Source organism: Taudactylus pleione, unplaced genomic scaffold (assembly GCF_031769625.1).
Source record: "Taudactylus pleione unplaced genomic scaffold, aTauple2 ptg000481l, whole genome shotgun sequence".
NCBI lineage: Eukaryota > Metazoa > Chordata > Amphibia > Anura > Myobatrachidae > Taudactylus > Taudactylus pleione.
The window spans coordinates 3245587-3389765 of NW_028284883.1; the positions used below are offsets into that span (position 1 = coordinate 3245587).

General features: G+C 40.9%; 3 protein-coding genes and 1 long non-coding RNA gene across 18 annotated transcripts in view; 1 reads left to right on the forward strand and 3 right to left on the reverse strand.

Moving 5' to 3' along the window:
- Positions 1 to 3670: 3670 nt before the first annotated feature.
- LOC148502861 (cytochrome P450 2C8-like) lies at positions 3671 to 69403 on the reverse strand. 3 transcript variants are annotated; one of them, XM_088449284.1, is made up of 10 exons: positions 69122 to 69403; positions 44952 to 45159; positions 41183 to 41345; positions 40912 to 41061; positions 27571 to 27731; positions 21078 to 21256; positions 20669 to 20808; positions 18384 to 18571; positions 5415 to 5556; positions 3671 to 5256 (listed from the first exon to the last, which is right to left on the reverse strand). In XM_088449284.1, exons 2-10 carry the CDS (start codon positions 45129 to 45131, stop codon positions 5075 to 5077), a joined length of 1485 nt encoding a protein of 494 aa, XP_088305410.1. In that variant the 5' UTR covers positions 45132 to 45159; positions 69122 to 69403; the 3' UTR covers positions 3671 to 5074. The 3 variants fall into 3 exon arrangements, with proteins under 3 accessions (XP_088305410.1, XP_088305411.1, XP_088305412.1); XM_088449285.1 differs by lacking the exon at positions 69122 to 69403 and adding an exon at positions 68475 to 68617; XM_088449286.1 differs by lacking the exon at positions 69122 to 69403 and adding an exon at positions 49269 to 49378.
- Positions 69404 to 90723: 21320 nt separating this feature from the next.
- LOC148502862 (cytochrome P450 2C20-like) lies at positions 90724 to 122680 on the reverse strand. Of its 6 annotated transcripts, none has more exons than XM_088449278.1 (11): positions 122592 to 122670; positions 118446 to 118570; positions 114570 to 114673; positions 110103 to 110265; positions 109831 to 109980; positions 100726 to 100886; positions 97620 to 97797; positions 97121 to 97261; positions 95711 to 95898; positions 91490 to 91631; positions 90724 to 91321 (listed from the first exon to the last, which is right to left on the reverse strand). In XM_088449278.1, the coding sequence occupies exons 3-11, from the start codon at positions 114651 to 114653 to the stop codon at positions 91140 to 91142; spliced, it is 1389 nt and encodes a 462-aa protein (XP_088305404.1). In that variant the 5' UTR covers positions 114654 to 114673; positions 118446 to 118570; positions 122592 to 122670; the 3' UTR covers positions 90724 to 91139. The 6 variants fall into 6 exon arrangements, with proteins under 6 accessions (XP_088305404.1, XP_088305400.1, XP_088305402.1 ...); XM_088449274.1 differs by having other exon boundaries at positions 114570 to 114777; XM_088449276.1 differs by lacking the exon at positions 122592 to 122670 and adding an exon at positions 120690 to 120739 and having other exon boundaries at positions 114570 to 114777.
- Positions 118463 to 135345, forward strand: LOC148502863 (uncharacterized). The gene is made up of 3 exons (XR_015869962.1): positions 118463 to 118539; positions 126595 to 126655; positions 135179 to 135345. It is a non-coding gene; the product is annotated as an uncharacterized LOC148502863 (long non-coding RNA).
- Positions 135191 to 144179, reverse strand: part of LOC148502864 (cytochrome P450 2C8-like) — a 26575-nt gene continuing 17586 nt past the window's right edge. For all 8 annotated transcript variants that reach the window (XM_088449308.1, XM_088449310.1, XM_088449309.1 and 5 more), the window contains 3 exons: positions 143399 to 143586; positions 135507 to 135648; positions 135191 to 135372 (listed from right to left, as the gene is read on the reverse strand). In XM_088449308.1, the coding sequence (XP_088305434.1) occupies positions 135191 to 135372; positions 135507 to 135648; positions 143399 to 143586 (512 nt within the window). The remainder of the gene's footprint in view (positions 135373 to 135506; positions 135649 to 143398; positions 143587 to 144179) is intronic.

Here is a 144179-nt window from a genome sequence, read left to right on the forward strand (position 1 = left end):
ATGTTCAGGACTAATTAACAATTACCGGAAACGTTTAGAAGCAGTTATTGCTGCCCAAGAAGGTATTACTAGATACTTAAAGCAAAGGTTCACATACTTTTGCCACTCACAGATATGTGATTTTGGATCATTTTTCTCAAAAAAAAAAATTATCAGGTCTAATTTTTTTGTCTCATTTGTTTGATTTGGTTCTCTTTATCTACTTTTAGGACTTGTGTGAAAATCTGAGGTAGTTTTAGGTTAAAATTCAGCAGAAATATAGAAAATTCTGAAGAGTTCACAAATATTCAAGCACCACTGTAGGCTTGGGCAAATCCCTGTCTCTTTATGTAATCCCAACCAGACTCAATGATGTTGAGATCAGGGCTCTGTGAGGGCCATATCATCACTTCCAGAACTCCTTGTTTTTCTTTACACTGAAGATAGTTCTTAATAACATTGGCTGTATGTTTGGGGTTATTGTCCTACTGCAGAATTAATTTGGAATCAATGCATTACCTGATGGTATTGCATGATAGATAGGTACCTGCCTGTATTTTGCAGCATTGAAGATACCAATAATCCTGACCAAATCCCCAACTCCATTTGTTGAAATGCAGCCCCAAACTTGCAAGAAACCTCCACCATGCTTCACTGTTACCTGAAGACACTCATTATTGTACCACTTTCAAGCCCTTTGGCTCAGAACTGGCAAAAATCAGTGGAACCCAGGTACACCCATCTACTGTTTGGAGAAGTCTGGTGAGTAGTGGTCTTCATGGAAGAATTGCAGCCAAAAAGCAATACCGTCAAAGTAGAAAGAAGGACAAATAACTCAACTATGCACTGACTGACACCACCACCACTTACTGAAGCACACAATGACACCACTTTCTGACACACACTGACTGAAACTGACACACACTGACTGACACTACTACTGACACACACACTGACTGACATTGACACCACTTACTGACACACACTGACACCACTTACAGACACAAACACTGAAACCACTTACCTCAGACACACACTGACTGACAGACTTATTAATTTATTATACATTCACACAGCACAAGACAACAAACAACCCCCACCTTGGTGGCTCCCCCCTTACCACATGGTCCCCTTCCCCTCAGGCTATAACAGGTGAGTGCTGGAAACATCAACCAAACAACACTCCCCCACACAGACCCCTCTGCTCGCCCACCCCTCCTCCAGACTATAGCAGATGGGTGTTGGAAACATTTACCATGCAGCCACGGATCGGCTCAGCTCTCCTCTCCTCATAGTAAGCAGCCTCCTCCCTCTGATTGAACAGGTAATGCGGGCAGTAGTGGGATTATAGTTGGGCTCCTAAACCGGGTCCCCACATACAGCAGCACTGAGGCTGGATGGAGCTAGGCAGCCACTCCCTTCCGTCTCCCTCCAAAACATTGTAGACTACAATGCAGACACTGCAAAAGAGCGAGTCAGGTCTCCATGATGTCATGACGTCACGCAGTGCACGCTGTGCTCCTCCAGGAAAGGAAGGATTCCTGCCTTACAGTTTTGTGGGGCCTGGTCACAAGCCCTCCAGGACCCGCCGGGCCCTAGGCAGCCGCTTATGTTACCTTGTGGAAAATCCACCTCTGGTATATGTAGATATAGATGTGAGCAAAGTTGCGGAGTGCATGGGCTGGATATTTAGGTGGTAGGTTGGTAGGCTTGAATGAAGAGATGAGCTTTAAGGACATATTCAAAGGCTGTGAGGCAGAATAGAAGTCTGATTTAATGTGAAAAGGCATTCCAGAGTTTGGGATCAGCACAGGAGAAACCTTGGAGCCAACTTTGTGAAGAGCTATCAGGGAGGAGGTGATGTGACAGCTATTGGCAAAAGGAGGATGGAGGGTATGTGTGGAAATGACTAAAGAGGTAGTAAGAAAAATAGGTCTTTGTAGATGATTAAATGGAGTTTAAATTTCAATCAATATGGAACAAGGAGCCATGGAATAACTGTCAGAGAGGCAATACAGTTCTAAAGCTTAGAGAAGAAACTGAGGCATATATGTTGTGGATAAATTAAAGAGGAGGACTTTATTTGGCTGCTGAGTAGTAGATTACAATAATCTATGTGAGATATTAAAGTGTGAATGAGAGTATTGGCAGCTTCCAGTTTGAAAAATTGACTGATCCTTGAGAATTACTTACAGTTTATTTATTAACAGTTATTTATATAGCATACACTTATTATTCAGTGCTTTAGAGACAATATTTTAGTTCAAATAAATTATCTTAACAGTATGTTTTTAGTTATGGAAGAAAATAAGAGCCCCTGGAGAAAACCCATGCAAACACAGGTAGAACATATATAGTGCCTTTGTCTAGAATCTGCCAGTCTCGTCCAGAAGGTGTATTAAATGCTGTAGCAGGATTAAAAGATGGACTGAATGTGCTATATAATTAAATGACAAAATCAAGGATGAACCCAGATAGTGGACTTGGGGAATAGAGGATTGTGATGTATTGCCAGCAGACAGGGAGAGCAGCAAAAGGTTGGACCTTGGTGGCAGGAAATAAAATTCTGTAACTTCAGTTTTTGAAATGTGGAATTTAAGGAAGTACTAGGTTAACCAAGAGGAAATGACTGACAAGCATCTAGTGACATGGGAGAAGACAGAAGAGAAGAGGTCGGGGAAGAGAGATAAGTCTGGAAGACTGTCAAAATACAGGTAAACTTCATGACTGAAGGAGTTGATAATCTCCCCAAGTGAAGACGTGTAGATGAAGAAGAGGGCCACAGACAGAACCTTGAAGTAATCAAACTTAAAACAGAGAATGGGAGATGTACAGTAGGCAAATGTGGAGCTATAAAAGGATCAAATGAACAAGTAAGAGGTGAGCCAAGTGCTGTGTCCCAGAGGCCAATGTAGTGGAGAGTTTTCAGGATGAATGGGTGGTTAATGGTTTCAAAAGCCACTGTCAGGAAAATGAGGATAAGTATAAAGAAGTGAACCTTGAACTTGGCAGAGAAGAGATTGGAGGTGACATTGGTTAGACTACTTTCATTGGAATGGGTAGGTGAAAATCCAGATTGAAGTGATCATAGGAGAAAAGGGATGCATCAGTTGTAGACAATCTGCTCAATGAATTTGCAGGTATAAGGGATATGAGAAATGGGGCAGTAATATGAGAGAAAGAGTAAGGAGGGTCAATTGAAGGTTTTTCATAGAGAAGTAGAAAACACCAGAAAAGAGATATATTTAGAGCAGCTGGATGATGAGCGAGTAGACATCAGGAAAAGGCAACTAGAGGAAAAGAGAGGAGATTGAGGCAGGTGAGGGGAGCAGATGAGAATAGAAAAGCCCAGACTTCAAACCCATGAAACAGGGGAGAAATAGCAGGGTGGGGTTGGGGCTGAGGGAGGAAATGTTACGGCAGATTTATTGTATTTAGCAGATAAAGCGGGTGGTAAATCAAGTGCAGAAAGTGAGAAGATGAGGGTGAATGAAGGATAGAAGTTGAAAGTAGTGAAGAAGTTGTAAAGGTTGGAGGATTGAAAAGAAATTAGATACTTAGGGATATATTTACTAAAGTGAGAGTTTTTAGAAGTGAAGATGTTGCCCATAGCAACCAATCAGATTCTAGCTATTATCTTCTAGAAGGTGCTAGTTATATGTAGAATCTGATTGGTTGCTATGGGCAACATCTCCATTTCTAAAAACTCTCACTTAAGTAAATATAACCCTTAATGTAGAACTGCTTAGCAAGTGAAAGAGCAGAGCTGTAGGAGGAGAGAATTAATTTGAATGAAGGAAGTCAGCAAGAGAGCGTTATTTCCTCCAGAGGCGCTAGGCAGAGCTAAAGCACTTTTGTAGAAATTGGGTCAGAGTAGATGCCAAGGTTGAAGAGGAGACTAATAAATGTTATTAGTCACAGTCAGGGAAACAGAGACCAGGAAAGAGGTGAGGGCAGAGTAAATCGAGACAGCCTGTCTAGGGCAAGATAGGGTGGATATGGCAGATGAAAGAGGATCCAAGGGTTACGAGAAGCTGGCAGAGTCAAGTGTGTGTGGGAAAAGGAAAGGTCACTTTAAAAGAAGGCAGATCGTGAGTTGATGCTGGTGGTAGTTATTTAAGTTTCAGTGATAGCAAAGATGTTGAAAGAGGTACAGATTAAGAGGTCATGGGAAGAAGTTCGCTATTTGATACTGAGGGCAAAAGGAAGAGGGAATGATGGATGAGGTTAGATGTGGATGTGGTTTGGGGGTACTGGTATGCTGGGGAAAGATGAATTTGTAGTGGGAGTGAAGGAGGGGAGAGAGTAGGAGAGACAGGTGGTTCATGTCAAGTCAGTTGGATATGATAATAGAAGCAAATGGAGGGTGGGAGGAGGGCATGGAAAGTAAGAAGGAATAGAGCAGAACATTGCGGGAGAAGAGAGAGATAAGAAGAGAGAGAAGAATGGATGAGTGATGAGAAAAGTGTCTCTCTAAATGCTTGTTTCCATAGCAGTCATCATTGTCAGTGTGCACGCACAAGTCCTATACATGGTACAAGAGATCTGTTTGAAAATAGTTGTATTTTTTGCACACGTACAACTCTGCATTTCCCACAGTTCCATTTACATGTCCTTACTGAATTTAGAATAAATTAGATGGTGGAATCATCTAAGAAAATTTACTAATTCTGCTCCTTTATTACCTTATTTGACACATATGGTAGCATTGTACAATTAATTTTCGTTATTTCATAACAGTCTATATTTATCTTAAAACAATTAAAAAATAATACTATAAAATAGAACTAGAAGTAAAAATGTTTTGGTCATCTTTACTACAAATTTGTTGCGTTACTGACCTCTTAGTCTCTAATGTGAACTATACAAAAAAAAGTAATCACAGAGTAATCAGAAACGTTTGTGATCAGTGACGAAAATATGGAATTGAGGAAGTGAATTATGTAAAGTAGGTCCGCAGCATTACACTGGGAATCAATTGGAATTTTTATAATACTAAATATACTGAATTTTAGTAATAAACATTAATTAATACAAGTTAGATCTTTATTAACTCACACTGGAACTTATTGTATTGCTACTGTAGATGGAGCTGTTAACGTGGGACAAAACTTATTTCATAAGGGCGAGGGATAGTGCTGTTGCTGTTGGGTAGAGGGGATATGTCGATATCTGAAGGGCCCTCATCAGATTTCAGGTTGAAGTTCTGCAGGATGAAGGTGAGAAAAATAAAGATCTCCATTTTCGCCATCCCTTCTCCAAGGCAGATCCTCCTCCCTGTGAAGAAGAGCAAGAGAAGAGCCTCACAGGGATGGTAACATGTTAAGTTAAGTTAAAATTGTATAAAAAGAAGACTAAAAATTTAATTTATATTTGTTATTTTAATTTAATTTATTTCTCATTTTCATCTGACCCCACCTCTCTTTTATTTGTACCTGTGGAAAATGGCATGAAAGCTTCATTTTTCTGGAACCTGCCATTCTCATCCAAAAAGTGTCCTGGGTCAAATATCTCTGGGTTTCTAAAATGTTTTGGATCCTTCAAGACCGAGGTCAGAAGAGGAAAGATGGTTGTGCCCTTAAAAGAGATATTCAGAAAGATACAATAAAGCAAAGATACATTTAAATTTCTAGTTCCCAATGATTTATCTTGTAACAATACTGCGAAATGATCTAACAAAGAATTGTATCAAATAGTTTTGGAGATACAGATGGTAATAACAGCACATCTACCATAACAATGTGAATTCATTCAGGTGGTGCCAGTATAGTCTAAAATAAGGAACTCACCTCTGTGTGTGGGACTTGTCTAAATATCACAAGCAATGCTTTTATGAAGTTAGCTATATGCTGCTGTAATTAATAACACCAATCGATATAAATACAAATGAATAAACTCTCAAAATAATACATCAAAGCAAGGAGGTTTGAGGCAAACTCCATAATTAGGGATTGTGGATGAAACTGCTCTGTTTTCATCTTGTGAAGACAACTCTTGTGTCCAACACTTTTTATGTTTCCCATTGCCCACCAGTTGATGTGTCTAAAGCCCGGTTCCATAGTTAGACTGGCCATCTGACACTTCTGGAAAATGCCAGAAGAGCAGATGGCCTCAGGGCCAGCTCGACGAGTGCGGCTGGCGCTGCATTGGGTGGAAATCACCTGCCTAAATCCAGAGGTGTTCCCACCCTTCAACCCCCCTCCGACTGGAGTTCATGGTATGAGCTCAAGGGGAGGGAAGGGTTGATGGCACTGATGGGCCAGTGCACATGATGGGGGCGTGCTGCAATGCCAGGCCCCCGTAACATGTTGCATGCCCCCGTGAAACCTTACATGCCCCTTTTGCATGCAAGCTCCTATGGTGTGCGCACAAGGGGACTATCAGGGCTGATCTAAAGCCCCAGATTGTCCCAGCCCAGTACACATAAAAATGATTTGGTTCCTGGCCAACACTCACTGAACAGTATATCACACGACTGCACAATATACAGGTTATGATGGCCAAATTTTAAATACATTCTATCAGCCACTGAGTCATAACATCTGTGCAGAACTTCAGATGTAACAACATTGCTGACATCCAGCATGGGCCGGCAATTGTGGGTACACATCATCTTATGTGTCTGATATGTCATTCCGATCCGCGTCAAAGTGATATATTGGACGATATATGGTCTAATGTGTGACCAGCATAAGTCAATCAAATACAAAGGCACATCTGATTTCATAAGGGTGAATTAAAAGCTGAGAATAAGTTATATTAATGGATGAAGTTACATATTACTACAATGCAGCAAGACTTACGCAGCCGACCTACAATAATGTTATACTTCAAATTTCATGCATTTAGTTGAAAATTGTTATAAATTACTGTCACAGATATTCGTTAGGAAAGAGAAGGCCTGGTGTTATAGGGTATTATTCTGAGTCACATGTAATGTGGTCACAATCCTAGGCTATTCATATCCTATGCAAACATCCACTGGTATTCAGAGTTGGACACAGCTACAGTATGTGACCACAATACCAGCATCCCTCCACTTGTGAGAGATCAGCTGTCCTCACTAGTAATAGCACTTATCCTTACTCTATGTATGATGCAGGAGAAATTACTAAGAATAGTCTAACTTCTGCATACACTCAACTCAGAATAGGTTGCAACTCTGTCCTCATGCCAAGGACACTCCCACATAATGCTTCTTCTATATGTGAATGCCTCAGCACCACCCATTAATACCCATGCAGTCAGTAGTGAGAAATGACTAAGATGTGTATGGCTCAGAATCTACAATAGATGCTCTAAATTGCACAGTTGACAATAGAAACAGAAAAGCATCATACCACATAACAGACTTGTATCAAGAGTGTTGTCACTAAATGCCGTCCTACCACATCCTATCTCTAATCACTGTACATAAACACCCACTACAGGGAATCATGTACTGTCCTCTGCTCTTCTGCATCTTAGGTTCTTGCTTCCATAGGGTGAGTGTTGCCTCTTTCTTTAAAATCAGTATAGGATTTATGTGAATCAAACCCTTATAATTCATGCCTATTTGAACTTGTGATTGTTAGTCAATTCTCATACCAGTAACACCAAAAAAAAATAAAAAAATAAAAAGATATACAGATGTATTCTCACTCATCTTTGTTGCAGCCGTGCCAAACAGCCCCTCTTGGCGTGTCTGTTTTTTTGCTGTAAATGCATCTAAGTTGCACACAGATATACAAGTATTGCATATGAAATTAATCAGGACAGTCTTCTGGTGCATCCTAGTCACCAGGAATATCGCACAGCGTGGCATACTGAGCTACAGTAGATGAGCAAGGACACATGTACAGAAGCCTTATCTGCAATAAGTTAATAACTCTCTACCTTATGACATAATAAACTCTTCCACCTTTCCATTCTATACACTTCAAATATTTCATTAAAACAAAACTTTAAAGAAGTTTATTTAATCACCAATGTCCTACCACCAATCATTTATTCAAGATGGCTCTTAAGAAGGATATTTTTGCTTGTTCCAAGTAGGGATGTGTGCCGAACCCCCCTGTTTTGTTTTGGATCTGTATCTCCTTTGAGGTTTTGGATCTGGATTTGGTATTGCAATACCGCTCTTGCGTGTTCCTACAGTATTAGTAACCTCAATAAATTTAATTTCCACTCATTTCCAGTCAATTTTGACCATCTCACAGCTCACAATATTGTTTTAATCCAGTTTAAGCCCAAAGTTTGCACCAAGCTAGCTGGCTCACTAAGCTAAGCAACAGCAGTGGGCGGCTCAAGCATGTGGCAGTTCAACCCCCAACATGGCACATAAGGTAATATATGTTTTATTAATAAAAAGGCCTGAGGGAGATGGAGTATGCATGTAGTTAAAGGCAGGGAGTGGAAGGGTTGATTCATAGTAAGTTTAATTTAAATTATTTATTCCGAATGAATTTAGGGAAAGGAATGGTTGAAAGTAGTAAATTTAATTAAATTTTTTGATTCCGAAGCAAATTTATGAGGGAGGAGTGGAGACATTTACAAAAAATATTTTACTCATTCACATCAGTCCTTGCCCCAGTGGAGATTTTCGGTGGTTCCAAAAAATTTTAAAGCAATCAAAGGGGCAGGCAGAAGATGATGTCTGTGGCAGCACACAAAACGGAAGCTCTGAACAGGAAGGGGACAGAGGGATTTTAAAGTCTAGTACTAAACATCTCTTGTCATTGTGCTTCTGGGATTATGAGAAGGCTGGGAGGGGAGAAGGGAGAAAATCTCCAGATACCTTCACAAGATAGCATCTTCATTTTGTGTTTGAGTTGCATCTGACCAAACATGGCTGTTATGATCAAGGCAAGCCAAGCCCACCAGGTTGGTATCTAAAAATCAAGGTTAAAAAATGGCATAACAGTATTTTGTGACACCAGTGGGCTGCACTAACATGTGGCAGTTCAGCTTCAAGCATGGCCCAAAGTGGAACTGCAGTGGCAGACAGGATGGCCGTTTAATAAACTATAAAATTAAAAATGTCAGGCAGCAATGACCCAAACAGCACATAATGCAAAGAAAAGAGGTGAAAGATGGAATAGTCCTTGGGCCCTTCCACCCACCCTTATGTCTTATATATAGTAAACAGGACATCACAGTTTAACAAAACAATCACTTCAGCACCAGGGACTACCAATTGTGGCTGAAGCAATTGGTTTGTTTGGGCCGACACAAAACAAGCTACCAGCAGGCAGCTGACATTGCTGGCAATGATCTATCCATGCCCAAACTGGCTTTACAGAGGCAAGATGTTGTCACCATCATCAGCATATTCCTCACCCTCATCAGTGAGTACATCATCTTCATACAATATTAATTTGCCAATGCTGGAATCTACCATTACAGCCACAGGTGCCTCTGTAATTTTTGGATGTAATTGGCGGCAAAGGTCTATATCGTGAAATTTGCAGTTAAGTTTGATGAACATCATCTTTTCCACATTTTAAGGAATTAGCCTCCTATTCTGATCACTGACAAGGAACCCGGCTGTGCTGAAAACTTTTTCTGAGTACATACAGAGGCAAGATGTTATTGCCATCATGATCCAATTCCTCACCATCATCAATGTGTACATCACCTTCACACAATATTAATTTGTCCCCGCTGGAATCCACCATTACAGGTGCCTCTGTAATTTTGGGATGTAATTGGCATAGAATTTGAAATTCATTTTGATGGACATTATCTTTTCCACACTTTGAGGAAGTAGCCTCCAACGCTGATCACTCACAAGGTTCCTGGCTGTGCTGAAAACTCTTTGAGTACACACTGGAGGATAGGCAGGTCAAGTAAAGCTAGTTTGTGCAAGAGCCTCCAAATTGCCTTTTTTTCCAGCCAGTAGTGAAATGGACTGTCTGACATGCCTGTTTAGACACTATCTTTAAAATAGTCTTGACTCATCTGCATCACCAGTTGAGCTTTTATTGGAAAAGTTTAGTTTTTTCCAGGCAGCTGCACTTGCTTGAGAAATTGAAGGAGGAGCCATCACTGCATCACGTGCTGCTTGAGCTGACAATTTCCTTAACAGTATCTCTTTGCATCTCTTCAGATCTGTGTCCAATAGGAAGAAAGGCATGATGTATGACTTAAACCTAGGATCCAGCACGGTCACCAAAATGTATTGATCTGATTGTAAGATCCTGACAACCCTTGGATCTTGGCGAAGCAAATAAAGGACTTGATCTACAAGTCCAACATTGTTAGCGGAATCACTTTGTTTCAGCTACTCTTTCAGTTTCTCAAGCTGCTTTTCTAACAGTCTAATTAGCGGAATGACCTGACTAAAGCTGGCAAACAGTTGACTATTTTGAAGGGTTTCAGCACTTAACACAACATGGAAAGTAGTTTCCACTGAGCTTGAGTAAGGTACATCCCCCCTCCTCTTCCTATTTCGTAGTTCGTAGTTGTGGATGGCTTCTTGCTGTTATTCCATCTGCTGAAGCATATAAAGAGTGGAGTTCCACCTTGTTATTACCTCTTGCTTCAGGTGGTGACAGTGCAAATTCAACTTTTCTTGCAGGTGCTGCAATCTTCTAAATGCACCAGCTGAATGGCGAAAATGTCCAGAAATTTTGTGGGCAACAGTGAGCATCTCCTGCATGACTCTGTCATTTATTAAAATTTTTGCACTACCAAGTTGATTGTGTGAGCAAAACATGGAACATGTTGGAATTCACCCTGCTGTAATGTTCTCAAAATATTGGTGGCATTGTCAGAAATGACAAATCCCATGAATAATCCAAACAGGGGCAAGCATTTTGCAATGACTTCCCTGAATTTTTCTAAGAGGTTGTCAGTGGTATGCCTCTTAGTAAAACCTGTGATACACAGAGTAGCCTGCCTTTGAATGAGCTGCTGTTTCTTAGATGCTGCTGCTATTGGTGGTGATGAAGGCAATACACCCACCCAGTGGGCTGTTACAGTCATGTAATCTTACATTTGTCCTGTTCCACTTGTCCACATAATTGTGGTCAAGTGGACAGTGGGTACAACAACATTTTGGAGGACACTAATTAAGTTATTTTTAACGTCCTTGCACAGGCTGGGAATTCCTTTTCTAGCAAAGTGGAACCAAAATGGGATTTGGTATCAGGGACACAGGACCTCAATTAATTGTCTAAAACCCACAGCACTAATGGTGGATATCGGACTCATATCTAATACCAGCATAGATGTTATGGCATCAGTGATCCACTGTGCTACTGGGTGAGTGCTGTCATACTTGCTCCCCCTTGCAAAGGATTGTTTATCAGTCAATTGTTTTTTAAAGTATTACTTTAAGTCTTCCTGGTCCCCTTCTGGGATGAAAATCTACTCCCAGCAGCAGCAGGCATAACGCTCAATGATTCTTCTGAGGCAAGGACTGTTGTGAATGATTTAAATATTTTTTGTAAATGCCTCCCCTCCTCCCCTCCTTCATAAATTTGCTTTGGAATAAAAAAATGTAATTAAATTTACTACTAATCAAATTTGCTTTCAACTACATACATATTCCAACTCCCTCAGGCCTCTTGAATAATAAATACATTTGTTTCCTGATGTTCCATGTTGGAAGTTGAACTGCCACCGCTGCTGCAATCATTGACATGCAGTTGCTGAATGCCAAAAATGTCAAAAAATGTTTATGGCCACAGACAGCATCTCCTGCATGCCCCTTTAATTTTTTAAGATATTCTGTAACACCAAGTTAATGTTGTGGGCAAAACATGGGACATAATGTTCACCCATGCTCTCCCCTACTACCTCATAAATTTGCTTCAGAATCAAAAATGCAATTACATTTTCTACCAATCAACTCTTTCTCTCCCTGCCTTCAACTGCATACATACTTCATCATCCTTAGGCCTCTTAATTAATAATAACATATGTTTCCTTATGTGCCATTATGGAAGTTGAACTGCCTTGTATTTGTGCCACCCACTGCTGCTGATTACATTAGTCAGTCAGCTAGCTTGGTGCAAATTCTGGGCCTAAACCGGATGAAGAAATATTGAGAGCTGTGAGGTGGTCTAAATTGACTATAAATGACTGGAATTTAATGTTATTGAGGATAATAATACTGTAGGAACAAAAAAAACAAAACACATTTTGTGATTTTAGCAGCTTTTATCATTAAAAAAAAAAATGCAGATCCAAAACCAAGACACACAAAGGCAGTTTTGGCAAAACCAGTCCAGATTCAAAACATGATGGAGATACAGATCCAAAACACGGGGTATGGCACACATCCTTACTTTTGATGGATGCACTGTAGATGACGTACTAGGGAGGAGGTTCCTAGATGGTTAGAGTCCCTACCACTACTTACTCTGGCATGACAACAGGTACAGATGGCTTGACAATTGTTGTCTGGATTTGGGTAGAAATGATTCCACACATAAGAGGTGGATTCTTATGTTTTATGCCCAGACATGACAATGGACTATTCCATATCATGGACAACAACTGGGGCCTGATTTACACAAACAACAAGCTCATCAACAACATCCTCATAATCAGCATCCTCATTAGTGTCAGCTACACAAATATCCTCCTCATACTAGTGCACTTCCACAGAAGCATCCTCAATTTATATGTCAGCATATTGACTTGTGCTGCTCATCCCCACATTTGCAGAGGATGCATAAGTGGTGGAAGGAGGCTCCACTTTGAATAGAGTATTGTAAAGGTCAATCTCACACATGGCACCTGCTGACATACTTAGACTCTCGTAAACAGAAAGAAGAAAGAGAACTCTCTTTTTAGGGGCACTCTTATATACAATATGTATCACAGTTCCATAAACATTAATAAATAACTTTTATTGGTTATACAATAAAAATACTTTTGCAGGTATAGACCCGCTCAGACCCAAACAGTTTTGCTACCAAAAGGAAGAGGAGCAGTACTGATATATATATACAAGAAAAGGAGCAAACAAACAATTACGCACATAGACGATACAGAAACACAAAACATGAAGCTAATTACAATATCATAAATATTGCGAAGCCAGGTGAAATATTACAGAGAATATATAAATTATCAGTGGTGATAGGATTATCACCCTTTGCTCAAATGACCTAACATTCTTATAATGGCACAATGGCTACTCTAAAAACTATACAGCAGACATCACTAATATCGAATAGGTTCTTGATCAGCAAGTGTACATACATATATAGACCCTGAAGTAAAAAATGTTTGCAGTGTAAATATGGATCACGGTTTAAGTCCTATGCACAAGGATCAATTTGAAATGCCAACCCCATCAAAAATATATTCATATATAGATAAATAACAGAGTTCTTATAAAAGGCAAATCCTACATCAGCTTACCTCAAGGGTTATCCCAGGTACAGGTAGACAGAGCAGTAGAGACAAAGGTATATAAGATTAGACTACTCCCTGATACGGGTTTTGTCTAGTCAGCAGCTGCTGCATGTCATTAATAATTATAGTAAATCAGTGAACGACAAGTGAGCATGCTGTATAGCTATCCCAGGGGTGTGAATGAGTGTAATGAGCATCTACTTTTAGATCTGACTCAAAAGATGGTCCTGGTATATATATATATATATATATATATACACATAGTGCAGGAACCTCTTAGGGCCAGACTCCAATGAGAGTGCCCATGGAAATAGATAAATAGTTGTATATAATAAATGAAATAACAAAGCACGAAATCGGATTAAATGCTGCTGCCAGTCACATATCATACGGTAGTGGTGACTGGTGAGAAGCATAAATCACGTATGCAATGATAAAAGATCAAAAAGTAAAGTGCGGCGATGGTGGGACTAATACAGGTTGAAGTATTATCTCCATCACACTATAAATATACTCTATATATCACCCTCATTATATGCACATGTCACCATCTATATCATCATTTTCATCAATATTATATTATTATTATTTTTATTTATTTATATTTATTATTATTTTTATTTTTATTTATATATTTTTTATTCTTCATAATGTTTTTTATCCCTTACATTACTTTCACAACTTATCTAATATTTAATACTCTTTAGACCTTCAATCACTTATATTCAAATCCTTGTTTTAAACAATCCCTGATATTATAGATAACCTGTATATGACATAGACTATCCCTCTATTACTGCCATTATATCCAGATTACTTATCAAATCTATAAATCTCATATTTTCAGTATGTGCATTTAACTGCACTTTGATTTACCAGCGCTTGTTGATCTGTGTCTTTAATATATAGCATACAACTTCATCTCTCAGGCTATCACTCTATAGACACATCGTTCTAAGTGCTAACAGACACCTCCCCCTTTGATGATTCATAGGTTTCCTGGCAACAACTAGCCAATAGTAGAGTACGCTAGTTCAACCTTTCAGTGAACACGTTATATTCATCATACCGGGCACTCGCCTTTTGATTGGCCGCCACACGGAGTAAATACTCTCTTTGTAATCCAAACTCACCGGCATCTGACTGAAGAAGCAGAGTGAAACGCGCATCTCAGACCTGCGAGTCCCGCTGTGTACAGGCGGGACTCAATGCAGCAGCACACACATAGGCTCCGTGTGAAGCAGGTCCTATTCAGGTGATATCGGCTCCCTCTCTTTGAGGACACCCAGGTACCTCACATCTTTCTCCTCTATCTCCAGCATAAGTGGTGACTATTGATTACATGAGAGAGCTGGGGTCCCTGCTATACCTTTGGGCAACAGAGCGCTGCTCACCCTGTATTAGTCCCACCGTCGCCGCACTTTACTTTTTGATCTTTTATCATTGCATACATAGTTTGTGCTTCTCACCAGTCACCACTACCGTATGATATGTGACTGACAGCAGCATTTAATCCTATTTCGTGATTTGCTATTTCATTTATTATATACAACTATTTATCTATTTCCATGGGCACTCTCATTGGAGGCTCCTGCACTATGTATATATATATATGCATACCAGGACCGTCTTTTGAGTCAGATCTAAAAGTAGATGCTCATTACACTCATTCACACCCCTGGGATAGCTATACAGCATGCTCACGTGTCGTTCACTGATTTACTATAATTATTAATGACATGCAGCAGCTGCTGACTAGACAAAACCCGTATCAGGGAGTAGTCTAATCTTATATACCTTTGTCTCTACTGCTCTGTCTACCTGTACCTGGGATAACCCTTGAGGTAAGCTGATATAGGATTTGCCTTTATAAGACCTCAGTTATTTATCTATATATGAATATATTTTTGATGGGGTTGGCATTTCAAATTGATCCTTGTGCATAAGGCTTAAACCGTGATCCATATTTACACCACAAACATTGTTTACTTCAGGGTCTATATATGTATGTACACTTACTGATCAAGAGCCTATTCGATATTAGTGATGTCTGCTGTATACTTTTTAGAGTAGCCATTGTGCCATTATAAGAATGTTAGGTCATTTGAGCAAAGGGTGATAATCCTATCACCACTGATAATTTATATATTCTCTGTAATATGTCACCTGGCTTCGCAATATTTATGATATTGTAATTAGCTTCATGTTTTGTGTTTCTGTACCGTCTATGTGCATAATTGTGTGTTTGCTCCTTTTCTTGTATATATATATATATCAGTACTGCTCCTCTTCCTTTTGGTAGCAGAACTGTTTGGGTCTGTGCGGGTCTATACCTGCAAAAGTATTTTTAATGTATAACCAATAAAAGTTATTTATTAATGTTTATGGAACTGTGATACATATTGTATATAAGAGTGCCCCTAAAAAGAGAGTTCTCTTTCTTCTTTCTGTTTACGTTTATATTTATACTCTCAAGGGGAGCACCTCCACTAGTGACACTTTCTACCACCCATGCTGGGAGGCTATCTTATTAATTGTGGATAAAATCATGGATAAATCCATTTGTATGTTATTTGGATATTATCTATCTGAAAATTAGATCCTGTGCTCAAATTACATTTCCCCTTTCCCCTCTCCTTTGTTAGCTATACTAAGACTCTCCTCAGGGATTTGTGACATTTCTGAGTGCACAGTTGTTTCCGGTGCCTTAATGATTTTAAGTTTTTTGAAAATACTACAGGGAGAAGAGCTTACATCATCAAAAGAGGCAGAACCACTAGTCATAAATAAAGGCCTCAGCCTTTCCTTGCCACTTCGTGTGGTGAATGGCATATTGCCAATTTTATGTCTTTCTGCAGCTAACTTTCCCTTTGATGTTTTTTCTTTACCACTGTAAAATATTGTTTCTTTGATTTTAAATGCCCTGACTTAAGCCCTTTATGCCATTGGGCATCGGCTTTAGTAGACGATGTAGACGGACTAGAACCATCATGACTGGTGGCACTGGCAGCAGCTCCAGCACTAGTATGTGGTTCCTGCTCTTCTCTCAACTGATTGTTCTCCATATCAACAAACACAAATGAAGTGGGGTACAGCACACATGTCAATTTGTACCAATTTTAAATATTACACTGCTGTATCATTGACCTAAAGTGTCACAATATTTTTTTATGAATATGAAAATAACACACTGCGCTACCACTTACAGTGTCACAATATTTATTATAAATAAGAAAAGAATGACACACTGCGCTACCACTTAGTGTCACAAAATTTTTTATGAGTAAAATTCTGCGCTACCACTTAGTGTCACAATATTTTTTATGAATACACTACGCTACCACTTACAGTGTCACAATATTGTGTATGAATACACTGCGCTACCACTTTTAGTGTCAATATTTTTTATGAATACACTGCTACCACTTACAGTGACTCACAATACGTGTTGAATATTACACTGCATTTCCACTTAGTGTCTGAATATTTTTTATAAATACACTGTGCTATCCCTTACAGTGACTCATAATACATATTGAATATTAAACTGTATTTCCACTTAGTGCCACAATAAGAGTATATTACACTGCAGTTAAACTTATTGTCACAATATTTTTATGAATACGCTGTGCTACCACTTACAGTGACTCACAATATGACTTGAATATTACACTGCGTTTCAACTTAGTGTCAAAATATTTTTTATGAATACACTGCACTATCACTTACAGTGTCAAAATATGTGTTGAATATAACAATGCATTTCCACTTAGTGTCTCAATATGTGTATATTACACTGTGGTTACACTTACAGTGTCACAATACGTGTGTATGAATATTATGCTGCACTACGACTAATAGTGTGACAATACGTGTGTGAATATTAACCTGTGGTCTGACTGGCAGAAATACGGTAAAAAAAAAAAAATATATATATATATAGTACACCGGGGTACAGCACAAAAAAAATATATTATTTAGCTTTTATTTTATTTTTTTACACTAAGCACCCTTGGACAGACAGATCACTCCTGGATGGACACAGCAGACCCTGCCCCTGGATGAACACAGCAACCCCTGGATGGACATAGCAGCCACTAAATGGACACAGCAACCACTGGATGGACAAGGCAGCCCCTGAATGGAAACAGCAGCCCCTGTCCTGGATGGATAATGCAGCCCCTGGAAGGACACAGCATCCTCTGGAAGGACACAGCAGACACTGCCCCTGGATGGACACAGCAACCCCTGATGGACACAGCTGACCCTGCCCTGGACATACACCACACCCCAGGATAGACACTGCACCACTGAACAGACAGAGCACATCTGCTCACTTCACTCTCCACAGCTGGAGTGAAATGGCGCCAATGCCGGGTACATTTATAGTATCCAAAACCCATGAAAATCCGGCAGTGGGAAGATGACATTTTGCCTCATTTTGGGATCTGAGTTAGGTGGGAAAATCTGAGCCGGACTCGGATCCTGGCCCAGATCGTGAAGATCGGGTGGGTCCGGTTCTCTGAGAACCGGACCCGCTCATCTTTAGTTCCAAGTGCCAAGATTCAAATGTCATTTCCAAGTGTGTGCAATTCTCTACAGATAATGCCAGAGCTACCAGATCACAAATGACCACACACTAGCTTACTGTAGTTGTCATCTGGTGACTGAATAAATGAGCGTGTCTGAAAATTATCAGATCAATTTCAATTGGGTTATTTTCTGTTATCAGTAGAGACTTTTGAGGCCAATTTACGGTAACTGTGGTAGCACTGCCTGTGTGACCAGTATTACACATACTGTAATAATACACTCAGAACCAAGAGAGCACTAACTTCTCAACTATCATATTTACAAACATTTTGATTTTTAGTAATACAATATTGGACTTCACCAAAGCATAACACAATGTTGGCCTACAATAAACACAGTTAAGACCATTTCTATCTTATGATCATTATTTCAATATCACACATTAGTAGACCCTGAAATAATCATATATAATACATGATACAGAAAACTTTTATAGTGACAATAAACATTTCCTCTCTGACCTTGGGGATTGTGTAGCCTCTGAAGTTGGTGGTTTCAGATGTTGCATGGGGTACACCCAGAGGCACTATATCTGCAAATCTCTGTATCTCATGGATGACAGCATCTGTATATGGCATTTTGTCCCGATCCTCTATAGAGGGAGGGCGGTCTTGGCCAATCACCTGATCAATTTCTTTCTGTGCTTTGGCTGAGGAAAGATGAATAATTGTATAAACTACATTTATTTTTAGGCTTTGGGCTTCATTTAAGAATGAGACCTAGCCCCTTTCCATACTGTCTGTCAATTTGAAAGTATCAAAAGTCCATGCAGCTCTCTCAGAAGCATCAGCAGCAGCCGTGAGAGGGGAAGTGGGTTAACCTACAGGAGGGGGAGGTACCCACGGCCAGTATTGTCTAACACTTTGAGCATGCACTCAGTGATACACAGGACAGGCTTTCTGATGCTGAAGATGCTCCACTGCTGCCCAGTTGTGTCAAAAGGGGGTGACAGCAGCAACTTGGAATTGGAAGGAATGCCCATTGGGAATCTGACTTGGAGAAGCAGGAAAAAAGGATAGTGTGTTAATAATAATAATAATAATAATAATAATAATAATAATAATAATAAATTATTATACCCATCTTAAAATATATTTTATTTAATATTACATTAATCTTTTTAAGTTTTTGTTTATAACTTAGGGGGAAAAATATAGGAAAGGGAGAATAGGGATGAGCAAATAATTGCAATGTCATGCAGCCCAGAGTAAATGTCAAAGAAAATATTTGTAATAATAAAGGTATAAGATTGAACGATATTACAGTCAGTGATGAAAGTAGCAGAGGTGCAGCTCGTGCATTGACCCTGGGCCCACCGCAATAAAGAGGCCAACTGCTGCCAGAAAGCATTGTTAGCTGGTCAGCCAGGTGCTAATAATGAGTCACACTGACACTGGCAGCTGCTGTGACATGGGCCATAACTAGGAGTCCCTCCCCTCATCTCACACTCGGCTCCTCCTCTCTGCCTCCTCTCAGAGGGGGACCTCTTTATGTTGCCACCAGGAATCTGGTCATCTGGTTCAAGTGACCATGCACCTGGAGCAGCATGAACACAACGGGAAGTGAGCTTGTATCAGTCACACCGTGACCGTGTGACATCACTGAGCCAGAAATAAGAGTGATCCTCAATGCTTTCCTGATCCTGTTGGCCACCAGAATGAGTAAATACCAGTTTACATAAAATAAAATGTTTCAACTGGCATAGACTTTATGGCTGACTTGCATTGTGAATACACTGCTCAAAAAAATGATTTATAGTGAAATATCCTGGATATTTCCAATATTAACCGAAATATATTATAATATTGGTATAGGATCATTTGTGAATGGGATGTGCTATATTTATCCCTGTTAGCATTTTTTTACTTGATTTATAAATTGCTTTTATTTTTATGCATTTTGATATGAATTAGTTAAGTTTATCATGTGCAACATTAATAAATGCACTTATGTTTTTCTATGAAGCTATTAGTATCTACCTTATTGCTTTTTAATTATTTTTACATCCCGTTTTAATGTTTTTTTTTTTAAAGAAGAACATTTTCTTTTTAAGGGCAGCAGTGGCACTATTGTGGAATAATGTGGATAAGGGGCACTACAGTGTGGCATATCCACACAGTACTGCTAGTGTGGCATATCCAAGTACAGACTGTAACTATTCCTAAAAAATGGGAGGGGTGTGCCAGTCCCTTACTTTACCAGGGACTCAAAGACCCCTAGATACACCCATGTTAATACTGCATTTTACACTAAAATACTGTACATCTATACAAAAATAGTTATTATTTACAACATTATAATCAATTATTTTTCTTATAGCAAAGATAATCACAATTAAAAGGGTGCTACATAACTTTAATATAATTTCACTTACACTTATTATTTATAATTAGTCTAGCATTTCTTCATATGTGGATTTATATCTTCCTGAACAAGGGGAACCTTATCTACAGGGATACCCCTGACTTATAGCTGTAAACATAATCCAAGAAGAACTTTTCTCTTGACCTCTGGACATGTTTCCTGTTCTTGGATACTACATACTGTCCATCTCTTACAAATCTCTCACTGGCTAAGGATGAAGCCATTACACTGTTAAGTTTTCAAATGTTTAGACATGTACCACCTGCAGTGCCAATGCTCATTAATTAAATAAAAATATCTTAAGTGATGAGGAAGTGAAGGTATCTTTAAGAAAAAGAAAATGTTTTAACAATAAATACATTATGTTTCTGATTATAGCTACCTAGAATGTCTGGGTACTTGAGCAAAATCCTCAAACTACGTCTCAGAGTTGTGGTTGTAGTTTCTGTCCCGGCAAAGAAAAGGTTCAGCAAGGTAACAAATAAGTTTTCAAAGTGGAATTCTGAGTTAGGATTGTCCTTCTCCTGTAAATAGTGATTAAAAAAATTAACCAATATATCAGACCTAGATACATTTTGGATTGATTCAATGATATTAATTTTGTTAATTACAAATAATGGAGGCAGCCAGTGTGTGGAAATTTTCTTTATGAGAATGAAAATTATGAATACTGTAATCAGAAAATATATATATCGCTTAGACAGATATTCATTTTAAATATTAATTTAAAGTATGTCTATCCGTACACTAAGGCTGCCTCCACTATATGTAGGTACAGGTGAGTCTTACTTTCCTCCTCCATCTTTATAAGGAAGCAATCGATAAAATCCCTGGGGCTGTTCTTGTCCAATGTCTTCTGATGTTCCTTCACTTTTACCTTCACAAACTCTTTCAATGTGGAAACATTGAGAAATATTTTTTGGTGAGGTCCAGGAATATGAATGAAAAGTTTTGGAAAGGCGTTGAGCAGCTGTAATGTAAATATTGATAAAAAAATACTTTATATAACCCTGCAGTTAATGAATTTATTCCACAATGTGAAAACTTTAACAAAAACATTATTAAGCAAAGCCAGTTAAAAGACCACACCTTCTCCTTAATTGAGTAGTAGTGTTGGACACATGTATGCGAAAATAGCCATCATCACTGTTAGGTTGGATTTGCACTATCCTAGGTACAAGAGATCCATCTGAAGTCAAAAAGATCTCTGTGTACACAAAACTATAAATAGCCCACAATTCTACCTATTCACCCATGACACACCCTGACTCTAATCCTACACTGAAATGCCCAGTTGTCACCCAGTTACACCGATTCAGTCACAAGTGGAGATACCACAAGTAGAGATGCAGCTGAGGTATGTACAACTCTGTCTATAGTTGTTTAACTCAGCTCCACAATCAGCATTCCCGTAGATCTCCATTGTATTTTACTGACTGTTCAAAATAATGAAGTTATTTATAAAATAACTTTACGTTTCTAAAATAAAAATATAAAAATTGATCATCATTATTATATAAAACTGTTTATAAATTAATGTTTATATGCACTTAAATTTTGCTTGTTATGATGAAACTATATTACAAATAAAGAGGTCTACTTATCAGTCTTGGCAGTGGGGCCCTAATTTCTTAAAAACAAATAATTTTGAATGCTAAATTATAAAAAAAAAACATGGCTCAGATAGGATCCTGTCCCAGCGAAGAAGTACTGTACAGTTTTCTGCCAATTTACTGACTATTCTGACACTGAGATAAAGCGTAGACCAACATTGTTAACATAAAATAAGTCTCTCTCCTTCTAAATAATCCTTTCAACATAAATGTTCATTCATTCAATATATATTTTTGGGATAAAATATTCCTTATTTTTTATTATTTATTATTTATTTTTTATTTATCATTTATTAATTATTTATTTCTTTTTTAAGGGGAATGTTACATTAGATAAAAGAACAAAGTAATCATTAGCAAGATGTTTCAATTTTATATTAATGTTCTATGCTATTTAGATATATTACATTTATTATATTTTTTTATCTATAACTAATATATCCTCCTAATGTTATATTGGTAGTAAATTATATATTGAATGATTACATGGATACGGATGCACATATGTGCATGTATATGTGTGTATATATATATATATATATAATAAATATTATATATTTATTATTTCTTATGTGTTTATTTTTCTTTTTTTGTTTTGTTTTGGTTCTTAATTTATAGTTTTTTGTTATATTTTTTTTAATAAAAACAATATATTTTTTTATTGAGAAAACCACAACAGGTGTTTGTATTTAAACAACATACCTTGTACTAGAGTATATATATTTTAAAAAATCTTTCTTTTATACAAATAAATAGTGCCACAACCTATTCTGCACCTAATCACCTACATATGTGAATAATCCACTCCTTCAAGATCTACAGTATGTGTATATAAAAAGGAAGATAACTCTACCTCATAACCACACCCCTCTGAAGAAATCCTATATGAAAGAAACGCATTAGGGACTGATATTTTACTCATTTCAACATCTCTCATTGCTCTGGTGATCCACTAGCAGCTTTGTTGTCCCCTGCACCAGATGTGACCGCCGCAGGTAGTCACAACTGTGGCTGATCAGCCTATTAATATAGGGCACAGCCGCCTGCCACAGAGATTTAGGGCTCTATTTACTACAATCCGCATATTGAATGCAGATTGTAGTGTGATATTACAGAGGGTATTCACATTGCGAATTCAGCCAATATCACAGGGATTTACTACAAATCCCTTGCAGGGACAGAGCTTGCGATAAAGCTCTGTCCCTGCAAATCCCTTCAGAGCCTTATCACGGTATTTTTGCAAAAAATACCGTGATTAAGTGCCCGCGCAAGCGCCGACCGATCACCGCTGCTACCCCGCTGGGCTAAGCCCCGCCCCTGTGCTAAGCCCCACCCCCACGATCACGAAAAAATGGGAGCAAGTAATGCGCGGGGATGAGAGACGGAGATCTTGTGCTGAGCGGAGAGGTCGGGTTTGGAGATATTTTGAGATGAGTGAAGAGATGTATGTTGGTGTAATTCGGTTAATGGCCTTATGTGTAAGTAACAGTATTTTGTATTGAATACGGTAAAAAACCGGCAACCAATGGAGGGACTGACAGAGCGGGGCAGCAGACAATGAACATTTGGCAAGGAAGATAAGCCTTGCAGCTGCATTCATAATGGATTGTAAAGGCGATAGCCTGTTTTTGGGAAGACCAGTAAGGAGACTATTGCAATAGTCAATGCGGGAAATAATGAGTGCATGGATTAGAGTTTTTGCAGTGTCTTGTGTGAGATATGGTCAAATTTTGTATATGTTTTTTAGATGTATGTAACATGATTTTGAGACAGATTGAATGTGGGGAACAAAGGACAGTTCAGAATCAAGGATGACACCAAGGCAGCGAGCTTGTGGGGTGGGGTGGATTGTTGAGTTATCAACAGTGATAAAGAGATCAGATTGGTAACTGTTATTGGCCGGTGGAAATATAATTAATTCTGTTTTAGAAATATTAAGTTTCAGGTAGCGAGATGACATCCAAGATGAATGGCAGAAATACATTCAGTGACACGGACCAATACAGATGGTGATAAATCTGGAGAGGATAGGTAGATTTGAGTATCATCCGCATAAAGATGGTACTGAAATCCAAAAGAGCGGATTAGTTTGCAAAGAGAGGTGGTATAGATTGAGAATAGCAAAGGACCTAAGACAGAGCCTTGCGGTACTCCAACTGATAGAGGTAGCGAAGAGGAGGCAGAATCAGAAAAACAAACAGAAAAAGAGCGATCAGATAGGTAGGAAGAGAACCAAGAAAGGGCTGTGTCCTTAAGACCTAGGGATTGTAATGTTTGTATGAGAAGAGAGTGGTCAACAGTGTCAAAAGCAGCGGAGAGATCTAGAAGAATTAGAAGTGAGTAATGGCCTTTAGCCTTGGCAGTGACCAAATCATTTACTACCTTAGTCAGTGCTGTCTCTGTGGAGTGCTGGGAACGGAAGCCAGACTGAAGTGGGTCCAATAAGTTGTGGGTGTTAAGAAAGTGTGTGAGGCAGGTGTAGACAAGTCTCTCCAGTAGCTTGGAGGGGCATGGGAGCTGGGAGATAGGATGGTAATTAGAGAGAGTGTTAGGGTCAGCACTTACCTGCATGCTCCGGGCCTCAGGTGATGTTCTCCATTCCTCCAGTCAGGTGATCTCCCATACTGCACTGGGCCCCGATCACCTGATGACCAGGCAGCAGTGCACTATGGGAGACCAGCTGACCAGAGGGGAGACATCACCGGAGGCCCGAACACCGGTCCCTGGAGTCAGGTAAGTAAATTTTTTTTTTTACTATTTTCTTTTTTCTTTTTTTTTTTACAGTGATCAGCTTGCGGTCTGTTTAGACCGCACAGCTGATTACTGGGAATGACTCCCGGCTCTTCTCTCCCCGTTAGAGCAGGGCAGGAGGCCGGTAACCGGGGGAGACCCTGGATAACGCCACCTCCAGGTGGCGTTATTATCACAGGGCTTTCCCCGATATATTTTCACATTTTATTTTTAGTAACTCTGGTCAGATCACATTTCCCATTACAATTATGGGAAGTGCGATCTGCTTTACTAAAAATAAGTGATACTTAGGGGTTGGAGTAGAATTTTACGAATTCTACTCCAATTGCCCTGTAATAACTATAGGTGATACTAAAATAATGTGAAAAAGGTATGAAAACACCTTTTTTCACATTATTTTAGTAAAAATAATGTTGATAAATAGAGCCCTTAGTTGGGACCAGCTCCAGCCTCTACACTCCAAATAGACGGGATGTCCCAGTGCGGCAGCCGCTGGAACCGCGATTCGAGGGTCTACCTCTGGATGGGAAGTTTTCCCAGCAATAGACGGCACTGAGACACTCTCCATTTTGTCTCAAGACATTGTTTCACCTCCAATATCTATGCGGCTCTTATTACCATCAGAACGGATTGACAGCCAAACAGTGAGTTTTCATTGACGGCTTTGCCGCATACCGATTGGGTTAATTAACCACTGTGTATCACTATACAAGTGCCGGACATATCTCTGGTTCACATCATAAATTGTTGCACCAGACCGTGCTCATAGACAATTTACAGAGACACTCGATACACTGTGGAACTATTGTGCAAGTGCTGTGGGATACATATATTAACTAGAAGTGGCATTTTACTGCATAGGGAATACTAGTTATAATAAAACCAAATCTAACAACATGTTTGGATACAAACTAAGATACTAATATTTCTAAAAGCTGGATTTACTATTTAATAATTGTTTTAGCAATGAAGATATGTTAATGTAAAACGAAACAAAATATTTTTCAGAAACCCCGTGTTTTATTGTTGGTTTTTATTAGCCAGACGCGGCTATACTATAGAAAATTGATGTTTTTGTTATTTATACTATCTCTATGACATTATGGGCCTGATTCAGACCCACTCGTGAGCGGCTGTCCGCTCGCAAGTGGGTCGATGTTATGCACTGAGCATGCGCACGACGGAGGGAGCTCCGTCGTGCGCATGCGCCAGACGCTACGAGCGAAGGAAAGTCCTTCGCTCGTTGTGTCCGATCAAAGGGGGCGTGCTGTCAATGTTGATTGACAGCACGCCCCCTTTGGTGGGCGTGCCGGGGGCGTGCCTCCCTGACGGGGGCGTTCCCACGGGAACGCCTCCCGTCAGAAGCCGGCCCACTGACATCACTAGTGATGTCAGTGGGAGTGATTTTGGCTCTGATAGAGCCAAAATCACTCCGGAGCTTGCGGTTGAAAACCTCAACCGCAGGCTCCGGCTCGCAATTTCGATGGTCGCGATGGTCTCGACCATCGCGGCCATCAAAAAGCACGCTCGTATAGCCTGTGGGTGGTGACCCACAGCTATACGAGCGTCCAGGAGGACGCTCCATGAAAATGGAGCCCGGCCCTCATTCAGAGCGTGCGCTCTGCTCAGAGCGTACGGCTCTGAATGAGGGCCTATATGTGTATTATTTGTGAATATTTACTGCTGATAAATGTGTTACTGTGTTACATCTTTATAAGTATCACATATGATTCACATCACTTATTATTAGTAAAAGATTTAGTTTTTTATTCTATTTATACTTATTATAATACTATAAATTTTTTTTTACCACACTCACTCCTAATATTTTGATTATTATTTTAATTTAAATTGGGCAACCTTTAAGTGCAGTAAAATCTTCCTTTCTCTGACACTGAGAATAGCAAGTAATGTTATGTCCCCACTCATGTGCTCCCAAGGATTAACATGTACATCTCAATCTTTATAAATGGAAATGGTGTCCAGAATCTCACACCTTCATATAGATATTAGGAGAAATCCTTACTCCTCTACTCTCTCCTTCACCTTGAAAAGTGCCACCCTGCTATCCTCACCCATTCAAGGTGTGGGCAGAGCAGAGGCACTAGAGAAAAACAGACCAGTAGTGCAGAGATCCTTAGAAGAAATTGCAATTTATTATCACACAATGCACTCACACATTAAAAATATATACAAACATATAATGCGGTAAGACCACAATACATCTCCTGTGAGAGGCACAGCACAGCAGAGTTCTGAATACCCGGCTTACCCACCAGGGGGACCCAAAATGGTTAAAGTCACAGTCCAGATGTGCAGGTCACACAGCCATCGCTTAACGCGCTTTGGATGTCAGTTCTTTTTAAAACGTGAATATGGCTGCTTACACAAAAGGTCCTTATATACCCCTAGCACTTAAAAATACCTCCCCAGTTAAATCAAACAGATTATACACACAGATTTCTCCTAATATCTATATGAAGTTGTGAGATTCTGGACACCATTTCCATTTATAAAGATTGAGATGTACATGATAATCCTTGGGAGTGCATTAGTGGGGACATAACATTAGTTTGTATTCAAGACTTTCATGTGAAAGAAAGGTGAACCTTCCTTTTTTGTTTCTACTAGCAGATCTCTGGGACCTATTGCTCACTAACTTGCTACTTATCTTGTTTTTATATACTGAGGATATCAAAACAGAGCCTTTAGTTGCTTAATAAATTACTGGCATCAGTTCCCCATAGAGACTAAGCAGACAGCAGCAAACTCCTTTGACATGGGTAACATCAGAGATTTCTCTGGCACTAACCCTTTCTTAAATAATAAACAGTGGTGATAAAACATTTTGCCAGCATTTTGTCTCTTTAATGGCTTTAATTTAAACAGACCCCCAAGACAAACAAATGGAAAGGTTTACCTGACCAGTGGAAGAGCTTGCTACCATGAAGGCTTCCTTCAACAAACTAAGGAGGCCAAGGAACTCTTTGTCTTCATATTCAAAACGCTCTCCAAATATTACAGAACAGATCACATTGGAAACAGTCATGGTCAAGAGGTAAGTGGGATCAATAGGTGCACCTAGGATGTGGTTGCAAAGTTATTCAAAAGACAAGAAAACAAATCACGTATTTAATGAGTTAAAATAGCTTTCTATGAATTTTTTTTTTGTAAGAACAAACTGGTGCAATTTCTATAGATACGAAAAGCAGCCGGTGTACTGGTGTTACAAGAGCTGAAAAAATGAGTGCAAGAATGCTGAAGAGAAAACTATTGCATGACTTCTAATATCTATATATTTAATAGCGATGTGTGATGGCATGCATAAACGTAAGTAACACATCAGGTTATAAGGATCAACTCATACTGTACAAGAAGTTTGTTTTGTTTCAGGTTGAAATATGTACAGTATATTACACTGAATTATGTACTATTTACTGTGCAAATTAGCAGAAATGGTAGTAGTTTCAAATTAAGGGGCTCATGTGGAGTTGGAGGCAAGTAAATTATTTCACTGCAAAATGCATCGTTTTGCACTACCCAGGCACAACAAATCGCTGCAAGCATGTAGACCAGTCTCCTTAGCAGTAATAACTGTTTGCAAGACAGTGGAAGGGCAGCTGTAGATGCACAGTAAATGTGCTTTCATGCAAATTGTGCCAGAAGCGGAGTCCCAAACAGATACATAGAAATCTGATTGGAAGCAGAATACTTTCAGCTGCGCAATCCCTGGCAAGACTAATGCTCATGGCCATGTATTAATTGTAAAAAAATAACATTAGATAAATTATAGATTTGTAAATTGCTCTGGAGTCAACTATAAGTTTATACACATTCTTGTATATGTTATCTCTAAACAACATAGAGGCAGATACCCTTGTAATGCAGTACACAATGTAACCTTGATGTAAACGTACCTAAAATGCAGTGGTCTAACAAGGGCAGGGCCGCCGGGGCTCGTGCCCTGGGTGATGTGGAACCAAGAGCATGCGGGGTGGGGGCGCCGCCTGCCACGGTACAGGCCCGCCCTAGTCACTGAGTATAGAGCACTCAAAACAGGCACATGGCTCAGAACACACTATGGGCAAGCATTTGTTAATAAAAAAAACCATACTCCAGCTTAAACCCCATAAACCGGTACACATCATCACAAAGAGGTAAAAAGTGAAAGGCCGACTCAATATCCAGTTTACCCATCAAGACATCCACCTCAAAAGTTCACAAAACAAAAGAGCAGCAAAGAATTGATAACATACTCTCAGCAAATCTGGTAGAATGATATCAAATCACTGACCAGCCAAGCAGGTAATAGAGGTGCTGGATAAGGCAGAATTTTCCAAATTACTTTTCGAAGACTACCCCAACTGGAGATAAGGCTAGATGTAGCACAAGAGACACAGCAAAAGGCCCAACCATGCACCCCAGCTGCATCTCCTTCATGACTTTGTCTTTCACTACAAGGGCAATACCACAGCCGGCCAAAGGTTCCTCAAAGAACCATTAGTGACCTCATTGGAAATTGGTAGCAGCAATCCCTACAGAAACCCACTGCAAAAAAATCCACCTCATTTTGACATGTAATTGGGAGATGGGGCCTTATTTAGAGTTGACTAAACCCCTGCTCCTGCCTTGGGGGAAGTCTTTAATGGGAAGGCATGCACTGCAGTGCAAACAGTGGTGATTAAAGTGACACAGAGCACTTGCAGAACATTGGGCATTGTTATATGCAAAGCAATGCCCATTAGAAATGCCAGGAGCCACAGTGCAGGAAGAACTGTGCCAGATAGAGCTTAGAGACATCAAGCCTCCTTACATGCTAGGTCAATAACCGCCACTCTTTCGACTAAACTAATTATCGAAGCTCCTCCACACCACACCTTGCACAGATACAAAGAGACCATGAATCAAATTCAAATAGCACATGAGATTCATGGCTCCGCATGCTGCATCTCCAGATAGCATGCAGCATATACATAGAAGCCATCAAGCCAGTTGATGTATGACTTGGGAGCATCCTCCTCAATACACACCCTTTTCTTAGCAGACAGTAAGGCCTTGTAATCATCAAAAATAGATGTAGCAGAAGCCACTTCCGTGACATCAACCTCATCAAGCCTGGGCAGTCAGAAATGGGGTGAGCACATGCACCACCGAATCCGGCAACCCAGCAATGGCACCAAGATTGCCCAGTGGAGTGTTAGGATTCCTGGAGAGAATCGACGGTATCAGTGTAGAGCCTTGAGGGATGGAATGTATTTTACTAGTCATGGCCAAGGGTTAGAGATGACACTGGCAACGGTGTGCTTAATAGCGCACCTGGAACGAAGAGTTGTTACCAGTGCCGCCAGGATGACACTGGTGATGGTGTGCTAATTTGCGTACCTGGAACACAAAGCTGCTACCAGTGCTGCCGGGATGACACTGGCGATGGTGTGCTAGATTGAGCACCTGGAATGCAGATTTGCTACCAATGCTGCCGAGATGACACTGGTGATGGTGTGCTAAGTTGCGCACCTAGAATGCAGAGCTGCTACCAATGCCGCCAGGATGGAGCCGTCGGTATGGAGCCAACTGGATGGAATAAACGACAAACACAAAACACAGCTAGACTGACTCAGGAACTCGACTGACAAGAAGGAGACTAGAACTGGAAGTACAAAAAACTGTATCACCAGCATGTAGTGAAGGGCTGGCTGAAATTTAACCCTGCATCAGGCACAGCTGGCCTGACAGGCGCCACAAAGCTGTTCTCGCTCACCTCTCTACCATAAGGGGGTGCAGGGGCCTGCCCTTCCTAGTACCTTCCTATCTCTAGGTGCTGTTTGAAACCCCCCCTAGTCAGTTTTCCCACCGCCTGCATGGAGTGCAGTAGTGACCTTCTTGGCCTTTCCGGCTCATTGTGCCCAAACTCGTCCGAATTTTGAAGGTACGCATTTCTTTTTATTTTCTCACAGTTGTGTGTATTTTGCTAATATTATGTCTAAAAATTACAAAAGGTTGTGGGTATTTTGTGGAAATATGTGGGTTTGTCCCGGGTGGCCTCTTAGGCACACTGCTCCTCTTAAAAATTTATTTATTTTAGTTTTACTTGCTTTAAGGTTAATAAATGTGATTTGTGAATCAGATTTCCATATATTCTCTCTTTGTACATCCTAATGAAGGTCACTGATCACTTTAAGAGCATTAGAATTCAGTTAATTAGGTGCTAATGACTATTTTATATTTTATAATAGGCGCCTGACATGGCTAACAGGAACAAGGCCCAACCAGAGCAAGTCTCCCTTAAAGATAGACCAGTGTGCAGCTGTGCTGGAGAATCAGGAGAGGAGAATCAATCAGCGTGTACCTGACACTGCATACAGACAGGCAGTAATTAATGCAGTGCATCAGGCTGGAAGCTGCAGATCCTGACATGGAGCCCCAGAACTGGCTAAAGCCAGTGAGACACAGATGCAAACTGCCCATGCATAGATCAAAACAAAAAGTAGGATTCAAATTCTCTGACAGCACCTGGAATTTGAATCCTACTTTTATTTGCCATCCACCGCTCATGTCCGCTACAAGAGTTAAGAGGTGTCAGCTCACTGAGATCAATACCAGCTGTGCAATAGGACGTGGGAGAGAGCAGCAGCAATTGTACCCATAGCAGGGACACGGGACCGCTGCTGGATTACAACATCGGCCAGGTACGAATTTCGCCTGCAGCCTTCACCCCGCACAGTTACCAACTAACCTACCAGCTGACAACAAGATTACAAGAGTGAGCGGCATAAACTGCATTACCAACAAGGACACGAGTCCGCTGCCGGACCACGGTGCCGGTCAGGTACGTGCCCTGCACTTAGCCGCATACTTGTTATACCATCAAGAGGTGTCATGCACCAACAGGCTGTGTGGATATTATTCAAGTGAGTGTGTATAAACGCACCCAGCGTTATACAAATCTATATAAAGAGGTCTGGTGCACTATAGATCTCAGCCAGCTACAGATTTACATGTGCAACTGCTGGATACCCAATTGAAGGGGGGTTGTCACATTTTAACAGTTTTTGTGGATCTTTAGTGACATACAGTCAGGTCCATAAATATTGGGACATTGACAGAATTTGGTTTTGAAATGAAACAAACAAGATGTGCTTTAACTGCAGACTTTCAGATTTAATTTGAGGGTAATTACATCCAAATCGGGTGAACGGTGTAGGAATTACAACAGTTTCAATATGTGCCTCCCACTTTTTAAGGGGCCAAATGTAATGGGACTATCAACTCAAAAGCTATTTCATGGACAGGTGTGGGCTATTCCCTCGTTATTTCATTATCAATTAAGCAGATAAAAGGTCTGGAGTTGATTCTAGGTGTGACATTTGCATTTGGAATCAGTTGCTGTCAACTCTCAATATGAGATCCAAAGAGCTGTCACTATCAGTGAAGCAAGCCATCATTAGGCTGAAAAATCAAAACAAACCCATCAGAGAGATAGCAAAAACATTAGGTGTGGCCAAATCAACTGTTTGGAACATTCTTAAAAAGAAAGAATGCACCGGAGAGCTCAGCAACACCAAAAGACCCGGAAGACCACGGAAAACAACTGTGGTGGATGACAAAATAATTATTTCCCTGGTGAAGAAAAACCCCTTCACAACAGTTGGCCAAATCAAGAACACTCTGCAGGAGGTAGACGTATATGTGTCAAAGTCAACAATCAAGAGAAGACTTCACAAGAGTGAATATAGAGGGTTCACCACAAGATGCAAACCATTGGTGAGCCACAAAAACAGGAAGACCAGATTAGAGTTTGCCAAACAACATCTAAAAAAGCCATTTCAGTTCTGGAACAACATCCTATTGACAGATGAGACAAAGATCAACTTGTACCAGAGTGATGGGAAGAGAAGAGAAGGAAAGGAACTGCTCATGATCCAAAACATACCACCTCATCAGTGAAGCATGGTGGTGGTAGTGTCATGGCATGGGCATGTATGTCTGCCAATGGAACTGGTTCCCTTGTATTTATTGATGATGTGACTGCTGACAAAAGCAGCAGAATGAATTCTGAAGTGTTTCAGGCAATATTGTATGCTCATAGTCAGTCAAATGCTTTAGAAATCATTGGACAGCACTTCACAGTGCAGATGGACAATGACCTGAAGCATACTGTAAAAGCAACCAAAGAGTTTTTTAAGGCTAAAAAGTGGAATGTTATGCAATGGTCAAGTCACTCCCCTGACCTGAATCCGATTGAGCATGCATTTCACTTGATGAAGACAAAACTGAAGGGAAAATGCCCCAAGAACAAGCAGGAACTGAAGACATTTGCAGTAGAGGCCTGGCAGAGCATCACCAGGGATGAAACCCAGCATCTGGCGAGGTCTATGCGTTCCAGACTTCAGGCTGTCATTGCCTGCAAAGGATTTGCAACAAAGCATTAAAAAGTGAAAGTTAGATTTAGGATTGTTTAGTTTGTCCCATTACTTTTGGCCCCTTAAAAAGTGGGAGGCACATATAGAAACCGTTGTAATTCCTACACCGTTCACCGGATTTGGATGTAATTACCCTCAAATTGAAATCTGAAAGTCTGCAGTTAAAGCACATCTTGATTGTTTCATTTCAAAGCCATTGCGGTGGTGAATAGAGGACAAAATCTGAAAATTCTGTCAATGTCCCAATATTTATGGACCTGACTGTATATTAACAAATACAGCACATTAATAATAAAAGGAACTTTTATGTATTAGCATCAAATGCTGTAACTTGGATGAACTTATTGGCTATCTAACACAGTGGATACATTGAGTGGTGAGCAATTATACCCAATTGTATCTAATTGTAGATACATTCACTCCAGCAATCCAGAGCTGCCACATTTATTTCAAAATTTTTCTTTTTTATTCTCTATTTAGAGATATTAATTAAGTATGTGATTATGTCTATTTTATTGTCATGTGTTTAATAAATGTTTTTGTGACTCAGAGAGGTTTGAGAGTGGATCAAAACTGCAGTCAAAACACATTTTAGAATAGAATAGAACAGGGCTGTCATTTATAAACTGCTGCAAAATCGCCACTAAACCCCCAGGGTTTACAACAGAATAGAACCCGCCGTCAAACCGCCACCAAACCGCCGGGGTTTAGAACCCACCGCTTAGTAAATTTTGCCCAATGTCTTACTTAATAGGCATCACCATACCTAATCACATAAACTAAACAATAAACAATGGAGACTGTCCCTACAGAATTGGCACTATGTTGGAATATATTAGAGACAATCCTACATATAATATATTTCAATACATCCCTTATTAAGTTAGCAAAGTCCTAAAGTTGTCCTTTCCTTGCATCAGTGGTGATTCACTCCATTCCAGTGGGGATAATATGAAAAAGATAACAAAAAGTCCAATGTGTAGTAATTTCTTAGTGAATAGAATAAAAATTCCATATGGGCTGAAGTCTGAACTATTAGAACGTGTACAGGTGAACATGAATATAAAGGTTTCTTTTGGCCGTTACAACACGTAAAGCAGTTATACCATCACCCAGCCGTTGTAGATGGATTTCCACTCACATGGAAAGGGATGTAAATAGGTGTGTAAAGCTATCTTTATAGGAACAATTACTATGAACGCTAGTGAATAGGTGTATCCTACTCACAATTTCCTGGATGGATTCTTTCACATACTGTAAATGTATCCTTATTTGATCCCATGCAAGGGATTAAAACATACAGATGGAAAAGTTGATAAAAAAATATTAAAAAGGGGTCCAAAACATAAAGAAGCAAACATAGATTACCTATGAAAGCCAAAGATCAATGTCCACAGCATCCAGAATGTGTCAACGTGTTTCAGCCCAAACCTGGGACTTTATCAAGACATGCATACAGGTTACCAACATGGCCCCACCCCTTGCCAACACCACAGAGCATGGAGCCCAATGATGCCCACGGGAGAAAAGGATGTGAGACCACTTTGTCTGAAGCCTCCGGAACCCCAGATTCTGCAGCGGGACCACTGACTACTGTGGCTTCAGTGGGAAGTATACATTGGCACTGCCACCTCTGTGCTGTAGACTGAAGTGGTCTGGTGTGGGAGGAAATGGGAGCCACAACAAGATCAGTGCCACCCAGCCAGCCAAAGGTGTGATCACGAGCCCTCTGATGGTCATGCTGGGAGAGGTGGCTCCATAACCCTGCCACTGAGATGCAGTGGCAACTGCAAAAGCATCATAAGGGGACCAAGACCTCCTTACAGAGTGACCTGTGATGACAGGCAAGTCTGTCTGGATCCACCAGCATGCAATCAGACTAACCGGCCCCACAATGACCTCTCATCCTAACCCATTGCTCCATGCTCACTGTCTCTCCTCTTTGTATCACTCTGTCTGTCTCCGACACCCCCATTGGTGTAAATTCATCCCAGACGCCCGGAGGCAAGTTATAATTTGGTGCCCCTCATCACAGCTGCTGACATTGTATTGTAGCATTTCACATGCAGATACACAGGCAGTCACACACCGAATATATACATGCCGCATATCATTTTAATCAGCAGAAGCTGCATGTACTGCACTTCTGTAGAGCATACACATAGGCCTGTTAAGGCAAGCAGCAGATTTATCAATTAATATCATACATTTGGAATTATATATGGTTTAGTGATCGACTGAATTTTAATTCTCAGTGCCATAGGACCAATTGTAATTTATTATTGTGCTGGAGGTGTCATTTTTGGGGAGACTCCACACTCTTTATAACACCACGTTGCTGCTACCAGTACTAGGCTGAGTATCTATAGATTGATCTAAGAGATCTGTGCAGTTCTGTAAATAGACACGAGTTGTGAGTATCTGCAAGCCTAAAATGCATCTTAAAAACTAGAGATGAGCAGGTCTGGATCTCAGAGAACTGGACCCACCCGAACGTTGCAATTCCGAGTCGGATCCAAGACCAGCTCTGGTTTTCCCACCTGACTCAGATCTAAAAACGAGACAAAACGTCATCATCCCGCTGTCGGATTCTCTCGGGTTTTGGATTCTATAAAGGTGATCTCGCCATTTTCACTCTGGGTGTGGATGGTGAAATAAACAGACGTGTTGCTGTCACAGTGTTTTGTCCTATTTGTCCTGTTGGGGTCTGGGGCTGAAGGTGGCTGCTGCATTGTCCATAAAGGGGCTGGGGCTGTAGTATATAAAGAGGGGCTTCAGTATGTGTTGCAGCTGCGGTGTCACTTGTCCTGACAATCAAGGGGCTGCTGCTGTGTTAAACATAATGGATGCTGCTGTGTTGTTGTCCTGCCCATCAAGGAACTAGGGCTGCAGTCCATAAAGGGGTGCTGTGTTGTCCAGGGAAGGTGCTTTGTCAATCAGGGGTGCTCTTTCCCAGTGTAAAATAAATTAAAATTGCTCTTTTTTTATGCATGTGTGCGTTAGCAACTCAGCTGCGCTATTATTGTTTGGTGACACTGCCGGCCAGACCGCAGTTTATCATCCACGTATTTGTGACTCTGTCCGCACTCAGCAGCTTTATTGTCCATAAAGAAGCTGTGCTGTCTGTGTTGTTCATCAAGGGGCTGCTGCCTAATTCAGGGGTGCTCTTCCTCAGTGTAATGAAAATAAAAAAGTGTTTTTTATTTGTGTGTGTGCGCATTAGCAAATTAATATTGTGTGAAGAAGAGAATCTACACACTGATGAGGATGATGATGATGACGACGACAATATCTGATCTTACGTATATATTGTAAAGCCAGTTTGAATATAAGGGATCATTGCCACCAATGTCTACTGCACATTGACAGCTTGTTTTGTGGGGGCCCAATCATTTCAGACAGAAGTGGCAGTCCCTGTCACTGAAGTGATTGGTTTGTTAAACTGTGAATGTCCTGTTTCATATACAACATAAGAGTGGGTGGGAGGACCCAAGGACAATTGACAATTCTATCTTGCACCTCTTTTCTTTGCATTTTCTGCTGTTTGGAGCATTGCTGCCTGACATTTTTAATTTTATAGTTTATGAATCTCCAAAAATTTTAATGGTCACAGACAGCATCTCCTGCATGCCTCTTTAATTTTTAAAGAAAAATTCGGAACCACCAAGGTGATGGGGTGGGCAGATATGAGCACAGCACAGAGCATCTTCCTGCCAGGATGTGTGCAATAAAGTGCAAATACGTTTAATACAAATAATAGTTGTGTATATTGGTCACATACATACATATTTACATGGTACATACAGTGCATAAAACAGGCTGAGGTAACATGAAGCACGCCACCTTTTGTTGACAAATAACTTCCAGTAGGCCCAGCAAACATCACAGATGCTGGTTCTAGTTCAGCCGGAGAACTACAGGCTGCTTTAGTCTGATATAAACAGCAAGTCTTGGTCCCATTATCCCTAACAACCTCCCTGAGTACAAGGTAAACATCTGTTTACAGTATGTTCTAGCAGCACCTCCACAAGCAAGGCCATCTCATTTCTATTAGATGTATAAAAATTAAAAAACCTCCTCCAGATCAAAGATGTCTTTTAGGAACTGAAGAACTTGATCCTAGATTGATTTTCCCTCATATTTTTTTTTAAGAATCAAAACATTTATCCCCTTCTGGTACTTAGTTCATGCTCTTTAGAACTCTCTCTTGGAATCCCTGGTAGCAAAGGATCCCAGGGCATTTTTGTTATGCTGCCCACCCCCAAACCTCGATAAATTTTCAAAGAAATTTTTTATGCATATTCTTTCGACAGCCAAATCCCTGATAGCCCTTAATTGGAAAACTACTTCTCCACCATCTCTCTCTGTGCTTAAACACTAGATCCGGCATGTACTGTAGCTGCTATGGATGAGATAACTTACTATCTTCATGATAGAGGCCATATATTTGCCCAAGTATGGGCTCCCTGGCTCTTTGTTGAGCATAGACCTCCATCTCACTCTTCCTCTGAGTGCTAAACACCTGCGAAGATCCATGGGTGGTAAATGCTGACTCCCTCATCTCAATTTATTCTGTCCTTCGCTATTAACTTCTTTTCAGATTGTTCTATATATTTTTTTGTTCCATATTTTGCTGTGGTCATTTTCCCCTCCTCTTTCCACTCCCCTCCTCCTTCCCCTCCCTCCATTTATTCCCCCCATAACTTCTGTCTTACAATTGTTGTCTTTATTTTCAGTTCTTATTTGTATTAATAATTAGGTCACCAATTTATGTCTGATGTCACTAGTCACTAAGTTTGTCTTATGTTCTGTTTTTTTTATATTTATTAGTTTGATTGTTCGAAGATATCTGATATTTGTGTCATTTACTGCTCTGTTGTCGGTGACATGGTTTGATATCTTTTTCTGTTTTCCTGTTATGACTGACTATCTAAAATAAAGGAATTGAAAAAAAAAGAATCAAAACATTAAAATAAATAAATTAAAAACTAATCAATTCTTCCGTCCTTCCCCTGTCTTCAGCCCATAAACATATTCCAACTCTGTCGGGCCTCTGACCTAGTTAAGGAAAACATTCTTGGTTTTTAAACTTCCTAGGGGTCGTATAGTTTATTAAACTGCCATCCTGTCTACCACTGCAATGCCACTCTTTGTTGCCATGTTCAAAAACTGAACTGCCACGTTAGTGCTGCCCACTGCTGTCACTTAGCTTAGTCAGGAAGCTACAGTAGCTGGATGCAACCTTTTGGCCTAAACTACAGTGCCTTGTGAAAATATTCAACTCCCTTTGCATTTTTTATGTTTTGTTGCCTCACAACCTGGAATTAAAATGGATTGTTTGAAGGTGTGCATCATTTCATTCACAGAGCTTGCCTACAACTGTGAAGTTGTGTTTTTTTCATATTGTGAATCAAACAACTTTTAGGACAACATAACAAAATACTTAAGCGTGCATAACTATTCATTATTCAGTACTTTGTCGAGCCACCTTTTGTGGCAATTACAGCTGCAAGTCACTTTGGATAAGTCTCTATGAGCTTGCCACATCTTGCCCCTGGGATTTTTGCCCATTTATCAAGGCAAAACTGCTCCAGCTCCTTCATGTTGGATGGTTTCCGCTTGTGAACAGCAATCTTCAAGTCTGACCACAGATTGTCAATTGGATTGAGATCTGCACTTTGACAAGGTCTCAAATACATTTAAATGTTTCCCCTTAAACCACTCGAGTGTTGCTTTAGCAGTATGCTTCGGGTATTGTCCTGCTGGACGGTGAACCTCCATCCCAGTATCAAATCACAGGCAGACTGAAACAGGTTTTGCTCAAGAATATCCCTGTATTTAGCACCATCCATCTTTACCACAACTCAAATCAGTTTCCCAGTCCCTGCTGCTGAAAAACATCCCCAAAGCATGATGCTGCCACCACCATGTTTCACTGTGGGGATGGTGTTCTTGGGTGATGGGATGTGTTGGGTTTGTGCCAGACATAGCATTTTCCTTGGTAGCCAAAAAGTTAAATTTTAGTCTTGTCTGACTAGAGAACCTTCCTCCATACATTTGGGGAGTCGCCCACATAACTTGACAAACTCAAATCATGTCTTCTTATTTTTATCACTAAGTAATGGCTTTTTTCTGGCCACTCTTCCATAAAGCCCAGCTCTATGGAGTGTATAGCTTATTGTGGTCACATGCACAGATACACCAGTCTCTGCTGTGGAACTCTGCAGTTCCTTCAGGGTTATCTTTGGTCTCTGTGCTGCCTCTCTGATTAATGCCCTCCTTGCCCGGTCTGTGAGTTTTGGTGGGCGGCCCTCTCTTGGCAGGTTTGTTGTGGTACCATGTTCTTTCCATATGATGATGATGGATTTGATGGCGCTCCGGGGGATCATCAAAGATTTGGATATTTTTTATAACCCAAGCCAGAATTGTACTTCTCAACAACATTGTCCCTGACTTGTTTGGAGAGCTCCTTGGTCTTAATGGTGTGATGCCTCTTGTTTAATGGTGTTGCAGCCTCTGGGGCCTTTCAGAAAAGGTGTGTTTATACTGACAGATCATGTGACTTAGATTTCACACAGGTGGACTTAATTTCATTAATTATGTGACTTCTGAAGGTAAATGGTTGCACCAGAACTTTTGAGGGGTTTCATAGCAAAGGGGGTGATTACATATGCACATGCCAATTTTCCGAATTTTATTTATAAAAGGATCTTTTTTATATATACAGTATTTTTCTCATTTCACTTCTCCAAATTAGACTATTTTGTGCAGTTCCATCACTTCAGAATTCAGATAAAAAAAAAAATAAACTACAGGTTGTAATGTAACAAAAAAGGTAAAAAGCCAAGGGGGAGTGAATACTTTGGCAAAGCACTGTAGATGAAATCAATATTGTGAGCTGGTCAAAATTGCCTGGAAATGACTGGAAATAAATGTTATTGAGGTTAATAATACTGTAGGAACAAAACCAGGCCCAAATTATGTGATTTTAGCTGTTTTTTTTTTTTTTAAATACAGACCCAAAACCAAAACTAAAACATGCAAGGCCAGTTTTGGCAAAACCAAATCCAGATCCAAAACACGAGGAGATACAGATCCAAAACCAAAACATGGGGGTCGACGCACATTCCTACTTAAAAGCATACATTTTGCTACCTATGCAGTTGTATCTCCATTTAAAAGCCAGCTCTACATACTGTAAGGTTACCAAATGTGTGTCTGTTTCCAGGATGCATTTTATATTAACAATATACATCCAGCTCTACATAGACACCTATGTGAGGAAAATTGTATTTAATTTAGGGGTGAGCGGGTTCGGTTTTACTCGGATCTTTAAACTGCATTTTATTGGCTATCGCCTATCATGTGTTTTGGGTAGCCAATATAATAAATCCGAATTTGCGGTAAAGTGGCGATAAGAACCGAGTAAATCCGAGTAAAACCGAGCCTGCACATCCCTAATTTAATTTTCTTACAATTATACCAAAAAGCAATAATTGTTTACAAAGTTACTCCAGTAACACATTATAAAATCTTATTGATGTAATAGGTTGTTTAAACTACTTTCGACCATGAAAAGGAGTTACTATTTTTCTTCAAAATCAATACAAAATAATTATTTAGGGTACTACTGAAATTTTAACACCACTTATTAAAATTGCAAAGTGATTTATATACTTTATTACTCAAAAATTATTTAAAAACTAAAATATTTTAAATGTTTTATACATTTAAATAAAATATATTGATAATTTAGACTACTATTATCTATGACCATATCTTACTCTACTTTCGGCTCTCTGTACTTTTCTAGAGCAAACTTGATTTATTTTTAACCCAACCTGTTGCTTTCTTAAACTCATCTCCAAGATACCGGCACTCCTCCTGGATTCGTTCTTCGATGCTTCTCTTCCCCATTCCAAAATTCCGCAGGGTGGTGAGAGAAAAGCGACGGAGCTGTTTCCAACGCTCTCCATTACTAATAATAACTCCTTGAGACACAAAAGACATAATTTAATGGTTCATGACAAGAAATTATAATTCTTTCTACAAGCTTGATCATATCTCCTGTCCTGTTGGTGTGAATGACACCAGGAAAGGGGTGCTACCTACCATAGTCTTTAAAAATGATTTCTGCTGTGGGGACTTTTGCCCTGTTGCTAAAGACATTAGCATTGTCCACCAAAGCCTCCTTTATGGTATCATATCCATGTAAGATCACCACGGTCATTGATCCAAGATGAACAGTAAATACATCTCCATAGATCTTGGCGAGCTATGACAAGATCAACATACATATATAATACTCATTATGGAAGCATTTAAATTATGTCAATTTGTCACTGCAATTAGTATAATTTGGTCCTGGAGGGACTGATCCATTAAATATGTCACTGCCATTAAGAACACTCTGGTCCTAGAAAGTATTGACCTAATAAACATATCACTGTTATTAGTAAACTTTGGATGTAGAAAGAACTGTCCCAATAAAAATATATCTATCATCAGTACACTCTGGTCCTAGGAGGGACTGCTACCTTGAACATTCAGAAATTATAACATTGAAGTCCTGGAAAGAACTGACCAGGGAACACATATCCAGGCCCCAATACCAAATACCTGCACAATTATCTTTACTGTCAAAATTCTCCGGTTTAAAAAACAATTCAAAACAAAGAAGTATTAATCATCACTGGGAATGTGCCAAGTTGGCCTATATAGTAAATAATGCATTGGAACTGGAAGTATCCATATTTAAGTACGACAGTTTGGCTACAGTGCTCTGTAATGTATTTTTGAGATGCATACTTTCCATGCCTTAGACAATTAGAACCATATTGTCTGAGAATCGAAAAATTTCCACCACCAAAAAAACAAACAACATTTTAGGAACATTATGTTCCTGATTCTGAGACAGATACAATGTTGATGCTGAATGCAGTAGAGCATTATTTTTCTTATTGTACATGCTTTTAAGGTGCAATGAGCATCTGTCCAAAGTCCATGTGCACAGAGCCACAGTTGTGACTGAGACACAGGGTGGCAGAAATGTATGGTTCCTGAGTGGTCACTGGGTGGTGACAGGGAGTTGGCATGCAGATGGTCCATCTTATGGGCATGTTATCGGAGCATTGAGTGAATATTGTTGAAGTGGTTGGACACATAATTGCTCGCATTGGAGGTCATACACTGATGGACAATCTGCACCAAGCATGAGGCTGATACAAGTTTTAATGGTGTGACCAATGGTTGCATCTGAAGATGCACAAAGCGGTAGTTGAGCATCTAAAGAGTGCGTGTCTCAGTCCTTGAACATTCAGTCGCATTGCTGTATACCAGGGATGGGCTTGTAGCTGTGTCCTCATAAAGTCACAGAAGCAAGACTGGAAAAAGACTCACATTCTGACACTTCAACATCTGTCTTAGAAACAGGTCCCTGTTGCTGGGCTGCCTAGTTGGGTGTGGCTCACAAGCCAGCCCCTATATAGATGTGTCCCTCTGTATCTTGGATGTGAGTACATTAACTGCAATGTAATGGTGTGCTGGGCATATACGGTATACCAGTGTAGGGACCTACAGAAAAAAGGGATCCCTTGCTGCTGGGCTGCAGGCTTAAATGCTTTGATCAAATCATGGCACAATCCCCTTGATTTTATTTGCTGCACACACACAGATTTGCAGTATATTATTGTTAGCGCCGATAGCAAATGTTTTTCCTGTTGCTGGGCTGACCTGCTACACAACAGGGATGACTTCATGCTTTGTTATTCTCTTACAAACTGCAAGTGCATTTTGTATTAAGTTTTTATTTGATCTATTGGCTGCTCAAATTATATATTCTATAATCCTCACAAATCCATTTTTTTTAAATACCGGCAAGATAGATCTGAATGTTCCTGGTCAGAGTTAGGAGTCAAATTTAGTCACACTGCCAACGGTGTATTGTCGAGCGGAGAATGTCAATGCGGTAGTATTGTTAATTTTTAGGATTCCTACTGTGTCTGCATTATAAACTTTAAACATGATGCTTTACCATCATGCTTAATGTTATAATGCCTACATGGTTACACTACTTAAAATTACATTACTACAATGTTGGCATTTTCTGCTCAACATTATGCTGTCGCCAATGTGACTGTTGACATTCTGAATATTGTCAAATCATACCGAACCTCACTTAAGTTGGGTGTTGCTCCCATCAACCTCACTCACAACAGTTCCTGCATTTCTAAGTACAGTAGCATTGTTTTGTAAGATATAGAACAGTAAGATTAGCATTATAGATATAAGAGAAGACATTATGCATACACTATGTAACTAGTCATATAATCATTTCTTCTGGCTTCTGTGTGTATTGCTGCTCTTTACAGTGGCAAACGAAGGATTTCTAGAGGGGGGTTTCCAAATGCTTGATTTTAGAGTGAGTGTGGCCAGTCCATGAAGAGGATATAATTATCACTTATCCAGCTTTAATATGTTACATACAAAGTATATTGTGTTGCATAATTCCAGCATATACAGGACCAGCGATCATAGTATGCCATTAGATGCAGAAGTAGGTCCATCCCGTCTGAGCTGAAGGTTTCTACAGTATGTCACATGTGGGCACCATTCCTGAGCATTGGAGCAAGTCCAGGAGTCTGAGGGAGCAGCAGAAGAACCTAACACTGCCCTGGATGTATATGTACATATCAGTCTAATTATATACTGGATAGTGTATTATTATACAGTATTAATAATTAACCATATTGATGGTCTATAGCAGTGCACCACTAACAGTGCATGTTTTCCACATCTCCTAGTTGGTGCACAGGTATAGTTATTACACATGTTAAAAGATCCACAGGTGGTGCTAATCATTTCATTTGTGATACTGAGAACAACATGCAACACCAGTAATCTTCTATTATATTACTATTTCTATTGTGGTCATGGTTTGTGCTGGGGAGGGGGGTTTCCAGGCAGATGGAAACCCCCCCTGCATTTGCCTATGCTTTATATACTACAAATGCCCTCTCTGTCAAAGCAGCGCATTCATTTCCATCAGATGTAAAACAATATATGACTAAGATATTAGATCTTTGTCTAACATATAAGAGTCAAAATACCCTATATTGCTAATTTTGTTAGAGTTAATATATTCCAAGATATTAAACAACCATGGTGTCATCTTTAGCTACATACCATGAAATATTATCATGTAATCATAAAAATTGCAGGTGCAGCACTCTGCATGATTTTAAAAGTAACAAAATGCACCCTGTCCTTTTAGCAGAACCAAGCTAAAACAGCCTGCCCTGTGCCTTCCCCACCCATGGGAAGTGGTGTTCCACGGGTGGGAAAATTTGCAATGACCGTTCTCTGCTGATACGGCTTACGGCATCTATTCTCCTTGAGAAAGGAGAGCTTGGGGGAAGCCCAGCACCTCTGTAAGTGCTGGGCATGTCCCCAAGTGTGACAAATTGAGGTAGTGTCATGAGATCATGCCCCCTCTCCAGTCAGCATGCGTAAAGAATCCCTGCCTGCACCTCCAGCATCCTGCACTGCTCGCTGTCTAGCGGGAACACTATATACCTATTACAGCTGAGCAACGATTAATACTACTGATAGCTCAATAAAATTATTTTAGCATTATCTCATACATATCTTTTTCTACCACACAGAAAAAGAATATACTGTAGATAGAAAATGGCAAATATGTTTCTATAAAGAAAACAGCATACACGTTTTTAAAAAAATATCTAAATGTAATAATTTATATAAATATTTTTCAAACTATAATGTCAGAATTTTAGATTTATTTTTTCAGGACTTAAATGTTTCTGCCATTCTACAAATCCTTACAGCATAACTTTCAGTTTATAGAATATTAAAATGTCACCTTTACGAATGACTGAGGCAACTCTTTCATGTTCAGCTGTAGGACGTTTCCCAGGAGAGGAAGTGGAGTTGGTCCAGGCGGCATGTCCTTCCACTTATTGTTCTCAATATACTTGAAGAGGAATATGAGGCAGGTGACACAGAGAACCAGAATAAGTGTTCCATTTCCAATGAGGTCCATTGTCACAGATGGGTGTTTGTTAATAAGACTACAAAACATAAATAAAACAAACAGGGTAATTCAATGTAGACCAGTGATTGGCCACCTGAAACACTTCAAGGGTCTAATATCCACCTTATAGGGCCAATACATCAGCAAGCAATTGGGGCACACCCTGCTTTGCAGAAGATTGTGTGAAATTATTGGCAATGTATGGGGTTCACCGTTTGCTGATTCCAGCCAAAAAGTGATTGGAATTGGTAAATCAGGTAATCCAACATATTGGGGCTTTACGCTGTTTGCAGGAGGAGTTCCCATGAGAACGCCTGTCATTTGGGGGCGGCCCCATTGACATCACGAGTGATGTCAGTGGAGAGATTCCGGCTCTGTTAGAGCCGAAATCTCTCTGGGGCTTGCGGCCACGAGACCCTATCACAAATCTTGACCATCACGACCATCATTATGGCCGCTCGCTGTAGCTGTGGGTGGTCACCCACAGCTATGTGAGCGGCCAGGAGGCCGTTCTAAAAAAAAAAAAAAACCCAGCCCTGATTCAAAGCGAGCGCTCTGTCAGAGCAACCGGGTCTGAATCAGGCCCTCTGTCTCCTAACACTGCTTAGTAAATAGACCCCTATATGTTGAGAAAGAACAAACAGACCGGCAAACATAATCTATCATTAAGCAAATAAAAGCTAATATCTAGTGTATCAATGTAGCAGGATATGTATATAGTATTGAAAATATAATTGTATTCTGACATACTGTACTACACATGGAGACATAATTAGGCAGTAAAGAGGTTAAAGATAGTGGGCTGTATACTGTACACATTACTAAGGGAAAATTGATAGTTACAATTGTTGCAAAACACCTTGCGCAAGATAATTTTATATCTATATTTTGGATACAAGGTTTTACAGACACAGACAATAAAAGAATGTGTTTATATATAAATTAATACAACTGCTATCATTCCACGTATATCTTATAATTGTTAAATGTTTTATTCTCACATAATTAGTTAATAATAAAGGTGAGGGACTCACTTATTCACTTATTATGTCACATATATTTCGCTATTTCAATATGTATTTATTTTAGATAGGATTTAATGTAAACATTTTAATTATAATATAATAAAAGTTATATTTCATAATATGGTTTTGCACCATATACTGATCCTTTCTTTCTTGAATCTACTTGTATAATACTATCTGTGGTAGCACCCCCTGATACATACAAGTATATTTATACAGATTTAAGTTGATAATTAGGGATTTCCTTTGTAATATTTACTTATAGTTCCTGTGCAATAGATTTTTTCATTTAATTTGGTTATATGCTTACATATATAACATATGTGGTACACGCATATATATTATTATTAGACATATATACACACACACACGAGGGTGAGTCAAAAATTATCCACACTCCAGTTATATTGAAACTTGTGTTGTCCGCACTGTCTTATCAATGATTTCCGTACTAGGTCGCTGTCTCCCCAGTCACTGCTGTGTAGGTTTGAACGTGTTAAATCAGTTCATTTGTGACTGCTGTGCAAGAAAAAATGGCTGCCCCACTTGTGATATGCACGAAAGAAGAGCAGCGTGCAGTGATTCGTTTTTTGTGTCTCTGGAGCTGATATTTAGCTAAATTTTTGCACAGTATGGAGAAAGTGTCTTGTCACAAATAAGTGTGTACAGTATGAATGGATAGAGAAGTTCAAAGAAGGTTACAAAAGTTTCAGCAATGCAGAAGGAGCCATACGCCCGTCAAGGTCTGATGAAAAAATCATCAGACATCAGATTATCACTTCTTTGGTCCCCTGAAAGAAGCCCTAAGAAGACAAATATTCTCCTCTGATTCTCCTCTGATGAAGAGATGAAGACAGCAGTGCTTTAGTGGCTCGCAGCTCAGTCTAAAACATTTTTTAATGAGGGAATAAGAAAGTTTGTTGACAGATGGACAGTGTGTTGAAAAGCGGGGAGATTATGTTGAAAAATAATGTAATTGTCTTTTCTGAAAGTTAATTAAAATAAATACATTAATTTCATATAGCATCAGTGGCATAACTAGGGCAGAGCAAGCAGGACACGTGCCATGGGCGCCGTAGGACAGCTGGCGCAGGGGGGCGCTGGCGGCCACGGTCCGGCCCAGCCCATCCTAGTTAGGCAGTGTAGTACTGACCACAGTAATGTCCCCAGTTGTGGTCCCTCTTATGTAGGCTCATAGTAGTGCCCCTTATATAGTACCCCAAGTAGTGTCCTTTGCTGCACAGCCGAGCCCCTTCCCTTCCCCTGAGCGCTTACCAAACAGCAACAGGAGGAAGGTGGGAGGCAGGCTCAGGCTGTGCAGTTTAACACACAGATTGCCGCCAGCATGGCAGTGATGTGTGTGTTATCCAGCAGCCAAAGAGAGTCAGACAGACTCTCATTGGTTGCTGCTGCACACACATCACTGCCGCACGGCAGCGATGTGTGTGTTAACCAGCAGCCAATGAGAGTCAGAAAGACTCTCATTGACTGCTGCAGTGCCCACTGCAAGAGCCGGACTGGAGCTCACTCATAAGCTCCGCCATCCGTCTCTTGCAGTGGGTAATGGGAGAGATGTCATGATGTCTCTCCCATAATGCAAAGCGTGCCAGCCCGGGAGGACTGATGTGTGGCGGTGGGAGCAGTGGCCGGAGCCGGAGCGTGGATTCAGGTAAGTGTATTTTTTTAACTTGTGTCTCTGCACTACGTGGGGGGAGGGGGCTACTACTGGGGGCACCACTACTGGGGGTGGGGCACTACTGGGGACTACAACTGGGAGGCTACTACTGGGGCACTGCATCATGAAGGGGAACCTCTACTGGGGACTACTACTGGGGGCACTATATAAGGGGCTTAGTACTAGGGGGCCACTACTGGGGGCACTAAATAGGGAGGACCACTACAGGGGGCACTGTATAAGGGCACTGGATAGGGGGGTTCACTACTGGGGGTCTGCATAAGGGGGACCACTACGGGGGGCACTGCACGGGGGGGGACTACTGCTGGAGGCACTGTATAAGGGGCTTACTACTAGGGGTACAAGGGGCACTGCACTGGGGGGACCACTACTGGGGGCACTAAAAAGGGAGTACCACTACAGGGGGCACAGTATGGGGCACTGGATAGGGGGGATCACTCCTGGTGGCAAGAACTACTGCTGGGGGCACTATTTAAAAGGGCACTGCATAGGGGGACTACTACTGGGGGCACTGAATAAGGGGAACTAATGAGGGGCTGCATAATCGGGGCCTCTACTGGGGCATTGCATACTGGGGGTACTGTATAAGGGGAACTAATGGGGAGATGCATAAGCAGGACCACTACTGGGGGTACTATATAAGGGGCACTACTATGAGCCTACATAAGAGGGACCACAACTGGGGACATTGCATACTGGGGGTACTATACAAGGGGCATTACTGGGGTTAAGGTGCATATGGAAAGGAATGTTCAGAGTAACATTAAAGTGGTGTGTGTCATGTTGACACACGCCTTTCTTAAATGACCATGCCCATTTTTCGTCATGTGCACATAGGGAGGTGGGCACCATTTTTACATTTTCCCTGGGTTCCAAATACCTTAGTTATGCCACTGTATAGCATGCATAATTTGAATAAAGAAATAATGGGGCATACACACTAGATGATAAAACTGAATGATATTAATGATAATGACATCGTTCAACAATATATCATTCATATCATTTAATGTGTATGGTCCGAACGACCAACGATGTCCATTCTGGGGATATCTTTAGCAATGCCATACTGCTGAATCCAGCATGGCCCCGCTCCCCCCCATGCCATCATTTGTTGCTGGTCGCCATCGGCAAGTGTGTATACACTTACCAAGAGCAGGCACCCTCACCGGGTCCGCTGCTGACGATATATCCAGGTGGCTTAAGAATTTGAAGCAAACTGGAGAGTGCCTTTTTCTTTCTTGTCAAGGAGGGAAACATAAGCATATATATATATATATATATATATATATATATATATATTAGTGCAAAGGATGGGCGGCACTGCAGGTCTTTTACTCAAGCAAGTTTTAATGCCAGCATTTCAAGGCTTCACGCCCCTTTGTCAAGGCTACATACAGAAAATGAAAAAACAGTGATTCCTACCTTAAATAGATCACCCTCGTGCATGTATGTCGCCTGTGGGGATTTGCGCTTCCGCACACTGCAGGGCGCGTCCCGCACTGATGACGTTTACAGCTGTCGGCTTCCCTAGTTGCCTGGGATACCGAAGTGTTGCATCTCTATGGCAACTAGATACAATCGTAGTAGTGTTGTGAAAGGAGCACTTCCACCAGTGAAGAAATGCTGTGGATTAAAATATATAAATGATTATCAGGCTGCATGATGAAATGGTCAGAAGGCGTAGTAAGTGATGAAATGAAAAAATGAAGGAAGAAGATAAAAAAAAAAGAGAAAAAAAGAAGAAGGGCTAGGGAAAGGGGGAGATAGAAAGGGAAATGAGATGGTAAAAAACGGAAAAATAAGAAAGAAAACTGAGAAAAGAAAGGAAAAAGGAAGAAAAAAAGGAAAAGGGAGTGGGGTGTAACAACAAAGGTCAAATGAGAATAAAGAGGATATGTCAAGGCAATGATGAGGAGTGAAGAGAGTGGCTGAATGTAAAACGTTAGTTGCATGGAAAATATTTAAGTATTTAAATTGTATATGGGCAATGTGATTGCATGTATCTATTATGCAGTATGAATGAAATGCATTCTAAAAGGTATTCCAACATATTTTGTCATTCAGGCCTTTCGGTGCAATGGTGTTCAATTCAATAATACACTTGGCCTCAAGTCGCAGCAAACGTCTTTCCCTATCTCCTCCTCTTAATGTTATTGGGACATGATCTATAATTTTGTGTTTGAGGACTGCCAGGGAATGTTTCTGTTCTGACAAATGACGTGCTACCGGCTGTTCACTGCTTCTTCCTTGTAGCGCGGATCTTATAGCAGTGCGATGTAAGGTCATCCTTTTTCTCATAGTGATGGTTTTCCTTACAGAACTTAAACCACAGGGACAGACTATGGTGTATATGATGAATGATGATGTAAAAGTTAAAATATGGTTGATTTTGTAGCTTTTGTTGTTGTGTGGGTTTTTAAAGTCCCCTCCGGTTACCATATTTTGACAAGTGGTACACTTGAGACATTTGTAACATCCATTCGGCTTTTTGAGAAACTTGGAACTGTCTTCTGGTTTTTTGTTGAATCCCGTGATGTCGGCATGTACTATGGTGTCTCTTATATTGCGTCCTCTAAGAAAACAGGTCATGGGTTGTTTGCCTTTGAAACAGGGAAGGTCTTTGTCTGTTGCGAGGATTGGCCATAATGCCTTACTGGTAGGGGTGTGCACCGGCCACTTTTCGTGTTTTGTGTTTTGGTTTTGGATCTGGATCTTTCTTCGTGTTTTGGATCTGGATTGGTTTTGCCAAAACCACCCTTCCGTGTTTTGGGTTCTGGGTTTTGTGTTTTGGATCTGTATTTTTTTTTAAAAAAGCATAAAAACAGCTAAAATCACAGAATTTGTTGGTTTCTCTGCTCCTATGCTATTATTAACCTCGATAACCTTAATTTCCACTCATTTCCAGTCTATTCTGAACACCTCACACCTCACAATAGTGTTTTTATGTCCAAAAGGTTGCACCGAGGTAGCTGGATGACTATGCTAAGCGACACGAGTGGGCGGCACAAACACGTGACCCATCTAGGAGTGACACTGCAGTGGCAGACAGGATGGCAGTTAGAAAAACTAGGCCCCAAACTGTACATAATGCAAAGAAAAAAAAGAAGTGCAAGATTTAATTGTCCTTGGGCCCTCCCACCCACCCTTATGTTGTATAAACAGGACATGCACACTTTAACAAATCAATCATTTCAGCGCCAGGGTCTGCCACACAACTGTGGCTGAAATGATTGGTTCGTTTGGGCCCCCACAAAACAAGCTGGCAATTAATGTGTCCCTGCACAAACTGGCTCTACGGAGGCAAGATGTCATCCTCATCCTCCTCATCCACCGATTCCTCACCCTCTTCAGTGTGTACATCCTCATCCTCACAAAGTATTAACTCGTCCCCACTTGAATCCACCACCACAGGTCCCTCTGTACCTTCTGGAGGCTGGTCTCCCTGGAAGAGCTGATAATTCATTTTGATGAACATCATCTTCTCCACATTCTGTGGAAGCAACCTCCTACGCCTTTCGCTGACAAGGTTCCCGGCTGCACTAAACACTCTTTCGGAGTACACACTGGAGGGGGGGCAACTCAGGTAAAATAGAGCCAGCTTGTACAGGGGCCTCCAAATTGCCTCTTTTTCCTGCCAGTACAGGTATGGACTGTCTGACATGCCTACTTGGATGCTGTCACCGATGTAATCCTCCACCATTCTGTCAATGGTGACAGTATCATATGCAGTGACAGTAGACATGTCAGAAATTGTTGCCAGGTCCTTCAGTCCGGACCAGATGTCCAAACTTGGTCCTGCCTGCCCTGCATCACCGCCAGCGGGTTGCTTAGGATACCTAAGTTTTTTCCTGGCAGCCCCAGTTGCAGGAGAAAATGAAGAAGGAGCCGTTGACGTGTCACGTTCCGCTTCAGCTGACAGTGTGTTCACCAGCAGGTCTTTGCACCTCTGCAGGCTTGTGTCGGCCGGAAAGAGGGACACCACATAGGCTTTAAACCTAGGATCAAGCACGATGGCCAAAATGTAGTGGTCTGATTTCAACAGATTGACCACCCTGGAATCCTGGCAAAGCGAATGAAGGGCTTCATCCACAAGTCCCACATGCCGAGCGGAATCGCTCCGTCTTAGCTCCTCCTTCACTTTCTCCAGCTGCTTCTGCAAAAGCCTGATGAGGGGAATGACCTGACTCAAGCTGGCTGTGTCTGAACTGACTTCACGTGTGGCAAGTTCGAAGGGCTGGAGAACCTTGCACAACACGGAAATCATTCTCCACTGCGCTTGAGTCAGGTGCATACCCCCTCCTTTGCCTATGTCATAGGTGGATGTATAGGCTTGTATGGCCTTTTGCTGCTCCTCCATCCTCTGAAGCATATAGAGGGTTGAGTTCCACCATGTCACAAGCTCTTGCTTCAGGTGATGGCGGGGCAGGTTCAAGAGTGTTTGCTGGCGCTCCAGTCTTCGGCACGCAGTCGCTGAATGGCAAAAGTGGCCAGAAATTTTTTGGGCCACCCAAAGCGTCTCCTGCACGCCCCTGTCGCTTTTCAGAAAATTCTGCACCACCAAGTTTATTGTGTGAGCAAAACATGGGACGTGCTGGAATTTGCCCAGATGTAATGCCCGCACAATATTGGTGGCATTGTCAGATATCACAAATCCCCAGGAGAGTCTAAGTGGGGTAAGCCACTGGGCGATGATTTCCCTCAGTTTCTCTAAGAGGTTGTCGGCGGTGTGCCTCTTACTGAAACCGGTGATACACAGCGTAGCCTGCCTTGTAACGAGCTGGCGTTTCTGAGATGCTGCTACTGGTGACGCTGCTGCTGTTGCTGCGTAAGGTGATACATCTACCCAGTGGGCTGTCACAGTCATATAGTCCTTAGTCTGCCCTGTTCCACTTGTCCACATGTCCGTGGTTAAGTGGACATTGTGTACAACGGCATTTTTCAGGACACTGAGGACACTTTTTCTGATGTTTCTGTACAGTTTCGGTATCGCCTGCCTAGTGAAGTGGAATCTAGACGGGATTTGGAACCGGGGACACACTACCTCCATCAATTGTCTAAATCCCACTGCACTAATGGCGGATACCGGACGCACGTCTAACACCAACATAGCAGTCAAGGCCTCAGTTATACGTTTTGCTTCAGGATGACTGCTGTCGTACTTCATCCTCCTCGCTAAGGACTGTTGGAGGGTCAATTGTTTAGTAAAAGTAGTGGTGTTCCTACTTCCTCTCTGGGATGATGAACGACTCCCAGCAGCAGCAACAGCAGCAGCGGCAGCAGTAGGCGTAGCAATGCAGGATCCTCCAGAGGAATCCCGGATAGGAGAGTCAGTCATGCCAGTGACATGGCCTGCAGGACTACTTCCGATCCTGACTAAGGAGGAAATTGACGAGGAGGGAGTTGACGGTGTGGTTTGCAGGCGCTTGGATACAACAGGACAACGGGATTTAGGTGTCCCTGGACTGCTTACGGTCTTAGCCAAAGTTTCTGAACTTGACAGTAACTTTTTATGAACGCGCTGCAGGTGCCGTATAAGGGAAGATGTTCCTAGGTGGTTGACGTCCCTACCCCTACTTATTTCACCTTTACATATGGTACATATGGCAAGACAGTTGTTGTCCGGATTTGGATAGAAATATTGCCAGACCAAAGAGGTGGAATGTTTGGTCTTCTGCCCAGGCATGACCGTGATGGGCTTTTTCATCCCACGGACAACAACTGTCTCCCCTGGAGCCTGATTTAAACAAACCACATCACCATCAGAATCCTCCTCGCCAACTTCCTCCTCAGCGCCAGCTACACCAGTATCCTCATCCTGTTGTACTTCAACAGTGACATCTTCAATTTGCATATCAGCAAGAGGACTGTGGGTGCTCCTTTCAGCACTTGCAGGGGGCGTGCAAATGGTGGAAAGAGCCACCTCTTCCCGTCCAGTGCTGGGAAGGTCAGGCATCGCAACCACCACCACACTTGGACTCTCCTTGGGGATTTGTGATATCTTCTTAGAAAGCACAGTTCTTCGCTGTGCTTTTGCCAGCTTAACTCTTTTGATTTTTTTAGTGGGAGGAGGGCTTCCATCGTCATGTGAAGCTGAACCACTAGTCATGAACATACTAGGGATCGACCTTAGCCGTTCCTTGCCACTCCGTGTCGTAAATGGCATATTGGCAAGTTTACGTTTCTCTTCAGCTGATTTAAATGTCTTTTTCAAGGTCATTTTCCTGAACTTTGCCATTTGGGATTGTATGTGCCCTCTACTATGACATTGGGCATCGGCCTTGGCAGACGACGTTGATGGCATGTTATCGTCTATGTCATGACTAGTGGCAGCAGCTTCAGCACTAGGAGGAAGTGGTTCTTGATCTTTCTCTATTTTATTTTTATCGGAGAAAGTTTGGTCCTCCATTTATGTTATATCGATTTGATATATACGTGCGGCTAAACACAGAAAATAATTTTCTTTTTGGTTTGGACTGGAGTGTACTTTCGGGGGTTACAGCACCCTTAACGGTCAAGCCAGCCGGCCCTTTACTTATGACACAGGCGCACGCTTGGCACTACTATGTTGATGCACGTGCGGCTACTGCGCACACAATTCACAAACACAGAAAATAATTTTTTTTTGGTTTGGACTGGAGTGTACTTTGGGGGTTACAGCACCCTTTAACGGTCAAGCCAGCCGGCCCTTTACTTATGACACAGGCGCACGCTTGGCACGACTTTGTTGATGCACGTGCGGCTACTGCGCACACAATTCACAAACACAGAAAATATTTTTTTTTTGGTTTGGACTGAAGTGTACTTTCGGGGGTTACAGCACCCTTTAACGGTCAAGCCAGCCGGCCCTTTACTTATGACACAGGCGCACGCTTGGCACTACTTTGTTGATGCACGTGCGGCTACTGCGCACACAATTCACAAACACAGAAAATATATTATTTTTTTAGCACTTGGGGGGAGCACCCCTGATGGACAGAGCACCCCCTGGACAACACTACAGCACCCCTTTAGGACTGGGACACTGCACAGGACTTTGGAGTGGACACAGCCCCTATGGAGAACTGACTGCACAACACAGTCCAGCCAGCCCCTATGGACTTTGAAGTAGTGGACACAGCCCCTATTAACAACAGCAGCACAGCACAACACAGCCAGCCCCTATGGACTTTGAAGTAGTGGACAACAGCAGCACTACACTACACTACACAGCCCAAACTCCCACCCTCCCTCTTCACTGTCCACAGCCGAGTGAGTCAATGGCGCCGACGCGGGTACCTTATATAGGATCCAAAACCCGCGAGACTCGGAAGGCGGGATGATGACGTTTTGCCTCGATTTCAGATCCGAATCAGGCGGGAAAAGTCGAGCCTGACTCGGATTGGACTCGGATCGGGGGGGCTCGGGGGGGTTCGGATTTCAGAAATCCGAACCCGCTCACCCCTACTTACTGGCATGTTGTATTACTGGACTTAAAGTTGTATATTTTTGTTTCCAGGTAATTACAGCTTTGTCCTGTTTGATGGGCGGTTGTAATAGCAGATCTCTGTTCATTTTGAGAACACCACTTCGGTATCCCAGGCAACTAGGGAAGCCAACAGCTGTATACGTCATCAGTGTGGGACGCGCCATGCAGTGTGCGGAAGCGCGAATCCCCTCAGGCGACATCCATGCACGTAGGTGATCTATTTAAGGTAGGAACCACTGTTTTTTCATTTTCTGTATGTAGCCTTGACAAAGTGGCGTGAAGCCTTGAAACGTTGGCATTAAAACTTGCTTGAGTTGCAGTGCCGCCCATCCTTTGCACTCTGTACTTTTCAACACTGAGGAGGGCACGCAGGCTATTATACAAGGATAACGGGAGTGTTGGGCCGAGTGGATTTCTATACATTTGGGACCTCAGACAGAGGATTCCCTAAAGGGTCAGGGCACCCATCCAACTTCTATTTTTCTACATTAAGGATCATCCATTTTTATATTCTTAAGTGATCAGTTCGGTATTGAAGTGATATGGAGCATGTCACTATCACATCAGGATCGGCTGAAGCAATGGGTTTCAGGGGGATCAACATCATTCATAAAGAGCATCACAGCTTCATGGATGATGAAGCTGACAACATTCTATTTAAAGAAAAATTGGTACAGAATGATGCAACAACAATCAATGAGGACATTTTTCGGCAATTATTTAAAATGAAAAAAAGAGAGATGGACTTTCAGCTACATGGAATCACCTTGTCGGACTATTACCGTGAGAAAATGATACCACACAGCTTCAGGGTTAAGAATACCCCAACTATTGGCCGATACAATCCGGAATTTTGCCATAAATGGGTGGGTATTTTGAATAAATGTGGCATGGATCTCATGCTCCTCGTCATAGAGGAGGCAGGCAGAGAACTCAAATTAATTAGAGAAAAAATAGCATCATTTGAAAATACCAACAAACAAACACTGCAACAAGAAGCACATCATGATTTACATCTAAAACTTAAAGCCCAAGGTGAAAACTATAGAAGGGAACTAGTTAAATTCAAACAAAACAAGTTGCACACGGTCTGTGCAGATTATGAAGAGAATAAAGTCTACCGTTGGCTCACAAGTAGTGAACAAAACAAACTGCCATTCTTCAGACATAAACAGAACTGGAGACAGCGAAGAGGAAACATCACCACTACTGATAACATAACTTCTAATAGTGACAGTGATCAAATGTATGTGGATTCTGACGGACCTGAACAAAGTACAGCTTTCCCTTTAGAAGTATCTCCCATAGTAACCTCAGAACCCACAGGACGCCCACTCGTCGGGGGGGGGGGGGCAAGGCAAGAGGAATCAACACAAGGAAAGGAAGGAAGAAGACTTAATAGTCAATCTGTCTTCAAGAGAATTATTAGAGGTAGAAAGAAGGGTTCTCAACATGGCCTTTCATTCGTACCCACCAATAAATACAATGAATTCCAGTGGCAAGAGGATTTACACCATTATTCACGAAAATTACGATTACGCGAGTTCTTCCAATATAAAGAAAATTCAGAAGTCCAACAACAGTTTTCTAAATTCATTCAATCCAGATCAATATCGAATTTTGATCCACAATCCCAAAATTCATCAATTAAAACCTATTCCAGACTATTGGATAATTCAGTAAAAAAATATAACGGAGCCAAAATGAATAATCATTACAACTTAACAACAGAGGAAAATAGAGCATTAAAACAACTTGGCCTATATAGAGACATAATATTGCGCCCTGCGGACAAAGGCGGAGCTATAATCGTTATGGATCTGAAAGATTACATGACAGAGGTGGACCGTCAATTACTAGATCAACAAGTATATGAGAAACTATCAAGAGATCCTACGACAGAGTACAAAACAGAACTGGATGAACGACTTAACACAGCTGCACAGGAGAACAAAATCACTAATAAAATGCGTACAGCACTAACACAAAAATTCCTGCAGTACCAGTTCTATATATGGTCCCAAAGATCCACAAAAATCAGACATGACCACCAGGCTGCCCCATCATATCGACCAGAAATTCTCTTTACCAGCCAATTTCACAACTTCTGGATGCAATTCTACAACCTCTTGTTTCTAAACAACAAACAGTGCTCAAAGATACCATGTCCTTTTTATCACAGTTACAACAAATTGGCACAGTACCTGAAGACACCTTGATCTGTGTTATGGACATATGCAATTTATACACAGTCATCCCACATGAAGAAGGACTCAGAGCCACCAGGGAATTATTAATTTTGGAAGAATACAATGATTTTGACCCCAATCTGTTTATCCATCTCCTGGAATTTACGTTAACACGTAATTATTTCCTGTATAATGGAGAATATTTTTTACAGTGCACAGGTTGCGCAATGGGCAGCAATAGGGCACCCACCTACGCAAATGCCTACATGCTTAAAGAAGAACACAGCATGTTTTTTCAAAACCAGGAGATATCGAAACATATTCTATTTTTTTTGTCGATACATGGACAATTTGTCTATGTTTTGGAATGGAAGGGAGCAGGATTTCATTGATTTAATGATGACTATCAACAGCAGGGCATCACCAATAAAACTTACTTATCAATACAGCAAGGAAACATTGAATGATCTTGATGTAAAGGTTTCCATAATTAATAAACAAATAACAACTTCAGTATATAACAAGAGCACAGATAAAAACAACTTGCTTCTTGCCTCAAGTCACCATCCAGTATCGTTGAAAAGGGGCCTGCCTAGATCCCAGATGCTAAGAGTTGCTCGGATCACAAGCAATCCCGAGGAAAGAGAAGGAGCGCTTAACGATATTATCACTAAATTTTGTAACAGAGGATATGACCCCAGCTTACTAAAACAACAAAAATTGGAAATTCTCAAAATGAACAAAGATCTGCTATTATAACCAACCATCAAACAGGACAAAGCTGTAATTACCTGGAAACAAAAATATACAACTTCAAGTCCAGTAATACAACACGCCAGTAAGGCATTATGGCCAATCCTCGCAACAGACAAAGACCTTCCCTGTTTCAAAGGCAAACAACCCATGACCTGTTTTCTTAGAGGACGCAATATAAGAGACACCATAGTACATGCCGACATCACGGGATTCAACAAAAAACCAGAAGACAGTTCCAAGTTTCTCAAAAAGCCGAATGGATGTTACAAATGTCTCAAGTGTACCACTTGACAAAATGTGGTAACCGGAGGGGACTTTAAAAACCCACACAACAACAAAAGCTACAAAATCAACCATATTTTAACTTTTACATCATCATTCATCATATACACCATAGTCTGTCCCTGTGGTTTAACTTATGTAAGGAAAACCATCAGTATGAGAAAAAGGATGACCTTACATCGCACTGCTATAAGATCCGCGCTACAAGGAAGAAGCAGTGAACAGCCGGTAGCACGTCATTTGTCAGAACAGAAACATTCCCTGGCAGTCCTCAAACACAAAATTATTGATCATGTCCCAATAACATTAAGAGGAGGAGATAGGGAAAGACGTTTGCTGCGACTTGAGGCCAAGTGGATTATTGACTTGAACACCATTGCACCGAAAGGCCTGAATGACAAAATATGTTGGAATACCTTTTAGAATGCATTTCGTTCATACTGCATAATAGATACATGCAATCACATTGCCCATATACAATTTAAATACTTAAATATTTTCCATGCAACTAATGTTTTACATTCAGCAACTCTCTTCTCTCCTCATCATTGCCTTGACATATCCTCTTTATTCTCATTTGACCTTTGTTGTTTCACCCCCACTCCCTATTCCTTTTTTTCTTCCTTTTTCCTTTCTTTTCTCAGTTTTCTTTCTTATTTTTCCATTTTTTACCATCTCCTTTTCCTTTCTATCTCCCTCTTTCCCTATCCCTTCTTCTTCTTTTTTTTTTTCTCTTCTTACTTCATTTTTTCATTTCATCACTTACTAAGTCTTCTGACCATTTCGTCATGCAAGATATGTAGAAAAAGGAGAAAAAGAAGACTCTTTCTTGGAGGCACTCAAAAAGATATAACTGAAAATAAAGGGTAATTAAAATTTAACTTTTATTGGTTATATTTCTAAAATGTAGGGTTGACGTACGATATATAGTATATAAAAATGTCATGTGACATGTGTGTTATCTGTACCTGTTGACAGATATATGCCTAAAAGGAAACTTTTGAGAGATTTATTTTCATAAAGTAAACTATACTGAACGATGGCGAATATTGAAAGATAAAGGTCAATCTGTTCATAGAAGATATTCAAATATACATAAATAAATGTGACCATATATAATTATAGATTGTTGAGTTGCCAGAACAATGATTGACACTTATAAAGTAAATGAATACACAAATAGAGTGCCCTCCTGCACGGAGGATCCCTCATGCACCAACTTGCAATACAGATAAATGTGTCAAATCCTAATACCTGTGGGATAAAATTGATGATAAAGTAGATTGCATAGATATTCCAAATAAATTGTAATAAAACACAATGTAATCATATTATAATATATCAATCCCACTTGTTAGGATAGGATGTTACGGAGGATCCCTCATACACCAATTTGCAATATAATATGTACCAGTACATGTGTCATATCCTAATACCTGTGGGAAATAGTTGATAATAAAGTAGCATGCATAGATATTCCAAATGATTTGTAAATGACCACAATGTAAGGAAATTACAATATATCAATCCCACATATCATCATAGGATGTTACGGAAAATCCCTCATGCACCAACTTGCAATATAATATGTACAAGTAAAAGTGTCATATCCTAATACCTGTGGGAAAAAAATTATAATAACGTAGCATACATAGATGTTCCAAATAATTTGTAAATGATCACAATATGAGAATATTACAATATATTAATCCCACTTGTTAGGATAGGGTGTTTAAGATGCAAAAATTGTCACCTATGGAGCAAGAATTAGATTAGGTATAGCATGTCAGATTGAATATCTGAGAATTCAATAGGTATACCATATCATAAGTATCACAGAGTGAAGGAGAGGTGCCCAGATCCTGACCACCCCACTTCTGCTGTCACCTAGTCTTGTATCTAACAGAGGACAAGGGATGAGAGAGTGGGGTTGGCAGCTGGTGGGAAGGAAGGAAATGAGCACTTCTGCTGTCAGTGTGCGCAAACCCCGGCTATCCTGATATCAGAGACATTGCAGGACAGGCAGGGCCGGTCGGCTGATGAGAGAGTGCGAAAAATAATAAGAATGCAGCATAAAGATTGCAGTTTAATTCCACACAATGAAAAGAGTTTTACATATATATTTTTGGTTGATATTTTAGTTAGGTAATTTCAGCAAGATAAAATTAATAAAGATAGAGTAAATAGCTGCTTTAGCATACGTTGGATATAAAGGGCATGTGCTGAGTGGTATCCCAATATATTAGTACTGACTGTCCTCAGTATTATGAGGACGTCAAAGGGCTAGTTATAAGTACTATCTGTTACCTATTGTCCTAGTCCTTATAGTGATAGAGTACTGTGATACGTAATGCCCAAGAGTCACAACTCTCTGAGAGTGACTGAATCCTGGGCGAGTGTGCTATTGTCACCACAATGCTCCATATAATGCCTGTGGGTGCAGGGATTAAATTACCCTTTGCTGATGCTCGATCAGGGGAGCTTCTGATATATTGTGTCCATGTAGTCCCAGCCCATAAGTAGTGACTGAGTCCCGGACTGGTATGCTGTAATCACCGTACAGCTCCGTATTGTGTCTATAGGTGCGGGGATTCAAATACCTCGTGCTGATACACAGTGTGCAGATCAGGGCAACTTCAAATAAGATGTGTCCATGGAGGACAAGTGGTCATGGCTGCCGTCCTGTAACCAAGCGGCAGTGAGGTGCAGGGGAAATCCCAAGTGCGCGTCAGTCGGGAGGATGCCCTGCCTTCCGGATATGTGACCCTTGTGTAGAGCAGGAAGTAGCGGCTGCCGTACTGTGATCGGGCGGCGGTGAGCTCCAGGGAAGTCCCTGTGTGCGTCAGTCGGGAGGGTGCCCTGCCTCCCAGATCACATGACCATTCTTGATGACGTACATTTCACCTATTCAGAGGCTTGTTCACATCCATTCCTGTCCGGGACTCAGTTACTACTTATGGGCTGTGCTTACATGGACACAATATATCAGAAGCTCCCCTGATCGAGCATCAGCAAAGGGTCATTTAATCCTTGCACCCACAGGCATTATATGGAGCATTGTGGTGACAATAGCACACTCGCCCAGGATTCAGTCACTCTCAGAGAGTTGTGACTCTTGGGCATTACGTATCACAGTACTCTATCACTATAAGGAGTAGGACAATAGGTAACAGGTAGTACTTATAACTAGCCCTCTGACATCCTCATAATACTGAGGACAGTCAGTACTAATATATTGGGATACCACTCAGCACATGCCCTTTATAGCCAACGTATGCTAAAGCAGCTATTTACTCTATCTTTATTAATTTTATCTTGCTGAAATTACCTAACTAAAATATCAACCAAAAATATATATGTAAAACTCTTTTCATTGTGTGGAATTAAACTGCAATCTTTATGCTGCATTCTTATTATTTTTCGCACTCTCTCATCAGCCGACCGGCCCTGCATGTCCTGCAATGTCTCTGATATCAGGATAGCCGGGGTTTGTGCACACTGACAGCAGAAGTGCTCATTTCCTTCCTTCCCACCAGCTGCCAACCCCACTCTCTCATCCATTGTCCTCTGTTAGATACAAGACTAGGTGACAGCAGAAGTGGGGTAGTCAGGATCTGGGCACCTCTCCTTCACTCTGTGATACTTACGATATGGTATACCTATTGAATTCTCAGATATTCAATCTGACATGCTATACCTAATCTAATTCTTGCTCCATAGGTGACAATTTTTGCTGCTTAAACACCCTATCCTAACAAGTGGGATTGATATATTGTAATATTCTCATATTGTGATCATTTACAAATTATTTGGAACATCTATGTATGCTAAATTATTATCATTTTTTTCCCACAGGTATTAGGATATGACACATTTACTGGTACATATTATATTGCAAGTTGGTGCATGAGGGATTTTCCGTAACATCCTATGATGATATGTGGGATTGATATATTATAATATCCTTACATTGTGTTTTATTACAATTTATTTGGAATATCTATGCAATCTACTTTATCATCAATTTTATCCCACAGGTATTAGGATTTGACACATTTATCTGTACATATCATATTGCAAGTTGGTGCATGAGGGATCCTCCGTGCAGGAGGGCACTCTATTTGTGTATTCATTTACATTATTAGTGTCAATCATTGTTCTGGCAACTCAACGATCTATAATTATATATGGTCACATTTATTTATGTATATTTGAAATATCTTCTATGAACAGATTGACCTTTATCTTTCAATATTCGCCATCGTTCAGTATATTTTACTTTATGAGAATAAATCTCTCAAAAGTTTCCTTTTAGGCATATATCTGTCAACAGGTACAGATAACACACATGTCACATGACATTTTTATATACTATATATCGTACGTCAACCCTACATTTTAGAAATATAACCAATAAAAGTTAAATTTTAATTACCCTTTATTTTCAGTTATATCTTTTTGAGTGCCTCCAAGAAAGAGTCTTCTTTTTCTCCTTTTTCTACATATATTGCTATCCTGACTCTGGGGAGCACCGCCAACTATAAATATCTATTTTCCGAATTACGGTACTTGAATTCATTAAGTTGGTTTATAAACTATATCTTCTCAAAATGTTAGTTAAAATAATTTGTTCGGGCAGTGGTAATCCAATATTTCCACAAAAAAATTGCCCTCCCATCCGGAATTGAGTCCTGTGCAAAAACTCAACTCCAAGCACACATACCATTTCGTCATGCAGCCTGATAATCATTTATATATTTTAATCCACAGCATTTCTTCACTGGTGGAGGTGCTCCTTTCACAACACTACTACGATTGTATCTAGTTGCCATAGAGACGCAACATTTCGGTATCCCAGGCAACTAGGGAAGCCGACAGCTGTATACGTCATCAGTGCGGGACGCGCCCTGCAGTGTGCGGAAGCGCGAATCCCCACAGGCGACATCCATGCACGAGGGTGATCTATTTAAGGCAGGAATCACTGTTTTTTCATTTTCTGTATGTAGCCTTAACAAAGGGGCTTGAAGCCTTGAAACATTGGCATTAAAACTTGCTTGAGTAAAAGACCTGCAGTGCCGCCCATCCTTTGCACTCTGTACTTTTCAACACTGAGGAGGGCACGCAGGCTATTATACAACAATCACAGGAGTGCCGGGCCGAGTGGACTTCTAAAATATTATATATATATAGTTATATATAGTGACACAGTTGGGATAGGGGTCCCTTTTCTGGGGTGGATGGACTCCCTCTTTACACATACGGCAGCTGTAGAAACAGGACACAAGTCTGGGGTTCTCGTACAAACTGGTCGGCGCCAGTCTTTTTTGTGCCAAGTGAATATAACAAATTATTAATGAAAATCCTAGCCTGTCTGGGCATTAACTAAACAATAGGTACCCTCACTACCAGGATGGTAGGGCCTACTGCCCACACCGTCAACAACAGCACGAGCACAATACTTACAGGGTTGTCATAACAGTGTCTTGGTTGACGTATTGCGTAATGGTATCGCTTCCGGGTACCTGGTAGTGTAATCCATTATCACCAGAATATATTGATCGTCCCGGACAGATTTCATTAATGGCCCAACCAAATCCATAGCTATTTTTTCAAACAGAACCTCAATAATGGGTAACAGAACCAGGGGACTTTTGAAATGTGGCCTTGGAGCATGATACTGACATTCAGGACAGGATGCACAATAGTAAGATACCTCTTTATGGACCCCGGGCCAAAAAACCTCTCAGTAGTTTTCTCTACCCCTAGGTGGCCTGCCATTATATGACCATGGGCCAGATCTAACACTGTTCTTCTATATGCTTTGGGAATTATTAATTGTTCCACAATATCTTCCCCCTTCTTAGTCACCTGATACAACAAATCCTGACATATTGCCATGTGAGGATATAACAAAGGACTATCGGGGTCTATGGGTTTACCATTGATCACCTTGACATTCTCCCTGGCTTTTACCAGAGTAGGGTCACTTAACTGCTCCACGGCAAAGACCTCTCTTCTGACCTCTAAATAAGGCAGATGATCAACTGGCTCAACAACACTACTCACCTCAGTGGGAGGCACATCACTTGGTGAGCCACCATCATGCTCTGCATTCTCTATTTCGCCAATCATACTAGAAAAAAGGAACATCTCTGACTCTGCTACTACATCAGTAACCCTCTCAAACGAGTCAGGGTGATTTACCTCTGTGCAAAATCGACTTTCCCACAACTTCCAGAAGTCAGCAAAGTCTCTCCCCAATATTGCATCATATATTGAGTCATGTACCAAAACCACAAAGACTATCGTGGAACCACATGATGTCTCGATGTTCACTTCTGCAGTAATATAATAGCGAGTGTCCCCATGTATGCAGGTCACACCAACAGTTTTCCCCTTACACTTCAAGGGGTTCACAAGCTCAGCTTTCACAATTGCCACCAGGCTACCAGAATCTAACAGAGCCTCTACACGGTTGCCTTCTACAGTAAGTACACACATGTGCATATAAGTCTCAGCCGACCAGTCAGCAGTACAGGCTGGCTGTACAAAGAAAGACCTCCTGTGGTATACACGAGCAGTATCACATTGCATAGGTTCAGAGGTAAGTGGACAATTAGCTGCAATATGGCCAAAGCCACCACATCAGAAACACTGAATCACATTATAATCTAGTCTTTTATGGGGAAGGAACCTTCCTGGCCTGGCTGGCCTGTCTCCAGGTTCCTCACCCTCAGTCTTAGGTACATTCCATCACCCAGCACCCTTCTCCCCTGGAACAGTCTTACCAGTGCCAATAGGAGTTCGCCGTTGTGCCATCGGGGCAGACTCAACAGTTCCTCAGCCGCCACATACCTCTCCACTAGTTCGACTAGCAGGTCTGCAGACTTAGGGTCTGCAGGGCTCACCCACTTGCGCAGAGATGCAGGTAGCGATCATAGATACTGGTCCATCACGACTCTTTCCACCATTTGTGGTCCTGTCAGTGTCTCGGGCTGCAGCCATTTTGTGGATAGATGGACGAAGTCATGCATCTGGGAGGCGTGGAGGTTTTTACATTTGTAACTCCCAGTGGTGGACTCGCTGGGCCTGAACAAATGAGGTGACTCCCAAGCAGGAAAGGATCTCCCATTTTAACTTTGTATAGTCCTTGGCATCATCCAGGCATAAATCATAGTAGGCCTTTTGTGGTTCTCCAGACAGGAAGGGTGCCACAAGACTTGCCCACTGTTCCTTGGGCCAACTCTCCCTTTCCGCGGTTCTCTCAAAGGCTGTAAGATACACCTCCACATCATCACTCAGGGTCATCTTCTGCAAAAAATGAATGGCTCGTATAAAGAGAGTGTGGGTTGGAGGGTCAGTAGAAGCATCTCCAGTCAGGGCTACCAAGTGTTGTACTACCTCTTTTAAGGCCTGGTGGGTTTCCTCGATGGCAACTTGTTGTTGCCTCTGGGCTGTCTCCAAGGCCAGCAGTTGCACATTGGTGGATTCCTGCAGAGCTCTGGTAGCTTCCTGCTGCAGTTTGTTAGTTTCCTGCTAAGCTGCCGTAGCTTGGAGCAGGGCTTTAACAATGTCCTCCATTTTGTCCTGGAGTGTAGGTTGGAAGCAGAATCTGGCTTCCATAAGCATCTGCGGATGCCAACTCTATGGACTTCAAAGGACAACTTTATATCCACACTGACGAATTGGTGTCTGTCCCTTTAAATTTTAAACAAAAAAATTTCCTTGCTGCAATTTCAGTGTGTGATTGCCTGCATTCTCCTCCACTTGTGACACAGTCAGGATAGGGGTCCCTCTCCTGGGGTAGATGGACTCCCTCTTTACACACACAGCAGCCATAGAAACAGAACACAAGTCTGAGGTTCTCGTACAAACTGGTCGGCGCCAGTCTTTATTGTGCCAAATGAATATAACAAATCATAAACAAAAATCCTAGTCCATCTGGGCAATAACTAAACAGTAGGTACCCTCACTACCAGGACGGTAGGGCCCACTGCCCACACCATCAACAACAGCACATACACAGTACTTACAGGGTTGTCATAACAGTGTCTCTGGACATGCTAGCCTAAATGCCTACTTCCCTAGGTGTGAGACACTCAGCTACAACTCAACACAGTTTATATCAGCCAGTTCCAGCTGTAAGCCCTAATGAGCCTGCTACCAGGCTGAAAGCCCCAAAACCTGGAGTGGCCTGTGGATGGAGCCCTCCCTCTCCTCACATCCACACCCCTAGGACCCAAACCAGCTTTTCCAAAAGCCAATACTCTGGTCTGCTTACAAAACAGACTTCTCCTGGGGTTTTTAAGAACACATAGGCCAAAAACCTAGGACAAATGTACCTGCCATTGACCACTTTACCAGTGCTTCTATCACTATATATATATATATATATATATATATATATATATACATACATACAACTCCACACAGGTAAGGTTTTGGTCTGGAATTGAACTCACAGCTGTAAGGAGAGAGCACCTGGAGAGATGCATAAGGGGCATTTACATGCAAGTGCATTACAAAACAGGCATTAACACACAAGTCACCCCATGCTTCCTATTTAACTTGATGCTAACTCTAATGCATCCATTTACCTGGTACAGGTATATAAATACAGTAGGTGATGTCTTCTGTATTTCTGCTCCACATGCATTAGTGAACTCTATTTTGGAAACATAAGTGTACAAGCATTTGCACAAAAAGTACACCTTTATTTTCTACTCTTGATAGGGTCAATAGTTTATAACTATCCATAATTTACACAGCAAGTCCTAGGTGTTAAAGACATAGGGCCTATGCCAATGTACTAATAATCGCGGCACTTCTGCAATTATTTTGTATCCATTTCCCCGGGAATATCAATGAAAATATCCTGGCTATGTACCATGGGGAACTCGCAGGGACAGCAGCTGCGGTAACCACTGTCCTTGTGAGTTATATCCCTGGCATTTAGAAGTTTTTCACAGAAGTGAAAGACTTCTCCAGGGGATCGGACACAGGGCCTAATTAAGATCAGTCCCGCTTGCGAGCGCTGAGCGCTTGCAAGCGGGTCGATGTTGGCCCAGTGCGCATGCGCGAGACCCGGATAGCGACGGGCAAGCCATCGCTAAGGGTCTCGCTACAAAGGGGCGTGCTATCGATGGTGAGTGACAGCACGCCCCCTTTGGTGGGCGTGCTGGGGCGTGGCTGGCCAGACGGAACGCCTACCATCTCGGGCCGGCCCCACTGACATCACAAGTGATGTCAGTGGGAGTGCTTTTGGCCCTGATGGAGCCAAGTGCACTCCAGGGCATGCGGCAATGAGACCCTACCACAAGGGTCTCGTCGCAAGCCCAATGGTCGCGATGGTCTTGACCATCGCGACCATCTTCTTGGCCACTCGCTATAGCTGTGGGGGGTCACCCACAGCTATGCGAGCGGCCAGGAGGCCGCTCTAAAATAAGAGAAGGACGGCCCTGATTCAGAGCGAGCGCTCTGTCAGAGCGTCCGGCTCAGAATCAGGGCCACTGTGCAATGCGCACAGCATCAGCTACCGGGGCCGGACGGGGGCTGTGGGAGAGATATCGAAACATCTCTCTACTGCCCCTCAAGCCCCCATAGTAGATACAGTAGTTTCATAGTAGATACATATCCTTGTAAATTGTTTCCTTTTCATGTTTGATGCAGTTCTTCTTATCTGTTCTTATCCTTTAACTTTAAATGCACTATAATCATATTCAGAAAATTTGACATGAGGGAATTTGTAGTGCTCGAATATCCACCGCCATAATATCTCATGTAACCTGCATAGATAAATGGTCTCAGCAGCAAAATGTTCTGTAAAATTATGTAAAATGTTGCCAAACATGGATACATATTCAGAAACAAATTAATCGAAAATTGGATTTTATGTTATACCGTGAATATCAACAATTAACATTACAGCGCACTTACTGTATCTTGTTTACCTCCTTGTACTACTGCTCAGGTCAGATGCTTCCTTGTCCATGGTGACTTTTTCATCTACACAATTCGTCTATACATTTTACTATATGTCAGAACCACCCTCATGTATAAACCTTGAACTCCGTGGCCAGCAGTTTCTATGTCTATTAGTGAATAAACACCTTAAGCCTGGCAGTGTAGAGGTTAATCTGTTGCACAATGTGCTGTGTCACAGACAGATCGGTATGATAATTGCAGAGAGCTTTATCATGCTGTGTTCTGGTGTGTAAAAACACAAGTGTGAACAACAGATCTTTATTTTTGCTGCCATATAGAGTAGGGGTATACAACATATGACCCTCCAGCTGCTGTGGAACTACATATCCCATAATGTTCTGTCACCATTTTAGCATGGTCGAATAGCAAAACTGTAACAGGGCATGCTATGATGTATAGTTTCACAGCAGCTGCAGAACCACATGTTGAATACCCCTATACCACTGATAGAGATTTAAATAGTATGGCAAAGTACCATAAACAGCATACCTGTCACTTTGATATACTGTAGTTTAAATGCAAATACTGCATTCCTGTATGCAGTAAGTCTAAACACCTAACACCTTGTATTTAGTATAAAAATAATTTAAGTCACTCACCTGCTCTTGGAGTTCTCTGCAAAACCTTATCCACAGCAGCAATTGGAGACTAACAGCCTAGAGCAGGATAATAGCAATGTAGTCCTCAACAATGAACACATACAGCTTGGTATGCTACATAACAACTCCTGACTAGTCCATGCAACAATACAAAAGGGAAAGGCAACAACAGGTCAGAGTCTAGTTCCAAAGGCTGGCAGCAAGATATCTAATATGCAGGCAAAAGCAGAGGCAGGAGAAGTCCGGTTCCAGGTCTGGCAACAAGGTATTCAATATGCGGGGCTAAAGCAGAGATCAGCAGTCAGCAGCAAAGTGTCTGTCATTGGATAAATCACCTGAACACTAGAGTCAGGTGAGATTGCCTAAAATTCCATCTGGCAGGTTCAAAAGTTACAAAAAAGAAAAATAAACAGTATTCCTGTAATGGGGCACTCACAGGACTTAAATATTCAGTTACAAATTACATTTCTAGTAATGATCTGGACCCAAATAGAAATAATTGGGGAAGTATAATTAAAATAGAAATGTTATTCTCTTAAAAAAGCAAGCAAGCAAAATATAAAACAAACATATAGAATGTGAATATTGCACAAGAAATTGAATAAAGATTGTGTGTTGTCCACCATGTCTTATAGTGTATCTGTGCCTTCATTTTTGCACTTATATTAATTCATGTACCCATGTAGTCCTGTCACCAAAAAATGAATTCTTTATCCCAATTGGTGATTCTTATAGGGCAGCTGGGACCAATAATTTCAAAGCTATTCTGAGCTCATCCTAACTAGAATTGCAATTCTTTCACATAGAGTATATAGTCTGTTTAAATAGATTATAAGGGGTAAATTTACTAAGAATCGTGTCTGGTCAGAGTTGAAACACTCACAGCATCGATAAAACACAGGAGACTTTTGGCAGCTGAAATTTTCCAAGAATTGTGTTTTGCTGAATTGTGTTTTTCTATGGTGTATGTGATTGTGTTTATCCCAAGTTCCCTGTGTCTGACCGCAGCCAAACACACCCGAACATGCAGCCTGCACATATCAGTGAGGTATGCGCAGGCTGTATGTGTGTATTCTGTTTAAAAACTTAAAATAATAGAAAAAAAAATGACTTGAATTCCCTCCCAAAAGCATAACCAGCCCCAGTTCTGGTTCTAAAAATATGGTGGGCAAAATGTGTAGGGTTCCCCCATAATTTAAGAACCAGCTTTGGGCTCTGTGAGCATGAACTGGTTTTAAAAATATGAGGAGGCATTGCATTGTGTTCCCCTTATTTTTTAAACCAGCACCAGGCTGAAACTAGTCAGAGTGTAATGGCACAACCAGGGTACCCTTTCACCTGGTCACCCTAGGTAGTAGGCCACAATTTTTTTCCTTTAGCAAAGTGAAGTTATTATTAGCACCTTATGTTTGGAGCATAATCAAAAGGGTAGTTCCTTCTCCTCATTTCATTATTCGTATTATTATTTTTATATATCGTTATAAGTACAGTAAATACTCCCTAATATTATAAGCACAGTGAATTGGATCAGTTACCCATAGGGAGGTCAATCCCGGGATCAGGATCAGTGGAATCCCTAAAATAGGCAAGATTTGAATCCAAGGATTGGAGCTTCCAATAACGGGATTTTGGGACTAATGATCGCATGCTCTATTTAGTATTATTTTATTCCAGGCAGCACTGAACACCTGCAGCACTTGCATAGAAGCTGACTGGCTGCCCCGGCCCCTGGATGTATGCAGCAGGACATGACGTCAGAGATCATGCTGCACAGCCCCATGCCAGCCTACCCGTTCACCCATGCCTGCCTAGCCCATTGTCCATTTCAATCCTGCATATCCTGGGAATCCCGGCACTGAGCCTACCTAGTTAGCCACTATGATTGTACAGTATATCCACTGTCAATTGACACAATATTTTTCCCTGGATTAATGTATCCTTTTTGCGATGGTAAGTATGTAGCTTGTTACATATTTTACATAGTGTCATCATCGTATGTAACAATGTTACAGTCTATGATTAACTTTTTCTCCCTCAGAGGCAAATGTACTAAGCTCTGGAAATTGATAAACTGGAGAGTGATAAAGTGCAAGCCAGTCAGCTACTAACTGTCATTTTTGAAACAGTGGGCCTGATTCAGAGCCGCACGCTCTGACAGAGCGCTCGCTCTGAATCAGGGCAGGGCTATTTTTTTTTTAGAACGGCCTCCTGGCCACTTGCATAGCTGTGGGTGACCACTACAACTCTAGCGAGCGGCCAGGAAAATGGTTGCAATGGTCAAGACCATCGCGACCATCGGACTTGTGACGAGACCCTTGTTGTAGGGTCTCGTTGCCGCAAGCCCCAGAGAGATTTTGGCTCTAACAGAGCGGCTCCATCGTGCGCATGCGCACTGACCCACCATCGACCCGGTTGTGAGCACACAGCGATTGCGACCGGGTCTGAATCAGGCCCACAGCCTGTAATATGATAGCTAAGAGCTCGAGTTTTAATTAATCCCCCATGTTCAAGTTGGCTAAACCCACAGTAAGCCTGTGGCAAGGCCTTCTCAGTGGTCCTAAGAGTACTAACAGACACATGACAAGTTGCATACTATATCTTAGTAGTCACCAACCTGTAGCTCGCAAGCTACTGGTAGCTTGTGTATTAAATTTTGGTAGCTCACCTTGCTGCAGTACTGCCAAGTCAACTAGGAGGAAGTGACCTCTGGTGTGTGCTCCCATCTACGCTATGGCAGAGCAAGTGACTCTAGCCCAGCCCTAATCACACCAAATTCCTATATATTTTGCTCCTCTACCTCACGTATCTCCTTGGAGCCAGTAATGTGAAATGTGTCTGAGCTTAACTTTTATTTACAAACTACAACAATATCACTGTGACAATTAAATGCATTGATTTTTTCTATGAAACATTTTATTTATTTTCATTATATGACCTTCAATTGATCGGTTATTAGCCAGATTTTCATTCTATGATTTTAATAGCTCTTCAGGAGGTTTCATTTTTCAAAAGTAGCTCACATCTCAATTAAGGTTGGTTACCACTGATCTATCTAAACATTATGGCATAACCTATTTACATATATATATATAGGCATTGTTACAGAAGGAATGCTATTGGATTGACCACCGCTTAAACACTGTTGTACCCAATGGGCTTAATGAGGGACAATACTTGAATTGCTTTCTTTAAAATAACCTATGCGGTGATAAATGGTTCTAGATTGTTCTTAGATTATTCATTATCTGTATATGTGTACATTTGTTATGCCACATCCATGTTTTATGTTGTCTATTGTGATTATTTGTTTGTCGATATTATATTATAATGTGTTTATCGTGGCATCATCTATACCCTACTCATTGGCTAACTCACTGATGAGCGTTGTTTACATTCTATTTTTATGTGTCTGTGCCTCTTTGTTACAGCGCATTACCTGATGCATTGTTTGTTCAACAACGCTGGTTGTTATTGTATTTGGTTGTCATGACACTCGTGACGTCACTTCCTGATATGACGTCCCGTGTCCCGGATGTTTACACACGGCATGTAGCACGTGTATTGAGCCGCGCTTCCGGGTTGTCTGGAGAAGGCTGCAGGTGCACGCCTCTCCGCAGGTGAGTGAGATTGTCATTTATGAGGTTGGGTATATATGCTGCCGCGTTATGTCAGTTATGATATCCTTGATGAAGGCGCTGGATGCGCCGAAACAGCTGTTGGACGGCTAACTGAGTTCATGTTCCCATGCACTGTGACGACTTTGGCAAGTGTATTTGACCACCCTGGCTTCTCTTGTTTGGTACCTGACCGTCTATATATATATATGCTATCATGGTGAACTTCATCATGTTTTCTACTGCTATTGAACATTAATAAAAAATTTTGCATTTAAATGGATGTGCTGGCTCCTTTTTTACTATTACTACCAATGCTTATGTGGAGTTTTTCTAAGGAGTGCGACCACGATATTATATAAATATATATATATATATATATATATATATCTCTCTCTCTCTCTCTTCATCTTTGGAAACTTAAATTGTCTGATTCCGTATTCTTCTTAGAGATTTGGCATCCACTTTGTTGATACCACGCCTATACTTTATACAAAAATAATGGATGGCAAATATGCTAGTCAGTGATGTCTGGTTGCATAGAACCTGCTGTAGTTTGGACATATAGCAACAGATTATTATCCCTATATACCACGAATGGGACCCCATTGAGGTAATCATTGAATTTTTCACAACACTTCATTTTACAGCTAAGAATTCTAATTTGTGACCTGGGTACTTCTTCCCACATGCGGATAGTTCCCGACTAATGAAAAAAAAGGTCTCCATTCAGTTTGATATTTTTGGTACAGCACTTCTCAAAAGTACTTCCAGAGAGGTATCAATGTGCAAGATATAGGGGGAAATTTTCTAGGAATAATTTCTGGTTAATTTGGACAAATTTAGGTGCAACTTTGAAATTTGGAAATTTACTAATAGTCAAATCGCATCGATACCGCATGTCAAACATGACTTTGCAAAACAAATTGCGGCAAATCGCCATAGAAACCAACATTGTCAAAACAACATTGGTCGCAATACAATTCACAAATTTATTAAGATTCATGTTTTCCAAGTCAACTACACTCGCACCCAATTCACACCACATGCACAAAGTCAATGCACTTGTTTTAAAAATCGTATTGACATCTGAAAATCATTTTACATCATTTCAACATCAGCATCCAATGTATTTGATAGAATATATCTATGAAAAAAACAATTTTAGGGTGCCTCTCTTTCTGCAGCATATAATTGGCATGCTTATTAGTGACATTGTTCAAAATGACATTTAGCAGTGAAGTATGTCAATCTATTTTTCACACACACTGTCATTAACAGGTCGGGTGTTTACACATTTTAAATTCTAAAGTATTTCTAGTCATTTAGTCATTATTTGAAGGTGTGTTAGATACAAAATACAAATTAGTACATGGTAACTGCTTTTATATTCTAATATACAGTAAAAGAAATAAAACATTGTTGTTTTAATAAACAAGTTTCATTAGTATTTTATTTTCTTATAGGCTTTTAGTGAAAAAATTTTTGATGTGAAAAATAAATTAAAAAACAGTATGGATATTTGCACTAATATAAATTTGTCTCCAAGAGGATCAATTTGAATGAATCACCACTGACACAAAAATTATAATTTATAAATATTGTTACTACTATTAATTTAATTGACCAGTCAATATAAATAAACATGGAATAAAACAATCACAAAAATTAAATCATCATAAAATTAATAAACATATTATACCAAAATATTAAAAAGAATCTCTGGAGGAAGTGGATCCAAAAAAGGTTGTTGTATGGACAATTGTTGTCATCCAATATAAAAATGTAGGTTATTCCATATATATCCACACCTGCTATTAGTGATCGTTGATCTCACCACGGATTAAATATACTGTTGTTCAATTGTGACACGTTCCCTAGTGCTGTATTTCCTGGGAGACAATATCATAAAGAGTTCACTTATGAATTATTTAGTCCACATGCAGGTAAGTAAGAAACCGTACAGGTTGGGAGGAGGCTGATGCAACTGGAGAGACAGAGGTGTAGCGGCTCCCTTGCAATTAGGTGACGTTAATCCAGCCGCGTCTTGATCCTAGCCTCTACTCCGACTGCCGGCAAGTGTCCACCGTGATAGCGGGTCTCGCTTCTCGGATTGCAGATATTGTAGCAAATGCTCAAATGGATATAAGTGTTCCAATGGGTCCAAAGAAAGTCCTCTGATGCGTTTCGCTCCACAGGTCTGGGGCTTTATCAAAGAGTGATTAAAAAAACTCCACATGGACCTCTTTTTAAATGTGAACCGCTCAGTCTCATTGGTGTACCAATCATGTAGATTGTTGGCACCTGTTTAGGATCCAACTACCATCCACAGACAGAAAGAGGGGCGCTCACCAGTCTTGTAAAAGAAGTTAATCCAGTTTTAAGTCAAATGACATAACTCACACCACTCAACGTTTCGGTCACAGCATGTGGCTTTCTTCAGGAGAGGCAACAAATGGTGTCAGGTAACAGCAACCACAACAATGGATACAGGAATAAGGTTTACCTTGACATACTGCCTCTTATATCATGGTGTTGATTACAAAAGTGCCTTTGTAGCATGCATAATCACCTCCCATCAATCATAACGTCACTTCCGTTGACAGACACTATCCAATATAAATTTCTCAAAGTACACAGCGGCCAGCAAAGCTATTGTTACTAAGTACAAAACAGATTGTGCACCGTCAGGGCAAACTGAAAAAACTAGATGCAGTCACGCCCGCATAAGCAGAAGCGTGGCGCTGCACCACATCAACATCCGATCTGCAGAGTGGCACATCCGCTTCCTAGTAAGCATTGTCATAGCAACCTGTAAACACAGGCAACAGGAACGCTAGGCCAATCACAAGAAGCAAAACATTGCTGTTGGCATAACAACAGTGAAAACAACAGAGCTGGATGAAGTACCGATCAAAAGGCATAACAGTACTAAGAATCCAGATAGAGCGCACACTAAGAGATATAATCGGTAGTTAAACATCACTTCGAATTACACAATGATCATAATGGTAGAAAACGGAGACACAATAAAAATGAATGCTGGCTAAAGATAGGCTGAGCAAATAAATATAGGCCAATCAAAAACAACATCACAAATCTAAGTAGGCTTGTTGTGTCACTGTATCACATAATATTATTAATTAGAAATAAATCAGAATTATTAAGGACGTGTGTATAACTATAAATCATAAATAAACGTGCACATACATAAAGACAACACACCATATTAGGAAAAAATATGTAATTTATGAAAAAGCACATAAGTACTGAGAGGTGGCCAACCAGCAAAAAATAAAAAAATATATTTTTACATATATAGAGGGGATCAAAAATTCCCTCAATACATAAATACACAAAAATTGTTATAGCAGAAATATATTAAGTGGATTGTTTTCATTCAAACCTTTTGGTTTGAGAGTCTCTAAACAAAAAATCCATTTAGCTTCCAGTTTTTTCAGTAGCAGAGAACAGTCCCCACTCTCTCTGGTGGAGGTATCCAGTCGATAATGCGACATTTCAAAGTCGAAACTTGATGTTTTAAAGATAAGAAGTATCCAGCAACAGGTTTATCGGTGTATACGTAACTGAGTGCTGATCGAATGGAACTTCGATGGTTGGCCATCTGTTTCCTGAAAGGGCGAGTGGTCAGCCCAACATAAGTCAACCCACATGAGCAATTCAACAAATAAATAACATGGTCCATCAGACAATGTAGTTTATATTTAATTCAGATGAGCCTTCCACCGTGTGAGTGGGGAAACGATGGTCTGGGAATAAGCGACCTGCAGGTTGTACATCCGGCACATCGGAAGCAACACGGTTTTTGTGTATATAACCACATATGCTCAGCAAAAGGAGTAGATCTCACTGGGCGCATCAATAGATCCTTCAGATGTCTGCCATGCTTATAGGCCATCATAAGAGGCTTTCTTGAACCCAAACATAATTTGGAGTCAGATTCGATAATAGGCCAGTGTCATTTCAAAGATTTAGATATAGCTAAAGATTTATGATCATATTGTGAAACATATATCATTCTTTCTTGTGGTTTGCGTATGGTTTTAGCAGAAAAATATCTTCTAGTGCTGGCGAGGCAACCCTCAATGGTGGAATTTGAATAACCACTCATACAGAACCTGTCCTTCATTTCAATGATTTGTTCCTTGGCTTTATGGGTATCAGAATTGTTCTGAAGCACTCTCAAAAACTGAGATATTGGCAGACTCTCTTTCAACCTTGGTGGATGATTGCTGGTAGCAAAAAGTAAAGGATGTCTGTCAGTTTCTTTACGAAAAGTTTCCAAAAAAAATCCATTATACGAAATGGCTATGTCCAAAAAAGACACCGGACTACAGGTGAAAGTAAATTTCACCATAGAATCTTGGCCATTCAAGGTTGCCACGATCTCAGTAAGTGTTGCCTCAGTGTCATTCCAAACCAAAACTATACCGTCAATTAAATGTTTGTAATATCAAATCCTATGACCAAAAACAGGTAGGATGCATGTTGTTTCAAATTCATGCATGAAAATGTTAGCATATGCCAGCGCCAGGTTTAATCCCAAGGCCATCCCAGACATCTGCACATAGTAGTCACCATTGTAAATAAAGTGGTTCATCTTAAGGACCAATGCCAACAACTGCAACACAAATTCTATAGATATCTTGATCTTACTCTTATCAATCAAGAAATTTTTTACAGAAGAAATACCAAGGTCATGTGGTACGATAGTGTATAATGATGACACGTCCAATGTTACTAGCAGAATCTTACTAGGCAATCATTAAGTAGGGCTAGCTTATCAAGGAAGTGACCCATGTCCGTAACATAGCTGGGAATCAATGAGACTACATCTTGCAGGATACGATCAACAAACATTTCTAGTGGCTGTAAAAGTGACCCCCTGGCAGAGATAATGGGTCTACCAGGGGGATCCACTAGAGTCTTGTGAATCTTAGGAAGTGTATAGATATAAGGACACAACGGATGATCCATTTTAAGAAATTCATGCAGGCGTTCATCAAACCAACCATGTTGTAGGGCCTGTTCAAGGGTCAGGTCAATTTCCCTTTTAAAGGCTGGAATGGAATTACTCACACATTTCATATACGTAGAGGCATCAGACAATTGTCTTAGAATCTCATTGTCATAATCACATACATTTTGAATCACAATTGCCCCGCCTTTATCGGCAGGGCGAATTACAATATTATGGTTGTCTCTAAGTGATGAGAGTGCCAATCTCTGCTCTTTATCTAGATTATCATAATGTTTCACCAGTGAAGTGGTTTTAAAATCCAATTCCGTCATACATTGAAAAGTACGTATACTGGAGTTAGTAGACTGAGGATCAAAGAGACCAGGTCTCCATAGTGAAGGTTGGCTAATCGCCAGTTCACTCTGCTGTTCACCAAAAAATTCACACAAGCGAATCTTTTGCATGAATTTGTAGTGGTCAACCGTCCCTTGGAAGTCATCATGAGTGTAGGACGGTACAAAAGACAAACCTAATGTAAGGAGAGACATTTCAGGTGGACTTAAATTATAGTCAGACAAATTGAATATTGAAGTTACATCTGTCTGCGTCTTGCCCTTCGCCTTGTACCCCCATCTCCTCTGGTGGGGCTTTCAGCATCTATAGGGTTGGGAGGAATGCCTTTTCTGTGGCGAGTTCCTAAAAAACCACTAGGGGGAAGTATGGGGGCTACCTCAGAATCAGAAGCTGACTGAGAAGACATGGACTCAGTGGGAAAAGTTCTACGCTGTCTAGGTCCAAAGGTCCTATATTGTATCTGTTCACTGGCACTGCCAGTTAACCATCTATAGACCTGATGGGATTTATAGTCGTTAGACACAGTCTGTAGTTTTTTGAGCTTAAACGCCACTAGATCAGTTTTAAAAGACTCAAGCTGTGTCTGAAGTTTATCAACCCATTTCTCTGTTTTATCTCTGATCACATTATATATATATATATATATATATATATACTGTATATAACATTTATACACCATCAATATAATTATTTGTTTAAAGAAGATGTTGTTTCTTCTAAGAAATAACAATCTATCTTATTAGAAAAATATAAATCCTACATTATACCCCAATGAAGTCCAAGTAGTTGAACCTGCTTCTACAGTATATCTGACAAATTTAAATTTTTATAATTGTATGGGCAATCCCAATCGGTTACCTTACCTCTACACTATTACTCATGTCCTAGCGAACATTTGATCAAAATTGAGCACCAGCAGCTGCAAAATACTGGGTTGTTTCTTCCTAGTGTTGGGGCATTGTGTATCCTGAAACCCCGTGGGATCTGTTTGTGACAGTGATATTCGGACAAAAATTGTCCATGTAATAAAAGATCAATTTCTCTCCTCTGTAGTCTAAGCAGTCTATAAAAAAGGTCTGCAGAGGTTTCAGCTGGTAATGTGCTAAAGTCTAATTTCTCAAATAGCATTTTACTGATTTCATCATCAGTAAATGAAATTGCTCCACTTTCAGCTTGGGAAAGGAGTGCTTCATCAAATAGACCAGTGCTACCCTGGGCCATACTATTCAATCTAGTCACCTATAGACAAAATAAATAGTGAAAATACAAGAAATCTGTAGATGGTCCTATATATATACACTAGTATGCCCTATGATTTGAATAGAAGAATATTAAATGCAATATAAAACATTGCCCCTAATTAGGGTATTCAATCTAACAAAACAAGTAGTAAATTATTAGTGTTACAAGTCCAAGGTGAATCAGTCATTTACACAGAAAATCATATACAATTCGAATAATAATCCAGATGGGTGACAGGGAAAGTATGTGTCAATAATATATAAACCCCATTCACAATATCATAGAGGACCCTGCACTCGCATTCACAGAAAAGTGTATCGTCGGGGTGCTTCCAAGGGGACAAAAGAGCTCATTCAGAGTCGGTCAAGCGCTCACGACCAACTCGATGTTGCCCCACAGCGCATGCGCACGACGGAGCTGGCACCGTCGTGAGCATGCGCGAGACCCAGCTAACGACGGGTGATCCATCGTTAGGGGTCTAGTTGTAGACGGGGCGAGCTGTCGATGTTGAGTGACAGCTCGCCCCGTTTTCTGGGCGGGCCGGGTGCGTGCCTGGCCAAACGGAGGCATTCCAGTAGGAACGCTTACCATTTGGGGGCGGCCCCACTGACATCATCAGTGATGTCAGTGGGGAGCTTCCTGCTCGATCAGAGAAGGAAGCTCCCTGGGGCTTAAGAACTAAAAAATTGATTGAAAAACTGACACAAGCGCTACCTCTTTAACCAAAAAAGTTCATGATAGATGATGATAAAGATGGTAGAATTACTTATGTAACTATGTCTGGTACATTTAAAACAATCATAGGGTGTACACTATTTATTGACATGGAACATATAAGTATAAAACACAATACATATGACACATAAAAACTTCAGCTTGGTAACTCTGGTGTAAATAACTATGTCACCAAGAAATCACAGATGCATGACATATATAATACATATAAGTCCAATCCCGGTGTTTATAATATAAGGTGGCTGCTTTACCAGAAGTATGCAGGTCATGGGCATAGGTGTAAAAAATTGCGGAGAGGTAGTCCGGGTCCCTCAAAACCACAGGTCCATTGATTCTCCACAATCCTGGTGCTGCAGTGGTTCTAACACCCTCCTGCCAACGCGTTTCGGTACTCCGTGTACCTTTATCAAGGCCTGGAGGTGTAGATGATTGGGCTCTCTTGCAACCTATCCTGATAGCACAGAGTGGTGCTGCAGCTGGACCCTCATGCAGCCTAGATAACTGCCAGCCAGGTGCCCTGGGAGAGGCTGCTGGGAGCATGCCTATGCCCATGACCTGCATAATTCTGGTAAAGCAGCCACCTTATATTATAAACACCGGGATTGGACTTATATGTATTATATATGTCATGCATCTGTGATTTCTTGGTGACATAGTTATTTACATCAGAGTTACCAAGCTGAAGGTTTTGTGTGTCATATGTATTGTGTTTTATACTTATATGTTCCATGTCAATAAATAGTGTACACCCTATGATTGTTTTAAATGTACCAGACATAGTTACATAAGTAATTCTACCATCTTTATCATCATCTATCATGAACTTATTTGGTTAAAGAGGTAGCGCTTGTGTCAGTTTTTCAATCAATTTTTTAGTTCAAAGTTTATTAGTCCTTGGGGGGACTGAGATCTGACTGTTAGCTGCTCACTTTCAGGTGTAGCGCTGTATGAGAATTCCCATTTTTCTTGCCCCTGGGGCTTAAGGTTGACGAGATCCTACCTTAGGGTCTCGTCGTAAGCCCCGATGGTCGCGATGTTCACCATCACCCTTGTCGGTCGTTAGAGCTGTGGGTGTTAACCCACAGCCTAACGACCATCATGGAGGCGGCTGTTCAGGATGCAAGCGGCCGCCCTGTTTCAGAACGACCGCTTGCATCCTATGACCGCCTCTGAATGAGGCCCAAAGTCCCTAAATAGTCCAAAAAATATCTGATAAGGAAGGATGCACTCTCCTCTTTAAAATCAATAATTCAATTTATTCTTGTTGCAAAACATCTTCGTAGCCACAGAGAATCTGTAGTTGCGGTCAACGTTTCGGTTCCCAGATGAACCTTTCTCAAAACCTTTTCAGATAGTAGACATTAAATGTGTGATAACAAAAATCTGTGAATGTCGCGTGTACCGCTGGCGTCTAAAGCATATCAGCTGTCAGGCGCTGCTCAGCTATTAATCCCGCTGAGCCAGAAGTGTATGTCACGTGGTCGGTCACTTCCGCGTGTCAGCCTGGCATGCAGACTGACGGTGGCCGCCAGTGTACAAAAAGGTAACCAGGAATATGCAAGGTGACTGACAGCGTGATATAAAAATCACATATGTTATTAATACTGAAAAACAGAGTAATACGCCTTCTGTCCTGAAAGAGTATATATATAAGTATTATGTAGGAGCCTGCTATGACTAACATTTACTACTATTACACAAAATACATAAATAGACAATAGTTGTGTACTATATAGTAATATCAGTAGAGTACCATTAGAAACCTAGCAATAATATACAAAATACCAATCTCATACACATACAGTCAGGTCCATAAATATTGGGACATTGACAGAATTTTCATATTTTGGCCTCTATTCACCACCGCAATGGCTTTGAAATGAAACAAACAATATGTGATTTAACTGCAGACTTTCAGTTTTAATTTGAGGGTAATTACATCCAAATCAGGTGAACAGTGTAGGAATTACAACGGTTTCTATATGTGCCTCCCACTTTTTAAGGGGCCAAAAGTAATGGGACAAACTAAACAATCCTAAATCTAACTTTCACTTTTTAATACTTTGTTGCAAATCCTTTGCAGGCAATTTCAGCCTGAAGTCTGGAACGCATAGACATCACCAGACGCTGGGTTTCATCCCTGGTGATGCTCTGCCAGGCCTCTACTGCAAATGTCTTCAGTTCCTGCTTGTTCTTGGGGCATTTTCCCTTCAGTTTTGTCTTCATCAAGTGAAATGCATGCTCAATTGGATTCAGGTCAGGGGATTGACTTGGCCATTGCATAACATTCCACTTTTTAGCCTTAAAAAACTCTTTGGTTGCTTTTGCAGTATGCTTTGGGTCATTGTCCATCTGCACTGTGAAGCGCCATCCAATGAGTTCTGAAGCATTTGACTGAATATGAGCATATAATAATGCCCAAAACACTTCAGAATTCATTCTGCTGCTTTTGTCAGCAGTCACATCATCAATAAATACAAGGGAACAAGTTCCATTGGCAGCCATACATGCCCACGCCATGACACTACCACCACCATGCTTCAATGATGAGGTGGTATGTTTTGGATCATGAGCAGTTCCTTTCCTTCTCCATACTCTTCTCTTCCCATCACTCTGGTACAAGTTGATTTTTGTCCCATCTGTCCATAGGATGTTGTTCCAGAACTGTAATGGCTTATTTAGATGTTGTTTGGCAAACTCTAATCTGGTCCTCCTGTTTTTGTGGCTCACCAATGGTTTACATCTTGTGGTGAACCCTCTATATTCACTCTTGTGAAGTCTTCTCTTGATTGTTGACTTTGACACATATACATCTACCTCCTGGAGAGTGTTCTTGATTTGGCCAACTGTTGTGAAGGGGTTTTACTTCACCAGGGAAATAATTATTTTGTCATCCACCACAGTTGTTTTCCATGGTCTTCCAGGTCTTTTGGTGTTGCTGAGCTCTCCGGTGCTTTCTTTCTTTTTAAGAATATTCCAAACAGTTGATTTGGCCACACCTAATGTTTTTGCTATCTCTCTGATGGGTTTGTTTAGATTTTTCAGCCTAATGATGGCTTGCTTCACTGATAGTGACAGCTCTTTGGATCTCATATTGAGAGTTCACAGCAACTGATTCCAAATGCAAATGTCACACCTAGAATCAACTCCAGACCTTTTACCTGCTTAATTGATAATGAAATAACGAGGGAATAGCCCACACCTGTCCATGAAATAGCTTTTGAGTTGATAGTCCCAATACTTTTGGCCCCTTAAAAAGTGGGAGGCACATATTGAAACCGTTGTAATTCCTACGTCGTTCACCCGATTTGGATGTAATTACCCTCAAATTAAATCTGAAAGTCTGCAGTTAAAGCACATCTTGTTTGTTTCATTTCAAAACCATTGTGGTGGCGAATAGAGCCCAAAATCTGAAAATTCTGTCAATGTCCCAATATTTATGGACCTGACTGTATATCTCATGAATACATTGTTCATGGAATAAGGGAAAATTCTATACATAGAGTATAGGTACAAGGAAAGTATCACTTTATTCGAAGATGGAATGTTCAAAGGAAAATACCAAGAGGATTATATTCATTTAAACCTCTATGGGTCACCGTATCCAATTCATGGATCCAAAAGCTCTCTCGCTTTTTTAGCAACAGGAGCCTATCTGTCCCTTGTTTAGGAGGGATCCAATCAATTAGTTTACACCTGATGATGGAAGTTTTCAAAGAAATGTCTAGCCACCGGCTTATCACTTTTGCCCGTTAGAAATGCTGCCCTAATAGAAGCCCTATGATTGGCCATTCTATCGCGGAACCTTTCGGGCCGTGAGGCCCACATAATATAAGCCACATGGACAGATTAAGATATATCAGATGGTCCAGTGCACAGTGTAGTCTGTACTCAATTTGAATTTTCCGTCCCGAATGAGGATGCGGGAAAGTCGGGCTAACCATCATAGAAGTACAAGTCATACAACCGCTAAAAAAGCGAGAGAGCTTTTGGATCCATGAATTGGATACGGTGACCCCTAGAGGTTTAAATGAATATAATCCTCTTGGTATTTTCCTTTAAACATTCCATCTTCGAATAAATTGATACTTTCCTTGTACCTATACTCTATGTATAGAATTTTCCCTTATTCCATGACCAATGTATTCATGAGATATATGTGTATGAGATTGGTATATTGTATATTAGTGCTAGGTTTCTAATGGTACTCTACTGATATTACTATATAGTATACAACTGTTGTCTATTTATGTATTTTGTGTAATAGTAGTAAATGTTAGTCATAGCAGGCTCCTACATAATACTTATATATATATACTCCTTCAGGACAGAAGGCGTATTACTCTGTTCTTTAGTATTAACAACATATGTGATTTTTATATCACGCTGTCAGTCACCTTGCATATTCCTGGTTACCTTTTTGTACACTGGCGGCCACTGTCAGTCTGTGTGCCAGGCTGACACGCGGAAGTGACCGACCACGTGACATACACTTCTGGCTCAGCGGGGTTAATAGCTGAGCAGCGCCTGACAGCTGATATGCTGTAGACGCCGGCGGTCCACGCGACATCAACCCACATATTCCGGCATTAGACTCTAGGCCCATGCATATGCTTCAGATAACTGAGGTAAGCCTGTCCATGTGAGCACTGCTGTTATAGCGTGCTTGTATTGATTCATGTGTTTTGATACTCTTTACCCTGTTGTATTGCAGAGATTGATGACTGTATACCACCGGTGTTACAGCAAGTGGGCTATTTACATTGTTTGATGTACTCTTAGGTAAATATATAATCATCCCCATATTATATCCTTTAGTCAGTATTTCAGTGAATATTAATCTGCAGAACTGTGGGTACACTTGGAGTCCTATGTAAAATGGGGCTATTATGGAATATACTGTACTACCGGTGCAGAGGTATCTATTTTGTACACAGTGGGTGATAAAGTACTGGTATATATGTGATTTTAAGTATTTAGGAGCCTGCTAGACAGGTTATAGTGTTTCTTGTTATATTCACAGATTTTTGTTATCACACGTTTAATGTCTACTATCTGAAAAGGTCTTGAGAAAGGTTCATCTGGGAACCGAAACGTCGACCGTGACTACAGATTCTCAGTGGCTACCATGATGTTTTGCAACGAGAATAAATTGAATTATTGATTTTAAAGAGGAGAGTGCATCCTTCCTTATCGGATATTTTTTGGACTAATATATATATATATATATCTAGTGTGTATGTGATGGAAAGATTTATATACACACATAATTGCAAACCACAAATTTGATGAATAAATTGAGATCACAAAAGAAGAGAGGGTCTTAATAGTGACAGCTTATATTGTGTTAGGGGTATGTGTTTATGATGCCGGCGGTCGCTATGCTGACCACTGGCATTCTCCACTGCAGAATCCCATTGAGGGTTAATTAACCTATGCTGGGAGACCAGTACCCGGCATCCCAATCAAAGGGATGCCGGGCGCCGAGTGCGGACAGCCGCAGGGGGGGTTAGGTTTAGGCTAGGGGGGGAGGGTTAGAGTTAGGCACCCCCGGGGGGAACTTAGGGTTATTCACCCCCCGGGGTACTTAGGTTTAGATGGCGGGGAAAGGGGGATTAGGGTTAGGCATAGGGGGGGAGGTTAGGGTTAGGCACCCAAAAGGAGGGTTAGAGTTAGAGGGTAGATTAAGTTAGGAAATACCTTTCACATGATCGGGATTTCATTCCACGTCAAGTCGGCGTTGCCGGCGGTGTAACATATGTATTCCGTGTTAGGAACAGATTTTAGCTTGAAAGGTGGGTTGTTTAATGTGAATGTTCGTAGACATGAACAATAAGATAAACTAAAGTCTAGTAATAAACAAACTGATATATGTGGATGAAGGGAACTGTTGTGAATTGAAGTAAACAAATGTCCAGATCAGTGACAGAGATGAATGAGGTGAATCCAGATAGACTGTGAGAGTGAAGTGATATCCTGGTTTACTGAATAGTGGCTGAAGGGGATATCTGGTAATGCTGGAAGATGGCTGAAAGGGAAATCCGTAAATGCTGTGATGATGGCGGAAAGGGAAATCCACAAATGCTGTGATGATGGCTGCGCAGGAATGGGTTAACTGAGGAGACAGGTTCAGGCAGGAGTGGGTCTGGTAGAAGGTGCAGGGCTGATCTCCAGCGGAGAGCAAGGTATGGCAGAGTGGTGCAGGATATGCAGGGAGCCAGAGGCAGACAAGGAGCTAGGGCAAGCACCGGAGGGTGCTAGGGTTTCAGGAGCACAGAGAACTCTCTCTCACAGCTACACTGTGAACACACTGCACTGGCAACTACAGGGAGCTCCAAACAAACTTAAATACCTAGTAGCTTAATGTGACAGGCAAGAGAGCAGGTGACCTACAGACGATTGGCCCACTATGTCACATGGCCAAAGACAACATGGTTGCACCCAGACACCTGTGACACAGAGATGCCACTACACTTACCCTTGCCAGGATGGCCCAATGCTGGCATACCTCTGTGTACAGCCAATGCCAGTCTCCACACGCCAGCTCCCCAGCCAGAAGGACCGTGCCACAGCATCCTTGGGTAAGGACCGCAAACCTCCATGCTGCAAAACCCTGGTCATGACATATTGTACAGGAGCTGTGGGTAAAGGTAGATGGGAGCAAAGTTGGGGAGTGCATAGGCTGGAGATTTAGGAGAAGGGGTGGTAGGATTGAATGAGGAGAAGAACTTTAAGGGCATGTTCAAAGGCTGGGAGGCAGGATGAAAGTCTGATTTAATGTGAAAAGCCATTCCAGAGTTTGGGATCAGCACCTGGAGCTAACTTTGTGAAGAGGTATCAGGGAAGAGGTGAGTGACAGCCATTGGCAAAAGGTAATAGGTGGGTGGGAGGGTGTGTGTGGGAATGGCTAGAAATGTAGAAAGAAAAAAAGAGGGGGTTGTAGGTGATTAAATACAGTTAGAATTAGAATCAATATGGAACAGGAAGGACTTTATCTTGTTGGTGAGTAGAAGTTTACAGTAATCAATGTGAGATATAGGAGTGTGAATGAGATGTTTAGCTGCTTCCAGGGTAAGAAATGAACTGATCCTGGAGAAATACTTAGAGTTTATTTAATATATATACACATATATATATATATATATATATATATATATATACCACACACTTATTATTTTGTGCATTAGAGACAATTGTAGTTGTCCACATCACTCTTTGTCCCACTTGGCCTTACCATCTCCATTTCACATATTGGGGTTAAATTGTTGTTGTCAGGGGCCAAGTATCCTAACAGTATGTTTTCATGTGTGGAAGGAAATTAGAGCACCTGGAGGAAACCCATGCAAACACAGCTAGAACACAGAGAGTACCTTGGTCTGGAATCTGCCAGTCTCATCCACAAAGTGTACCAAACAGCAGAATTAAAAGAGGGACTGAATGTGTTGGATAATTAATTGACAGAATCAAAAATGAAATCGAGACAGTGGACTTGGGAAACAAAGAATTGGGATATATTCCCAACAGAGAGGCAGAGCAGCAAAAGTGTTGACCTTGGTGGCAGTAAAATAAAATATGTTAACTACAGTTATTGAAATATGGAGTTTAAGGAAGCACTAGAAAAGTAAATGGCTGACAAGCATCTGGGGAGAGGACAAAAGAAAAGAGGTCGGGGAGGTGAGATAAGTCTGACTGAAGATTAGCTCCCCAAGTGAAGACTTGAAGATGAAGAAGAAGGCTACAGACAGTGCCTTGAAGGAATCAAACTTAAAAGAGAGAGGGGAGATGTACAATAGGCAAGTGTGGAGATATAAAATAATCAGTTGAACAATTAAGATGTGAACCAAGTGCTGTGTCCCAGAGACCAATCTAGTGGAGAGTTTGCAGGATAATTGGGTGGTTAATGGTTTCAAAGGCTGTTGCTAGATCAAGGAGGACAAGTATAAAGAACTGAATCTTGGATGTGGCAGAGAAGAGATTCGAGGAGACATTGGTTAGACTACTTGTAGACAATCTGCTCAAGAACTTTGAAAGTATAAGGAGAGAGAGAAAGAGAGAGAGAGAGAGAGAAAGAGAGAGAGGGAAGAGTCAATGGAGGGTTTTCCATGAAGAAGGGAAAAATACCAGAAAAGAGATATAATAAGAGCAGGTGGGTGATGTGTGAGCAGACATCAGGATAGACAGACAAGAGGAAATGAGAAAGTATTGAGGCAGGTGAGGAGTGCAGAGGAGAATAGAAAAACCCAGACTTCAAACCCATGAAAGAGGGGAAAAAATAGGCAAGGTTTGCAGTATAGGGATGGGGTGGGGTTGGGCAGACGGAGGAAATGTTACAGCAGATTGATTGTATTTTTCAGATATAGTGGGTGGTAAGTGAAGTGCAGAGAGTGAAGAGGAATAAAGTATAGAAGTTGAAAGTAGTGAACAAGTTCTGATGTTTGGGTGATTGAGAAGAAATTAGAGAAATAGTGGTCTTTTTATTAACATTATTTTTACTAAAATATTGTGAAAAAAGGTGTTTTCACAATATTTAACAATAACACAGATGTACTAAATGGCAATTAGAGGATAAATCACACATTTCTCCTCTAAGCCCTTATTATCAAATTTTTTTAGTAAGCAGATCACGTTTCCCATAATTGTAATGTGAAATGTAATCTGCTCAGATGTACTAAATTGAAATTGTTAAAAAAATATTGGAGGGAGCCTGTGTGATAATAATGCCACCTTCACCTGGCGTTATGCAGGCCTCCTACAAGTCTGCATATGCAATATGCCTCAGTGGTTACTTTAGTGGGAGAGCTATCAGCTCCCTCCTCTGTCCTTCCTCTCCCCCTCCCTCCCTACGGACAGTGTTTCACATACACAGCAGCAGTCAGAAGAGTCCGTGGCCGGGCAGACAAGAGACTGCTGAAGCAGGTTTACAAGCACTTTCATTTATTGAGCAAGTGACTACAGGACAGAGCAATAATTACCTCCATAATCACTACAGACCCAGTGCTTTTCTTCCCAGGATCAAAGATACAGTAGCATCACTGAATGGGAGAAGAGACCTGTGGATATGAGATGCAGTCATGCCTCCCGTCCAGTGCCACGTCTGGCTCTCATATCCTCTGGTCTCTCCCTCCCGAGTCCCGTACGGTGCCGCAGCTTATTCTTTGATCATTGAAGCTGTTCATGATGTCTGTCGCAAATGTGATTATACCATACATGCCTACTCTCCCGGGAGTCGTGAGGGATCCCGATTTTTTGGGTAACCCCCCGCACCCCTGTAAGAGTAGGCATGTCTCCTGCATCCCGCCCACTTCCTAGTGAAGTGGGAAGGATGGGGAGATGTTTGTTTAATTTTCTGGTCCGTAGGGAAGGGGTGGGGCTATATGGCACAAATTGAATCATTTATCCCCACGCATACCTCACGGACCCACAAATTGGGTGGGGTTTCTGTAAAGGGGGTGTTGCCTAATGATGTCTATAGTCCGCCCCCACCTCCTGAAGAGGAGAGCAGCAGGTCCCCTCAGGCTGCTCACGGAAAAGTGCCCAATAATATCAGTAAGTATGGATTAGACTCAATTACAAGCAGGGAGAGGGATTTGACGGATAGAGCTTTATCACAAGCTCTGTCCTGGTTTGCGGATTTATATCAATTCATGTGATAATTGCGATGATAACATTGCGAAAAAAAATCTTTATTAACACTAGAAATCCGCAATCTAATTGTGGATTTTAATAAATAGGGCCCTTAAAGTAGAACTGCTTAGCAAGTGAAAGAGCAGAGCTGTAGAAAGAAATAATTAATTTGAATGAAGGAAGTCAGCAAGAGAGCGTAATTTCCTTCCAGAGGCACTAGGCAGAGCTAAAGCACTGTTGTAGAAATTGGGTCAGAGTAGATACCAAGGTTGAAGAGGTAATCAATATATGCTATTAGCAACAGTCAGGGAAACAGAGACCAGGACAGAGGTGAGGGCAGAGTAATAAATTGAGGCAGCCTATCTAGGGCAAGAGAGGGTGGATATGGTATCCAAGGGTTATGAGAAGCTGGCAGAGTAAAGGGTGTGTGGGAAAAGGAAAGTTCGCTATAAAAAAAGGCAGCTGGTGAGTTGATGCTGGTGGTAGTTATTTAAGTTTCAGTGATTGCAAAGATGTTGAAAGAGGTGCAGATTAAGAGGTCATTGGAAAAAGGAAGAGGGAATGATGGATGAGGGAAGATGTGGTTTGGGGGTACTGGTATGCTGGGGAAGGATCAATTTGGGGGCAAGGGAATGTAGTGGCAGTGAGGGAGGGGAGAGAGTAGGAAAGACAGGTGGTTCAGGTCAAGTCAGTTGGATATGGTAATTGAAGCTAATGGAATAGAGCAGAACAATGCGGGAAAAGATAGATACAGTATAAGAAGAGGAATAGAGCAGAACAATGTGGAAGAAGAGAGAGATAAGAAGAGAGAGACGAATGGATGGGTGATGAGAACAGTGTCTCTCTATATGCTTGTTTCCATGGCAGTCATCATTGTCAGTGTGCACGCCCAAGTCCTATACTGGGTGTCAAGAGATCTTTTTGAAAAGAGTTGTATTTTTGAACATGTACAACTCTGCATTTCCAACAGTACCATTGACATGTCCTCACTGAATTTAGAATAAATGAGATGGTGGAATTATAGCCAAGAAAATTTACTAATTCTTCTCCTTTATTTCCTTATATGACACATTTGGTAGCATTGTACAGTTAATTTTTGTTATTTCATAACAGTCTATATTTATATTAAAACAAATAAAAAATAATACTATAAAAAAGAACAACAAGTAAAAAAGGTTTGGTTATCTGTACTACAAATTTCCTGTGTTACTGACCTCTTAGTTTCTAATGGTAATTATACAAAAAAAAGTAATCACACTGTAATCAGAAATGTTTGTGATCAGCGATAAGAATATGGAATTGAGGAGGTGAATTATGTAAAGTAGGTCTACAGTATTGCACTGGGATTCAATTGGAATTTTTCTAATACTAAATATACTGAATTTTAGTAATAAACATTAATTAATACAAGTTAGATATTTATTAACTCACACTAGAATTTATTGTATTACTACTGTAGATGGAGCTGTTAACGCGGGACAAAACGTATTTCATAAGGACGAGGGATAGCGCTGTTGCTGTTGGGTAGAGGGGATATGTCGATATCTGAAGGGTCCTCGTCAGATTTCAGGTTAAAGTTCTGCAGGATGAAGGTGAGAAAAATAAAGATCTCCATTTTCGCCATCCCTTCTCCAAGGCAGATCCTCCTCCCTGTGCAAGAGAAGAGCAAGAGAAGAGCCTCACAGGGTTGGTAACATGTTAAGTTAAGTTATGTTAAAATTGTATAAAAAAAAAAACTAAAAATTAAATTTATATTTGTTTTTTTAATTTAAATTTATTTATCATTTTCATCTGACCTCACCGCTCTTTTACTTGTACCTGTGGAAAATGGTATGAAAGCTTCATTTTTCTGGAACCTGCCATTCTCATCCAGAAAGTGTCCTGGATCAAATATCTCTGGGTTTCTAAAATGTTTTGGATCCTTCAAGACCGAGGTCAGAAGAGGAAAGATGTTTGTTCCCTTAAAATAGACATTCAGAAAGATACAAAAAAGCAAAGATACATTTAAATGTCTAGTTCCCAATGATTTATCTTGTAGAAAAATACTGCAAACTGATCTAACAAAGAATTGTATCAAATAGTTTTGGAGATACAGATGGTAATAACTGCCCATCTACCATAACAATGTGATCTCATTCAGATGGTGCCAGTATAGTCTATTTCTAAAACAAGGAACTCTCCTCTGTGTGTGGGATTTATCTCTATACAACAAGCAAGGCTGGTATGAAGTTAGCTATATGTTGCTGGAATTAATAACACCAATGGATAGAATACAAGTTAGTAAATTCTCAAATTAATTCTTTGAAGCAGGGAGGTTTGAAGCACACTCCATAATTAGAGCAGTTTCACCCATAATCCCTGTTTTCATCTTGTGAAGACAACACTTTTGTTCAACACACTATTTTTCCCGTTGCCCAGAAGTTGATGTGTGTAAGGCCCAGTACCAGGGCCAGACTGGACATCTGGCATGTCTGGCAAATGCTAGAAGAGCCGATGGCCTAAGGGCTGGCTCAAAGAGTGTGGCTGGAGCTACAGAGGGCGGAAATCACGTGCCCAACTCCAGAGGTGTCATCTCCCTCCACCCCCCCTGCTGGAATTCTAGAAATGAGCTCAGGGCAAGGGAAGGGTTGGCGGCACTGATGGGCTGTTCCAGTGTTAAATCCTTGCCAAGCAGCACCGCCTCCTGGTACTCTGGTCAGTCGGGATACTAAGAGACGGGGGCGTTCTGCAAGATCAGGCCCCTGTAACTCATGACACGCACTCATGAAATCTCACACGCCCCTTTTTGCGAGCAAGCACAAGGGGACTGCCAGGGCTGATCTACATCCCCAGTCCATCCATGCTTGGTACACATCAAAACGATATGGTTTCTGGCCGACGTGATGACTGATGTAATGATACATTTGTAGTCCATGCACTGAACAGTATATTGCACGACTGCGCAGTATATTGTTCACAACAGCTACATTTAGAATGCATACCGTCAGCCGCCGGATCATCACATTTGATGTGCAGATAATCAGATGTAATGAAGTTGCTGACATCCTGCAGGGACCCGCATTTGTGGGTACAAATTAGATCATGTGTCCAATAATAATCACTTTACAGTACAATCATTCACTACTGGGAATCATGTACAGTTCTTTGTTCTTGTGCATAATAGGTTGTTGCTTCCATAGGGCTAGTGTTGCTTCTTTTTTGAAAATCAATATAAGAATTATGTGAAATTGTGAATCCACTTAAATCAAACCCTATTAATTCATGCCTATTGGAACTTTGATTGTTAGTCAATACTCTTTCCAGTAAAAAAAAAGGACTTACACCAAAAAAAATATATATATATATTCAGTTGTGTCCTCATCTTTGCTGCAGTCATGCCTAACAGTCCCTGCATCTTGTTTTCAGTTGATTTTTTGCTGAAAATGCATCTAAGGCCCGTATTCAATTACAAGCTAAAAGCCAAGATCTGTGAAAAAGTATCGCGGATTTCGACATTTCGTCAGGCGAAACCTTATCTCCGCATTCAATTCCATCCGCTTTTTGCGTACGCAGAAAGTCAATGCAATGTAATAGATGAAAAAGATTTGCCTCTGAATAGCAGGAGAAAAGAAGTGCATTTGTTTTATTTTGGGGTACATAGGCGAGGAGACCACTCAGAACCCTTAGGACAGCCCCCCAAAGAATAACTAGGTAAAAAAATCCCTAAAAAAAAGGGGAGGAACACCCCAAAAAAGTACTTTGAATTTGGGGTCAAAAAAGCACAAAGTAGGGGAACAAGTTCGCAAACTAGCGAAATAAGGTTCTTGGGATGCTCAAAGAAGGGGTCAAGTGTTTTGGGGGCCGCAGGTGCTATTAAGAAGGTGGAATTTCGCATTTTTTAAACTACACTTTACAGACATTAAAACATGCTGGCACCCATTTTCAGGTACCCCAAATTTGACAGGACTACTTATTTTATTGAAAAAATACGGCTTCCCCACTTGTGCAAAGACTCAAATTAGTGACAATTGTGCCAACCTAAGTACCCAAAATAGTTTTTTTAGGGCTAATCGGGCACTACTACATTGTTCCCCAATGTTTCTGCATCTTTTTGCAGGATTCAGGCTGATTTCTCTGATACTTACACCACTTTTCTCCTGTTCTGACTTTGCGTGTCGCCGTTTTGCGTCCTTTGGAATTGAATAGGGCAAATAGCGCGTGCGATAAGTTTCCGCTGCTAAAATACACGATGTAGGTGAAAAGTCCGGCAGGCAAACTTTATTGCTTACACAAAACTAACTGAATACGGGCCATAGTCGCACACGGATATACAAGTGTCACATATGAAATAAATCAGCACAGTCTTCTGGTGCATCCTAGTCGCATCACTCATGCCAGGAATATTGCACTGCATGGCATATTGAGGCTAAATGAGCAAGGACACATGTGTACAGGAGCCTTATCTGCAATAAGTTAGTAACTCACTACGTTACTATGTAATAAACTCTTCCATCTTTCCATTCTATACACTTCATACGTGGCATAAACACAAAACTTTACAGCAGTTTATTTAATCACCAATGTCCTACCACCAATCATTCATTCAAGCTGGCCCTTAAGAGGGATATTTTTGCTTGTTCCACGTGCCAAGATTTAAGTGTCATTTCCAAGTGGGTGGCCATTCTCAACAGATACTGCCAGCACTTGGGAAGTACAGGAGGGTGAGCAATTAGTTCACAAATGACTCACACTATCTTACTGTTATTGTCATCTGGTGACTGAATATATGGGCATGTCCCTCTTATCAATAGAGCTACATGAGGCCAAATTACCTGTGGTATCACTGCCCATGTGACCAGTAAAACACATACAGTACTGTAGCAACAAAGGCAGAACCAGGTCAGATTGTAATCAGCTCGCACTAACCTCCAAAGTGACATATTTTCAAACACATCAATGCCCTTTACAAGCATTTATATTTTTAGTTATACAATATTTAACTCCACCAAAGGATAACCCAATATTGGCCTACAACGAACACAGGCCCTCATTCAGACCCACTCGCGAGCGGCTGTCCGCTCGCAAGTGGGTCGATGGTCCCCACTGCGCTTGCGCACGACAGAGGGAGCTCCGTCGTGCGCATGCGCGAGACCCGACGAGCGAAGGACTTTCCTTCGCTTGGAGTGTCTCATCAAAGGGGGCGTGCTGTCGATGGTGACTGACAGCACGCCCCCTTTGGTGGGCGTGCCGGGGGCGTGCCTGCCAGACGGAGGCGTTCCCAAGGGAACGCCTACCGTCTGAAGCCGGCCCCACTGACATCACTAGTGATGTCAGTGGGAGTGATTTTGGCTCTGATAGAGCCAAAATCACTCCTGGCCTTGCGGTTGAAAAACCCAACCGCAGGCTTTTGCTCGCAGTTTCGATGGTCGCGATGGTCAAGACCATCGCGACAATCATTTTGCACGCTCGTATATGCTGTGGGTGGTGACCCACAGCTATACGAGCGTCCAGGAGGACGCTCCATATTAATGGAGGTGAGCCCTGATTCAGAGCGAGCGCTCTGGTCAGAGCGTCCGGCTCTGAATCAGGGCCACAGTTAAGAGCCTTAAGACAATGTCGGTCCCAGTGACGTCCCTCCCCATGGTGACACCCAGTGCGGGGAGGGATGCCTTGTGCGCGGTGCGCTGCTGTAAATGGGTGTGGCCTTGGGAATGGGGCATGGCCTTGCAGCCCGGACCCGGTCCTCAGCCAGTGGTTATCTATGGGGTGGGTTGGGTGCCGGAGGTGCGGGCATGGCAGGCTCCCTCACTGTGACAGGAGTCGAGTACTTCACTTAATGCGACAGTGCAGCACCCGGGTCCTGCCACTGGGGGGAACCTGCACCTTGGTGTCACCCCTCGGCAGGTGACACCCAGGTGCGGCCCGCACCCCTCTAGTGAAGCCACTGCTCTTTCCTATTATCATTATTTCAATATCACACATTGTTTCAGGGTCTACTAATCATATATAATAAATGATACAGAAACCTTTTATAGTGATAATACATATTCCCTCTCTGACCTTGGGGATTGTGTAGCCTCTGAAGTTGGTGGTTTCAGATGTTGCATGGGGTACACCGAGAGGCACTATATCTGCACATCTCTGTATCTCATGGATGACAGCATCTGTATACGGCATTTTGTCCCGATCCTCTACAGAGGGAGGGCGGTCTTGGCCAATCACCTGGTCAATTTCTTTCTGTACTTTGGCTGAGGAAAGATGAATATAAACAAAATGTATTTTTAGGCTTTGGGCTCCATTTAAAAATGAGACCTAGCCCCTTTCCATACTGTCTGTCAATTTGACAGTATCAATAGTCCATGCTGCTCTCTTAGCAGCATCAGCACCAGCCAAGGGAGGGAAAGTGAGTTCACCTGCGGGATGGGGAGGCACCTGCGCCCAGTACTGTCTGTCAAAAGTACTCATTGATGATACACAGGACAGGCTTTCTGATGCCTCACCTGCTCTACTGCTGCCTGTCAATAGATAGTATGGCAGGCAGTGGAACAGCCTGAACATCACAGTAGAGACTTCAGCCTCAATGTTGTAAAGTACCTCAGGGGAGCTCTCTTCATTTACTGAGCTGTAGAAACTTTCTGTCACAGCAGGCAGAGGGATGGATGCCCAGCTTGCTGCTCTTCCTCCCTGTCAGAAGTGGAGGAGAGCAGTGACTACACAGCTGGAATCAGTGACTCTTGCCACCAGTGATCTGGTCATCTGGTTCAAGTGACCATGCACCTGGAGCAGCATGAACACTGCTGGAAGTGAACTAGTATCAGTCACACCGTGACCGAGTGATACGACAGTCACCCTCAATCCTGTCCTGATCCTGTTGGCCAGCAGAATGAATAAATACTAGTTTTCATAAAATGTTTAACATGGCATAGACTTTATGGCTGACTTGCATAGTGAATACACAGCTCAAAAAACTGATTAATATGGAAATATCAAGGATCTTTCCAACATTAGCAGAATATATACTACCGTATATTGATATAGGATCATTTGTGAGTGGAGGTGTGATAGATTTATCCCTGGTAGCATTTTCTTTACTTGATTTATACAAATTGTTTTTATTTTTATGAATTTCGATATGAATGTGTTAATTTAATCATGTGCAACATCTTATATCTACAGGGATAGCCATGACCTATAGCTGGAAACATAATTCAATAAGGACTTTTCTCTTGACCTCTGGACATATTTCCAGTTCTTGAATACTACATACTGTCCATCTCTTGCAAATCTCTTATTGGCTAAGGATGAAGCCATTACAGTTTTTAAATGTTTAGATACATGTACCATCTTCAGCACCGATGCTCATTAATTAAAGAAATAGGTCTGAAGTGCCGAGGAAGTGAAGACATCTTTGAGAAAAAGAACAATGTTTTAACAAAAAATACATTATGTTTCTGATTATACTGTAGCTACCTAGAATGTCTGGGTACTTTAGCAAAATCCTCAAACTACGTCTTAGAGTTGTGGTTGTAGTTTCTGTTCCGGCAAAGAAAAGGTTCATCAAGGTAACAAATAAGTTTTCAAAGTGGAATTCTGAGTTAGGATTGTCCTTCTCCTGCAAATAGAAATTAAAAAAAGTAAGGGAATATATCAGACCTGGATACGTTTTGGATTGAATAAATTATATTAATTTTGTTAATTACAAATAATGGTGGCAGCCAGTTTGTGGAAATGTTCTTCCATTTTCTTAATGAGTATGAAAATTATGAATTACTGTAATTAGAAAATAATGATGTCGCTTAGACAGATATTAATTATAAATATTAATTTAAAGTCTATCTCTCGGTTCATCTGGAACTTCTGGCATCACTGAGGGATTGTGTCCTTGCGATTAGAAGTTCTCATGAACATTGATTGGTCCAGTTTACAATAAGGCTGCCTCCACTGTCTAGTTACAGGTGAGTCTTACGTCCCTCCTCCATCTTTATAAGGAAGCAATCGATAAAATCCCTGGGGAAGTTCTTGTCTAATGTCTCCTGATGTTCCTTCACTTTTTCAATCACAAACTCTTTCAACATGATCAAATTGCGATATAATTTGCGGTGAGGTCCAGGTATAAGACTGAAAAGTTTTGGAAAGGAGTTGAGCAGCTGTAATGTAGATATTAATAAAACATTATATTATTCTGTAGTTAAATAATTTAAAAATCAACAATGTGAGAGCTTTCACAAGAACATTAGAATGAAAAGCTAGATAAAACTATAGTCAACACCTTGTCCGTAACTGAGTATCAGTGTTGGAATCACATATGCGAAAATAGCCATCATCATTATTAGGGTGCAATTTCCTTGGTGCCAGAAATCCATCTGAAGTCAAAAAGATCTCTGTGTATGCCCAACTCCAAATAACCCGCAATGCTACCTACTCACCAATGACACACCCTGAATCTAATCCTACACTCAAATGGTGACCAGTTACACTGATTCAGGTTCAAGTGGACATATAACAACTGGAGATGCTGCTGACATGAGTGCAACTCTGTCTATAATTGCTTAACTGAACCCCAAGATCAGCATTCCAGTAGATCTTTACTGGCCGCTAATTATTATTAAGTTATCTACTATATAAAAATTAAAATTTGTCCTTCTGTCATTCTGTCTTTCTATAAAAATCTACAGTTTACAAGCCAAGATTGTGAAATTTTACATGCAAGCATATTAAAACACGCCGGAGGCAACTAAAAAAATGTGAAATCGAAATTAATTACTGTTAATTTTTAAATCATTAAAAATCACAATTTTGCATAGCATTCACCCTCTACAGGTCAGGTACGGAATTAGAAAAGGATTTAGCCCACAGTTTACAAGCCAAGATCTCTCATGGTTCTACACCTAAACCACCAAAGAAGAATAAAAGCATTGTCCTATTTGGCTTATTGTTAGATGCAGATTTGAACACCATTCTTCATGGGCCATCTGCAAGGTCAATAATAAAAATATTAAAATTTTATATTTGTTTCATTTCATAATTTGATTTTATAACATGCATTTTGCTACATACTAAGGAATTATAGAATTTTATTCTGTAGCATATAATCTAAGTCTCTGAACATCATTTACTATGGCTCTCGCATGGAGTTTACAGTACCTTTTAAATGCTGTATGAATTTATTAGGGATGAGCGGGTTCGGTTCTCAGAGAACCGAACCCACCTGAATTTCGGGGATCCAGGGCGGTCCGAGCCAAGCTCGGATCTCCCTGCCTTCCCCGGATCCCTCACCTGTGGCAAAACCTTGTGATGCCGCTGTTGGGTCGTGAGGTTTTGCATTGAGCGGGCTTAACGCAGATTGGCTGAGAGAGCCGTCTGTCACGGCTCTCAGCCAATCAGCATGAAGCCCATTTAATATGCACACAGGAAGAAAAAGAAGATGGCACCCGCCATTCCTCGCTGCCTGACACCGCCGGCACCCCACGCTGCCGACACCACCGGCACCTCCACTGGCAGCATCTCCCGCTGCCAACACCACCGCTGCCGACACTGCAAGCACCCCTGCAATGCTGTCCCACATACTCAGGACAACCTTAGCAACCCCCACACTGCCAACACTGCCAGCATGCCCACACTGAGGACACCACCAGTACTCCTGCACTGCCGACACTGTCAGCACACATGCACTGAGGACACCGCTGGCACCCCCGCTCTGCCGACACCACCGGCACCCTGCATTGAGAACACCCTTGCACTGCCAACACAGTCAGCAAACCTGCACTGAGGACACCGCTGGCACCCCTGCACTGCAGACATCACCGGCACCCTGCATTGAGAACACCCCTGCACTGCCAACACAGTCAGCAAACCTGCACTGAGGAACCACTATTGATATTAAGCCAGGCTTATTATGAGTCTGAATATGGTAAAAATTTATATCTGCTTCCATGAGGAGAGATCCATCTGATTTACAGCCAGGCCCATAAAGATGGCAACTATACTGGAATGCAAAAACGCAGCTCTGCAGCACAAATTTTTATTCATACTTGCTCATGCATCAGCTTACACAACTAGATGGTGTCAACAGTGGCAACCAAACTTTATTGTCTACCTCCTTGGTTGCTGGACCGCACTATGGAATTCACAGAGGCTACTTCCGGTTCATTACTTTGTCAGCCCCTGAAGGGTAAAACTGATTGGATGAATCTTATACACCGTGGAGACCATGAATGCCGGAAACAGCTGCACAAGGAACTGGAAGTAGTTGCTGTGCATTTCATTGTACGATCCAGCAACCAGGAAGTACACAGTCATCCTGGTATCAGAGCAACAGAAGCTCTTGGCCGTGTTTACACTGTACATCCGACAAATTTTGAATGCTTCTATCTCTGAAGTTTGATTTACTCCATTACAGGTCCTACTTCCTTCAAAGACCTTAGGACTGTGGATGGGGAAGTTTGTCACACTTTTCGTTAGGCCTGCCTAAGGAGAGGTTTGTTGGAGGATGATGTGTAAACAAACATTTTTAAAATCCCGGGCAACACCGTGTATTCCAGCTAGTTTATAAAATATTTTTACTTTTCTAAAAAACAAATATAAAATATTTTACCATTAGTATATAAATTGTTAATATATTAATGTTTATAGCACTTAAGTTTTCTTGTTGTAATGAAACTATATTACAAATAAAGAGGTCTACTTATCTCTAGTGGGGCTCTGTAAGTTGTAATTTCTTAAAAACAAATTACTTTGAATACTAAATTATTAAAAAAAAAAAAATGTGTGGACATTGGCTGATAGGATCCTGTCCCAGGGAAGAAGTACTGTACAGTTTGCTACCAATTCACTGACTATTCTGACACTGAGAATAGCAAAACAGAGCCTTTAGTTGCTTAATAAACTTCTGGCAATCAGTGCCCCAAAGATGACAGTGGCAAACTCCTTTGACATGGGTAACATCAGAGATTTCTCCAGCACTAACCCTTTCTTAAATAATAAACAGTGGTGATAAAGCATTTTTCCAGCCTTTTGTCACTTCAATGCCTCTAAATTTAAACAGACCCCCAAGAGAAACAAATGGAAAGGTTTACCTGCCCTATGTATGAGGTTAGTACCATGAAGGCTTCTTTCAACAACCTAAGGAGGCCAAGGAACTCCTTGTCTTCATATTCAAAGCGCTCTCCAAATATTATAGAACAGATCACATTGGAAACAGTCATGGTCAAGAGGTAAGTGGGATCAATAGGTGCACCTGGTTGCAAAGTTAAATAGAAAGACAAGAAAACAAATCACATATTTAATGAGTTAAAATAGCATCCTGTGAATATATATTTTAGTAAGAGAAAACAGGTGCAATTTATATAGATACAAAAAAAAAGCAGCCGGTATACCAATGTTACGAGAGCTGAAAAAAAATTAGCATAAGAATGCTGATGAGGAAACTATTGCACGACTCTCAATGTTTATATATTTACCAGTAGTGCATGATGGCATGCATAAACATAAGTAACACATCAGGTTATAAGGATCAACTGTACGAGAAGTTTGTTTTGTTTCATGTTGAAATTTCTATATACTGTTTATACAGTATATATATATATATATATATATATATATATATATATAAAATATTGAATTATGTACCTTTTACTGTGCAATTATCAAAAGAGGTTGTAGTCTCAAATTAAGAAGCTCAAGTAGAGTTGGAGGAAAGTAAATTTTTTCACTGCAAAAAGTATCTTTTTGCACTACCCAGGTGCAACAAATCGATGTAAGCTGTAAGCGTGGTGACTATAATAACTGTTTGCATTAGGAGGCCAAGACAGCGGTAGCAGAATACTTGTGGCTGCACAATCCCTGGTACAAGACCGTTGCTGATGCCCATTTATTAATTATAAAAAATAATAAATAATTATAAAATTGTAATTAGCTCTGGAGCCATTTATAAGTTTATATACATTCTTGTATACAGTATGTTCTCTTTAAATGATATAGCGGCAGATGTCAGCTTGAAACCCTTGTAATGCAGTACACCTTAATATAAACATTATCTATTCTTGATTATATGCTGTTTGGATATTGATATATGTATATTATAAAGTTACAATACACACATATATTATATATATATATATATATATATATATATATATATATATATATATATATGGAAAATTTATTATTATTTTTATAGACACTGATATGGATTATGGTATAGTTTAGAGACATTAAGATATCATGTTTTGTTAGCCCAGTATACCCTAATGTTATTGTATAAAATTAGAGGGACCTGGGAGACCATGTTTTGTTCATATTGTATTTATATGTATTACTATGCATTATTAATACTGCTTAAAACACAGCCTTGAGAAAGATTCAATAGAATTGAAACGTCGGTCGGTAAGAACTTCACAATAAAAATTTCATACACTTCAAACAATCTGGAGAGTGCCTTCTTTCTGTAGGAGTAGAGTGCAACATATGTGTGGAACATCCCTTGGAGATACATGAAAAGCACCCCAGTAGTGGGGATAAACAAAGATGAGAGTGCAGGTCACACCTACTGTATAAAATGAAAATATGGACAACCATTGATTTCTTCAAAAAAGGTTAGGTTTTTTATTATTAACAAAGTATGGTGGCAAAGTAAGTATTTGCCAGCTACTCAATGACCACTCATTTTGGAGATGTTAGCAACCACTTGCAAGGACCAATTTCCCTTTTGCAACAGCATGCAATGTTTTCCAACTCCCGTGCCAATACACTCACTAGGCCCACCGGAGATTACAGCAAGATGGCAAAATTCCTACTCTGAGGTGCACCCCGACTGGTACAGGTGGGCATACTGAAACCTAAACAACATTAAGACATTACAAAACCTCCTAAACTCAAGATCCTCAGAGCCACCATTGAAATCACCTTCCTAAAAGATCTCTTAAAGGCAGGGCTGTCCCAATTACTACACCACAAAAGATGGGGAATTATAGAAGATAAGAGAAAGGAGAATTGTGTCCACAAATTGAACCAGGTACTCAAAATCCTGTACAATGGAGTATCTGAAGTCAAGATACAACCTAAAACATAGATCATTACCCCTACCTTCAGATGAACCACAACCACCCGTGGAGGACCAAAGGAGGCAGCCCACTACAAAAAGTAAGGAACCAGAGAAGCCCAACATATATCTCTATAATACAAAAAAAACTAAGCTAAATAACATAATCACATCCCGCTTAGTGCATTTTTAACTGCTGGATCCTATAGAAAGTGGACTGTGCAGCCAACACATAGGAGGACAACAGAGGACAGACACATGAATGGAAAGGCGAAACAGGCCTTGTGAAAGACCATCTCAAAAGTGAGCCTGACAAGGAGGGTCTCAGAGAGAAGAACAAACAGAACTGACCACAGGAAACAAATGATCAACTCAATACAAATGGGTCATCTGCAATCATTGGGTGTAGGGCCATCCTGGCCAAGCACCTTAAGAGCCTTGTGAATAAGAAAACTGTTGGTGAAAACCCAATAAGAATGCAGCTACAGAAAAAAGGAAATGCCAGCCAGTGTCTTAGAGACAACTGTCCACAATGTACCTGTATCCTAAAGGCCCCAAATAAAAAAAAACAAAAGCAAGTAATGACTAGTCTTATTGGCAGTTTTCTTGTGCAATAGAAATGTTTCCCATTGGTTCCAGGCTTATGGCAGGCCCTGGTGCCATTGAACAAGAAGTTAGCCCCTTCAATCTGACCTGATCACTTCCCAACAATGAGAGGGACTCACTGCAGCTGCCGATGGCGCCAAGGCCCTAAACCTAGACCACTAAAACCTGGAATGCACATCAGCTATGGAGTTTTCTACACCAGGGATGTGGTGCACTATGAATAAGATATTGCAAGCCAGACAACGCAGGACTAGTTGAGCTAGCAGATGGAGCTCCAGTAAAGAAGATAAACTCTGCCGAATGATTGCCAAAACAACCCCCAAGTTGTCACACCAAAGCACAATACTCTTGTCCCTAAGACAATTTCCCCACAACTCCAAAGCAATAATGACAATAAAAGTTACAAAAGCAAAAGGTTCTTGGTTAGGCTCTCGATGACCTAGCCAACTGGTCAGGCAGAAGCACACCAAGAGCCCTCCAAGTACGTCATTAAGCCCATGTAACCCATAGCATTGGTTAACAACTGGAGCGCAAGTTAGACAGAGGGGAAGAAACTCAGATTAGCACCCCATTAAAGTACAAGAGAAATATATCCCAAATGCAAACATCACTTTTGATCTCATGGAAATCGAATTAAATGGAGTAGCCGACAAAAACCCACAGTAGCACACTCAAGTTTACAACTAAAAGCCCTGCACAAGGAGTTAATATGATCTGCAAAATTGAACAGACCCAGCAAGGACTGCCCTTGCTGCAAACTGACCTTCCTCACAGCCAGTGCCAGTAGAATAGAATTGTGCAGCTTCCTAACCTAATCCACCAGAAGCCAGCAACAGCACAAGATAGTATCTATCTCAATGCCGAGTTAAGAGAGAGACTTTTAGGGCCACTAACCTTCCACAGATCAAAGGAGACCATGAATCAAATGTAGATTGCTCATAAGATTCATAGCCTCCGCAGGCTGCGTCTCCAGGTAGCATCCAGCATACACATAGAAGCCATCAAGCCAATTGATGTACAACTTATGAGATCCTCCCCAATACTCCCTCTTTTTTTAGCAGCCACTATGGCTAGCACTAAAGCCAGGCAAAAACATCAATATATCGCCATCAGCCTGCAATCATCAGACAATGTCAATGCAGCAGATATTTCTTCTGTAGCTCCACCATCACAAGCCAGGGCAGCAAGAAATGGGGAGAGCGCATTCACCATCAAATCCAGAATCCCAGTGATGGCACCAAGGTTGTTCACTGGAGCCCCAGAACCGGCCACAGTCAGTGAGACACTGGAGCACTAAGCCACAGACAGAAATGGCCCATGCATAGAGGGTGCCATTATGGCCCCATCCGAGGCCAACACCACAGAGCACAAAGTCAAATGACACCCATGGGCCCCCAGGAGAAAAGGATGGGAAACCACTTGGTCTAAAGTATGGGTGGGCAATAAGTGGCCCCCAGATGTTGTAAAACTGCACATCCCAGCATGCCCTGCCACAGTTTTGCTATTTTACCATGCTAAAAATGTTGCAATGCATGCTGGGATTTGTAGCTCAACAACAGCTGGATGGCCTCTTATTGCCCACCCCTGGTTAAAAGCTCCAGATTCTCCAGCAGGACCACTGACAACTGTGGCCTCAGCAGGCAGTACACATTAGCACTGCCACATCTGTGCTTTAGACTGAAGTGGCCAGGCGTGGGAGGAAATGGGAGCCACAACAACATCACTACCACCCAGCCAGCTGAAGGGGTGACCATGAGCCCACAGATGGTCATGCTTGAGTAGTGGCTCTGTGACCCTGCCACTAAGTGAGACACAGGGAAAACTGCAATGGCATCATGAGGGAACCATGACCTCCCTACAGAGTGACCCACAAGGACAAGTAAATCTGTCAGTACCTCCCAGTGTGCTGCCTGATTAACCTGCCCCACAACTTCCTCTGACACATTAGCCACAACAGAGGCTGAGACCAACACCACAGTTGTCACTGCCACATCCACTTTAGTGAGAGGCAGTGGCTTACCACGGCAAGTGGAGCAAAGATCAAGTACCATGTCCGGAGTGAGCTGGCTGCATCAGCTGACAGGTTGCAACCACAGTAGGCCATGGCAGCACCCCTCGTAGAGAACCCGGATGCATCACATAATTGGGCCAGTAGCGCAATGGTGTGGCAAGGGTGAGGCATTTAGAATAATCGGGAGATGAAAAAGTGGGATTCTCATGCTTTCTATTACTACTGCTATTTATCCTCCCCATATTGCCAGTTCCCTCTTCCACTTCCCTCTTCTACACTTCATGGCTATCTTATTTTCAACTCCCACCTCATTCAGCTGCTACATTCTGTCTTTTCCTCCCTCTTCCGTCTCCAAGGTTTTACCCGTGCTGCTCCCTTCCACTGGAATTCACTCTCACTCCCTATCAGACTCTCCACCTCACTTCAAATTTTATATGAGCTTTCAAGGTCCTCTACAAAGTTTTTTAGCTCTCCTCCTAACCCACTGCTCCATGCTCCTTGCTCACTGTCTCTCCCCACTGTGTCACCCTGTCTGTCTCCCACTCCCCTTTAGATTGTAAGTTCTCATGAGCAGCACTCTCATATGCTTTTCCTCATGTAAACCATCATCACCTTCCCACAGCCAACATCAGCAGGAAACCTCTGAGTTTGGCCACCCCACTGCTTATTTTTGTACTTTGACTGCTGCTGCAGAAATGTTCATAAACTTTGTCCATGATTTGCAATGTCTTTTAAATGATTAACAAAAAAGGACTATGGCACCGGTTTACTTCGACAAACACCTTGAGAAATTGTATATATGGTATATAGTAGAGTCATAATTAACTGTGATGGGAACAACAAGGTGTGTGTACCTACTACCAATGGATTTGTACATAAAAGAGGGAAAAGGGGTAGTTATGGGTGCACAAGTCGAATAAGCAAAGAAATAAAATGTAACTTTTATTAAATGTTCAAATAAAAAATTGATGATAAATAGCAAAATATAAAAAAAAAGGATCTGAAAATATAGTTTGAAGAATAAAGATTAAAAACATATGCCTGGGATAAGAACACACATCTGGAAAGACTTCTAAATAGAGGTACTATAAAGTTTATCAGTCCGCTATCAATTTATAACTGAATTTATGTTACAATTCAGTACTTCTTTGTCAGACTTCTGATACAGTGTTGTGTAATACATTCTTGCTAGTGACCATGGTTCAGAATAAGTAACATACTGAAGTCAAATTAGCTGGATGTCTATGATAACATAGTCACAGAATTAATTTCACAAGTAATTATACACAATTAGGACTTCATTCAGAGTCGGTCATAAGCGGGCGCTCGGTCGTACGCATCCGATGTTTTCAAACCACGCATGCGTGCGGTTAGTTGTGCGCATGTGCGTACGAGACCTTGTGATCCAAACTGTTGTCGATCGTATGGCTTACGAGCAGGAAGTGGCTTCCGAGAGTTGATTGACATGAAAGGCCATTTGTGGGTGTTGACGGGGGTGGTGGTCTGAAAACGCAAGCGTTCCTCACCGTTTTCAGGGCGTTTTAGGGGCGTACATAAATTTCCTGCTATGACCGTCATAGAATGCCGGAAGAAGTAAAACGTCACTCTGCGAGCATGTTAGAGGCTTGGCTGATCGTACAGCTTGAGGTTGGGTATGTTCTCTCTCAAGCACCAGAGTACAATCGATACTATCGTATGCGACTGATGTTAGGTTTTATGTTTCTATTTTGTGCCACACAATGCAAGCAGCTAATAATTGTTTGTTGTTGCTAATAACGCTGCTTATTGGCTTGTAATTAATCAGTTTCGTTTGCATTAGAGAATAATAAGAATAAATATATTTCATAGGGATGGCTTATTCTATGCATCTTTTTGTTAATTTTTTATGTAATTTGTACTCAACACAAGTGGCCGCAACCATCAGAAGAAAATTAACATACAGCAACTGACCACGATCGACTCGATCGCTAGCTGCTATCACTCGCTAGCTAGAGGAGGTGCTTTGTTCAAGTATGGGCGTCACTTTGGTTGCGATCACCCGGCCGTGCGCTATTGTTTTTTTCTGATTCTCGATCTTTAGGCGTACGACCGAGCGGCTGCTTACGACCGACTCTGAAGGAGGTCCTTAGGCCCTATAGTATAGTTCATTGAAGTCTTATAAAATAAATTTAATAATGTAACCCCAGTAATGATAACTAATGGTATAATGTATCACATAAATATTTGTACAGAATTTAATGTAATGTAGCTGCAGTAATGATAACTAGTAGTATCAATTGGGTTCAATAAGCAGTATAGCAATTATTACATAGTGTTGCCCTTATCCATGTATAGGACATACACGGCATGTAACAGTTTAGTGTAGTATGCTATCTACATGCACAACTCAAATATGCGCTAGAATAGTAATTCGGCACTATATAAGTTTACTAGTGCTTGCTTATAGGTGCCGTATCTAACTATCTAACGGCTAACTCATGTGCATGCAGCGTAATGACATGTATGATAGCCGAAGTTGATAGCAAAAAGCTCCTATAGCTTATATAAGGCAACTATTAGTCATTAACCCAAGATTAGCAGCATTGCCTACTAGTGACATGCTAACAGTATACAAAGTCAAGCATGTGTTAAGTTAGTAGTTTTTAGCGTTTAGACAGGTCAAATTAGTAGTTTAACATTTGGACAGGTGTATTCAAGCTTGCACAGAGTGCCGTGTGTCGGCAATAGCTGCGGCTATTACAACAGTGGTGTCGGCTACATTCAGGACATAATAACACTGCTTAACACATACAAAATGCTGTGTATTGGTGATAACTGCGGTTACTGATACAGTGATGTCCTTTACATTCAGGCCATAGTATTGCCGTTAAACATATAGAGGGCAATAACAGATATGTGTAAGCTCCTTGGCATCACCCGATGCGCATTTCGCTACGGCTTTTTCAATGTAAGTAACTTATACTTGTTCTGTTTATACTGTCCCTGCTTATGTACCCTTGAGGGGCCACATACATAAAGGATAATAATAACAACAACGACATCCTATTGGCTGGCACTCCAACCTGACTACTAAACCTTAACTATCAACTGCCCTGCAACTAATACTCCCAAACTGACCCTGCATGTGTGCCTGTGTTAATGCTAAAAGCCCTGATTTGCAAGAACTAGTGCTAGAGGTGACACTCTTTATAACACCATGTTGCCGCCATGGGTGCCGAGAGGGGGGGGCGGGCACAGTTTACCCGGGCCTGGGCTTGCTAGAGGGGCCCGGCGGGGTCTGGGCTTGCTAGAGGGGCCCGGCGGGGTCCGGTGTTGCCCCCCCCGCCTCCCTCACAGCAGTTCAGCACACAGCTTGTGCTGAGCTGCAGTGGAAGACTGCTCGGAGCAGTCTCCTATGGCTGTGTGGGGAGCAATCACACTGATCGCGCCCCCCCCCCTGCTTAGCGCCAGGCTGCTTAGTGTGTGATTTATTTAATTTTTTATCAAGGGGGCGTGGCCACGCCTCCGCATATGGTAGTTAACAAAATGTGTGTCTGTTTCTCCAGGATGCATTTTATATTAGCAATGTACATCCAGTTCTACATAAACACCTATGTGAGGAAAAGCACCAATTTCATTTAATTTTCTTATGGCCGGTACACACTAGACAATGTAGTGACGGGACCTGGCATTGGTAAGTGTGTACACACTTGCCGGCATGCAGGTCCAATGGGTGATGTCACTGACGATGCACGGGAGCATGCATAGTCAGCAACATAGCAGGTACACACTTGCCGATGTGCCCGATATGTCGCTCTGATCCACATAATCGCTTAGTGTGTACCCGGCATTACAATTATACCAAAAAACAATAATTTATTGTTTACAAAGTTACTCCAGCAACAGATTATAAAATCTTATTTATGTAAATGTTGTTAAAACTACTTTCGATCATGAAAATAAATGACTATTTTTCTTCAAAATCAATAATAAAATGTAAGAAGTACCCTAAATTATCTTTTAACACTTATTAAACTTTCAAAGTGATTTAAATACTTTGGTACACAAAATGTATTTAAAACTAAAATATTTTTAAAGGTTTTATTTAATTAAATAAAATATATTAATTACTAAATGTGCGTACACACTGGGTGATCAGGAGAAACAGTACGATTACGACATCGTAATCGTACCATCATTCCCGATCCCCTGTAGTGTCTCCACTGAACGATCAGTCATTCAGTGTAGGCACACTCCATCATTCCTGAACATGCCAATGTGTCATTATCGGCAGATTGGCCTGCATGTTCAGGCAATGGACAATGTCTGAAATGACCAGCGAGAGCGCGCATCGCTGGATGTTTCTGACATAAAAGTGCACAATTTGTGCACGATTACTGAGCGATTGCATGATTACGATGTCTCAGTAATATCGCCTAGTGTGTACGCACCTTTAGACTACTTCTATATATATGAGCATATTTTACTCTACTTTCAGCCCTCTGCACTTTTCTAGAGTAAACCTGATTTATTTTTAATACCAACCTGTTGCTTTCTTAACCTCTTCTCTAAGATACCGGCACTCCTCCTGGATCCGTTCCTCAACGCTTCTCTTCCCCATTCCAAAATTTCGAAGGGTAGTGAGAGAAAAGCGACGGAGCTGTTTCCAACGCTCTCCATTACTAAAAATAACTCCTTGAGACACAAAAGACATCATTTAAATGGTTCATGACAAGAAATTATAATTCTTTCAACAAGCTTGATCATATCCCCTGTCCTGTTGGTGTGAAGGACACCAGGAAAGGGGTGCTACCTACCATAGTCTTTAAAAAGTATTTCTGCTGCAGGTACTTTTGCCCTGTTGCTAAAGACATTAGCATTGTCCACCAAAGCCTCCTTTACGGTATCATATCCATGTAAGATCACCACGGTAATTGATCCAAGATGAACAGTAAATACATCTCCATAGATCTTGGCGAGCTATGACAAGATCAACATACATATATAATACTCATTATGGAAGCATTTAAATTATGTCAATTTGTCACTGCAATTAGTATAATCTGGTCCTGGAGGGACTGATCCATTAAATATGTCACATCCATTAAAAAAGTACACTCTGCTCCTAGAAAACATTGACCTAATAAACATATCACTGTTATTAGTAAACTTTGGGTGTAGAAAGGACTGTCCCAATAAAAATATATCTATCATCAGTACACTCTGGTCCTAGGAGGGACTGCTACCGTAAACATTCAGTAATCATTGCATTGAAGTCCTGGAAAGAACTGACCAGGGAACACATATCCAGGCCCCAATACCAAATACCTGCACAATTATCTTTACTGTCAAAATTCTCTTGTTTAAAAATCAATTCAAAACAAAGAAGTATTAATCATCCCTGGGAATGTGCCAAGTTGGCCTATATGGCAAATATTGCATTGGAACTGAAAGTGACCATTTTTGAGTACGACAGTTTGGAAACGGTGCTCTGTAATGTATTTTGGAGATGCATACTATCCATATCCATGCCTTAGACAATTAGAACAATATTGTTTGAGGAAGACAAAAATATCCACCACCACCAAAAAGAAAAAACATTTTAGGAAAATTATGGTCCTGGTTATGAGATGTATTCAATGTTGATGCCAGTCGCAGTAGAGCTGTCATGACCTGGGCTGTGTGTCACCAGCAACCGCGGACCTTACCTGTCTGGGTGCTGTGGCGGGGTTCCTTCAGCGGGGGTGCTGGCTTCTGGAGGTGGTGCTGGTACAGGTGATATCTCAGGGAAGTGGGCAGGAGAGCTGGCTGGTGGTTTTACTGGCAGTGCTCCAGTGCTGCTGACCACTGGGGGCTGCCATCTTGGATTTGGACATGTGACCTGGTTGATCCAATGCAGTCACTGCACATTCCTGGGAGTCCCAGCAACCAATCCTGCACCATTCCATGGTATATAAGGGCTGTCTGGAGGTCCTTTAGTTGCCAGTGCAACGTAATACACAGCGCAAGCTGTGTGCTAGTTCCTGTGCTCCTTTTACCTCAGTGCCTTGCTGAAGCTTGTTAGCAGTTCATTTGCAGTCTGCCGGCCATTCAACTCAGTGTAAGTTCCAGCCTTTCCACCTCTGGTTTCAGTTACTGTATGCACCTTCCTGTTTGCCTACCCAGCTGGAGGTTCTGCCATCCCCGGGGTTCAAGTGTTCCCTCCAGATCTCAGTTCCAGTGTCTGATATACTACACATCTTTTCTATATTACAGACTGAGTTTCTACCATTGAATTTCTTATTCATGAATAACACCCCCCTAAGACCGTTTTCTTTTCAGTATCAGCAAACCGTTCCATGAACATCACCTGTCTCCACTCCAGATTCAAATTTCAATCAAGTTGTGACAAGAACATTATTTTTCTTATTGTACATGCTTTTAAGTTGCACTGCGCATCTGTCCAGAATCCATGTGCACAGAGCCATAGTTTTGACTGAGACACAGAGTGTCAGAAATATCTTGGAAATGTATTGTTCCTGAGTGGTGATCGGGTGATGACAGGGAGCTGGCTATGCCAATGCACAGATATGGTCCATCTTATGGGTGTGTTATGGGAGCAGTGAGGGAATATTGTTGAAGTGGTTACAAACTCAGACACATAATCGCTGATATTGAAGGCCATACACTGATGGAAAACATGCACCAAGCATGAGGTTGGTGCAAGTTTTAATGGTGTGACCGATGGTTGCATCTGAAGATGCACAAAGCAGTAGTTGAGCATCTAAAGAGTGGGTGTCTCAGTCATAGAACATTCAGTGGCACTGCTGTATACCATGGATGGGCTTGTAGCTGTGTCCTCATAAAGTCGCAGAAGCAAGACCGACAAAAGGCTCACATTCTGATGCTGCAGCATCCAACTCAGAACCAGGCCCCTGTGGCTGGGCTGCCTAGTTGGGTTTGGCTCAGAAGCCAATCCCTAAAAAGATGCATTACCTCTGTATCTGGGAGGTGAGTACATTAACTGCAATGTAATGGTGTGCTGGGCATATATGCTAGTGTAGGAACCGGCAGAAAGAAAGGATCCCTTGCCACTGGGCTGCAGGCTTAAATGCTTTGATGAAATCATGACAAAATCCCCTTGGTTTTACTTGCTGTACACACTTGCAATTTATTGTAAGTGGTGATAGCAAAAGTTTTTCTTGTTTCTGACCTTCTACACAACAGGGATGACTTCATGCTTTGTATTTCTTACATATTCCAAGTGCATATTGTATTAAGTTTTTATTTGATCTGTTAGCGGCTCCCATTTTATAGTCTATTATACTCACATATCCATTTTGTTTTAAATACCGGCAAGATATATCTGAATGTTCCTGGTCAGAGTTAGGAGTCAAATTTAGTCACTGCCAACAGTGTATTGTCGAGAGGAGAATGTCAAGGCGGTAGTAATGTTAATTCAAGGATTCCTACTGTGTCGGCATTATAACTTTAAACATGATGCTTTATCATCTTGCTTAGAGTTATAATGTCTACATGGTTACACTACTTAAAATGACATTACTACAATGTCAGCATTTTCTGCTTAACATTATGCCATCAGCAATCTGATTGTTGACATTCTGAATATCGACATATCAAACCGAACCTCACTTAAGTTGGGTGTTGCTCCCATCAACCTCACTCACAACAGTTGAAGCATTTCTAAGTATAGTAGCATTGTTTTGTATTATATATAGAGCAGTAAGATGAGCATTATAGATATAAGAGAAGACATTATGCATACACTATTTAACTAGTTGTATTATAATTTCTTCTGGCTTCTGTGTGTACTGCTGCTCTTTATATACTACAAATGCCCTCTCTGTCAAAGCAGCGCATTCATTTCCAGCAAATGTAAAACAATATATGACTGACATTAGATCTTTGTCTAACATTTAAGAGTCAAAGGGCCTGATTCAGACCCACTCGCGAGCGGCTGTCCGCTTGCAAGTGGGTTGATGGTCTGCACTGAGCATGCGCACGACGGAGGGAGCTCCGTCGTGCGCATGCGCCAGACACGACGAGCGAAGGACTTTCCTTCGCTCGTTGTGTCCGATCAAAGGGGGCGTGCTGTCAAAGTTGATTGACAGCACGCCCCCTTTGGTGGGCGTGCCGGGGGCGTGCCTCCCTGACGGGGGCGTTCCCACGGGAACGCCTCCCGTCAGAAGCCGGCCCACTGACATCACTAGTGATGTCAGTGGGAGTGATTTTGGCTCTGATAGAGCCAAAATCACTCCGGAGCTTGCGGTTGAAAACCTCAACCGCAGGCTCCGGCTCGCAATTTCGATGGTCGCGATGGGCACGACCATCGCGGCCATCAAAATGCACGCTCGTATAGCCTGTGGGTGGTGACCCACAGCTATACGAGCGTCCAGGAGGACGCTCCATGAAAATGGAGCCCGGCCCTCATTCAGAGCGTGCGCTCTGCTCAGAGCGTACGGCTCTGAATGAGGGCCAAAATACTCTATATTACTAATTTTGTTAAAGTTAATATATTCCAAGAGCCTAAACAACCATGATGTAATCTTTAGCTACATACCGTGAAATATTATCATTTAATCATAAAATTGCAGGTGCCTTAGTTATGCCTTAGGCTGTATTTAGTGGGGCGCCGCGCCATGCACGATTTTAATGGAGCAAAATGCACACTGCCCTTTTAGCAAAGAACAGCTAAAACAGCCTGCCCTGTGCCTTCCACACCCATGGGATGCAGTGTTCCACTGGTGGGACAATTTGCGATGACCGTTCTCCGCCGGTACGGTTTATGACATCTATTCTCTTTGAGAGGAGAGATTGGGGGAAGCCCAGCACCTCTGTAAGTGCTGGGCATGCCCCAAGTGTGAGGAATTTGGGGACTGTCACAAGGACATGCCCCCTCTCCAGGGGGCACGCGTAGAGACTCCCTGCCTGCACCCCCAGCACCCTTCACTGCCCGCCGTCTAGCGGGAACACTATATACCTATTACAGCTGAGCAACGATTAACACTACTGATAGCTCATTAAAATTCAGTTAACATTATCTCATCCATATCTTTTTCTACCACACAGAACAAGAATATATATAGAAAATGCCAAATATGTTTCTATTAAAATAAAACAGCATGTAGGTGTTTAGAAAACATCTAAATGTAATAATTTATATAAATATGTTTCAAACTATAATGTCAGAATTTTAGATTTATTTTTTTTAGGACTTAAATGTTTCTGCCATTCTACATGTCCTTACAATATAACTTTCAGTTTCTGGAATATTAAAATGTCACCTTTACGAATGACTGAGGTAACTCTTTCACATTCAGCTGTAGGATGTTCCCCAGGAGAGGAAGCGGAGTAGGTCCAGGCGGCATGTCCTTCCACTTATTGTTCTCTATATACATGAAGAGGAATATGAGGCAGGTGACACAGAGAACCAGAATAAGTGTTCCAGTTCCAATGAAGTCCATTGTCACAGATGGCTGTTTGTGAAGAAGACTACAATACATAGATAGAACAAACAGGGTAATTCAATGTAGACCAGTGATTGGCCAACTGAAACACTTCAAGGGTCAAATGTTAACCTTATAGGGCCAAAACATCAGCAAGCAATTGGGGCAATTCCCACGCTTTGGAGAAGATTGTGTAAAATTATTGGCAATGTATGGGGTTCACCGTTTGCTGATTGCAGCCAAAAAGTGATTGGAATTGGTAATTCAGGTAGTCCAACATATTGGGGCTTTACGCTGTGTGCTTGTGGTCAACTAAAAAATAATGTCTGTCTAAACCAAACAAAAATTTGTACTGTTTAATATACTGCCGATGCCCGGTAAAATGAACACCGACAATAGATGTTATACAGCAGCATGTCAGTGTGTATGTGACCAAGCTGAGTAATATTCACTGCACACTTGGTAATCGTGGATTTTGAACTGGACAACACAGAGTGTGGCTTCTGGTACTTTTAGCCATTACCTTGAGCTGCTGGCATTATTTACTATTTACACAAAGGGAAGATAAGTCCTTATCTCCCACAGTTGGATTTACAATTTATGTCAGACACACACTAAACGAGATTAGCCATCCGCATGTCAGTGTAAAAGCAGTATCGGAATTGCTTGTCATTTAGGGGTCTATTTACTAAGTAGTGTTAGGAGACAGAGTGAAAAGTGATAAGGTGCCAGCCGATCATCTCCCAACTGTCATTTTTCAAACACAGAATGTGACATGGCAGTTAGGAGCTGATTGGCTGTCACCTTATCACTTTTCACTCTGTCTCCTAACACTGCTTAGTAAATAGACCCCTATATGTTGAGAAAGAACAAATAGACTGGCAAACATAATCTATCCTTAAGCAAATAAGTGATAATATAGTGTATCAATGTAGCAGGATATATATGTATTATTGAAAATATATTTGCATCCTGACACACTGTACATGGAGACATAGGCAGTAAAGAGGTTAAATTCTCATATAAAATATAGTGGGCTGTGGGCCTAATTCAGACCCGCTCGCGAGCGCAGGACTCTCGCAAGCTGGCCGATGGTGCCTGAATGCGCATGCGCACGACGGAGGGAGCTCCGTCGTGCGCATGCGCAAGACCCGGCGAGCGACGAGGAATCCGTCTCTCGGGGTCTCGCACCAAAGGGGGCGTGCTGTCGATGGTGAGTGACAGCACGCCCCCTTTGGTGGGTGTGCCGGGGGTGTGGCTGCCAGATGGAGGTGTTCCCATGGGAACGCCTACCGTCTGGGTCCGGCCCCACTGACATCAGTAGTGATGTCAGTGGGAGTGATTTTGGCTCTGATAGAGCCAAAATCACTCATGGGCTTGCGGCAGCGAGACCCTACCGCAGGGTCTTGTCGCAAGCCCGATGGTCGTGATGGTCTTGACCATCGCGACCATCATCATGGACGCTCGCTATAGCTGTGGGTGGTAACCCACAGCTATGCAAGCGTCCAAGAGACCGCTCCATTTTTAGGTAGGAGGGCCCTGATTCAGAGTGAGCGCTCTGGTCAGAGTGTTCGGCTCTGAATCAGGCCCTGTATGCATATTACTAAGGGAAGATTGATAGTAACAATTGTTGCAAAACACCTTGCACAAGATAATTTTGCATCTAGATTTTGGATACAAGTTTTTATAGACACAGACAATAAAATAATGTGTTTATATATAAATTAATACAACTGCTATCAACCCACTTATATTTTATAATTGTTAAAAAAAAATTCTCACATAAATTAAGGTGAGGGACTCACTTATTCACTTATTATGTCACATATATTTCGCTATTTTAATTTGTATGTATTTTAGATACAATTTAATGTAGACATTTTAATTATAATATAATGAAAGTTATATTTTATAATACAGTTGTGCATCATATACTGATCCTTTCTTTCTTGAATCTACTTGTATTATACTATCTGTGGTAGCACCCCCTGATACATATTAGTATTTATATAGATTTAAGTTGCTAATAAGGGGCTTCCTTTGTAATATTTACTTATAGTTCCTGTGCGATAGATTTTTTCATTTAATTTGGTTATATGCTTACATATATAATGGTAAGGCGCTGTGTTCTCACTTTTTGTTTTTCATAAAAAAATATATATATATATATATATATATATATATATATACACACACACACACACACACACACACACACACGAGGGTGAGTCAATAATTATCCGGACTCCAGTTATATTAAAACTTGTGTTGACCGTACTGTCTTATCAATGCTTTCCGTACTAGGTTGCTGTCTCCCCAGTCACTGCTGTGCAGTTTTGAACATGTTACATCAGTTTATTTGTGACTGTCGTGCAAGAAAAAATGGCTGCCCCACTTGTGACATGCACGAAAGAAGAGCATCGTGTTGTGATTCGTTTTTTGTGTGTCTGGAGCTGCTATTTAGCCAGAGAAAGTGTTTTGTCATGAAGAAGTGTGTACAGTATGAATGGATAGAGAAGTTCAAAGAAGGCCGCAAAAGTGTCAGCCATGCAGAAGGAGACAGACGCCCATCAACGTCTGATGAAAACATCATGAGACATCAGATTATCACCTGTTTGGTCCCCTGAAAGAAACCATAAAGGTGCATACACACACAGCGACACTCCCAGAGAGCTCCCCGGCATTCGTGGGCACGATTTGGTCTGAAAAAGCTGCCAATTTGACACATGATCTATCATGCCTCTTAAACTATCCAGTGCATTGTGACTTGAGATTGTCAGATCTGCCCTACAGCACGGCAGATCTGAAGATACGATGTGCGACCTGCGTGGAAGCGCATCGCATTGGGGTCGTGAGTGGGGACTCACGATTTGGGCATATTTTACACGATTTGTCGTTCCAATGCATCGGAATCAGCCAGATCGGGTAAAATATTGCCATGTGTGTAGGCACCTTAAGAAGACAAGGATTCCCCTCTGATGAAGAGATGAAGACAGCGGTGCATTCGTGGCTCGCAGCTCAGTCTAAAACATTTTTTAATGAGAGAATACGAACAGATCGACAAAGTGTATTGAAAAGCAGGGAGATTATGTTGAAAAATAATGTAATTGGCTTTTCTGAAAGTTAATTAAAATAAATTAATTTCATATAGCATGCATACTTTGAATAAAGAAATAATGGGGCATACACACTAGATGATAAAGCTGAATGATATTAATGATAACGATATCGTTCAACGATATATCATTCATATCATCTAGTGCGTATGGTTCAAACGACCAACGAAGCCAAGTCTTGGGATATCATTAGCAATACTATACTGCTGAATGCCGTCATTCGTTGCTGGTTGGCATCGGCAAGTGTGTATACACATACCGATGCAGGCACCAACACCGGGCCCGCCGCTGACGATATATCCAGGTGTCTTAAGAATTTGTAGCAATCTGGAGGGTGCCTATTTCTTCCTTTACAAGGAGGGTGAAATAAGATTTTATATATATATATATATATATATATATACACATGCAATATATATATATATACACCTACACTCACAAATACACACACACATGCATGCTCCTGTATTATTTGTTTATTGCATCACCACTCTACAGTTCTGTGCAGAGTCTATCTGACGTTCCTATCAGTCCCTGCCCCACTGAAGCTTACAGCTTAAATTCTTTAACATAGAAGTGTACACACATATATACACACCAGGGTTGATTGTAATGAACTGATTAACGTATCAGAATGTTCTCTGGAGTGTTGGAGGAAACTGGAGCACCTGTGAACATACAGCTCCAAACAGGTAAGGTTTTGGTCTGGAATTGAACTCAGGGCTGTAAGGTAGTAATGCAAACAATTATGCCACCAATCTGCACATACTTTGTATTTACATTTACACATACTATACAAATCCTGCACCTGGAGAGATGCATCAGGAGCATTTACATGGAAGTGCATTACAAAACAGGCATTAACACACAAGTCACTCCATGCTTCATATTTAACTTGATACTAACTCTAATGCATCCATTAGCCTGGTACAGGTTTATAAATACAGTAGGTGATGTCTTCTGTATTTCTGTTCCACATGCATTAGTGCACTCCGGGCTTGATTCAGACCCGGTCGCAAGTGCTGAGGGCTCGCAACCGGGTCGATGTTTGGCCACTGGGCATATGCACGATGGAGCCGGCTCTGTCGTGCGCATGCGCAAGATCCGGCTAGCGACGGGTGCTCCGTCGCTCCGGGTCTCGCACCAAAGGGGGCGAGCTGTCGATGGTGAGTGACAGCTCGCCCCATTTGGTAGGCATGGCCGGGGGGTGGCTTCCCAAACAGAGGTGGTCCCAAGCAAACGCCTGCCATTTGTGGGTGGCCCCACTGACATTACCAGTGATGTCAGTGGGAGAGCTTCCGGCTCTGAAGGAGATAGAAGCTCTCTGGGGCTTGTGGCCACGAGACCATACCACAAGGGTCTCGTCGCAAACCCGATGGTCGCGATGGTCTTGACCATCGCGACCATCAACCTGGCCGCTCGCTATAGCTGTGGGTGGTCGGCCAGGAGGCCACACAAAAAAAAAAAAAAATGCCCTGATTCAGAGTGAGTGCTTTTTCAGAGCGTCCGGCTCTGATCAGGGCCTCTGTTTTGGGTTGTACATCTTTTAACATACTTGCAACTAAATACACATGTGGAAACATAAGTGTACAAGCATTTGCACAAAAAGTACACCTTTATTTTCTACTCTAGATAGTGTCAATAGTTTATAACTATCCGTAATTTCCTCAGCCAGTCCTAGGTTTTAAAGACATTGGGACTATGCCAATGTACTAATAATAGCGGCACTGCCCCGATTATTTTGTATCAATCTCCCAGGGAATATCATTGTAAATATCCTGGCTATGTACTACAGGGAACTAACAGGGACAGTGGTTGCGGTAACCACTGTCCCCGTGAGTTATATCCCTGGCATTTAGGGGAAGTATTTCACAGAAGTAAAAGACTTCCTTGGGGGAAGCTGACATTGCGCAATGCGCACAGCGTAAGCTACCGGGGCCAGCTGGTGGCTATCGGAGAGAGATCGAAAGATCTATCTCCTGCCCCTCGAGCCCCCATTGTAGATACAGTAGTTTCATAGTAGATACATATCCTTGTAAATTGTTTCCTATTCATGTTTGATGCAATTCTTCTTATCTGTTCTTATCCTTTAACCCTAAATGCACTATAATCATATTCAGTAAATTTAACATGAGGGGATTTGTAGTGCTCGAATATCCAACGCCATAATATCTCATGTAACCTGCATAGATAAATGGTCTCAACAGCAAAATGTTATGTAAAATATTGGCAAACATGGATACATATTCAGAATATTTCATATTTGGAAACAAATTTATTGAAAATCGGATTTTATGTTACACCGTGATTATCAACAATTAACATTGCAGCGCACATACTGTATCTTGTTTACCTCCTTGTACTACTGCTCAGGTCAGCTGCTTCCTTGTCCATGGTGACTTTTCATCTAAACAATTCATCTATACATTTTACTGTATGTCAGGACCTCCCCTATGTATAAGCCTTGAACTCTGTGGCCAGCAGTGTAAAATTCCTCTCTATCCCAAACACTCAATCCTCAGCTGTTATTCTACAAAGCCCAGCATAGTAGAGGTTAATCTGTTGCACAATGTGCTGTGTCACATACAGATCTGTATGATAATTGCAGAGAGCTTTATCATGCTGTCTTCTGGTGTGTAAAAACACAAGTGTGAGCAACAGATCTTTCTTTTTACCATATAAAACAGAGGTATTCAACATATAGCCTAATAACAAAACTGCATCAGGGCATTCTAGGATGTATAGTTCAACAGCAGCACCAGAACCACAAATTGAATATCCCTATACCCCTGATATAGAGATTTAAATAGTTGTTTTTTTTTCCTCTTAAGTTTAGCCTAACCTTTCCATAGATGTTAGGTTACTGTGACCCTTGTATCCAGCCCATCTGTGTCACCCATGTTGTCTGCCCCCTCCCCTTTAGAATGTAAGCTCTCACGAGCAGGGCCCTCTTCCCTCATGTGCTTCTCCTTCACTTAATTATACTCTCATTTACAACAGCACCCAACCCTTGGTTACAGACACCATGCTGCTTATTTAAGTGTTATGCAGCAATGTATAAATCATGTATCTGTCCTGTATTGTTTGTACTGTTAATTTCTGTTTTCTTATGTGCTCATTTGTTTATGTACTGTGTAAGGCGCTGCGGAACCCTTGTGGCACCATATAAATAAAGGATAATAATAATAATATACAGTGGCGTAACTAGGGCAGGGCGAGTGGGGTGCATGCCCTAGGTGCCGTTGGACCAGTGGCGCGGGAGGGCACCGCCGGCCACGTTACCGGCCCGCCCGCCCTAGTTAGCCAGTGTAGTGCCGACCACAATGAGTGCGGTCAGCGCTACACATTTACACAGGACCGGCGCTAGGCTTCCAGCGCCGGTCCTGTGCTTCATACCTGAGCCCGTTCCCTCCCCCTGAGTGGTTGCCCAATAGCGCTAGGAGGCGGGCACAGGCTGTGCATAACACACGCATCACCGCCAGCGCTGGCGGCGATGCGTGTGTTAAACAGCAGCCAATGAGAGTCAGATAGACTCTCATTGACTGCTGCAGCACCCACTGCAAGAGCCGGACTTCCGTCCAGCTCCTGCAGTGGGTAATGGGACTGACGTCATGATGTCATGACGTCTGTCCCATAATGCTGAGCGCGCCAGCCCGGGCGGACTGGAGGGAAGCGGCGTCAGGAGCGGCATCGCGGAGTCGCGGACAAGAGCAGGAGCAGCATGGATTCAGGTAAGTATATTTTTATATATATATATATATTTTTTAACCTATCTGGGGAGGGGGGTGGCTTCTACTGGGGGGACCTCTACTGGGGGAGGGGTGGCTACTACTGGGGGCACCATTATTGGGAGGACCTCTACTGGGGGCACTTAATTAGGAGGGGGAACCTCTACTGGGGACTACTACTTGGGGTGGGAACTACCACTGGGGGCATTATAAAATGGGCCTACTACTAGAGGCACTGCACTTGGGGGACCACTACTGTGGGCAATAATAGGAAGGGCCACTACAGGGGGCACTGGATAGGGGGGATCACTACTGGGTGCCTGCATAAGGGGACCACTACTGGGAAAACTGCATGGGGGGGACTACTGCTGGGGGCACTATATAAAGGGCACTGCATAGAGGGGGGCTACTACTGGGGGCACCATATAAAGGGCACTGCATAAGGGGATACCGCTACTGGGTGCACTGCATTTTGGGGACTGCTACTGGGGGCACTGCATAAGGGGGAACACTACATGGGGCACTGCATTTGGGGGGCCACTACTGGGGGTACTGAGTAAGGGGAACTAATTGGGGGTTGTATAAGGGGGACCACTACTGGGGATACTGTATAAGGGGCACTACTATGGGCCTGCATAAGAGGGACCACAACTGCATACTGGGGGTACTGTATAAGGGGTACTACTGGGGTTAAGGTGCATATGGATAGGAAAGTTTAGTGTGAAAATAAAGGGGTGTGTCATGTTGACACGCCCCATTTTTAAGTGACCACGCCCATTTTTTGCTGCGCGCACCTTCAACGCACACACATCGAGGGGGTGGGGGGGGCTCCCTTTTCAAATTTGCCCTGGGCTCCAAATACCCTAGTTACACCACTGATAATATGGCAAGTACCATAAACAGCATACCTGTTGCTTTGATATCTGTAGTATAAATGTAATACTGCGTTCCTGTATGCAGTAAGTCTAAACACCTAACACCTTGTATTTAGTATAAAGATATTTTAAGTCACTCACCTGCTCTTGGAGTTCTCTGCAAAACCTTATCCACAGCAGCAGTTGGAGACTAACAGCCTAGAGCAGGATACTAGCAGTGTAGTCCTCAATAATGAACACACACAGCTTGGTATGCTGCATAACAACTCCTGCCTAATCCATGCAACGATACAAAAGGGCAAGGCAACAACAGGTCAGAGTCTAGTTCCAAAGGCTTGCAGCAAGATATCTAATATGCAGGTGAAGTCCAGTTCCAGGTCTGGCAACAAGGTATTCAATATGCGGGGCTAAAGCAGAGATAATAGCCACAGGCTAAAAGCCCCCATAATGTACATCAGAGATTGATTGCAGCAATCGTGCAATTTGCAATCGATTGTGTATAAAAATCTTTCCCTTTTTCAATCGATTGTGGCAATTCTGCAATCGATTGAAAAAGGGAAAGATTTTTATACACAATCGATTGCAAATTGCACGATTGCTGCAATCAATCTCTGATGTATGGGGGCCTTCAGAGTCAGCAGCAAAGTGTCTGTCGTTGGATAAATCAGGTGAGATTGCCTAAAATTCCATCTGGCAGGTTCAAAAGTTACAAAAAAGAAACAGTATTCCTGTAATGGGGCAATCACAGGACTGAAATATTCAGTTACAAATTACATTTCTAGTAATGATCTGGACCCAAATAGAAATAATTGGGGAAGTATAATTAAAATAGAAATGTATGTATTTTCTTAAAATAGCAAGCAAGCAAAATATAAAACAAACATATAGAATGTGAATATCGCACATGAAATTGAATAAAGATTGTGTGTTGTCCAAAATGTCTTATAGTGTATCTGTGCCTTCATTTTTGCACTTATATTAATTCATGTACCCATGTAGTCCTGTCACCGGAAAAGGAATTCTTTATTTGGTGATTCTTATAGGGTGGCTGGGACCAATAATTGCAAAGCTATTCTGAGCTCATCCTAACTAGAAATGCACTTCTTTCACATAGAGTAAATATAGTCTGTTTAAAGAGATTATAAGGGGTAAATTTACTAAGAATCATGTCTGGTCTGAGTTGAAACACTCACAGCATCGATAAAACACAGGAGACTTTTGACAGCTGAAACACTGAAATTTACCAAGAATTGTGTTTTGCTGAATCATGTTTATCGATGGTGTACTGTATACGATCGTGTTTATCCCGAGTTCCCTGTGTCTGACCCCAGCCAAACACTTCCGAACATGCATCCTGTACATACTGTATCAGTGAGGTACTGTATGTGCAGGCTGCATGTGTGTATTCTGTTTAAAAAAACTTAAAAAGATAGAAAAAAAAATTACTTGGGTTCCCCCCAAAAGCATAACCAGCCCCAAGCTCAGTGAGCCAGTTCTGGTTCTAAAAGTATGGGGGACAAAATGTGTGTATTTTAAGAACCATTTTAAGAACCAGCACTGGGCTCTGTGAGCCGGACCTGGTTTTAAAAACATTGGGAGGCGTTGCATTGTGTTCCCCATATTTATTAAACCAGCACCAGGCTGAAACTAGTCAGAGTGTAATGGCACAGACAGGGGATCCTTTCACCTGGTCACCCCAGGTAGAAGCCCTCAAGTGAATCACCTGTTATTATTAGCACTTTATGTTTGGAGCATAATCAAAAAGGTAGTTCCTTTCCTTATTTCTTTATTCGTATAAAGCTGGCCAACCACTATACAATTTTCCCATTGGGAGCAAATGACAGTCGATCCTATGGTTTTAAACACTGAAAAAAGGACAAAATAAATTGTTCAAATTGGATACATTTGTGTGTTTTAACCAATTTGTGTGAACAACCATTTCCCAGTGTTTGTGAGGAAATGGACGATTGTCATTTGCTCCCATACATTACCAGGTTTTCATTCCAACCAGCCAGATTGGACAGATATCTGACAGAAAATTGTATAGTGGATGCCCAGCTTTATTCTTTTTATATATCATTATAAGAACAGTAAATATTCCCTAATATTATGAGCACAGTGAATTGGATGAGTTAGCCATAGGGAGGTCAATCCCGGGTTCAGGATCAGTGGAATCCTGGGTTTTTGGAATAAAATAGTCAGGATTTGAATCCCAGGATTCAAATCGGAGGATTCAATCCCAGGATTCAAATCGGAGGGAGCTCCGTCGTGCGCATGCACACTAGGGCACCATCGACCCGCTTGCGAGCGCCCAGTGCTCGCGAGCGGGTCTGAATCAGGCCCTGAGAGTTTTAAATGTCATAATCATTCTTTGCATGCTGAAATCAATTAGAAGTAACTATTTTCACATCGGAAACATTTTCATTGTTGTGCAGTGGAATCGGCATCCACATTGTTGATACCAGGCCTATACTTTAAACAGTGATAATAGATGGCAAGTATGCTAGCCAATGATGTCTGGTTGCATACAACCTCTCATAGTTTGGACATATACAGTAGCAACAGATTATTATCCATATATACCACGAATGGGACCCCATTGAGGTAATCATGGAAATTATCACAACACTCCATTTCACAGCTAAGAATTCTAATTTGTGAGCTGGGTACATGCGGATAGTTCCCGGGTGACAAAAGAAAATGGTCTCAATTCAGTTTGATATTTTTGGTACAACACTTATTTTTGGTACAACACTTCTCAAAAATTCTTCCAGAGAGGTATCAATGTGCAAGATATAGGGGAAAATTTACTAGGAATACTTTTTGGTTAATTTGGCCAATTTCAGGTGTGCGATTTTGAAAATTGGAAATGTATTAATGGTCAAATGGCATCGATATCGCATGTCAAACATTACTTCGCAAAACAAATTGAGTCAAATCGCCATCGAAACCAACAGTGTCAAAACAACATTGGTCCAAATGCAATTCACAAGTTTACTAAGTTTTGTGTTATCCAAATCAACTACACTCGCACCCAAATTGCACCTCAATACACAAAATCAATGCACTTCTTTTAAAAATCGTATTGACATCTGAAAATCATTTTATATAATTTCAACATAAGCATCCAATGTATTTGATAGAATATATCTATGAAAAAACAATGTTAGGGTGTCTCTCTTTCTGCAGCATATAATTGGCATGCTTATTAGTGACATTATTCAAAATGACATTTAGCAGTGAAGTATGTCAATCTATTTTTCATACACACTTTTTCTATAACAGGTCAGGGTGTTTACACATTTTTTATTCTAAAGTATTCCTAGTCATTTAGTCATTATTTGAAGGTGTGTTAGATATAAAATACAAATTAGTTCATGATAACTGATTTTATATTCTAATATACAGTATAATAAATAAAACAATGTTATTTTAATGAACAAGTTTTATTAAGTCAATACCTGCATTTTATTTTCGTACAGGCTTTTAGTGAAATTTTTTTTGTTATGAAAAATAAATTCACACCAAAAGGAAATAAACAAAAATAAATGCCCCTTATTTTTTTATAAATACAGATATATTTAATTTTTTTTTTTGGTGCAGCATAGAAATCAAAGAGAAAAATATATGTATTTTATCAGCATACAACAAAAAAATTGAAGACATATTTTTAAACATTATTTTTATTTTAGTTGGCTGACTAGGGAAGGAAGATGAGCGGCTTGGACCTGCAGCTCCACCTGTGGTGCAAATCCCACTCCTAGGTGGTGTGTATGCAGGTGAAGGGTTTAAACTGTTACCATTAGTACATTTAACCTCAGGGACTCTACTCATTATAGTAGCACTTAAAGTGACGATATTTTGATTCATGTCCCTTACCACAATAGTTTGAGTTTCAAGTGTTTTGGCCATCAATTCTAGCCTTGTCATTTCTGACAAGTGTCCCATTTGTCTGTCCATTAGGGTCATACAGAATGTCAGTCATGAAATGCTGTCATGGACAATACAAATGCAGAAACAAAATCACCAGATGTATTTGTTGCTGGCTCATGTAAATCAGGGCTGGATGGGCTTGGTGTTTGGGGTCTTTGTGGTGTTACAGGAAACTGGTTTAAAGTCACCATTTCCACTTCTGTCTCCCCAGGATGACCACGTGGCTGTATTCTTCTTTCCTGAAAAATAGCCCTGGATGATGGTATTTAAAGGTAGACATAATACACTCCTACATTATACCCCAATGTGGTCCAAGTAGTTGAACCTGTTTCTTCAGTATATCTGATAAATTGATATTTTTATAATTGCATAGGCATTTTTATTGGCCCAATAAATTAATTTTCCTATAGTACAAAATTCTGTTTTGGAGTGGATGTACACGCATGGAGATTTGAATTTCTATATACTTATATTTAGATCTGAAAAAAAATCCATCTGGCAAAATATTTCAAGATTGATTCAGATAAGCACTTCTCAATTTACTTTATTTATGGGGCTACACATTGATGCTAATCTTTGAAGTATCTGCTAGAAAAAGTTGTGTAAATATATATATATATATATATATATATATATATACCAACGAACTGTCTCTCCCATGTGAGGTGTAGCAACCCCCAGGAAAAAACAAAACACAGGAGGCACTCCCTTAGAAAAATTAAAAAAATTTAATATACTTAAATCATGGTGAACAAAAGGTACAACAGCATGTCGACGTTTCAAGGTCCGCAGACCTTTTCATCTGGACTGTATAACTGGTGACACCTCACATGGGAGAGACAGTTCGTTGGTATACATTGTTTAGGAAGGCACCCCGTCCTTTGTATCATTCTCTGAGTGCTGAACTTTTGCTGTATATATATATATATATATATATATATATATAGTGTGCATGTGATAGAAAGATTTATATAAACACATAATTGCAAACCACAAATTTGATAAATAAATTGAGATCACAAAAGGAGAGAGGGTCTTGATAGTGAAAGCTTATATTGTACAGGAGCTGTCGGTAAAGGTAGATGGGAACAAAGTAGGGGAGTGCAAAGGCTTGAGATTTTAAAGAAGGGGTGGTAGGATTGAATGAGGAGATTAGCTTTAAGGACATGTTCAAAGGCTGGGAGGCAGGACGAAAGTCTGATTTAATGTGTAAAGCCATTCCAGAGTTTGGGATCAGCACAGGAGAAACCCTGGAGGCAACCTTGTGAAGAGGTATCAGGGAAGAGGTGAGTGACAGCCATTGGCTAAAGGTAGTGGGTGGGAGGGTGTGTGTGTGGGAATGGCTAGATATGTAGAAAGAAAATAGGGGTTTGTAGGTGATTACAGAGCCTTGAAGGAATCAAACTTAAAAGAGAGAGGAGAGATGTACAGTAGTCAAGTGTGGAGATATAAAATAATCAATTGAACAATTAAGATGTGAACCAAGAGCTGTGTCCCAGAGGCCAATCAAGTGGAGAGTTTGCAGGATAATTGGGTGGTCAATGGTTTCAAAGGCAGTTGCACGTCATCCCACAACTCCCGGGAGAGTAGGCATGTATGATCTAATTGCATTTGCGATAGACATCCCATTACTGCGCATGCGCCATTATTAGAATGGCTATGCATATCTTCAATGATCAAAGAATAAGCTGTGATGCTGTACGGGACTTGGGAGGGAGAGACCAAAGGATATGAGAGCCGGTTGCGGCGTAGGACGGGAGGGAGAGAACTGTGTCCCTCCTCCCATTCAGTGATCCCGCTGTATCTTTGAATACAGTAAGAAGGTTCTTAAACTAATGTGACTTGTTTGGTGTTACTATATTAACTGAGAATTGTACACAGTCCTGGTGTGATCCACCTAGTAATTCTGTGGGAAGGGTGTTCTGAGAAAATAAATGTCCAATTTATTAAAACCCAGTGTGCAAAAACTTTATGATGAACTTTCATCCGTCTAAATGCAGTCTAACCTTAATTTGTAGCAAACAGTCACTGATGGTCTCATGTCATAATGTAACATGTCTTCCCATATTCATTGGTAACAATGTTGATGTATAGCTACTCCGCCTCATAATACACACAAAAAAAGGTATTGGATACTGGTGGGCACTATTACACAGTGTGTTAGGTAAGATGTACAGATTTACCAGGGACTTGCCGCTTTACTGCTGGTCCACCCTACATACAGTACTTGCTCTATACGGTTGATGTGTGTGAGTGTAGGGGGCAATTACTATAAGGTACGGCTAGACCTAGTAATACACTAGGGGTAAATTTACTAAAGTGAGAGTTTTTAGAAGTGAGTCTTAAAAGTGATGTTGCCCATAGCAACCAATCAGATTCTAGCTATTCTCTTCTAGGAGGTGCTAATTAAATGTTAAGTAGAATCTGATTGGTTGCTATGGGCAACATCACTTCTACAATTCACTTCTAAAAACTCTCACTTTAGTAAATTTACCCCTAAATGTTAAAAATTGGTGAAAAATTATTATATTCACCTTTCCACATGCCAGCTCCGGCTCCTGTGGTAAGGTCAGGATCAAAATGGTTTTTCAAGCATTAATTATATAGCATTTATAATGAACACAACTATCAATTTGTGCCAAAGTTCATGTTCCAATGTCTCAATATGTCCCAACGAGTTTCATCCCAAGTGGGGATTTTTTCAAGGGTAGGTGATGTGGTGACCAATGTTTTCTTGGTTGTCATTATTGTCATTGTGCACTTGAAGCAGTCCTATACTTGGTGCAAAAGAGTTGTATTTATTCCCATGTACAATTCTGCATATTCTGCTGTTCCACCGACAAGTCCTCACTGAAGTTAGATTTAATGAGAGCACCCCATTACATAAAAGACACATTACTTTGATACTCACATGGTTGCTTTAAAATCATTGATGGTGAAATCACAGCAAAGAAAATGTAAGTAATTCTGCTCCTTTATTCACTTAAATAAACTAGATGAAATAAACAAATACTAATTTTACAATGCTGCCATAACAGAGTTTATATAGAATAAATAGATAGGAAATAACAGTGCGCTACCAAATTAATAGCCAGTAAGGGATTGTCAGTCCCTAAACAGATATAAAATATGTAAACAAGAGAAACTGGCGCTGGTAATATATAAATTAATGGTAAACCAGAGAAACGGATTTATCAAATAAAACATTCATTTATTATACCACAAATATTGGAATTGATAAAACAATCAAAGGATAAAAATAACAATAGAACTAAAAATGCACCCTGTAAATAATATTGTCCCTCCTGTAGGAATGGATGATAATAGGGCTGACTCCCAAACGACTGAATATGTGAACTCAGTGACAATTACCATACGATAGGTAGGTGGTCAAACAGTCCTCTTAGCTATAAGCAATGTTAGGGTCTGTAAGGAGATCCACCTAATGCTGCAGGTCCAAAGACCATGCTGGGGATTTACTCAATCAGTCCATAGTCCACAATAATTCAAATGGTGATGAAAACTTTCCAATCCTTCCAATCCTTTACAGGTAGTCACAGGTAGATATTAACAGGTGTGATGTAGGTTTAATGCATTTCGCTGTAATAATAGCATCCAACTTCATCAGAAGCATGATTTTAATGTACATGGAGACTTCTTTTATACCATGTAGATTGCAGGAAATCTAAAACACCTGAATGTCATTTGTGATAAATACATCCGTTTCTCATAATTTAAATATTAAAAATAAATAGAATTAATGGAGGTAATCTTACACACTTCACAATTATATCATAGAGATAAAACTGTAAACTTACGTGTCTTTATAAGATCCTAATCCCCATAAAGACACGACACTCCCGATCATGTGATCTGTGTGAAAAGTGACCTATTGTGAGCATTGTTTAGCTTGTATCTAGGAGACAAATATGAAGAAACAAGAAAAATGTCCGCACAGACCACTCTATAGAAGATTATCCTTCCCTTATTCCATATGAATAATCATAAATTCAATACGTAACTATTTTGGATGGAGGTGCTCCCAGGAATATAATATAACCATAAAATGAACAAAAGAAGCAAAGTATTCCTATATCGGGGCACTCACGGATTAATCGTGATGTACTCAAGTGACCAAACAATTAATAAAACATAACTTTTATTACGTCCTTAAATAATAAAAAAACAAAAGCGAAATATATTACTAAATATATAAAATAAGTGTTCTCTAGTAATAATTATTGTGTGGTAATCTTATAAATGTGCTATGTAACCACTATGGGCATATTCATTCCACACAATATAGTTTAATGTAGAATATCTCACCAGTAAACGTCTCGTACCATGATTGAAACCTATGTGAAATGGATATTGGTGATTTACTGAAGAGACTGGTGCCAGACAGCACTCAATCAATTCACTATAATCCAATTACCTCAATATATGATTGTTCTATTATTAGAGCTCTACACTCTCACAATCTTCTGGTATAGCCACAGTCTCCTAATATACCACAGTGCTGTATTGTGGCACCTAAAGGGTGTTAGAGTAATTTAAGCTGTGATACACAAGAGTAAATTGATTTAATAGCTTAACTCACAACACAGTAATATTGTCCGTTTAGATTCTCTCATGAATATTCACTGTTCTTATTACTGAGCTCTGCACCTCTGTAGTCTATTAGAACATAAACAGTGTCCTGATCAGCTGCTCTATCTGGCAGTTCTTTACTTGCAACATAGTAGCATATTAGGTTCTGTCTACTTAATGAATATTCACTGCTCTCATTAGGGAGCTTTTACACCTCCGTGATCTGTTTGTATTTAAGCTGTCTCCTAACCCACCGCTCTATCTAGCGGCTAATGATTATCTAATAAATATTCACTGCTCTCATTAATGAGCTCTGCACCTCCGTAATGTATTAGAACATGAACAGTGTTTTGCTGCTTAATCTAGTAGTTCTTTACTGGCAACATAGTAACATATTACGTTCTGGTTATTGTGTCAATATTCACTGCTCTCATTAGGGAGCTCTAGATTTCCGTGATGTGTTAGTACTTAATGAATAATCACTGCTCTCATTAGGGAGCTTTTACACCTCCGTGATTTGTTAGTACTCGAGCCGTCTCCTAGCCCACCGCTCTGTCTAGCGGCTAATAATTATCTCATGAATATTCACTGCTCTCATTACTGAGCTCTATACCTCCGTAGTCTATTAGAACAGGAACAGTGTCCTGATCTGCTACTAAATCTAGCAGTTCTTTACTGGCAATATAGTAAAATATTATGTTCTGGCCACCATATGAATATTCACTGCTCTCATTAGGGAGCTTAAGACTTCCGTGATATGTTAGTACACGAACAGTCTCCTTACCCACCGCTCTGTCTGGCGGCTTGTGATAACTCTTTAATTTAATCGTATTACTCGGTATTCAACATAAACAACATATTACAATGAGAAACACATAATTAAAAAAACCCAGGTCACGCTATGCATCGCGTGCCCATATGATCTGACGCGCGTTTCGCATGATCTGCTTTATCAAAGGAGCAACCATTTATAAGATTACCACACAATAATTATTACTAGAGAACACTTATTTTATATATTTAGTAATATATTTCGCTTTTGTTTTTTTATTATTTAAGGACGTAATAAAAGTTATGTTTTATTAATTGTTTGGTCACTTGAGTACATCACGATTAATCCGTGAGTGCCCCGATATAGGAATACTTTGCTTCTTTTGTTCATCTAGGAGACAAAGCCAGAAGTAGGTGTAGTCATGTGACATATTGTGCTAGTCTTTAGTAATGTTTAAGCCGTTACCCGGCAACTAGAAATGAGACGCAGGTCTCCTTGATGCTCAAGGTAACTCGGCTAGATGTAACATATTTGATAACATAGATATGGGATTTGCATAGTAGAAATATTTATACTTATAATCCAATTATATAATATAATGGATATCATTAAGAACATATCATGTTATCGTCATTAAAATACATATGTTTTCATTCTAAACAAACATGATTGGTAGATTCATTCCGTATATATCCATGTGTAATCGCATGACTATAAACAGTCATATGACATATTACACTGGTCTTTAATACTGTTTAAGTCATTACCCAGCAACCAAAATTAAACAATTGATCATCTATAAATTCAAGGATACTCAACTAAATATGGTATTTTCCTAAGGTTTGTTAATAGGTCACATGAATACAAAAAACACACAGTGGAATGATAATCCAATTATATAATTATAATGAAATAACATTAAAAAAATATATTTCATTGTCATTCTTAAATATATTTATTCTAGACACATATATATGTGATGAAGTAATAAATTATACATAATTGATAGTACAGTGGAGATGTAAATATTACAGCTATAGCTCTCCTTATTCTTAACCCCCAATCCCCCCCCTATTTTTTGTGTTCCAAGTCTAATATTGCTAATGTTATGATGCTAATCATTCCAAAGATAATGTAATACACGTAATTGATAGTACAATGGAGAAATAGTCACTCAAACTATGACTCTCCTTATTTAAAGCCCCCCTCTCTCCCAACCCTAATCATAACCCAGATCTAAACTAATAGATGGTATCTATGGGATATCTAGATGCAAATGATAGAAAGTGACTAAACAAGGGTCTGGATCTACAAAGTCTAATAGGAGAATCTATAAAATAGAGTTTAATTCAATAGTCTCATTGAGACCAACAGGATGCATTGAATTGAACTGTAGTATTCAAAATGCTTCCTGGCGGCAAAGATTTTGGTATCTATCCCCTCCTCTGGAGGTCCTTGGAATTGTTTCAAGACCCACAATTGAAAAACATTTTGGGTTACTGGCATGGGTTGTATTGTACTGTCTAGGGACACTATGGTTGGTACACTGATTTAAAATGTTTCTTCGTTGTTCCATGAAGCGTATTTGTTATGATCTAGAAGTGAGACCGATATAATGTAAGCCACAACTACAGGTGAGCAAATAGATGATATATTTGGTTTTGCAATTCATGAAACTTTTTAACACATTTTGATCTTTTTGTGTAGGTATAAAGATGGTAACAGTTTTCCTATCCATATGGGTACACATGTGACCTCTAACCCTGCCGCATATATAACAACCTTTTGGTCTTTGTATTAACCACTCCATACCCTCATTTTTCTTGGCAGGTTCTTTAACACTTTTAAGATGACTGGGTGCTAATATAGTTTTAAAGGATATATTTTTTTCCTATAAACAATTTGTGGAGCTGACGGAATAAGATCTCCTAGAATCTGGTCTTGTTTCAAGATAGAATAGTTGTGTCTTATAATATTTTTAATTTCTATTGCTTTAGTGTTAAATTTACATACAAATGCCAGATGTTTATTATTTTCAAATGATTCCACCCTGTCATTAGATTTTATCGTTTTGGGCTGTAGTAGTCTTTTTCTGTCCATGGCCAGAACTTGTGTATATGCTTGTGTTAGGATACTTTCTGGATATCCACACTTCCTGAAAGAATCCAGCATATTTTTTGCTTGTAACGAGAAGGTCTCAACTTTCGTGCAATTGCGCCTGTTTCCAAGGGCCATAATGTGCACTCTTGAAGTTTAAATATGAATGAGTATTTACACTCTTAATATAGTTGGAAGTAATAATATTGTTATCAATAATTTCAAGAGTCACATCCAGAAAATTTACACAGGTTCTATGAAAGCAGTGAGTGAAATGTAAATTAAATTCATTAGAGTTGAGAGAAGTGACAAAAGAAGTGGCAGAAGATCTCTGTGATATAATTGTGAAGTGTGTAAGATTGCCTCCATTAATTCTATTTATTTTTAAGATTTAAATTATGAGAAACAGATGTATTTATCACAAATGACATTCAGATGTTTTAGATTTCCTGCAATCTACATGGTATAAAAGGAGTCTCCATGTACATTAAAATCATGCTTCTGATGAAGCTGGATGCTATTATTCCAGCGAAACGCGTTAAGCCTACATCACACCTGTTAATATCTACCTTGTGACTACCTGTAAAGGATTGGAAGGATTGGAAAGTTTTCATCACCATTTGAATTATTGTGGACTATGGACTGATGCAGTATCTCTCACATGGACTTTGGACCTACAGCATTAGGTGGATCTCCTTACAGACCCGGACATTGCTTATAGCTAAGAGGACTGTTTGACCACCTACCCATCATTTGGTAATTATCGCTGAGTTCACATATTCAGTCGTTCGGGAGTCAGCCCTATTATCATCCATTCCTACAGGAGGGACAATATTATTTACAGGGTGCATTTTTAGTTCTATTGTTAGTTTTATCCTTTGATTGTTTTATCAATTCCCATATTTATGGTATAATAAATGAATGTTTTATTTGATACATCTGTTTCTCTGGTTTACCATTAATTTATATATTACCAGCGCCAGTTTCTCTTGTTTACATAACAGAGTTTATATAAATCCCAAAACAAATAAAAAATAAATCCCTAAAAAAAAGAACAACAAGTAAAAAAGGTTTTTTCATCTGCACTACAAATTAGTTATCTTACTGACATTTCAGTTTCTGATGGGAACTATACAAAAAAGTCATCACAATGTATTCAGGAACGTTTGTGATCAGTATCGAAACTATGGAATTATGTAAAGTAGGTCCGCAGTATTGCATTGTGATTCAATTGGAATTTTTCTAATACTAAATATTCATAATTTTAGTAGTAAACATTAATTAATACAAGTTAGATTTTTATTAATTCACACTTTAACTTATTGTTTTGCTACAGTAGATGGAGCTGTCAACGTGGGAGTAAACTTATTTCATAAGGGCGAGGGATAGAGCTGCTGCTGTCGGGTAGAGGGGATATGTCAATATCTGAAGGGTCCTCATCAGATTTCAGGTTGAAGTTCTGCAGGATGAAGGTAAGGAAAATAAAGAGCTCCATTTTCGCCATCCCTTCTCCAAGGCAGACCCTCCTCCCTGTGGAGAAGAGCATCACAGCTTCAGTAACTTGTATTATAAAGTTAAGTTAACATTGTATAAAAAACTAAAAAGTGAATTTACAATTGGTTTATAATTTATTTCTCATTTTCATCTGACTCTTTCATTTGTACCTATGGAAAATGGTATGAAAGCTTCATTTTTCTTGAACTTGCCATTCTCATCCAGAAAGTGACCTGGATCAAATATATCTGGGTTTTGAAAGTGTTTCGGATCCTTCAAGACAGTGGTCAGAAGAGGAAAGATGGTTGTGCCCTTCAAATAGATATTCAGAAAGATACAATAAAGCAAAGTGAAAAATGTTAAATGTCTAGTTCCCATGATTTATCTTGTAAACATTGTGAAATGATCTAACAAAGAATTGTAACCAATAGTTTTAGAGATACAGGTGGACATAACTGCATAGCTATCATAACACTGTGACCTCATTCAGATGGTAAACACGGTAATAATGAGTGGTAGTCCTGCACAGAGAGACTTTTGAGGTCTTTCGTTAGTGAGTATAGTTTCTTTTATGCTATTCCTCTTTCCTATACACCAGAATTTAACCTAAGAATTCTATTTGGTCATTAGTAGTCTAAAACTTATTCCATACATACATATACAGATAAAAATGAAAATTGGAAGGGGGTGCAGCCTGACTCACTGATCAGTGTCAAATGCAAATGTTCACAAGAAAGAATGTGGTGAGTATAGTATTTCCCATGAAGATTTTTTTCTATATATAATTAAACATATGAATTAATTATATTCTTTCAAGAGACAATCTGGATTATAGGCTATTCCTCGAGTGTGGTGACATATACTCGCGTCTTACTTTCATTTCGATTTTCTCATTCAGATGGCGCCAGCATAGTCTATTTCTAAAACAAAGAACTTCCCTAGCTTGTGGCATTTTCCTCCATAAAACAATCAATGCTGTTGTGAAGTTTGCTATATGCTGCTGCAATTAATAACACCAATGGATAAAAATACAAGTTGAAAAACTCTCACAATAATACATAGAAGCAGGGAGGTTTGAGGCTCGCTCCATAATTACTTAAAATAATATGATTAATTGGAGATAGTGGATGGAACTGCTCACAGGCATTTTAAGGGAGGAGGGGGCCCATGTGCACTCCTCATGCGGGGCCACCTCCTCTCTTCATGGTGGCTGGCAGCCGACTGACGCGGCTGGCCAGCCACCGGAGCGTTAGTAGACTCTGGGCACTAGAGTGTGCCTGAAGTCTGCTGCGCATGCGCAGAACACTGGAAAAATGGCTGCGGTGGCCATTTTTGCGGTGTTCTAAGCAGCAGTGACACCTGACATGGGATCACAGACAGGTAAGTTTAAAAATAATATGGGTGCAGGGTGTGTGGTGTGGGGCCCCCCTGGCCCAGGGGCCCATGTGCCCCGCACACATTGCTCCCATTATAGATACACCACTGGAACTGCTTTGGTAACATGCTGTGAAGATAACAATTTTGTTCAACATTCTTTATTTTATACCATTGCCTAAAAGTTGATGTGTCTAAGTCAAGCAATTGCAAAGGCACATCTGATTTCATAAGGGTGAATTAAAAACTAAGAGTAAATCATATTATTGAATGAAGTTACATATTGCTACTAAGCAGCAAGACTTACACAGCAGACCTACAATAATGATATTATACTTAACATTTCAAGCATTTAGTTGAAAATTGTTATAAATTACTGTCACAGATAATCATTAGGAAAGAGAATGTCTGGTGTTAAATATTGTAATGCGGTCAGGGCCAGACTGGCCATTGGGCACTTTTGGCAAAGCCAGAAGGGTCAATGGCCTCAGGGCTGGCTCGAGGAGTGCAGCTGCACAGGTTGAAAGTCACATTCCGGACTTTGGAGGTGTCCCCAGCCTCCATCACCCCACCTGAGTTTATGGTATGAGCTCAGGGGGAAGGAAGGGGTGAGGCAGTGATGGGCCGGTGTGCTCTGTTAGGCCGGACAGAGCCCCAGTCCATCCCTGAATGTGGTAACTATCCTGGCCTATTTATGTCCTATGCAAATATCCGCTGATATTCGGACACAGCTATGTAACCACACCACCAGCATCCCTTCAGGTGTGAGAGATCAGCTGTCCTCACTGGTAATAGCATTTATACTTACCCCATATTTGGTGCAGAAGAAACAACTAAAAAAAGTCTAAATTCTGCATACACTCAACTCAGAATAGTTGCAAATTTGTCCTCATGCCCACGACACACCCACAGAATGCTTCTCCTACATGTGAATGACACATTACCATCCATTTAGTCAGTGGTGAGAAATGACTAAGATGCATATGACTCAGAATCTCTCATACTGTAGATGCTCATTGATCGTTTTCCCGGGTGTGCTGGATGATCGATATCAATCATCCAGCACACCATCAACCCACCAATGATGGCCAACAACCGGGATCAATGATCGTGGGTCCCTATAGTAACCAGGTCCATATGCCTGCATGCATGGGCGATGGATGATATCAATATTGTCCATATGTGCCCACATATCGCAGGTCGTTGGTGGGTTGGAGGTACCAAAAAATGCACAATATGAACGATAATGATATAATCAATATCATTATCGTTCACATCGTGCATTTTAATCACACCGTGTGTGCGCACCTTAAGTTGCGCGGTTTGCTAAAAATGCTAGAAACTGCTGCATTCTGAATTGGGTGCAATTCCGAATCAGGAACAAAGTATATTGGATAAATTTCTGTAAGGTGTGCCCATAATTGGACAAAAGAAACAGAAAAGCTTCTTACCACTAGAGATGTGCGGATCGGTTCTCCAGAAATCTTAATATGGTTCCGTGTGGGACTTCCACATTGAATATTAACATTATCGGGCAGTAAAAGTATTTTCGCTCCCCAGCCACTAAATAATGGCAGTGGAGGATGCATCTATTATCCATCTGAAAGCCGATTAGAGTACTTTGCATCTAAGTAAGTTTTTAATGGATTTGAGATTGCATCGGTGCGCGGGCTGGATGACTCGTGGGATCTACATTTCCCAGCAACCAACAAGCTCTCTCTAGGACATGCTCACTTATGGTTCGCGAGACGGAGACATGCAATTACCGGAAGTGAATGGGACATGGGATAATCAGGGTGGGACACACTCCAGGTTCACATCCGTGCCAGCTATGCCATCAACCCATCCAGATTCACAAGGAACAGGGTAAGATTGACAACTTTAGCAACCAATAGTGTCTATTTAAATAATGCAAACCTGTTTTTGATTGACAGCTGTGGCTGTTATAATGATTGAAAGATTATATCTTAAGAGGCCATGTATTAATTACAGACATATTGTTATGTTAAATGGGAAAATTATTTCATATTTTCCTAATTATGGTTTTAATTATGTGCACATATTGATGTTTTATTTTTTTGCTGGTATATAACAAGGACATGTAATTAATGTCATGTGACACTCATGTGATTGGTTAAGACTGGTTTATATACCAGGGTATTGGGAATTCCTCCTCACCTTGATAAAGACCACGGACTGGTCGAAACATGTTGGTGGAGGAGATGTTTGCAACCATTTTATGACGAGGGAGGAGGACAGATATTCCTGTTGGTGGTATACCCGGGTATATTAAAACCACTGTTGAATTGAGGCCCTGCTTGTCTCGCACCATATCTGCTAGCAGTGCATTATTAGCACTTTTTTTTCGCTTTTATTTAATAAAAGGTTTTATGCTATATTGTTTTCCTTTTTGTTCCATATATGCATTGGGAGTGGCACTTCCTATATTGGGACATTTGGGAGAACATTATCAAAGTCGGAAATAGCGGAAAAAGATTTATGGAAAAAAGACTTCTTCAAGTGATTAAAAATCTAGGACCACGGTTTCTGTACAGGATTACCTGACATCTGGACAATACCTTATTTTGATGTAAAGCACTTACAGCATATGAGCCATCCTAATTTTTTTCTCTTGTATGTTGGATAAATGTCTGTAAGGTGTGCCCATAATTAGATAAAAGAAACAGAAAAGCATCTAACCACTAGAGATGTGCGGTTCGGTTCTCCAGAAATCCGAATCCACACAAATTTGTGAATCCAGGTAAATTCGAGTCACGGTTCTGATCTTTTTGCGGTTCGGAATTCGGATTTTAAATCCGAATTTTGAGTTTTGTAATGCATAAATTACATTATTTTAGCTGTTTTTAAAACTTTGTATCTATTTGTTTCTTGAAAAATCCAGATCCAAAACCAAAACACTTGAGGGTGGTTTTGCAAAACCAAATCCAGATCCAAAACCATGAAGGAGATACAGATCCAAAACCAAGACATGGGGGCCTGTGCACATCCCTACTTACCACCTAACAGACTTGTGTCTAGAGTGTTGTCACTAAATGCCATCCTCCCACATTATATCTCTAATCACTCTACATAAACATCCACTACCGGGAATCATGTACTGTACTTTCCTTTGCTTATCTGCATCTTATGTTTCTTGCTTACATATAATTTTATTTACTTTAAGAATTATATGAATGCACTTAATCAAACCCTTTTAATTCATGCATATTTAAAGTTTTGATTGTTAGTCAATTATTATCCCAGTAAAAAATTGACTTACATAAAAAAAATATACTGTACATGAAGCTTACATGCAATAAGTTAATATATGTGTCCTCTTGCATCTTTGCCACTTTTGCAGAAAATAGCACCATACATGGCATGAGTCATGTACCCGCCAGTGGGTTTGCGTGCTGTGTTTGCACCCGCGACTCCATAGCATTGCATGGTGCAAACAGTGTGCAGCATGGCATAGCGTAGCGCATGCAGCCGCAGCTAACAGCATGGTGCAATGCGTGCACACTATTGTAACGCAATCTGCAAAAATGCAAGAAGACACATCTCTAACTCACTACCTTACTATGTAATAAACTCTTCCATCATTTCATTCTGTACACTTCATAGTTAATACACGGCTTAGAAAGCAGTTTAATTAATCACTAATGTCCTACCACCAATCATTGATTCAAGCTGACCCTAAAGAGACAATCTTCTTGCTAATTCCAAGTGCCAAAATTCAAGTGTAATTTCTAAGTGGGTTGCCATTTTGTACAGATACAGTCAGCACTTGGGAAGTACAGTGTGGGCCACCAAAACACAAATGACCACACACTAGCAAAATGTAGTTGTCATTTGGTGACTGAATTTATGGTTGTGTCTGAAAATAATCAAATTAATTTCAATTGGATTATTCTCTTATCAATGGAGCCATATGAGTCCAATTTACCTGCAGTATTACTGCTCATGGGACCAGTATTAAACATACTGTAATAATATACTGTAGTCAAAGCCTAGTCAGTGTCACAAAACCGGGACTTAGTCATTCTTACCCTGTTCAGTGGTGCTTTACCAAGGTAGGCCATTCTGTACCAGTGGGTTGTCAATCCATTCCCTGAGGTTCATGGCTGCAGCCATGTTGCCTCTGATCAGGTGAGCACCACTATTCAGTCTCTACCTGTCTCCTGCATTCACATGACCACCTCATCCACTCTGACTACTCTGCTGTTACCTCTGGTCCCATTCTGGTTCAAGTCTGGTTTTATTCTGTTTCCACATCTGAAACCTTCGGTTCTTATCTGGTTGATCTACAGTCCATGCATGTGAGTTATTCTATGGCTCCAGCCTGTAGTATTCTGAACTCTCCTTTGCATCGCAAAGACATTTCTAGTGCTTCCAGTGCCAAGTCTTCTGTCACAGTGACCTCATCTACTAGCAAGTCCCCTGAGTGTATCCCTCCTGCTCATTGCAGGTTCAAGTGGACTCACTGCATTTCAGTTTATTTCTATCCATTATTACAGTATATTTCTTTTACTCAGCATTGCAGCTCCTAAACTACTGTACTTTGGGACTTATTCTCCCTATACCATTGGGGAGTCTATTGATGGTGGTTATTGCAATGTTGGTTCTCTCCTAGAGTGTTGGGGTTTGTGCTGAATTTCTGCTAGTATGTTAATTCCAGATGTTGGGTACTGGGTGCTGGATCTAGGTTCCTCTTTGAGGATTTAAGGGTCTATTTACTAAGCAATATTAGGAGACACAGTGAAAAGTGATAAAGGTGCCAGGCAATCAGCTCCCAACTGTCATTTTTCAAACACAGCCTGTGAGATGGCAGTTAGGAGCGGATTGGCTGGCACCTTATCACTTTTCACTCTGTTTCCTAACACTGCTTAGTAAATAGACCCTTTAGGCTCCAGTGACCCAGATCTGATAATCGGTCTGCAGCATCTGTTAGCAAATTCCAGGCAGGACATTGATTACTTGAATTGCTACTCACTGTGCTGTCCCATGATTTTTCACACACTTGTTCTGGCCCCTTATCCCTACATCCAGGACGAAGGTTTGAGTTCCACTCAATTGGTTCCAGGGGCAGACTAGGTGCCTTGCAAATATCACTGACTATGCGAAGGCACCAAGCATTTACCACATGTATCTCACCCATGAGTAGACCTCTGATCCTACCATCACTATTCTGCTACAACCCATAAGCCAAGTCCAAAGGTTCTGACTCTGATTTAAAAACCCTAAACAAGACAGACAGCTTGTAGTAAACTTGAACTCCTTGAGAAAGGCCAGCAGGCTAAAACGCATTGGAGGACTCTGCACCATATGAACTCCCATCCATTTCATTCCCATTATTGACTTTTACACCACGGCCACGGCACTCATCACGGTTGATCACCACACCAGAAGCAGACCCTGACGGACACATGGAGCCACCACTTGCCACTATGCTGTGTGCCTCCTACAGGCTTGTAGGACCAGCACAAGCTCACAGAGCGCATGACCCAGCACATAGTGCAAACCACACGGGACCTTGGGGTCAGGTCTGCCACCAGCCACACCACCTCAGTGTCACACCACCGCCACACTGACCAGATGTCCAGGCAGAAACAACAGCACTAGTGATATCCTGCACAGCACCAATGGGATTGTGAAAGTCTCACACCTGCCAGCAGGTTACATCATTACAACTGGACAGTCAGGGAACCACTCCACACCTACCGGTAGGTAAGCATCCCTCCTCACCAGTGCGGGATGCCACCACCTGGAGGTACTCCCAGCATCATCATAAAGGGGTAAGCCCAGTTCCTAACTCTGTAGACCATAGGTCCAGCAGGGGAATATGCAGGTAGTAAGGACTGCACGGTAAAGTGCCCCCTGAAAGGGTCTGCCCACTTCCCAACCAAGGATTATACCTGGCTACACCTCTCTCAAGAGGACTGAAAACTCTATTACCTACCAAACCAGCCAAAATACCTGTAAATTTGGTCAACTATATCACCATCCTAGAGGAGCACTGTGTCTCCTCCCATAAAACAGGATTGGATTCAATTTGTTTGTCTTGCCTTGTTTTGATTTTTATACTAATTCATTCCACTTCAGTTATTACCAATCCACACTCATCCCCATAATCGACCAACCCCACCTGCAGATACACAATTACCCATCACACTATCACACCAGACACAATTCAGCATAGTAATTTCATTGCTGCACCCCCCCTTTCCCCTACCTCACCCCAATCTGCTCCCACATTAAAGGAGCGCACGTAACACCTACCCATTTACTTCTTATCATCAGTAGGACCAGGTACCCCTAATTTATGCTGCATAGCCATCACACCCCTCCCCACGCCCCCTCGCCATTATAGACTCATCCCCCTATTGTCACCACACCTCTAAGTACAGCCCATCCCCATTATTACCTTACTATTGTAGGAAACTTGCTCTAACTTCTCAACTGACATTCTCAAACACATCACTGCACTTTACAAGCATTTTTATTTTTAGTAATATAATATTTACCTCCACCAAAGGATAACACAATGTTGGCCTACATGAATAAAGTTAAGATATATTCTTCTTATTATTATTATTTAAATATCACACATTAGTAGACTATGAAACAATCATAAATGATAAATTATACAGAAACCTATTATAGTAATAACAAACATTTCCTCTCTGACCTTGGGGATTGTGTAGCCTCTGAAGATGGTGGTTTCAGAAACTGCATGGGGTAGACCCATGGGCACAATATCTGCAAATCTTTGTAACTCATGGATCACAGCATCTGTATATGGCATGTTGCCCCGGTCCTCTACAGAGGGAGTGCGGCTCTGGCCAATCACCTTGTCAATTTCTTTCTGTACTTTGGCTGAGGAAAGATGAATAATTGTGTAAACTAATTTTACTTTTAGGCTTTATGCTCCATATAAGAAAGAAATATAACCCCTTTCCATATTTAACAAACAGCAGTAAGCTTAGCTTACCACTATTTTGAGTTAACCCCATTAGAACTATGGTCCCCATTGCCGCCAGTGGAGTCCAAGTTAAAGACTTACTGGCTTTAGGCTTTGCTGAGTCTCCCCAGGTGGAAGCACAATGTGCCTGCACAGATGGAGATCATGCATGCATGTTACCCAGCAGCAACAGAGCAGAGGATGCTGCCGAGGAGGTGGATGTTGCTGGATCTCGCTGGAGAGATGAATCTTATTAAATGGCGGTGGCATAATTGTTACTGACACCGTGAGACTAAGCTAGTTATGCCACTGGCAGTAAGTATGGGGGATGAGATAGATTTCCTTCCGTAGATGTACGACGTTGTCATCTGCCAGTGTCCAACGTCATTCCCTACCATCCAAGTTTGCATAGAGGGGGAATATATTCATGTGGCGAAACAAGCAAGCCCGCAATAGGCCAAGTTTCTTATTTTTGTTGAAAATGTGGGCAAAAACTTCCACTTCCACC

Excerpts from the sequence above, each read along its gene's own strand:
- LOC148502862 (XM_088449273.1), bottom strand. The coding sequence starts at position 120,241 with ATGGACAAGGAAGCAGCTGACCTGAGCAGTAGTACAAGGAG. Across the intron at positions 114,778-120,200 it reads CTGAGCAGTAGTACAAGGAG|TCTTCTTCACAAACAGCCAT; the intron begins GTAAACAAGATA and ends TATGTATTGTAG. Across the intron at positions 97,798-100,725 it reads TAACCTCATACATAGGGCAG|CTGCTCAACTCCTTTCCAAA; the intron begins GTAAACCTTTCC and ends TCTACATTACAG.
- LOC148502861 (XM_088449284.1), bottom strand. The coding sequence starts at position 45,131 with ATGGACCTCATTGGAAATGGAACACTTATTCTGGTTCTCTGTGTCACC. Across the intron at positions 27,732-40,911 it reads TGAGTTTAAGAAAGCAACAG|GTGCACCTATTGATCCCACT; the intron begins GTTGGGTTAAAA and ends ACCACATCCTAG. Across the intron at positions 5,257-5,414 it reads TTTCATGCCATTTTCCACAG|GGAGGAGGATCTGCCTTGGA; the intron begins GTACAAATAAAA and ends TCTTCTTCACAG.